This window comes from Acomys russatus, chromosome 13, assembly GCF_903995435.1.
Source record: "Acomys russatus chromosome 13, mAcoRus1.1, whole genome shotgun sequence".
In the NCBI taxonomy this organism is placed as follows: Eukaryota; Metazoa; Chordata; class Mammalia; order Rodentia; family Muridae; genus Acomys; species Acomys russatus.
In genome coordinates this window covers 53,636,260-53,780,023 of record NC_067149.1, presented here as the reverse complement: position 1 = coordinate 53,780,023, position 143,764 = coordinate 53,636,260, and the positions used below count along the sequence as shown (strand labels likewise).

Genomic DNA, 143,764 nt, shown 5'->3' with positions numbered 1-143,764 from the left:
ACAATGAAAACTACAAGTGTGGAAGTGCATCCAGCAGTTTGGCATCCAGGAAAAAATAAAGACAGAAAACCCAAACAAGTAAATAACTCACCCAGAACCACCACAAGGAAAACAACAATGGAAGTATCCAGAAGTGAAGCATTTTAGAAGTCAGAGGATCTGAAGGCGGGGCAAAGTCAAGAGCAGACATGGGTGGCAATTTTGTTTTTTGTTTAGTGGAAAGGGCTGAAAGGGAAAGTTGGAAAAAAAGAGAAAAGAATACGAATCCAAGGAAATGGAGGGATACAGCTTCTTGGAGCCCACCTAGCACAACTCAAAGGTGGGAAGGACGGCTGGGTGGTCTGAGCAGCTCTCCTCTGGGTTCTCCACGGGGCTTTCTCCCACTGTCTGAGCGACTGCACTATCTGCCTCTCACACCTTCGTGGACAACTCAGCTGGGGCTGCTGCTGCCAGGGCTTGCAGTGGGCCAGAGGTACAGGGCAGTAGGCCTGAGCTGCCCTTCAGACAGATTTTTACTGGGAAAATTGAAGCCATGTTTGGGCCTTACTTAGACATTTCTGAGGCCACATCTACTAGAAAGACTGTTTTAAAGAAGCAGCAAATTCTGGTAGGAAGCGCTCCATGAGCTGATCATTCTAAAGACCGAGGCAAGCGCAGACACTTCTTCCAGGATGCACATGTGTACGTTTGTGGAATGAATGAATGAATGAATGAATGAATGAATGGACAAAGTCACTGTCTTATGACCTTGAACATGACATTTGCCCTGTACAGTCTCCTGATGATTTCCCCCAGGGGGCCTGGAATCCCCAGGGAAATGCCACCATTCCTGTGAGGCAGAGTGGGTCCTATGATAGTGGGTAGCAAGCCACTCCTGCTCATAGTCACTATGGCCTTAGACAGGACCTCACCCCAGCCTTCCTTCACTTCTCTTCCCCACCTAGCTCAGGGGCCCCACCACCACTCAATGCCCTTGGGAGTCTTCACCCTCCACTCCCTTCTCCTGTCTAGCTCACATCCAATCCACAAGAGGGTCTCAGTAGGTCCCAAGTGGCCAATGGTCCTCTCCATGGGCACAGCTGCTATCCCAGGCGAAGCCAATCCAAATTCCCCCACCTGTGCTCTGCCATCAGCCTCACGGAGAGTCTTCACTTCTGCTCCTGCCTTATTGTAAATGGACCTGCCTGCCGGCTCTTTGATTAAAGCCTCCCAAAGACTGCTTATACAGGGTGTAGTAAACTCCTTGGCTTCACAAAGCTGGACCCAGTCAACCGATGCAGCGCCTGCCCTTGCCTCACCACCACAGCAGAAATCAGCCTCAATAGCCTTGGCGTCTTGCCTGTCCCCCAAGTTTGTTCCTGCCTAGGTGACTTGCATTAGCCCCCATGGTGGCAAATTCTTTGGGTTGTCAGACTTCGGCTTAAATTTCATCACCTCTTCAGCCTCCTGTGTCCCCCACTGTTAGTTCTCATACTTTGTTGTTCTGTTTTTGGCATGCCCTGTACTAAGCCATCTCCAACGCTCCATTCATTACCCATACCACTTTGTTTCCCCTCATTCCTCATCGCTGAGAGCCCAAGCAAGGATTTGGGTTCATTTTCTTTCTTATCAGATACTCTCTGGAACTTTTCTTCAGTCCTTCTTGATCCAGGAACACCCTGGCAGTCAGAAGATCAGTGAGTATTTCTCTTCTGGACCACAAAGCCCCTCACCCCCTCAGGCCTCTAAACAAACATGTATTTGTTCTAATGTTGTCTTGCTTTCTATTTTCTTTCACCCACTGAGCCTCTAAGGGGATGGGTGACCAGGATACTCAGGAATAGTTCTTAGGAAAGAGAGATCGAGTGCAGCCTAAAAAAGGTTTATCAGGAATTGCAGTTTACAGACATGGGCAACCCTCCCACATGTCCTTTCCATGGATCAAGAGCATGAACAATAAACCCAGAGGCTCCTTTCACTGCCGTCACTGCTTAGGCAAAAGCAGTAAAGGGAGACAAAGGAAGGCACTGTCCTGGACCCTGGCAAAGGAGGAGCGTGCCACACCATGTGAGGAAGAGGCGGCCCATGGCTTTGTTACTTCCTTTTTTGGGAGGACTGAGTTGACACTATGATTTGTTTTATTGAGTCACCCAACACCTGCTTATTATAACACCCCTAACAACTACTGCTAGTTTAATGGCTACTATTTGTAAGGCCTTAGAACAACAGTGCCGGGCACCTGGCTGCTCCTCTATCTAAATCTGCAATTATTTGAATAGCTGTGGTACCCAGGTTGTCAATTTATGGTAACCAGTGTGAGTAAACAGCTGACAGGAGGACTCCAAGTGACCAAAGCTGTGGGGATGGGTGGTCTCCATTTCTGACACTGCTGTCTTCTGTAAGAAAACTTCAAACTGGAGCATGCAAGGCCAAGGGCACTCACGTGTAGTTGCATTACACTCAATTGTGCACAGGTATCTCCAGATATGAGCTTAGATTTGTCTGGGTTTAAGGCATGGGTTAGGAAGGCAAAAAACATAAAGATAGGACCCTTGCAGAAAGAGGACATGGCTGTCCCTCCACCTGATGAAGTCACAAATGCAGTTCTAACTAACCTATGTGCAGTTGACCTCAGCAGCAGCAAACTCCATGGGGGAAGAATATTGCTGCCAGTATGATGCTTGCTTGCAGTCTTCCTGACCTATGAAATTGGTGAGTCAGTCTTCCTCACCCTTGTCAGACTTGATCGTGCAGGAGAACTGACATCTGAGGGGAAACGCGCCCCTTGGGTCAACCCCAAAGTGGTAGAAACACCCGCTCTAGCAAATACACTCCACAAGATTGTCATGGGTGTTGTGTGTCTGTCACATGATCGGGAAACCACAATAAGTCATATGGCGGTTTAATGCAATTTATGTGACTATTCCCAGGGGGCTACACAGCCAACCATGGAAATGTACAGAACACCACCAATATCAAGGGCGCTGCATCATGGCCTGCAGCCAGAGACTTGGAAGTTATCTTTCTGTCATGGATGCTTCATGAGACCTGGAATTTTGACTCCGAGTCATCAGCCTTCATTGCACAGTCCGGATGGTTGCTACCTACACTGAAATGACCACCTACATGACCAGTCAGTCCTTTATAGATGAACGATTCCCTGATGGGCCAATGCTTCCTGGAGTTGCTAAGGAGATCAAGCTCTTCAAAGAAATTGACGTGGACTTACAAAGGACACATGGTAAGGATAGGTTTCCTTTCATCAAGGTCCTAAAGCTCAGTGGGCATAAGAAGATCAGTTCCACCAATTTTCCAGACCTGAGCAAAGGTGCAAATTCACACAAGCGAATAAGCTAGCTCTTTTGAGAACTAAAAAGCTGCAAAGGAGAATATGTCCCATCTCTTGGCCATAGAGGTTGAGGAAGCAGGGAGCAAAACACCATGCAGATCCAGAGGTATAAGTGATGAGGACCATGAAGCACTCAAGGAGCTCTTCAGAGTGACAGAGGGCATTCTCCTGCCCAAGAGACACCCAGTTTCCGCCTCAACATTGCAACAGCCTGTGCAAGGGGATTAGGTGATCTGAGCGAAGGAACTACCCAATATCAGAATTGGCCTTAAATCCTGATCATGTGCCCATACAAGCCCTCTAGCCTATGTGTGCAACATACTTGTGTGTTAAATAGTGTTTATAGATATATAGGTGTGAATGTTGACATAAATATGCATGTGCGCGCGCGCACACACGCACACACACACTCTCACAGGGGGGAAAAGGCAAAAAAAAAAAAAAAAAGAAAGAAAGAAAGAAAGAAAGAAAGAAAGAAAGAAAAGAAAAGAAAAAGAAAACAGTAACTCTAAACCAAGTAGCTCCAAATTCAGGTACACTGGAACAAAAACCTATTTCTCCGCCAAAGTGTTTATTGGGGCCAGGTGTGAGCAATCTCTTCCTCCTCCCACCTGTGGCTCTAATGACAGATGTGCTGTTGTGCTTCCATCTGCATTAGATGCATGGACAGGTAGCCTGCCCCATTGGCATCCTGCTTACACATGGGTTAGTATGTAAAAGAAAGGGAAAGTCTGGGTGCTCCGGGGATGAGTGGCCTATTCCCCCAGCTGTGCTTGTCTTCTCTGGCACACTCTGCCCTCCTGGGCCTTGGCCCAACAGATGTTGATGAAGTCTGTACATATACCAGAACCTAGATTTGCTGGCCAGAGCAGGACAGGGCAGTGCTCCTGCATCATTTAACATGAAGACCTTACTGTCCTCAGGCTGGACCAGGCCAGATTCCCCACTTATCCTCAGGAATCTCCCTTTCTTCCTGTTGGTCCAGTCTGCTGGGGGACCTCTAACTCTATCTGCTTCTGAGGCCTCCTGCTTCTCTTCTGTTTGTAGAATTATCTTGACCAATGGACTGATGGGAGACTCTCTCCCTGCCACCTAGCTCACCTCACCAGCCCCTGCCCATCTTGTTGTCTTTCTCCCACTGACATGTTCTGAATTCAAGGGATTCCCAGCCATGGTTACATGGCTTCCACCACTTGTTCAATGCCTGCTCCAAGGGGGAAGGCCTCTTCTGGGACCCTGGGCAAAGGACAGGTGTCATGAGACTGGCTCAACCTTTCATGGAGGCTGCCAAGGGAGGTATGCAGGGCTGACCACATCAGAAAGTGTCCCTAGTCTCTTCCCCTCTTTGATTTTGCTTAATGCTCCCCTGCCTGCCTTCCTAGGCATTTCAAAAGGGTTCAATGATGCTTCTGATATGAACATTCACCCATCTTGGTCCACTCTCCTCAGTGGGAACCAGGATATCACCTGACGGGACCTAAAAGGCATTTCTCCAGGCAATGTCTGGCCCTGCTGGCTTCACAGGCAAGATCAGAAACAGGATGTTTCCCTCCTCCTTTGGCCTGCAGAAACTTTTAGACCTTTCTGCCACCACCAGCAGCACCACCTCGCTGCCTTTGAGTCAGAAAGTGCTAACATAAAGACAGGGAAGCCTAGCAGGGGGAGGGAAGGGTCCCTTCCAGGCTGCCTCAGGGCGGGAAAGCAGGAGCTGCCTTAGCTGCTTCTAAAGACACAAGAGATTAACTCAAAGATTCTCTTTCCTTACAAAACAAAAAATCTTGCTTTTACTGGAGACTGTCTATTTTGTCAGGTGGTATATACTTTGTCTTGTTATGGAGTCTGTGACCCCTGGGAAAAGACCATAGACTCAGTCCAATTGTTGATTCGCTACCAGCAGGATGAACAGTCTCTAAGCCCAATTTGAGATTGCCTTGAAGGAGGGAGAAGACCTTCAGTATCTATACAGGCAAGCAAAAAACTGTTCTGTTCAGCCAAATTAAGTAGTTAAGGCAACCGGAAACAATATTTGGGTATCTGTGTAAGCAAGTTACAGAAGCAAAATGAACAGTTAGTCCTAACAAGTAGATAGTCACAGCTGTACATTTTTGGGTGGATGGGAGTCACTGAGTTAGGGTTACTGGGAACTTATCGTCCAGGGACTAGAGTCAGAGATAAACAACTGACAGGTACCAAGATGCCTAGCATTAAATGAGGCTTCTTTTAGCCATCCAGTCTGCCCTTCATTTCCTCTGTACCCTTTGATAACTTTTTCACTACATCGTGTAATTTTATACTTCTGGGCCTTTGCCTACAGGACAGGGGATGGACCCCAGTTATCTCTTGAGATTCCTTGCTCTTCTCAAGTGACCAAATCCATACTCATCCTTCAAGACTCAGCTCTGGTGTCATGTCGGGCCCCGAGGTCTTTCTTCCTTGCCCCTTTTCCTAAGGTGGCACTTGCAGGTTTCCCGGTCCCCATGTATATATTTCCATTCTTGCCACTAACATTTTAATGGAACTGGTCATTGTTGTGTCCCTTTTCCAATCTAGGCAGCAGGTTTCTTGGGAATCACAGGTGAATTCTCTTAGTGGATGTGTTTCTCATGGTGAGCATCTGAGAGAGATTTTGATTGGCATCTTTTTTTTTAAATATTTTTTTATTTATTTAATTTTTAAATTTATGTGTGTTGGTGTGAGGGTGTCAGATCTTGGAGTTACAGACAGTTGTGAGCTTCCATGTGGGTGCTGGGAATTGAACCCGGATCCTTTGGAAGAGCAGGCAGTGCTCTTAACCACTGAGCCATCTCTCCAGCCCCTTTGATTGGCATCTTTTGCCTCTGGTTCCACCCTCTTTATAGTTCAGTGTACTCCAGATACCTCCTCTCTTTCAGAAGAAGCCACATGTCATTGTCATACCTGTTGTGAACATTTCTTGGGTTTTGTTTTTACCCTGGCTGGTGTGTAAAAGCTATCCAACAGAATTTCATGTAATCTATAATCTCCAAGAATTTCTCGAACTTTTTGGTCTCAGGATTCCTTTGTCTTAAAAAAAAAAAAACAAAAACCTAACTATTGAGAACCCCCAAGAGCTTTTGTTTATGTGGATTATACCCACTGACATTATTATTACAAGTTCAAATGGTGACTTTTTAAAAACACTATGAATTTACTTAAAGATAATCTTGTTCCATACTAATCTATATTTGAAACAAACACTGACTGAATGAGAAGGGTGTGTGTGTGTGTGTGTGTGTGTGTGTGTGTGTGTGTGTGTGTGTGTGTGTGTGTGTGTCTGTTTGGGGGGTGTCATTTTACATCAGTACTTCCTTTTCTGAAGGGCTGAAGTTTTGACAAGGTATTTCTTATTCTGGGAGGTCTCCCTGTGCAGGGCCGCCGCACTGGCCTCTGGCCTCCACAGGTGAGCAGCAGTTGCTCCCCCTAGATTCTCAGTGGACAGCCAAAAGACTGCCTAATGTCCACTGAGAAGGAGGAGGGAGAGAATATTACTTCGGATGGTGGCCACTGTGTGATTAGTTTGTAAATATTTTAAATGCCTCAGTTAGGAGGTGACACTCGTATTTTTATGTCTGCTTCTATGTTGGGCCTGTTGTGGCTGAAGCATACACTGTAACTTCAGCCTTCTGCAGATGCACACTTGTAAAGGGGGAAGTGCTTTGATAACTTTAAAACAAAATTATTGTAGTTATTTATATTTGCTACACCAAAACTCAGCAAGTGTTACTTTTTTCTTTTTAAAACATTAGACATATTTAGGGCTGGGGTGTAGACTGTCGTAGAGCATTGACCTAGCTTGCACAAAGCTTTTATTTCCAACCCTAGCACCCAAAGGAAAAAAGAATGTATTAAGAGACAGTGAACTTAATTATTTTTATTTTTACTTATTTCTCTCTCTCTTCCCCCCCTCGTTGTGTATGTATATGTGTGTGTGTGTGTGTGTGTGTGTGTGTGTCTATGAATTCATATGCCATGTTTATGAAAACTTGAAGAGATCATAAGAGCCCTTGAGGCTGGAGTCCCAGGTGGTTGTGAACCAGCTGACATGGGTGCTAGGAACCAAACTGGGGTCCTTCTACAAGAACAGCAAGCACTCTTAACCCTTGAACCATCTCTCCAGTGTGTATGAGTGGGTGTGTGTGTACACATGTGGGTGCGTGTGTACACATGTGGGTGCGTGTGTATCGGGGGATAACTTGCAGGAATAGCTTCTCCTCTTCCACTGCCTAGGCCTTGGGGACTAAACTCGGGTTATTAAGGTTTGGGATGAAGCACTTTCACCTCTCTCTCCTCAAGCTTTGTCCACCGCAGCCTGAGAACCCAGTTTTCCATCTTTATCGTATTCCCTCTCTTTCTCACGGATAACAATTTTAAAAGTAACTTAAAAGTAGAAATTTATTACAGCCTACTCTACATTCAAAATAGAAAGCAAGTCACAGGTGCAACTGAAAGCATCACCAGATGGGAGTGTCATCATCTACTTCTAAGGACGGAACAGCAGCCTCTCATGCTCTTTATCATACAGAATAGCCATCTGCAGCTATACAAAATGTATTCTGTCTTGGTTTTGGACTTAAGAATCCCATGGCTTGTGTTCTTTGGGGCTTGGACATCGTCATTCAACACCAGCTTGCGGTGTTCAGTAGTGGAGTTTCTTGGAATGCCTTTCTGTTCATTTCCATTACTGAGATGCCCCTAATTAACCCACATTTCTTTTGATGGGCATTTGGCCATATGTCTGTGAACATTCTTGTGAAAGCTTTTTGGTTGCTGGCGGGAACACACCTGGGAGTGAAATTGCCAAATGATAAGGTTATGCATAGGTTCAAATTTAGTACATATTGTCAATTTTCCAAATAAAAGACATTTATTTGCAGTTCCAGAAGGCTAGCTTTTTAAAAGGCAAGCTGTGGCCACATGTAAGGCACAGAAGTAAACTTTCTCCATTTTCCCGGCTCCCTGGTTTCCCCTGTATTATAGATCGGTCTATATTGAAGTTTGAATGGGTCTTTTACCCACCCAATGCACTGGAGTATCTTATATTAGCCACTGGGGAAATAGTTATGTGGGTCTTTTAAATGTTTATATTGACACCCCCCACACTCCCATTCCCCCCTAGGCAGGCTTTTGAAATTTGATAGCATGGCAGGTCTGCTTCAGTGTTGCTTTACTTTAATAACTTCAATGGCTCACAATCAGAGACAAGAGACCACTAAGGTTCTATTTATGCGACTGGCTTACAGGTTGCCAAGGAAATAAATCATAGCGGTTTTAAAATTTCAGGCTGGAAGGGAGCAATGAGATGCTCTGAGCCAAGGCCCTTTAGCCTATAAGCAGTGTCATTAGCCCAAAGACAGGAAGTGACTGTTGCATGTCTCACAGCTAGTAGCAGAACTAGCTTTAGAACCTAAGTCTTTTGATTCCCAGTCCAATGCTCTTTCTGCCACACACACTGTTAATTATCAAGGACTTGGGGTATGGGGCTTGGCATATATTCATGTACAAAATGAAGGAGTGTGAGCATTATTTATTGTGAGTGGCACATGTTCCTGTTGGATTTTGCCTAGATGACGTAAAGGCAGTAAGTAGCCTGCTTCTCCTCCCCGGATACATGGTCTGCAGTGATTTTTAACTGGCCACCAGGCATGTCTGTTATGCCTGGTGCCCTGACACTTTAGCTTCCCACAGTTTTGTGTTGTGACAGAACAAGACAGTGCAGAGGTTCCTCCATCTTGTATTCTTGCTGAAGTCATTTTAGGCTCGACTAGAATTTTATCTTCTCGATGGAAAAACCCTGTGGAAAATTACCCAACTCTGTCCTAAGAACCTGAGGTCAATATGCCCAGCTAATCTATCCTGGCTTCTGTTAAATTTTTTGCTTGCACAAAACCTCCCCATGCAGCTGCCCAGTGAGACAAGAAGGTGTGGTTTTTTTGCCTTTTAAATTCTCTTACTCTACACATTGAGCTGCACACTTGGGTCTTGAACACCTAAATGTAGTCCAAGCTGGCTGGAATAAAGACTTTCAATTGGCTATACACTGTGAGTGGCCTTTTGTGGTGGGCTCCCTGTTACATTTTGGGAGTCCCCAGTGAGATCTTCAGAGAGTGGACTCTGACACTTCAGGGCCTTGTGATCCCCAGGAGCAGGAGGGGACAAGCGCTCCAACTGGAGACACTCCTAGAGGTTACACACACTGAGAAAGTCCAGGTCCTCGGGAAAATCCTCTCTTGACCAATCTCTGATGAGTGCTCTGGAAGCAACCAGCAGTGCTGCCCAGAAAGGTAAATTGAAACTCATCTGGTCTCAACACATCTGGAGGCAAGGGTAGCCTGTGGAAGGCATCATCTGCTGAGGACACAACAGCCAAGATTGGATGCAACTGTAGATCCAATGTCAGGAGACTGTGTCAGAATTCACTGGAGGTCCCTGGTCTATTGAATGAATGAATGCTTGGTGGCCACCCTCATTTGTCTGATTTATCTGGTTGCTGTTATGTGTGTCTGAATCGCCTCTGTCTCTTTAAGTCAGTCTGTCACTTGCCCTTGTGACAGGAGGAAATAAATGGGAGATGCCCAATGGATCCTCTAAAGTATATGTTAAAAACTCTTGGAAGAGCTTCTTGGATAGGGACAGCTACAGAATTCATTTATCCCCAGGAATATGACAAAGACTCCATGCTTTTTGTCAACTTGAGTGGCCCTCTTTTGAAGTGGGATGGCTGCCTCAGGAATCTTTAGTTCCCCAGGTAGCCAGGTCAGTCTGGGATGTTGTGACCAGCCCTCTTGGGTATACGAATCAGCTCCTTTACACAGATCCTCGGCAACTCTTTCCTTTTATCCACTTGCATGGTATGAAAGTGTGAAGGTTTTGGGCAACATTGGGGTAAGTCAACGTCACAGTTCTTGTGTTGGCCAAAGTCAATCACATCGTGTGATCTTTAGCAGCAGCTCTCAATAACCTCATCAGGGAGCAGAGGTTATCTGATACATAAGGCCAAGACTTTATGCCTTCTGGCATCAATGGGGTGGGAGGGCCTACCACAGACACAGAGCCATGGCCGGTCAGAGAGAAGAAGCAAGCCAAGATCTCAGGGGCCCTCCCTATGAGGAGTCTCAAGAAGAAACAAGGGCCAAGGCTTTGACATTGGAAGAGGACTCCGGGTGACAAGGTGGGGAAGTGTCAGGTGAGAAACTGAGATGAGGAGAACTTGGCATTGCCAGCTTCAAGAGGAGAGGCAGTTGTGGGTAGCAGGTAGCGGCAGAGTGCTGCCAGACACTCATGGGTCACCAGGGCCATATCATTAAGCCAGGAGAGGTCCTGATTATCCAGGCCTCACTTGTTTCGTGCCTCCAACCCAGAGACCAATGTCTCCCTTTCCCCCAACCTCTCAGCCAACTGGCCCATAGACGTGGGCTCTGACTCTAAGCCTGCATGGATCCCACAGAGGTTTTCATGTCCATTGCTGGCATTGTCATGGACGCTGGTCTAATGTGTTCCTTCACCCTACCCCCTCTCACTGCTTTTCCCCAAGATCTGGCTCCCAGAACACACATTCCCTCTGCTGCCTGACACCTCAGTCATGCCCTGGTTATATTCTTAGTCCTTCTGTCTGGGCCTCTCCAAGTCCCTGAATGGTTAAAATCTGATGTGTATATCTAAGGGATGGGCCTACTCTTGAGTTCTCTGTCTTTCTCCTAACCATAGGCATTGAATAAATAAGTCTCCGTGTGCCAAGGAAACCGCTCCCAGTCTCTGTCCTATTAAGCTAGCCCATCATTACAGCACTGTGTAACAAACAGCCCCAAGTAGTGTCACTTGGACTTCCCAAAGATCTTTGGCATGGACAAAGTTGAGGAAAAAGGAGGCTGACCCTATGTCACACAGCTTGCAAGTGGCTGACCTGGGATTCAAATCCAGGCCTGTCTTCTACAAAGGCAAGCACTGTGAACCTCGCCTCCCCAACCTGCACCCCCAGCAAGAGCTTACGACAAACTCATGTCATCGTTGATTTGCCCATCCATGTGTCTTGTTGATTCATTTGTCAAAGCTAGGCATTTCCGAGGCTGGCTGCAAACACTATCTTAAGACTCAGAATGGTTGATGCTCTGATAAAGCAGAACCCATACTTTACGGCACCCTACACACCACCTTCCACGGCCAGAAAGGACTCCACAAACCCTTCCTATCACCTTTGTTCTTTCTTACAGAATATGGAGAGGGGGCGGGGAGAGGGACAGAGGGAGGGAGAGAGAGAGAGGAGGGGGGCTAGTCCTAGTTGCATGTTTATAGGAACTGTTCACTACAGTGCTGCTGTCTGGCATGCTCACTGTGGAGGCCTTGAGTTTTCCCAACAGCTTCCCCTCCAAAAATTTTTCTTTCATAACTTTTATTGCTGGGACAAAACTTCAGGCCTGGGGGGAGTCTGTCAGTCCCTCCCCCGCACCTAGCTCAGCATCCTCTGGTTCATACCCCACCAGCCCTTCCCACCACTAAGACTTCCCCATGAACAGTCCTATCCATGTATACTGGGTGGGTCCCTGACGCCCTGCTCTCTAAGCTCCAGGCTTGTTGGAGAAGCTCAGAGAAATGTGTAGCAGGAGGGGACCGGTCATTCAAGTAGCTCTTGAAGCAGAATGGCAAAAAGACTCTGTTCCAGGCTTAAGGGAGATCTGAGGAGCATCAGAAATCACAAAGTGGAGAAAGAGTGGCTCAGAAGCAGGACAATCTCTTCTGCCATTTGTTAACAAAATAACTGTGTGGGTTTTGGAGGATTTTCTCCCTAGAAATTCTCCCCAGATTGAACAGTTGTTACTGTGAAGTTTCTGCGGCCATACTGGCCACACTCGGGTCCTCAGGAATATAAAACTAAGCTACGCAGGGATGTTCTTCCAGACAGATTAGCTGGCCTGCTCTTGTTTTGCAGGGACCACTTAGCTCTACTTTGGGACTCTGTCTGTCCCCAGAGACAAAAGTCTGGATTCATTGCTGCTGGGCTAAATGACACTTGCTCTCCCCCACCCAGGCTGTGTGCCCACGGGGGTCATACAACACGGGCACCAGGTTCAAGTGCACCTGACAATGCATTAATGCATCCTGTCTGCCCAGGATAACTGTTAGAACAAATTGGATGGATCCAATCACTGTCCCTCCACTGGACTCCGCGCCATTGAAAATGAAAACATTTAAGAACCTCCCGTACTTGAAGCCACTTGAAACACGGGAGGACCATCTGTGCTCGTTCTAGTGACTTCAGTTCCCATAGCAGGTATTAACACAAGCTGAAAAGATAGTCTGCATTTGGTTCTGACCCTGACAGAAAGCACCATATAGGATTCAACCTCTGCTCTAGGAGGCAACAAATCGGTTTCAACTCCACAAGCCAGGGGTGGCTGATCACAGACAGTCACGGCCCTTGGTTGCCCCTTAGGTCTTGGAATAGAACCCTCTGCTCCAATACTTCCTGCTGTTCTCATATCAGTGTGACAAAGTCAATATGACACCACGTAAAACTAGAATAGAAGCCACCTGGCTCTCTAAAGCAGACCCAGATGGATTTTGGAAAAGCTTTTGTTGCCTGGCATTTCTTATTTAGGTTGCTGGTCCCCGAGGAAGGCTGCAGGGACGAATCACCCTTTTGCTTCTCATAGTGGCCTGTGTTGCAGTCAGAGGAAATGTGCTGCCCAGGGTCACTACCTATCAAAGAAAGCCAACTCCTTCTGTAACAGAAGCCACCAAAGGTTGGCCCTGTGTATTCCATACTCTGAAATCATATCTGGGTTTTAAGACAAAGTGTTAGCTGTGGTCAAGAGCTGGATGTCAAAGGTGGACAACTCGCAGCACTACTTTTGTCTCCTTTGGCTGGGCCAGAGGGCAGGCGTTGTGGTGGCAGCAGCAGTGGCCACATTCACTGGTCTGTTTTTTTTTTTTTTGTTGTTGTTACTGTTTTTTTTTTCTTGCTTTTTATAAAAGCAAGCATTAGAGGCTCAGAGAGGTGATGTGGCCTGCAGATGATGTGCGGATCTGTCAGGGCAGGGCCGAGCACACCATCTTGTTGTGCTGTCGCCCTCCTGCAGGGGCAAACATGCATCTTTCTTGTGTGGCTTCCCTGCTGCAGGAGCAAGCATGTGTCTTGTTGTGTGGTCTCCCTCACCATCATTGAAAAAAAAGAAAAAAAAAAAAACCGGAGGTCCATCAGACCTGCCATGCCAGCCCCGCCGGCAGTCCCGCTCAGGACAACAGACCCACAGACAGCATACGGTAACATGAGGTCATCTAGCCTTACCGCTCTGTTTACAGATAACGGGGCTCAGGCCCCAAGAAGAGACTTGTTCAAGGTCACACAGCAAATTAGTGGCAATGCCCAGGCTTCAAGCCAGATTGACATCGTGTGGTGCATGCCAGCACCCAGCTCTCCCCTCCAGCAGGTGCACCCAGACTCTGTGCCTGGTTCATATTGTGGTCTCCTGTTTCTGTGCCACTCTTTTAGGAAGGGGCATGTTTGCGCTGGAGTGGCTAGGGCTTGCTTCCCTTTCAACCAGGTGGAAGCTCTCTCTCTCTCTCTCTCTCTCTCTCTCTCTCTCTCTCTCTCTCTCTCTCTCTCTCTCCGTCCCTCCCTCCCTCTCTCTCAGCATTTTACATAGAAGCGTTTACATTTGAGTGTCCAAGTCTGTCCCAGCCCCAGAGAGAAACCACAGAAGAACCCAGACCTTCTTTTGCTCATGTTCACAGCTGTCCTTGCTGCACAGGAAGAGGGTAAGTAGGAAATAGCCAGGACGGTTATAAAGCAAGGCAACAAGCCAGACTGCAGCCCCCACTGAACAGCCTCAAGTCATCGTTAAGTGGTATTATCCTTTGAAGTCCCCTCACAAATTGAAATTCCAGATTTCAGCACCTCATGTACTACCTAACTGTCATGACACTCCCATGTCCATAACAAGGAATATACAAGTTGTATAAGGCCTGGGATCTGCTTTATTGCCTCTTGAAGTGGTATCATCCACTGCCTTCATGTTAGGCTCTCGTGTCTACCAGATATCCTAGAAATCGATGAAATTCTTTCTGACCCTTCCCCAAACCTTTTATCTCCCTCTTGACAAATCACGGTCCACCCAAATGCAGATACTTGGATTTTTTTTTTTCCTCCTTAAATGCAAAACCTCTTTGGATTAATTTTTCTACTATATTCACTTTTCAGAGAGCTCATGGCACATGATAGCCCCGAATAAATAGTAAATAAGTGAATGAGTGAGTATGTGCTGTGGAAAAAATACATTCTCCCTCTATCACTCAGGGCCTGGGAAGAATCAACTACTACAGAAGAGAAAATAGGTGTGGGAACCTACAAAAAAAAAAAAAAAAAAAAAAAAAGGTCAGATGAGAAAGCAGGTCAAAGAAAAGTCAGACACCTTTTGCTTGGTGCCTATTTTAATCTGTCTTAAATACATTTAAGGGTTAAAAAAAAAAAAAAAAACCCAACCCAACACAGGAGTTAAAGAGGAGGAATAGAGTAATATGGTTTTGTATACTTTGTAACCAGCATTTGTGGATGAGAAAACCAAAGATACCTCTTTGCTAGTGAGTTCTTCTCCCCTTACTTTTTTTTTTTTTTTTTTTGCTTAAAGGAGGCAAGATGTGGCTCAAGGTGCTCCTAAAGCAAAGCCACTCACTGTTCACAGTGCTCCCAAGCATTGAGGGACCCGCCCCCACTCCTTCAGTTGGCTCACAGCCGAGATTAACAGTGCTCGCTATTGAGAGAGCTTCTCTCTGTCCCTTCCCTTGTCTACTGGGAATGAAAACAGTAGGTGGTGGGTCTCATGAGGAGGTCCCAGTCATACTGCTAGAAAGAATTCTTTTCTCTGGGAAAGAATGTGCATCAACCACACCAGGACTCTGTGTAAAAGATCTTCACCATGACAGAGTCGGGTGGAGGGCACTTCACACCATTTCCTTCTTCCTGATTATCTCCTCTTAACCACTAGAGAATCTTTTCAGAGCACAGCTCTCCTAAAGTATATGCTTAGCTGAGCCAAGAGGAAAAGTTAAAACCAGGGCTTTCCCTCTAGGTTGCTTTGAACCTCCACTAGAATTTTGTGGAAGTCCCACTTCTTTGGGTTATGGAGAAAAAGCAACTATAACCTTTCTTGATATTTTAATCTACCTCATAATCCTCATCCTGGAAGAGAAAGCCTCTATCAGCCAAGACAGGTACATGACTATGCCAGTGTGCGTGCGTGCATGTGTGCGTGTATGTATTTGCCCATCAGCCTAGAGCATATGACTAAAAAGACCTAATGGGGATATCTTCTTTGTCATCATGAAGTCTACCTTTCAAAGCCAATTATAATGAGAGTTATGCCTCCATCCTCCCAGATGGCTCTGTCTTAACATAACTAAACTCTGGATCCCAGAGATTTTCTTCTGCTAATTTCACTCTTTCTATACACATTTCCCCAGAAGTGTACCACTCACTGCCTTCCAAAGAGAACTGATTCCTACAGCTTTACAGTAATGGATACTTTCATCTGCCCCCAGTGAGGTTACAAGATCTCTGAGGAGAATATTAGCCAAGTCTGTTGAACAAATATATCCATCTGACTTAAACTGGTTCCCATTTCCCTCAGCAAAAAAGTCAACAAAGCTGGTTGAAGCTGAAGGACAAATGCCCTGGTTCAGCATTTTAAAAATCTCTTTGTGTGGCCTCGGTTTTTTGTTTTTGTTTTTTTTTTTTTTTTTTTTTTTTTGGTCCACTCTCACCAGCCTCTCTTATAGGGATCCTCTGTATACTTGGCATAGGACAAAGAGGTCCCTCATAAGGAATCAATGAGTAGCTAACTCCATCTCTGTCTGATGCTTGCCTACTCCAAGATATGGGGACGCTACTTCAGAAGAAAGAGGAGTTGCTATCTGCTGACACGATGGGTTCTATTCAATGAGGTCAGAGGAGGGCTGTTGGCAGCTTCCGTTAAATTCTGTTGGGGCTGGCAAGTGGCACCTGGCAGTTCTGAGGTGGAGCTAAGGATGCTGGGATAGATTAAGTGAGCAGCTGACCCTTGCATCATGAGCCTTTACTTAAGTGCCCAACGAAATGGAATACAAGAGTGAAGGTGGTCACAAATAATGCCAAGGCCTCTTGTTAGTCTTTGGCTTCCATATCCTTCCTCAAAACTTCAACCCAAATGCTCAGAACCTAGCATCTCCATCTCCTGACGAGGCCCTTGTGGCAGGGTTTCCTGTGGGTAAAGCTGAAGAGCAAGGAAGACAGAGGATACAAATATTGCCCTGAGCTACAAAAACACATTGTCGTCAGGACGCAGGTGCCTGTCAATGAGCACCCTCTGAGAAAATGCAGTCTCTCGGCCTCAGAAGGTGGACAAGTTGAATTCCTGACTGATTCCAGGGGATATCCTGTACTCCTTCCCACCATTCCCTCTTAGTGCCAAAAAGTCTTATGAGGGTCAGTCGATCAAATAGCAGGATGTGAGGCTATTTAAACACGCCTTCTCCAGAAGCTAGTTAGATTCTCTGCCAGTGTGTCATGCTGGAGCTCGGGCTCCAGAAAAAGAAGCCCCTGAATTTTAATTCTGGATATTTCTAGAAACTAGATACAAGACTTTAGACAAGTTACTTAACCTCTTTAAACCTCAGTCTCCTCAATCTGTAAAATGGGGATAATATTGGGTAAAGCACTAAACTCTGTGAGGAATATGCATCACACTCAACCCACGGTTACCTTCCATACTTCTGTGTCCCACTCTCCTCTCTTCCTCTCCACAACTCCTAACTGCATCAATTCCTATGGATTTCAAGAAGGGCCCTCCTGCCCCAATTTAGGCAGTGTTGGGACAGTCTAGAAGTGTCTAAGCAGACGTGACAGTCCAACCAGCTGCCTGGTGTCTGAAAAGCCTAAGAAGCTGGTCATGTCCAGAACCTTCACATAATTTCCTACAAAAGCCAGTTAGCTCTTTTAGAAAATGACCCTCAACCCTCCCTCTAAAAGATCCACAAGTATGTTTTTCTCACTGGGTATCTGAGATGAGAGGTAGATTCGTAGAGGGTCAGCTGTGTAAATGAGTGATGTCACCCAGCACCCAGCCTTTGTTGCCTGTGAGCCACTTCAGAGTGCCTTGATGCCTTGACGGAAAGAGTCCTAACACTTTAGGACTTCAAGTTTAAGTGGTTCGGTGATAGCCAGGTGGAGATCTCACAGAAAGACAAAATCCCAGTGAGGCACTGGAACCATTTTCATAGAAAGTTAACTGTGAGGCTTCATGAAAATGTGGTAGCATTGAGGGCTTCTCCCTCTCATCTTCAATACAGTGGGCATTGGATTCAGGAAGGGTCTTCAATCCCTCTTCACCCCAGTGGAGCTGAAACAAGGGCAGGCAAAGACTCTGTCCAACTTCTCTGCTCTTTCACTGGTTTTGTTCAAAGTGAGGAGCCCGGGAGGAACATCCTTAACCATTTGTCCCTGCTGCAGATGCCAGTGAAGTCTTTTTTCCCTTCCTTGCCTCTGTCTTAATGTTCACCTGTACCTCTGCCCCAAACTATCCCCTGCACTTCACCTGCCAAAGGGCTTCCTTTTCCAAATTTACATAAATCTATGAGCAGCTAACATTTAAGAGACACTGATTCTAACTCCTTAAGAGAAGCCACAGTGGCTGCATTCCCTTTCAAAGAAGGCTTTCAGGAGACTATTCAACTTGAGTGGTGTTGATAGGCACACTCATTGGGTTAGGCTGGTCAATGGTAGGGACAGTTTGGTTTTCTGTGTTTCTTCCTTCACCATTCAGGAAATCCCAGCTTGCAATGACACTTAGGGAGGTAGGACAGAAGGCTTCAGGGAGAAACTGACAATGTGAGGGAGGATGGGGCGGGGAATCCCTGTATTTCACCCAAGAGTAAATATGGAAGGACAGTGGCAAACTCACCTCTTCCATCTGCCATCCTCATCCAGATGTTCTTAAATTTCTAGTTCACCTAAACAGGCTCTGATCTCTGAAGTAGGTAAGGCTAGGCCCAGAATCCTTTGGGAATTGAAAGGTATTTAATTAAAAGATGTTAAGAGACGAAAGTCAAACAGCTTCTTTGTCCCCAGCTCTCAAGTTCTCGGTCCATTTATCCTAAGGGTAAGCATCTGTAGGGAAGAAAACATCCCGAGTAGAAAAAACAAGCCAGTGTGTCCTAACCCAACAAGATTAACCAGCAAATGTGTAGAGCCTCTTGAGCAACTCGGAAATGAGAGCAGGGCTCAGTGCCCTGCCTCTAATAAAGCTTAGGGGTAAGAGGCACCTGAAAAGGGGGGGAAACTGCCTATGGGTCCCAGGCAGGGATGACTGAAAAGAGGCCCAAGCCATGGGAAAACTCACAAAGGCCTACTGGCAGCAAAGCTTCAGATTTATTCTTTTTTTCCCCCCAAAGGGAGACTCATCTCATTCAGAGAGGTCACAGGTGGGGTTGGGGGTGGCGGGGGGGGGGGGGGAGGGAGGGGGAAATTGTCAGAATTAAATGCAAATGAAACGTATAGAAAAGAATGGGCACGGCTTGTCCACAGTTTTATTGGCTCAAAGGACAACTTACAAAGGCCCTTGGGACTGCACTTGCATTGTAGCTTCACACACAAATCTCTCTCAAGTGTTTTGAGCCTTACAAGGATGGGGTAGGGAAGGAGATTTTGCTATTATATTCAGTCCAGTAAAAGGATCCCTGAAGGCTCCGGGGCTGGGCAGGCAGGCTGCATAGCTTAGGATCCATTCCTTCAGCTCTCATCCCCACCCCCTTCTCTGTGGTGGATGAAGTACCTCTCCTAGGCTAACGTTGGCTAGCTTTTGATAGCAGGAAGCTATGGGATTTTCTAAACAGCAGAACTGAGGGACAGAGGCTCTCTGTTGAAGGATGTTTGACTAAAAAGCTAGTGAGTGGGGGACAGGTGTGATTAGAGCTCTCTGTGCCAATAGTATCTAAATTGGGGTATTGCAGATAACATTTATTCTCTTCTGCAATTGTCTTAAAGCTATTTGGTATACCAGTCCAGTGTTGTAGTGTTTTCCAAGTTTTCTACAATGCGTGGTTTTGAACTCATAAATGTGTTGATACAGCAAGGATGAGCTCAAGGTCAAGGTGGAGATGGAATCAAAGGTGTGCTTAACAAAGTCTAGACATTGTCCTAGCCTAGGAGTCAAACGGTTCAGAGGTTGCAGCAGAATGGAAGCTCCTTGCTGGCCATAGCCCAGGGTGCCATCAACGCCACTGAAGATTGTCTCTCTCTTCCTGGGAGCACAGCTATACACAGCCTGAATGTGGGGACCCTCCACATGGATTCTTACAAAGCTCACTCACCTACTGATGGATGAAAAAAAAAATAAGACATCAAATTCACCCCTTCTTAAAAAAAAATGATAATTTTGCTTGGAAAAAGAGGCCTCTTCTGTTTCCCAAAATTGGCCATAGCGCCTATTTCTGTGGCCCTTATTTTGCCATGGCTGGCCCAACCAGGACAGGCAGCTCCTGCCTTCCCTGCCTGGACCTTAGGTATGCCAGCATGTGTGCCCACAGCTTCTGACCTGCTGTTCAACACTTACTTTCCTTGCTAGAGGATTTAACTTCCTTTGACCTGGTGACATATTTTTTTTCCTTCTTGTACAATCCTTGGAGAAGGGGTGGCCACTCTGGGTGTTTCAGCCCCTTCTCAGCTGATCCTCGCTGCGATGTCTCCTGGGGAATGGGTGTACACAACCCCATCCTGCAGCCTTCTCTCCAAGGCACCTTCCTGACCCTCGACTTGCATGCCTTACTTTTTGTGCTCACCCCGCAGGGTCATTCCCCTGGCTTTTGATGCTCACTATATCAGGGTTGTGCCCTTTGCTTGTTTTGGTGTTCACTGTATCCAGGGTCACACTCTTTGCTTTTGGTGCTCACTGTATCAGGATTGGTCCTATTTCTTTTGGTACTTACTCCATCAAAAGGATGGATCTCCTAGCCAGTTCATAAGGGTCTGACATAGCAATGTAACTAGGGCAATGGGTGACTATCCACATGGCCTGACATATCTGAGAATAGAGTTTCAGCATTCTGGGAGTCCCCGAAGTTCTGTTGAAAGCAACGTGGGTGGCAAACTTTTGGGATGTTCTTCTTCTTGGCAAGAGAGGGCATAAACATTAAATGGTTAGAGAGGTCTTCAATCTCCCCCTAAAATGCCCAGAACTTGTCACTGATGGACTCTGCTCTCTAAACTAATCATTGCAGCAGAAATTGTAGAGCGTATGGAGGCTGGAACGATGGCAAAATGCAAGGACACTCGTGTGGAGGCGTGGTGGGCGTGGCTCCCCTAGCATGCTTGGATGCAGTCACAGGGGAGAACGCCACCCCAGACTGCATGCCTAGCCCATGGTCTGCATTGCTCGTTGTGATCTTTAGTCTTCCACTTCATTTCTCCTTCACTTGCCCCCCCGACCCCCCCCCCCCCGTGGCAAGGGAGGCAGCCCTTATTATTCTCATTTTACAAATGAGGGACTAGGCTCAGGGGTGTTAAAGGATCTCATGTCTTAAAGCTAACCGGACAAGCCTGGACTTGGAAATTGGACTGACAGGCCCAAGAGTTCGTGCACTATTCGTCTTTACTGCTACAACAGGGCCTGCAAGGTGCAAGCAGCGTAAGCCAATCCTGCTCTCTTTCTTAGAGTTCACATTCTCATGTATTCGGGGGTGGGGGGGTTGGGGGGAGGTAGTGTGTGTATTTCTTCATTGTACATGTCTGGCAACTTGTCAAAGAGTAATTAAGAGGTGGGAGAAACTAGGCTTAACTACACCTTCCCTTTCATAGACAGAGTGACAAACAAAAATGCTGCAGGAGACGGGCTGGAGGTGAAGGCCAAGGTGAATCTATGTCCTCGGGAGAGGGCTCAGAGGCCAGAGGCTATACCACTGGCTCCTCTGTGAAAACTGAGGTGCTGGGCAGAGCATGAACTGGGGTGATGAGCAGAAGAAGAGCTAGGAGAGGTGGAGATATGCAGGACATGTGTAATGTAGACAATGGTAGAAGAATACAGGGTAAGGTACCCTGAGAGCCCTCCACACACACTCCGAGAAAGCCAGCGGAGCCGCTGCTAGGGATCTGATGAACCAAAATGAGCTTTGGACCATGCTTGCTACCCAAGATGATGAGTCCTCAAGGGGGCTTTGATCCCTGGGCCCTGCATCTTTCACCTGGGCCTATGGTGAGCCTTTTCTTAAAGCCACAATGTCTCCAATGCATCTGAAGACGGCAGCACCGGACATCGCTTAGACACTGGTCGCCATGTTTTATATCCTGTGATACTCCCACCCTAGTTACATAGATTTTTTTTTTCTAGTAGGCAGCTGGCAACTCAGCATACAGCAGCCACTTCAGGCCGCCCAGCAGAATGCCTTTGCCTGAGCATCGAGTCCACAGTCCCCAACATATCCTTCAAACTGAGATCCACCAAAGGAGCCAAGCGGAAGCCAAGAAGGCCAGTGGGAATGGCAGGCCATTGGGTTTAAAGGCCAATGAAATGTCTGTGCTGACAGCACAGATAAAGGGCTGAGTCATAGTTGGAAGTGGTGTTATGGTGTCTAGGGTACACGAAGGTTTCCGCTTTAATTTCCTTGTTTCCATCTATATCATTTCAATAAACCCTCATCACTCGCGGAGACCTAAGCATGTCACTGCTTTGTGACAGGAGAAAGTCCTTGTGAGTTGCTGTGAGAAACCCACCATAACAAATGCGAAGCGCCAGCGCCATCCCTCCACTTCAGAATCCAATCGCTTGAGTAGATAGAGCAGATGGCTGAAAGACAGACCAAGGGTGGGGATGAGGCTGTGAAACAGACTTAGTGGACAAGGGGACAAATCAGAACACAAGCTAGAGGGCCCCCCCCCCCCGCTGCCCCGTCAAGAGCTATGAGCAGAACAAACAAGCACAGCTTTGCTGACACGGTGTTGGAGATTGGGGGCTCCACTCGTGCATTTGTGGGGATAAGATTTCCCCATGAGCTGGACAAGGTCTGACTCCCCAGAGTGTGGGGAGGGTACACTGGGAAGTGAGTGTGGCCACTTGGTCACCCAGACAAGTTATCCCCAGCCCATTTCAAACTTATGCTGGCACATGAGACCTAGCCTCTGGATTCTTCCCAGCAAAAGCAAGGGAAGACCTCTCCTGAGGTCAGAAACCAGGATCTAAGCCTCCTCTAAGTCTCAGAGTAGTGGCCTCCAGATGACCCACTTGAATCCAGCAAGGGCTGATTCAAGAGTCTATCTTTGCAAGCATGCTCTGCTGCCTACACTAACACTCAGCAGGCATTTGCAAACTTCCACCCTTAGGATCCCCATCAGCGCCCATTGAGGCATTAGGTCTTCAAGAGTTTTGGGGGTAGTCTGTGAAAAGAGGCAGGAGATTAGAGGGGGTAAGAGGCAGGGAATGGAAAGAAGTAATGGCTTCCTCTTTTTCATTCGAGAATCTCCGACTTCTCTTGGTGACCCTTAAATCCAAGGGGCTGTCTCCCTCAAGGATGTTGCATCCCGCTCTCCTCCAGCCTTCTTGTCACAACTTGAATCCTGTTTTAAATTGCCCTGAGGTCTTTAGTTTTTCTGTTGTAGAAGTTTGGAAGCTCTGAACAGGCAGATGTCTTATCTTTTGTAGACCAACAGTTCAACTGGGATCCTGTCCGGCCTAACCCTGCCCCCCCAGCGCCCCCACCCCCAGTCTATGGAGCTAGCTAGTCCCAGGAATCCTCTTACCTCTGCTTTTGACCCAGCTCTTAAAGACACAGCTTAGGTTTCTCCACAGTAGCCTCTAGGGGAGCCAGGCCTATCTCCATAGTGGCTGAATCTGTGAGACTGTCTCCTTTAAATATGCTCAAAGGTCAAACAGCATTGCAGTCGGCCTCTTTACCTCTTGGATACCTGTTCTAGGGAGCCCAGTTCAATAAGGATGAAGTCTCAGGACAACAGTTCCTGTTTCTGCATGGGAGGACTCCAGGACCATCCCCAAGACAATGTTCTTCAAGGCACAAGGCATGGTCAGAAGAGACTGCCTAGCCTAGTCTTTACCCCCACAGATGACCCTTCACCCAAGAAAGTTTGTGAGATCATCTAGGACATTAACTCTTGGGTCTGTGTGGAGAGAAAAATGCCAGAGAAAAATGTGACTAGAAAGAATTCTCAAAGTTCTCTGTCAGTTCACTTCTTCTAACACTGCCTGCTACTTAATTCTCTAAAGCTGTGGTCATTGGCTATGAGGGCTGATGTTTCTATGGCTGTTGCCCCCCGCAATACCAGCTCCGACCAGGAGCAGGATGAGGATAGGCAGCCTGGGGGCCATATTGAAGTGTTCTCTCTCCTTCCCATTATGTAACTACACCTAAGGCAGGATATGCATTAGGTGGCACCCATAAGAGGGGCTCATTGTTTTGGAATGCCTTAGAGGAGGCACATTTACTTAAACCACTTGTGCATGCCCACCAAGAGGTCTAATGGGCACAAAGTATTGCTGCAGATGAGAATAATTGACCTGGAGCGTGGAATAGCAAGCATCAGAGTAGAGTGAGGACTTCAAGTTCAAAAGTCCTGGACACCAGGCCAGTTCCATCCCTCCCTGTGGGTCCTCCCTCCCGCTTAGCTTAGGCTGTTCCCATTTACAGTTGTTTTTACTTGTTGGTGGACTGATGATCTGGTTGGTCCCTAGCCCTGTCTAAGTAGTAAGATGGGCCGAGGGCTCAGCCACAGCCAGCGATCCTGACCAATTCCCAGCTAGGAGGGACTAAGCAAACAGCAAACCCTGTAAAGAGTGGAGGGATAGAAGGATTCCCAGCCACAGTGCTGGTGGGGACTAGGGTGTCAATACTTCTGGTGCTGATTGGAACCAATCTCGTGGGAGGAGACAGTGGCCAGTATTGGTTCTTTCCCCTCAGGGATGGGTTGGAGGTCTCTGTTGGGTCTGGGGCTCTGGGGAGGGAGCCTCTCCTGAATGGTAAACTCTTGTTCTGGACACCTTGGTAGTATACTAGAGTCCTATTTCCCAGGTTCTTCCAGTGTCCCATAGAACTAGACATCCCTATCAGTCTCCAATCAGTCTTACAGTTATGGGCTTAGAGTTCCCTATCCTGGGGTGTTTAGGAGGAGCCTTCTTTCTTTGTATATAGTGGCCAGCATGCTCCCAGGAGGCCTCAGTTTCACAACCCCATTTGGCACAGTTGAAATTCCTCCCCATTTCCTGGTGCTTGACGGTACAGGGGTTCATTCGCAGGGTGAGAGTTGAACTGGATTTCTCGTATGTCTCAAAAGATATGTGCCCACAACCATCTTTTCCAGAGTTTAACCAGACTCCAAAAGCAGGCACAAAAGAACAAACTTCTGCATGAGACTGGAGCTGCTCATTGGTCAGCTTGCCTATCGCTGTCTCTGCATTGATTATTCCTGCTTCCCAAGTACGGATGAGGGGAGGAGGCTTATAAGCTTCCTGTGCCCATACAAAGAGAAAGGAGAAGGATGGACAGCGAGCATGTTCTGGGTTGATGATCTCAGGTCAGTCCTGAAGAGGTCTAAAGTCCAAGTGACAGTTCTTCTGCCATCACAGTCTTGGTTAAAGGTTCTAGTGCTGTGAGGAAGCACCATGACCAAAAAGCAAGTGGAGGAGAAAAGGCTTTATTTGGCTTACACTTCATACTTCCTGTGTCTCCCAGTAGCATCTCCTCCCATAATTTGCTAGAAAGTTCTCTTTCTTTTAACTAAAGCTGGCCCTTCCTCAGGGAGCTTACACCACTTACCCTACTTTCCCTAACTGTTTTTCTCACTACCAGCTCTTCTCTAGGCTCTGACTAGCCATTTTAAAACTCTCAACTCTGACACTGGGCCTGTCACCACCTACTTTTATAGTCAAAGTTCTCACAAGTACTGTTTGCAGTTAGTATCTCTGGGGCATCCTCTACCCCTTCTTTCTCTTCTCAACCTTTGAGGCACCGTTTTTCAACTCTTTGGGCTGAATCATGACTGATTTTCATATCACAAGTCCAATGAGCTCCACTTCTCAGTTCTCAAAAGGCCAGAAAGGCTGCTCAAGGGGTGCTCACGGTCTGCTCTGCCCCTGCAATGCTCTTCTGCCTTGCCACCCATGGCAGTGCCACCTCCATCGTCGTCTGTGCTTCTCTAGTGGGAAGTTTCCAGTCTCCCCCCCCCCCCCGCCACATCCTCTTTTGTCTACCTCACTGGAGGACTGGCACTTGAGGAGCATCTTATAGAGGCTTCTGGCAACTTTTGTTGGCAGTGTGACCTGAATCTCAGTTGCTTTTCCTGCCTTGGAGCCTGGGTAACTCCACGCCTCTGTCTTTTTTCCTTTATTACCCGTGGTCTTGGTAAATACTGTCTACAACCACTTGAGGTCCACATTATATTGGACCTTGACCATTGCTCGACCCAGCTGGCTGCTTTCACAGCTCCTTCTCGTTTGGGTGACTCCTCTTATGTGCTCACTGGCCCCACTGATTTCCCCTTATGAGTGCATGTAAAGGCTGTCCTTGTCTGCCTATCTGCACTACCTCGCTTTGGCCTCACAGTCTCTTTACAACAGCTACCACCTGCTTCCTTGGGCCCTCAGCTTACCCCCGCCCTATACAACCTATACAGCTGGCAGGATGATTAAGAATGCAGATCTGATTGGGCTCTCCTTCTGTTCAAAATCCTCTAGGGCTCCCAGGTGTCGAGATAAAAGGGTAAAACTCCTCATTGGGGGTGTCAGAGGCCTTTACCATCACACAGTGCTCCTGAGAATGGGGTTCAAAGAGACCCCATCTCTTAACCTAGTAACATTTGCGCTCTTTGTCTTTGAGGGAGCTACTTAACCTTTATGAGCCTCTGTGTTCTCACACACACAATAAGGACAATATGCCTGCTCCCTTGAGTGCATAGAGAGGAAGATGAAATCACACACGCTTGTCTTTCTGTATACTCTGTTGGCATCTGGCTCACTTGTAGGCACACAGTGAGCCAGGCTCGCTGTTTCTACTCCACTCTCCTGCCCACTCTTCCTGGTAGCTTTGCACCCAATGTCTGCCCTGTATTACTTCCACCCTGAGGGGCTGGTCCTTCCTAGGAGTGGACATTTCCCCATCCCCATCCATGTGCAAGCCCCACACCCATCCCACACCCATGCTTAGTCCATCAGCTTCCTCTTCGTAGCCTAACTGCACTCACTGCTTAAGGTGGTTTTCAGGAGCTAAATGACAGAAGTCTCTTCTAGTGCTCTTCCTAGGTAGCCTTCCAAGACCCTCACTTCTGTATCTGGCAAGTACCTTTCAGCCAAGTGTTCTACCCTGGGCAAAGAATCTCTAGGACAGGGATCGCGTCTTATTTATCTCTATATCCCAAGGACCCAGCATTGTCCTTGAACATGCTAGGCTATTATAGACACTTGAAAATGAACCGGTTCAAACTTGGCAGTGTTTCTAGGTGGCATTCAAACTTCTGCTCAGTTGTTTCTTATTCACTTTTCTGCTCCTCTTGGTGGCAAAGAAATGTCAGTTCAACTTTAGATGAAGGAACTGTCCGCTCAACTTTATAGAATGCCAAGCTCTCCAAGGCAGGGCCTATTGCAGCATGGTGACATGGAGAAGTAGGAAGGGTAAACTCATGTTGCCTATCACTGACTGCACGACTAGTCCCAATAAGGAGGGAACTCCTAATTGGTGACACCAAGTTCTATCTAATCCCCAGAAGGATCCTGGGTTGGAGGAAGGTGGTGTTCATGAATGAAAGGGCACTAGGGTAGGAAGCACAGAAAATTTGAGACGGGGGAGGGGCTAAGTAGCATTGGAGTGGAAGTGAGGGCTCTTATTCTAGCTTCTTGTGGGCTCCCAGAAAGTGTGGGGACCCTTTAGGAGCCTCTGTGTTCTCCTGCAGTCTGTCCCAGAGGCTATTGAGTCTCTACTCTGGACTTTGGGTTTGTTTTAAAAAGATCCAAGAGAATCTGCCACGAATTCTGTCTGACCACTGCTAGGCCTAGCTCCTTGGGGATCTCTTCGGCTTTGCCATCTGGCTGAGCCTCCTTGACAGACGTCACCCCATATGGGGGCAATTATATCATCTTCCATGTTGCTAGACATGACTGGTTTTTGATGCTTGGGTCTCTAGCAGAAGTGGGGGGCGACGGCAAGCCTCAGTCTAGATTTTCGGCCTTTATGTCTACCTGTCTTGCAAGGCCCCAGCAGTGAGATAGCCTCTGGCCACAATGAGAAGACCAAGCTATCCTCCTGCCCTGGAATGAGCAGCTAGGGCAGCTGGTTCTTAGGGAAGGGGTATCAGGTTTCAGTCCAGTATCCTCTTGAATGTTCACTCTCTCCCAAGTCTTACTGGTAGAGGAGGGAATGTGGGGGACCAGGGGCTGAAGAGTCAGGAATTTTGTGCCACAAGTTTTCTTTTTAGACATCTTTCTCCATGTTAGAGCTTTATTATCTTCCAATATGCTAAGAAGCGAGACAGTTCTAGATGCTGAAAATACTACTGATCTCAAGGGAAGCCCCTCGGAAAGCTGCCCCGAGACCAGCTTTAATCCAAATTTACCTCACCCTCCTTCCCAACACTCAGAATGTCCAGGACAGAGACCCAAACATTCTCCAATCATTTCTGAGGCCAAGTGTTTGAGTATTTGAAGGGATCTGAGCTCTGAAGGACTGTCACATCTTAGGTACACACCAGCTCTTCTTTCTGGGGTAGTTGGGCACAGGGGAGGCCTTTTCTCTGGAGGTCGTTAATAAAGGACACAAGTTCTTTTCCATGCAGGGTGACAGGCTGATGTGTGGGCCTGCGGGACACCTGAGGCGGACCGTTTCTTTCAAGAAGTCTTAATTTCTTCCATTCAGCAGGTTCATAAACAGTGAACCAGGGAAGTGCCTGCTAGCAGGTCCATGTCTGGGTGGAAGGCCCTAAACTCTCTTGGCCTCTTGACGTGTTCCTATCTTGTTAGCACATGCATTCCCTCTCCCTCTCCCATAATCTTGTAAACTTAGGGTTTGACTTAGTGTTCTTTGGGGGAACTCACAAGACAAGGCAGAGCCAGCAAGTCCTTGCAAAGACGAAAAACAAAAACAAAGACAAACAAAACAAAACACGTTCTGTTAGGCAGTGTCCGTCCTTCCCCAGACTTGGTTAAGACAGAACATTACATTTGATAGCAACTCCTTGAATAGCTTTTCTTTTCTACCTGTTAAGCAACTGCAGCTATGGCTGTGGCTCTGGATGTATAGGCATCTGAGCATGTAGCCATACTGTGAGCTAATGGGAACTGGGCTGAGAGTCTGTCTATCTGATGGGCGATGGAGGCAAAAGGCCCTGTGAGGTCTGGTCCTCAAGAACCCCATCTGGGGAACCTGCAGCAGCAATTTAGAGAGAATCATTAGGCTCTGTGGCTTGAGAGAGGTGGTGGTTGATGTGGGGTCCACAAATCAATACTCTTAAAATTGATTTATTGACAAGGCTTCCTAGTCCAAATGATTTTAAGAGTAAGGAGACAGAGATATGTGTTCATTCATTCATTCATTCAACCAGTATATTAAAAGCGCCTACTATGTGCTTAGTGTTGGTTTGAGTACTGAGATGAATAAAGCAAAGGCATAGCCCTGCCCTCTGGAGCTTGCAGCTGAGACAGCAACAAGAGCTTGTGCCCCACGGGAAGGGGTTGAGTGGCTTGATTTTTATCTCCACTTTCATCTTGATTTTTTTTCGTAAACGGGTATTATTGTCTTCAAGTTCAGAAACATTTTATATGAAAACATGTGATGGGACCTTCAAAAATGTAGTCCCTTGGTCCTCTCAATGCATGGCCCTTGTTTGGAGCCTCAGTCTCCACTGCACCGCCCCACCCCCCATTTGCTTAGATGCAGCCTATAGGCAGCTCAGTCTCCATAGGGGTCCCCTAGTAAGGGAAGGAGGGACTGTCTCTGCCATGCACTCTGCTGTCTGCTCTTTGATCACTTCCCCCTGGTGGGGTGCCTTACCAGGCCACAGAGGAAGAGGATACAGGCAGTCCTGACAAGACTTGGTAGGCTGGGGTCAGTTGGTAGGGAGAAGGGCTCCCTCCTCTGGGGACTAGGGAGGGGAATAGGAGTGGGGAGGGTGGGGCTGGAAAGAGATGAGGGAGGGGGCTATGATTGGGATGTAAAGAAAATAAATTTTAAAAAATAAATTTAAGAAGAATTATCAGGACACAATCCTATCTGTTTTGGATGATTTGGTTCTAATTCGACCCTTCTTTGTTCCTGAACTTTTTATTTTATTTTTTAGTAGTTGGTTCTGTGAGTTCTAAAAGTACAGTCACTTCTCATTGTTTGTATAAGGTTCTCACTGTGGCTATATCTTAATGGACTGTCTCCAGTGAAAAACAGTGAGTGAACTGGAGCCAGGAGAAACCTACGTTTGGTTAAAGAGCCAAATAGAGCAAGGAAAGAATTTTCATGCACTGAAAAGACCTAGGAAAGGTGTTAAGAAGAGGGTAGACCATACTGTCCGTGGAGTCAGGTGGCGTCTTTGTGAAATGTTCATTTACATTTTTGTGGTGCTCCACAGTGGTACTGTACCAACATGCTGCCAGTCCCCGCGAGCATCCATCCTCCAGAATCGGGCGGTGGGGTGGGTAAAATACTTGCACAATTTCCCTACAGATTAAATAAATACCATGCTCCTTACGATTTACCTCAGCAAAAATAGTTATATGTCCACTTTTTTTTTTTTTTTTTAGCAATCTTCCTTCAAAATTGTGTGTGTGTGCACGCGCACGTGTGCAAGAGCACTTGTGTGTATGTCTTCTTTTGAGACATCTAAGTCCTTGGGTTGGCCCCTCCACTTTCTGTGAGATGCCATGGTACATTAGCTGGCATTGAATGCTGCTTGGTCAGGGAAAGTGAATTGCAGAAAAGAAACTTATGCCTGGTGTTTCCTCAGATGACATAAAATGAGACCTAACATGTGCACTTCAAAAGTAAAGGTTGGAGACAGCTTTCATCTACTTCATGTGCCACCAAAGATCCATCTCACTTTTGGAACCAAAGCTTCCCTAATACTTTAGGAAAGTTAGAAGTTGAATTTGCAACAAGGAGCCAACACTGCTGAGAATGCCTGTTAGTGATAGAACCCTTAGGGTCTTTGCCAGGTTATCCTTGGGGAATTCAGAAGATTTTGGAACAATTTCTAAAGATTCTTGAAAACAAAACAAATTCTCTCTAAGTTCTGCACTCAAGCTGAATAGCAGGAGAGGCAAGAACTCCATTTACTAAATTAACAATGCATGCTATCGGTAGTTTATTGTATATATGTGTAATAATATAGTATGTACATGTAAAAAATGTTTAAAAGTAAATTAACGATGCAACAGTTCTTTTTCAAAGTTGAAAAATTTAAAATAGCAAGGAAATATTAAATCCATTCATCCATCCAACAACTATTTATTGAGAACATATCGTGTCCTTTGGCCCAAGAGGAGGAACTGACTAAACAAAAAGGACAACCTCAGCTTTCCACTCAAATTCCCGAGTAAGGACAGTGTATGCTTTAAGACTATGAATGGGCCAGAAAACAGGAGCTAAAACTGGGAGAAGCTTCAGAACCGTGGGAAGTTAGTGGGGTCAGCTTTCTGAAGGAAGCAGTGCTGTGGGTGCTGTTGTGGGAGTGGCCCGTAAGCAACGTGTCCTGTGCTTCTACATGACAGATGTTGGGCGGAAGGGAGCCTCAAGTACACGATGGAGTGAGTGGATGTGGCTGCCAGGACAATCAGATAGTGACAGTCACAGAAAGTGACTGTTCCATAACAGGGTCCAAGTGGAGCTCTTCAGGCTACACAAGCCAAAAGACGGACATCGCCACCACCTCACTCTACCAAATGACAGTCACCTTCCCGACATTGGATAGAGGGAGCAAAAACCTGCTTACGGAACCCACAGCATCCTTTTCCTTATTGCTAGGATCACAGAGACTTTTCTATATACCAATGAACGTTATATATGAGGAATCAGAGACTATGTACTGATGAAACAGAGTTCACAGCAAAGGAAAGGTGATGGTGAAGCAGAAAGAAACCTTGACACAGACGTGATTAGCAGATGCACAGAGGCCCAGAGAGAGTAAACTGCTCAATATTTAAAACCAGCAGATAGTAGAGTGAACAAAACTGAAGAGAAAACCTGTGGAAACAAAATGGGAATTCTCTTTGACTGTGACACCTAAAAAGATAAGGCAGAGAAGGTAGAAAATTGGAAAGTTAAGGATTGGGATGAGAAGTATGCCTGGACAGTTCAGTGTTCCTCTGTAGGGAGTTCTAGAGGACAGGGTAGAGTGGATAAATAAAAACAGAAGCAGCAGAAATGAAACAAAGTAAAAATCCAACTATTAAACAGCCTGGTCATGTGCCAAGTAGTATGCTTAAGGGGCTGGAGAGATGGCTCAACAGTTAAGGGCACTGACTGCTCTTCCAGAGGTCCTGAGTTCAATTCCCAGCAACCACATAGTGACTCACAGCCATCTATAATGAGATCTGATGCCCTCTTCTGGCCTGCAGGTGTGCATGCAGGCAGAACACTGTATACATAATAATAAAAACTTTTTTTAAAAAAGGAAATATCCACGACAGAACACATCTTGGTCCTACGGCAGCGTGAGAGCAAAAGGGGTGGGGCAGGAGTATAGGGAGGACCATGCAAAAGGGGACAAATGCAAGAGTGACAACTGGTCTCTGACAGTATGCATGCAAAAGAGCAAGGAGACCACAAAATGCGTGGGGGTGGGGAGGAGTACGCCTGGTGCCATACATCCCTCAAAATGATCACCAAACGTGTGGCTGAAGAGTTACTTGGGGTATCACGGGTTCAGAGTTCATTATTTCCTGCCGTGAGCATTGAGGTGTGTGTGTGTGTGTGTGTGTGTGTGTGTGTGTGTGTGTGTGGTGTAACAATGAGAGGAGGAGCCAAGGAATTACTCTGCTAGCTCTACACACTTGTGCCTTGCAGGCAGCAGAGTAAGACAGCCCCTCTGTATTCACCAGTATGTGGTGGCTGAGGAGGTGAACTGAGATCTCTCTGAGATCAGTGGCTAGGCTGTAGCAGTGCTTGTAAAAGGCCTCGTAGTCCTGAGAGATCTTCTTGCAGGCGCACTGTACATATTAAGAGTGTAGAATAGACTTGTCTCTTGCTTGGGCCCGAGATTTATTGCTACCTGGTGGGGAAAGGAGGACCGGAGAGATTGCTCAGTGTTTAAGATTGCATACTGTTCTTGCAGAGGACCTGTGTTCAGTTCTTATCACCCACAACATGTGGCTCACATAACGGCCTGTAACTCCAGCTCCAGGTGATCTGATGCCCTCCTCTGGTTCCCAAGGGCACGTGAGCTCATGCGCCCCCACCCGGCACCCCCACAAGTACACATCATTAAAATAAAAAAAAAACAACTTTGAAAAAAAAGAGTGTTGGTTGCCTGTTTGGAATTGCACCCCCTTTTTAGATGTTAATTGTCCTCTAAATTCACTTTGGAGAACGTTGGAGCAAGACTGGAATAATTGTCTCTCCCCCAATGGACATTGTGGTTTGTCGTAAATACACCTGTTTTTACCGGAAGAACAGGGGCAAACTTGCTAGCCCAGGACCATAGGTGCATACCCCACTGAACAGAGAGAGGCAAGGATCGGGCCTCTTAATGTACCCAGTGACTTGGTATCCTGTGGCATGGCCAGCAATGCCAGCTGGGGGCAGGAGGCTAGTCAGGAGGAAGCTCTGGCAGTTTTGGGGACTATTTTGGGAGGCCGTAGTTTCTGGAAGTCCAGGGCTGCTCCACAGCAAGCCCCTTTGGTATCCTTCCTGGGTGGGGCTGTGAATGCAAAGGAGGCTGGTCTAGCTGCTGCCAGGGCCCCAGCACAAGGTACAGCTAGCTAGTCCTTCTGGATCCCTTAGGAAGCCTCTCCAGAAGCAATTTTTAATTTTTTTATTAAAATAATTCTTCACCTTCAAATGTCTATCCTTTGCCTATTTGTTCGCTGCCTTTGGGAAAGCCAAGTGAGGCGATGCTTCCAGCTTGTGTTTGTGTTTCCCTGGTGGTGTCTGCAGTTCTTAGTTAGTCCTGGTTCTCGCAGGAGAGTCTCACTTTATCCTCTTGTCATCTAGTCACTTGCTCCTCGCTGTCCCGCCTCTCCAGATCTGGGGGAGATCAGATGCCATGCCTAACTGATTGCGTTCCAAGCTGTACTATGACCCCGGCCAATAATTTATTGCAACCATGCACGGACACTGTAAAAGGAGGCGTTCAGAGCCATGATGTCTTGTCCTGGCTCCAAGCAGAATCAAATTGTCAAATTGAAAGCAGTTTCCTCAGCTAATCTTCTTCTTCTTCTTCTTCTTCTTCTTCTTCTTCTTCTTCTTCTTCTTCTTCTTCTTCTTCTTCTTCTTCTTCCTCTTCTTCCTCTTCTTCTCCTTTTTTTTCTTTTTAAATACTCCTAAGAAAGCAGTTGCTACAGTATCTGCCAGAAAAGCTTGCCTGCATTCCTTGCTGTTAACCAAGAAATTACATGTGTTCCATGAAGACCCATTATGACCCAGGATAGGACCAGCATCAGGGTTATCCCATCCATCCAAGAACAGTGATGGCATGCACAGGGTCTCTTGCCATCCTTGCCCTCCCTGGTTATTGCAGCTGTTGTAGGGCGTTTTATGTTCCGTGTTAGTGTGAGTTCAGCTGGCAGAACATTTTAGGCATGTTTCATGTGCCTTATCTCCACTGAAAAGACTCTGAGTACAACTAGAGGTAGATGGGTGGTAGTTGGTAAGACTTGTAAAATGGAGTTGAAAGACAAAAGAGGCTACCTTGTAGGATAGATACCCATAAGTACCAGTCTCCAGCAGTATGCCTCCAATATATTTCCTTCCAATGCACATGGGTAATGGTCCAATTCTGAGGGCACATCTCTTCAAGCCTGGCTTGACAGTGAGACAGATTATTTCTACTGGCATTTATTTTTTCAAAATAAAATTTGAAAAAAGGTATGGCTGGATATTCTTGAGACCCAAATATATGAGCCCCAGGTACTCCAGCTTCCTAAATACTGTATCCTCCTTCCATCTGCCTGCCTAGAGCTAGCAAGAGTGCCTGGACTTTGATAATCAGCCACAGTAATGATAATGATGATGATAATAATAATAATAATAATAATAATAATAATAATAATAATAATAATAATAATAAACAATAACAATAAATAATAACAGCAACAATAACAATAATACCAAAGACTTGAATAAGACCCACAGACTTGGCTTGCCCAAACACCTCTAAATGTTAACAAGGAGTGCAACTTGGTAGTATGTCGGACCTTCATGGCAGACTCAGACTGTAGCTGCCACCAGTCCTAACTGAGGTCTCTCAGAGATCTGTCCTAACGGACCCACTGTCTTGGGGCTTTCAGCAACATGGCATACAACTGGGACTAGAAAGTGACATTCTTCTGGTCCTATACAGTACTTTCTCCCCCCGTCTTTCTTCCTATACCATACCTTCACACTTTTTCTGAAGCTCATTTACCAGGGTACAACTTAGCAGTTGGCAAAGGAATTAGAATTATATAATTATAATTATATGCCAGTGTAAAATGGATTTTATAGGTTTGGCGTCACTTGGGAGCACCCCTGGAACTGCTCCGAGATTGGAGTTGCACCACCCCGTATTTGATGCTTGACTCTCCACCATTAGAGATTCATTCTTTGGCAGAGTTTGGATGGTCTTCCAAAGTGTCTTCCTTAGATGTAGACCCATCAACAACAGCAGAGAACAGCGGCTCACAGATGGGCAGAAGCATCTCCCAAGAGTCCTTTACCCTTGGCGATGATGAGACAGAAGAGAAGCCATGACAAGGGGATTTGATTGTAACTGTAACAAGGATAGTTTCGGGACTTAAGAGAATGTGGGTCACCACTCTGTTGCAGACATTCCATAAATGCTGTCATCTACCAAGCTGAAAATAGAGCCCACAATGTATCCCAGGGACATTGTGTGTGTGTGTTTACTGGGGGGGGGGGGGGAAGGAATACCCTACATAAGACCCGAGCAAGCCAGAAACCCAGAGGGAAAGCACTGGCCACAGGCACAAGCCACCAGAGGTTGCCCAGGCCTCTATCTCCTGCGTAACTGAGTCTGAGATCTGGCGAGAACCAGGCCTCCCCTCAACCCAGAGCTCCCTTCTCCATGAATTGCCCTATATGGTGAGCACCGTAGCAGTTACTTTTATTGCAGCTGTGGCAAACTACCTGACAAAGTTAGCTTAAGGAAGGGTTTTGAGGGTGCAGTCCATTTTGGTGATGGTGCGGCAGGAGGGAGTGTGAAGTCATGGGTCACATTGCCGCCACACCCAGGAATCAGAGAGAGGGGAATGCTAGCTAGATCCTAGTTGGTTCCCTCCTTTGTCCTTTTTTTTACTCAGTCCAGGATCCCAGCCCATCAGATGCTGATACTCACATTCATGGAGCCCCTTCTCAGTTTAAGACCCTCTAGAAACATCCTCATAGACACATTCAGAAGTGTTGTCTCTTGGCTGATTCTAAATTCAGTGAAGTTGACAAAATAGATGAACCACTAAAGGTGTGAGGCTGAAGGAGGGAGGAGCCTGTGTTGGTATTCTGTGAATAAAAGACAGACGGAGAGACATAGATGACAGAAGCCACAATGTTTTCTTTTTGTGTGTCTTTTGGGCAGTGGGGTTTGTGCTTGTTCTGAGGAAGGGGCTTACGGGCAGAAATGGAATGAAATGAGTCATGTCTACAAGAAACTTAATGAGACTAGGAACACAGATGGGTGCTGGTGGCTAACTGGACACACTCGCATTTCTGCACAGCATTCAGCAGCCTTGGGCACAGCCCTTCACATTCTCATGAGGGCCATTGTCAATGCAGGTGGCAGCAAGGCAACCTAAGCTTATCAGAAGATAACTCCCGGGGGGCCTCAAGATGAAGAATCATTGTGAATATGCATGATGTGGGTCTCCCAGGAAGACCTCTACAGGCATCCCATCAGAAGAGGGACTGAGAGAGGACCCTGGAGAATTGCTACTCAGTGTGAGGCAGGCTACAGTAGCCTAGTGACATCTTCAGATCTCTGCCTTAGATGCTGGACAAAAATGACCAAGAGGCCCCTTGGTCTACACGCACGACTTCTCACACACCCAAATGCAGGCTGTGATTCTGCAGGTCTGGCAAGGTTGGGAGAGGGGAGTTACAAGAATGGTTTCAAGGACCCCTTTACACAAGAAGGAAGGGAAAAGGCCCCTCTTTGTCCCAGCTAATGAAAAACTAAGTGAGGCATAAGGGAGAGGGAAAGATTTGAGGAGTCTTTGAGTTAGAAACTATGACTTGAATGTTCTAAGGTATTATTCATGGACCAGGAAGAAAACTTAGATACTGAGTTTAATTAATCTCAGTGTAGCATAAAGTGTCTTGCAAGGGTTGGCAATAGATTAGTGAAGAGGGGGAAGGGAAGAGGAGGAGGGGGAAGAGGAAAAGAACGGGAAAGGGTGATAGAGAAGAAATAACTAAGGAGAACATCTGGACCATCTTTGCTTGCTGGAAGTGGGCTTACATGCGATTTGTCCCGACAACACCACCCTCATTCTGTCACCATCCTCTTGCCAATATGCTGGATCATTCTCTTCCTTTCTGTGACGAAATCCTCACTCTTCAGGATGCATTAGCTAAATGCTTGTGTCTTTGGATGGGCATTGTATAAGCTGAATTTTTTCCAACAGTTTAAAAATAAAGGGAATGTCTCCCATACCTGCACAGAGATTATGCAACCCAAGTGGCGCCCCTGAGAGAACTTCCTAAGCAGATGTGACAGACAGTGCTGAGGGCAGGAATATAGGTTGATAGGTGTCAGTTAGGTGCAGCTGCTCTGCCTATAGCCATTCCCAAGTTGGCAGGTCCTCTGGCCTCAGGGATGGGGTGTACTTTTTGTACTTGTCCCTGAACCCAAGAGTCCAATAACAGATGCAGCTTTGCTTATCTGCCACATCCAGCTGCATGCGGAGTGTCACCACTCTCATTTGTTAAAAGCTACAATGAGCTTGGTTCTGCGGTGTGTGCTCCATAGCAGCCCTAACCGGTAGGCTTTTTCCAGCCCTCTACTCCCTTTCTCAGACAGGCAAGGCGGGCACTTAGAGAAGTTAAGTGATGTGCCCAAGGTCAGAGTTATAAGACAAGAGGCCAAATTTTAAGAGCAAGCCAGTGTGGCTCCTAAGTCTGTGTTTCTCAGCCATCTGCCCAGTGGGGCTAAGGATGGCATGAGCAGTTGAGGTTGTCAAGAAGATCTCGGTGGGGCTGAGGGGCTAGTGGTTGGGACACATGCAGCACAGAGTCCTTGCTGTGAACACCTCACACTGATGACACCAGGCACTCTCTACCTTTATGACGCCACCCTGAGAGGAAGAATCCCAGACACAGAAGACAGCATAGATCTACTGGAAACCTTTCCATCCCAAGAGAAGACAGTCCTTGACCATGGCAAGCCACAGCTGTGTTAGGATCCCATCAATACTGGTAAGTCCAAGAAACAGAGTGCTTCTCTACCGGGTGACTCAGCAGTGTCCTCACATAGTTGTGGAGTAGCTTGAACCACCCATAGATCCTCTGGGAATACTGGTTGAGAGCTTAGTCAGGACAGTAAGTGAAGGCTGCTCCTCACCCCCACCCCTGGCCCCCATCACCCCCCACAAGTAGGCTAGCTGCAGAGGGATTTGCTGCCGGAAGGGAAGCTCATTGGCTGCCTCACCCACAGCCAGATGGCTGCCCTTGGGACCATCTTTGGAGACCCTGGTTGTGTATGCCAGGGCAGTCCATACATTCACATGAGTTTCGATGTCAAGAATCATCGCCAGTTAACAACCATAACAACCAATGACTATGTGTTGAGATATTTGAAGCAGGCTAATCTAATCTTCTGATTCCTTTAATTGCGCACCACCAGGAGCTGTTTTTAAGTCCAGCCCTTGCTGTAGAGAAATTGGTCAATTTCCCTACTGAGCTCTGCTCCAGCCACAGGGAAATGTAATAGCTGTGGTATTGGTTGCATAGTTACTGTCATTGATACCGTTCTTAACAAAAAAAAAAAAAGGAAATTTCTTCTAACCCCTGGAAAGGCCAAGGCATGGCTCGCCAAGGCTGCACACTTTGGCCAACAGAACAAGGAATTGGATTCCCTTTCTATAATGGTTACTTTTTCTCACAGCTATAACCAAATAGCTGACAAAAGCAACTGAAGAGGAGGATTGTATTCATGGAGGGAAGGCATGGTGGTAGGCAGCTCCATGGCAACAGGATACTGCAGCTGGACCTCCTTACATTTGGCAGAACATGGGGCAGAATTCAGATGGGGAGTGGGGCTGGTGGCCAGACCTCAAGGCCTGCTGTCCATGACCCACTTTATCAGTGTTCTACTGCCTAAGGTCCCACGACTTCTGGAAACAGGCTACCAGCTGGCAACCAAATGTTAAGACACAGGAGCCTATGAGCACTCTTACAGCAGGGAGGGTGTGGGTACCTGGTCTTCATCGCTCATTTGTACTACTGGGGTTGACTCAGAGTGTGAGGTGTGTCTGGATAATTTTCATGGTGACTGGGGCAGATAGAGCTGTGGTTGTCACAGACCGCATCATATGACACAGCAGAAATGGAGGTGTGGGCTTTTCTCAGGGAGACCTCTGTTCTAAAGAACAGGAAACGGGTCCTAAGGTGTAACGTGGCTTTCCCAGACTCAGTCTGCATATGGGCCAGCCATCAGGATGAGCTGCTCTTTCTCCAACCTCAAGAGTAGGCATTTATCTTCTGAGAAGCAAAACTAAAGGAAATGCCCCGTCATAAAACACTGCAACCAGGAACTGTGCTGCCTGCCATTCCCAGTGAGCTCGCTGTGCCTTGCAGAATTCTCCTGCCTGCTGTCTGCCATTTTTCCACAGGCACACAGTTGGCACAGTTGCCTCACTGGCCTAAGCAACACAACTCTTTCTCCAAGACTCTGTTGAGTCTCCTTCCTCCTTCCAGACTTGGCCTCATGTTTTGAAGGGCAGGCTAAAGTGGAGGATTTTTAAGTTGAGAGCTTTCCTTGTGTGGAAAAGTAACAGATAAGTCACATCGGAGAGGACAACCCTGAATACAGAGAGCATTGGTCCACAGAGGAGTGGAACAAAGTGGCTTCCTGGTGGTGAAGGCAAACAGTGGTGGCTGCTATTAATCTGTCACAGCATAGCCTGGAAGAAAGGAATAGGAGTGAGGGGTGGAGGGGCGGAGGCAGGGGTGGGGATGAGGATGGGGTGGGGGCAGGGGAGCCTGGTTAGTTGTGGCTTTCTTTTGACATAGAAGATTAGTGCCAATTAAAAACTTTCTGTTGCTTTTCAGATGACAGAAGGACTTGGAAACATCAAACCCCGCTGTCCGTCATTTGGGAGTGCTCAGGGCTCTGGAAAGATGGCCACTGAGAAGCAACACAGGTCTTAACGTCTCTCCTGAATTTTCTTAGTACTGAAAGGCTTGCGCTATGGACACACCTTTCAGATGGGTTGTGACTATGGTGCCATTGATCTCCTGCCTTCAGATCCTAAGCCCAGTTTTGAATGCAGTGGATGTTTTTGTCCATGACATTAGGGAAGATAAGAGAAGAAAGGTAGAATTTTTGTCTTTTGAGGATTAAGACTACTTCTAGATACTAGTTTGGTTAAGATTTGATAATATATGCTAAAAACAACATTGCTTTGGGGAAACCATCACATGGAAATAAAGGCTCCTATTCATAAGGAATGCATAAAAGAACATTTGCTTATAAATTTCTCAGAATGACAAGACACTGTGAACAACTTTAAGGTCAATAGGGTCTATTTCTTTAAAAGTGGAGTTCATCAATGCAAGAGCTTTACAGTTTTAAAAATTAACTTGCCTATATATGTGACAACCTGAAAAGAGGCAAGGGAAATAAGTTTCAAATGATTCCATTGCCATAGCAACAGTGTGCACTGCACACATGCAAAACACCCGTGTGCATACATGCATGCACACATGTATGCACAGAAAACAAACACAATATGTATACATGCACAAAATATGCATACAATATGTACACGCGCGTGCACACACACACACACACACACACACACGTGCCCACATACATTGCATATTATCTAGATTTGAAGAAGCAAAACTCCAAGGCCACACAGAAAAACATCAAATGGTGACATTGAGAGATTAAGGTGTGTTTGTGTGTGTGTGTGTGTGTGTGTGTGTGTGTGAGAGAGAGAGAGAGAGAGAGAGAGAGAGAGAGAGAGAGAGAGAGAGAGAGAGAGAGAGAGAGAGAGAGAGAAAGAGAGAGAGAGAGAGGGAGGGAGAGAGAGAGAACATGCACACGCATGTGAAGGCTAGAAGACAACTTGTTCTTGGGGGAAGGGGTCTCTACAGCTTGCAAAGCAGGCGTGGTTGGCTGCCAGTGAGTCCAAATGATCTTCCAGTCTTCACATATGCAGTGTGTGGGGTTGTACGCTCATAACGCCATGCCTGGCCTCTTCCTTTTTTATTTTTTAGTTTTTAAACATAGGTTCTGAGGATCAGGCTAAGCTTCTCATGCTTGCAAGGCAGAACTTCAGTGAGTTATCTCCCCAGCCTGGTGAGGTCTTAATGAAAGTATGATGACGTTTAGAAGAAAATGATCATAGTGGCTAAATGATCCATGAAGAAAACGGGTGAACTCATTCCTGGCTTTATTGGCTGCATGGGCTTACTGAGTTTTTCAGGCTACCTGAGATCAGTCTTGCATACAGTACACGTTATGGTCAAGTGATACCAGAGTGCATTTGGAGACCAGGCTGCCGCACTTCCCAGGATTATATCTTCATAATGGGATGCATTCCTAGCTTTCCTGGCATGGAGGCTGATGTTTTTGGTACAGATCTTACAGCTTTCAGGGTCTCCCTGTTCATCTCAACGTCTGATGGTAAGCCATTGATCATAGTTGTACTTAACCTGTAAGCATCTCTAAGTCACAAGACTCAACAAGTATCTGAGCCTGTCAGAACACCTACTGTACTAGAGTTGGTCATTTGACCAAGTCTTCCCAGATAAGTACCGCCAGGCCAGGTGCTCAGCTTTACATCTTTTTGTTCAGAAAGTCTCACACGAGCATGCCCAAGAGACATTTCTGCTTAAAGGGTCTTAGGAAACACGTGCATTGAGCTACTACACAGGGGAGGTGGAATAGCTGCAGCTGGCACTGGTGGTGATAGGGGGTGATAGGGGTTGCTTGAAGAGATTTGCCGTAAAAAGGTAAATATGGATGACTTGAGAAGGAAGATGTGTATGGTCTTAGCAAACAGAAAAAAGCTAATTCTGTTGTGACAGCATTTTGGAATATTTTGGTGCCTTGAGGCTCTTCTGTGTCATCAAAGAAGTTTAGACTCCATCATAGACCATTGAGAAAAAGAAATATTTATCTTTGGGCCCTTCTCAACCAGAAAGAAAGGTAGGTAGCCAGGGTATTAGGCTTCAAGGGGAGGTATATGTGGTTTGAATGTGTTCTATGTACATGCTCATTAGGAGGGTGTGTGTGTGTGCACGTATGCATGATTGTGTATATATGTGTTTGGGGGCCTGAGGTTAATATCAGATGTCATCTTTAATCACTCGCCAGCCACTTTAGTTTTTGAGACAGGGGTTTTCATTGAGCTTAGAGCTCAGAGCTCATCAGCTGGTTAGCCTGGCTTGTCACTAAACTCCAAAGATCCTCCTGGACCCCACTCTCTCCAAGACTGGGATCATAGATGCCTGCCACTGCTCCCAGCTTTTATGTGGTTCTTGGGATCCAAACTGAGGTCTTTGTGCTTTATACAACAGGCATTATCTGACAAACCATCTCACGAGCCGCTACAGGTTTTCCTTTATTTTTAATTTCGTGGTGTTGGTGATCGGAGCTGGGGCCTAGGCATGCGCCCTATCCTTAGCTGTACTTCAACCCACGAGCAGTCAGACTCTAAGAGCACGAAGCACTGAAGATTACCCTATCAATCCAGAACTATAACAAAGGCTCCTTCCAAATATCAAGTTACCAAGCCAAATAGTGTCATGTAGAACACAAAGCCACAAGGGCTTAATCAGACACTAACAGAGAAAGGGAGGAATATTCTACTTTTATTGGGGGTTGGTGTGGTTGTTGCCTACATGAGCAGACTCACAAACCCCAAAATGTTTGTAGCTTTGCCTAAGAACTTATTCCTGTTTGACTAATAAAAAGCCAACACACCTGGGCAAGCAAATGGGATAGGTGTGTCTAAGGTCCCTGGGTTCCGGAAGAGACTCTTGGGGAGGAGGAGAATCACCATGGGATAGGGGTAGAGCTACAAGGCCCAGAGAAGGGACTCCGAAGTTCCTCATGGAAAGAGATAGCCAACAAGAACAACAATAGCAAGTATTTTGGAATTATGGATGGGAAGCAGCACAAGAAGAAAACGGAAGCAGATGGAATGAGATAGAGACTGAAAGGTACTGGAGGACAGCTTAGCAGGTAATATCGTAATACCTGCCTTGCCCCTTGGAAAGGCTCATTTTAAAAACATACCAAGTGTCTGTGTTCTCATTGATTGCTAGCAGGTTAGAAAATCCCACTGTAATAATCGGCCTAATATGGTTTTAATGTCAAAAAAAAAAAAAAAAAAAAAAAGGAGAAAAGGAAACATAATTGCTGTGCAGACCCTGGTGGCACTTCTGCAAGTTCTTTGGAATGTGGTTTAAAAAACAGTGGGCCGTAGGTCAGGGAGAAAGAATGGCAGAGGCTTTTGTGCTGGAGAGCCACCCAGGTGTGGGGTTGCTTGCAAGCTTAGCCAGGTAGCTGGCTGCTGCAGCGTGGGCTGGACTCCATCTGGCCCAGACAGTATTCGGAACGCTCGCTGCTGGGTTAGCTGCCATGTGTGATGATGGATGATAATGGCTGTGGCCTGGTTCTTGAGGAGGCATGTACCCACTGCAGTGCAATGTGGTCCTGTATGAATGAGCCCAAGTTACATGTGAGGGGACAAGAAGGATAGCGCAGAAGGAATTGTGAGTCTGTATCTTCCCAAGTGCCATTGTCTACAGGCTAGGGCAGCTGGATTGGTGGTAGTGGTTTTGGGATCCCAGCATGGCCTCCCAGGCAAGAGTATAGAGTTCCAGAATAGGGCAAATGGGAACATAGAGGCCTCCTCTGTTTACAGGTCACAGCATTCAATGCCTTTGCCATATGAGTCTAGCTAAACCCAGGAACAGGAACACCGCATCTTCAGTGGTATCTCACATTAGAGAGCCTTTTCCCATGATACTCTTATCCAGGGGTCTCATTCCAATCCTACATGCCACCCTAGGCACCTTCACTTTACTCCACAGATCTCAAGAACCAATACTGGCATCAGAGTCAGAGCACAATCCTGCAGTTCCAGCACCATGGAAGCAAAGGAAGGGCCTTTACTAGTTCCAGGCCCAGCTTGGACCACATAGAAAGACCCTATATCAAATACCAAGGTCTGGGAATATGGCTCAGTGGAAAGAGTGCTGACCTGCTGGGATTGGAAGCCAGCATCAGAGGAAAACAAAAGGCTTTGTGTGTTACAGGCAGACCTTTGTATGGTGGGGCAGACTCTGTGGTTTTGAAGGGTCTTTTCTATACCCCAGGGATGGTCTAAAGTTCTTGTCTCCAAATATCTGTATCCATTTGTCCTAAGCATGGATGTCCCCTAGAATTAAATTCTAAAGAACTCTTGAGACTGTGATCTACTTAATAGCAATCACTGCAAGAGTAACCAAGGCATTGGTATGTTTAAATCTCCCTCGATGGTGCCATCATGCAACCAAGGCTAGAGCTGCCGTTCTGTTCTTTGAGTTTGGCTAACTTCTCCAGAGTTGTGTATGGAATCAGGCATCTTGGACTTCCATCTTGACTGTATTCTGAGGGAAATTCTTTGGGTTTTGTCTTTTTCAGAGCATCTTCCCCGTGTTATGTTCACTGGGGCCAATACCTCAAGGAGTAACCGAAAGGATTGCAAAAAAAAAAAAAAAAAATCTGTTCAGATATAGAGACTACAGAATGTGAAAAACACATTCTATGAAGCTTAACTCATGCTTGAAGACATAGCAAATATCTATGCTCTGACTGTCAGGCCAGCATTGTTCTGAGTACATTATCTGTGCCATTCAACACGTTCTGTTCTGTTGAGGGTCTGGTGTGAGCTAATGGGTGTCCAGGACCACTTGACCACAGAACACATCAAACGCACACCAAGACAAATGCTGAACCTCTTTATCATCCATGTCCTCTTGCCTGTCACTTAACTCTCTCCAAAAGCCTTGCATTCTGTTCCAAGCACTCAAAAGGACTAAAAAATTGAGAACCCATCAGAAGTCTGGTGTGCTCTGTTGCCTTGTTGAGCCCCAGGTTCCTATTATGAGCGAGGTACTCAAGAGATGCCCAGTTAGTATGTGGATTAAGATAACTTGATAAGAGAATATGCTGATGCTCATGCAGAAGAGACAGAAAAGGCCTGGCTTCTAACAGTCCTTGAAAGGGCCTGTTATGTGCTTTTCATACATCATGGATTTTCATAACTCTAGGAGGTGGGTGTTCAGGTTAATTCTTGGGTGTGCATACATCTTCACATATGTGTGTGTGTGCACAAGTGTGTGGGTGAATGTGGCTTTGTGAGCCATCTCTCTGCCTACAATGTTTGGGAGTAACAAATTACCCCCAAACTCCACCTTTCAATGGTTTGTGAATTTGTAATTAGGTGGGTACAAATCAGGGGCAGTATCTCAGTTCCAGGAGTGTTTGAGGAGGGGGCGGGAGCATCAACTGTGACAGGTCTCTCATGCTTTCTTCTGGTCCCAGCAGAGCAACCCTAGTGTAGCCTAGGCACCTCACTCTGTGCTCCAGGTTGCCTTCGAGTTGGGCTAGGAAGCTCTTGCTGTAAAAACACACAGCTCTCCATGTCCCTTTCCCATTCCAACAGGAGCTGTGTCTATACTTGGGGAGAAGCCAAGCACAGCAAAAGATTTCAACAGAGAACTGAGGAGACACCCCCACCGAGGTTCTCATAGCGACATAATCACGCACAAAGGCAGCCTATTTCGGTGGGAGCCTGCTTCAGCTTCCCCTCCTCCCCTGTTAGTCACAGAATGGATGAACAAGCAGAAGGAGTGTGGGGTGGGTGGGGACAATGTTGGGTTGAAAGTCAGCCGGCAGGCAGGCTGGGAAGCTGCTTTCAGAAACTCCCACAGCTTGTAGAAGGACAAACATCTCCTCTCTGATCTGGGGTCGTTACCTGCAAAAGGGCTGGCCCGATGTATCGGTGGAGATCTTGCTGTTCTAGTCTTATCTGATTGCACAAAAGTACTAAGCCTCTTTTGATCCAGCATCTCAGAGTCTTTATCTGAGAAAAGATGCTTAGGGGGAAAAACACGGGGTACCGGAGGTTAAAAGCCACTCTTTAGATGCACGTAAGCACCTCCTTCACACAACTTTCAGCAGAACGGCAGAACTGCAGTGAAGGACCAAGTATTGCCAAAGATGCTGCTCCTTCATGCCCAGGTCCGTGGGCTGAGAAGGTTGAGGTCATTCGTTTGAATTTGCTGTTGTCCTGAGTGTATTAATGTTAATCCAAGCTTCTTGCATTTTCTCTACTCCTTCTCATTCTTCATCCTCTCCTCTTCCTGTCTTTTACTCCTCACCTCCGCTTATGGCACTGTCTCTTCTGTTTGCCTGAGGATCTGGTCTGTGAGATGTATCCATGCACTGAGCCTGGTTTTGGCCCTTTCCCTCAATGGACCCGGGTTAGTTGAGGACACTTCCCGGCTAGGCTATCAAAGGTTATGATCAGAGTAAGCAGGACATTTGGATTAAATCATTCAAATAAGGACCGAGATGAAGAGGGCAGAATGCTCTGGGTGCATCTATGAAGTCCCTGACCTTGACCTGTGGGCTGGAAAGCCTGAAGGTTTAGCTTTTCCTGAAATAGCCTGCTAAAAGTGTCCTGAGTGTGGCCTCACTCCCCCATTGTTTTATCCCCCAAGCCTGACAGATGGCCAGGAAGAGAGAAAAGAAAGCTCTCAAAGTGAAGACAGGAATGTATTGTATAAAAATTCACACCCCCCACTGCCGCCCAAACTCCCTTAAAAAAAGGATTGAGAGAATCCTAATGGGTACGTGACATCCTCCCAGATCTCTCCCATAAAAGGGACTTCAAGATCTGGTGATGGTGGGGGAGGGGCTGGAAAGGGGCGGGGGGAGAGAAACGTGTGGGCCCTGGGTAGGGGGTGCTGACAGGCAAGACGTGGGTAGGGGAGCTATACCGCAGGCCCTTTCATTGACTTGTTCCTGATCTTTTCTCCTAACCACCTTGGGCAGCTACCTTAACCCCAACCGGGTCCTCCTGAGAGGCATTCTGGTCTTGGGCCCTAAGGGTGAAGGAAAGGCTAGATAGAGACCACCTAGAGTTGAAGGAGTTAAGGACCCCCACCCCCACCCCATCCAGACACCCACCCTTTCACCTCCCAAACCGTAGTCCGAGCAGGAAGGGTCCAGGAATCGACGGGTGTGTGTGTGTGTGTGTGTGTGTGTGTGTGTGTGTGTGTGTGTGTGTGTGTGTGTGTGTGTGTGTGTGTGTGTGTGTGTGTGAATAGGTAACGGTAGCTGAGTCTTGCCAGGAGCTTGCGCTCTTTAGAAGGACTTGCACCCAGGCTGAGAACCTCCAGTCAATAGCCTCCTGGACGCCTGCTTCCCGGAGCCTGGCGCGCGGCCCTGCAGCGTGCGCGCAGCCCTAGCCCCCGCGCCAGGTGTGCGCAGCGCCAGGAGCGGAGCGGAGCAGAGCGCAGGCGGCCCCCAGACCCGGCGGTCCCCGGCACGGGGGCGGGCTGGGGGTCCCCGCCGTCAGCTCCCCACCACCGCCCGCTCCCGCGCACCTCCCACCCCGCCCCCACTCACCCGCTCAGCCCCCGGGAGCGCCGAGCAGGACGCGTGTTGCTTCGCCCAAGGATCGGCAGAAGTTGAGAGAGTTGGCGTCCGCCTCCCGTCTGCCGGACTTCGGAACCGCTGCAAACGCTGGCAAGCCGGTGGGGTCGCCTCCCTCCCGCCCAGCCCGCAGCGCAGGGGAGAGGGGCGAGGAGGGGGTCGCGAGCGCGACCAGAACTTGCAAGTGTGCGAAGGGATGCTAGGCAGATGAAGAGCGAGGAAACGTGAACAAAGTGGCGACCACAGGAGGGACTCCACAGAGCTCGATTGTAGCGGAGGACGCTCGGGCAGAGGGGCTGGCTGGGACTATTCTCCCCCCCCCCCCCGTTCCTCTCGCATTCTTTGGCTCTCTTTTAAAGCCACATCAGCCGTCTTTACTATCTCGAATCCCCAAACCCTTGTTGGCTCTTATGGGCATGAAACACTCCTCCCGTTGCCTGCTCCTCCGGAGGAAAATGGCGGAGAACACAGTCGAAAGCACCGAGGTAAGGAGGCAACCGGGCTGGGGCTTTCAGCGACCCTGCCGCCCACCCGTAGCCCCGTGTGCCGCCGCTGGTGGCAGACAGCACTGCCGCCACGGTGCCAAACTTTCCCCATCCCGCTTGTCTCTGCCGAGATGGGGGTGGGGGGAGGGTAGGGGTGTACGGAGGGGGGGGGCGACCGTGCATGTCTTAGCTCCATTCCCTCTTGAAAATGTTAAAAAAAAAAAAAAAGTCGCTTTCAGCTCTATCATCCTCTCCTGCCACCCACTGCTCCCTTCCTGTTCCCCCTCAAGTCCCAAACCTTGGGCAGCCCCGTCCCCTACCCCTGTGCACTGGATTCCGACAGTGATCCCGGATCTCGTCTTTATGCAGAGGTGGGGTGGGTTATATTAGGGCCAGGTCTGCTTCCTGCAGCCCCTCTACTATCTCCCACCGCTTGCTGGGCTTTATCCTTCAAGCTTGAAGCGATCCCCAAGCTCCGGGTCCCTGCAGCACCGCGGAGAGCTCCTGACCTCAGGGGGCCGACCTGGTGGCCAAACTAAGCACCGGCAACCAGACGCCCCCCACCCGCAGCAGCCCACAGTTGGGCCAGACCGGAGGTCCGCAGTCCTTGTGTGCTAAAGGCTCTGGGAGTGAGCGGTATCGCCGGAGGGCGTAAGGAACGCGGCCCCATTCAGCACCAGGGACAGCACCCGCGCCTGCCGCAGCCAAGTCTGCACAGGAAGGTGGGGGCTGCGGCGCTCAACGGGTCTGCGGCCACTTGTCCCACAGCAGCTTTTAAGGAGGCCGCTCTAGCTCCGCAAACGATACTCTTGCCCTCCGTCTTCGGCCACCCAAACGGCCGCCCTTTCTCTACTCCAGAGTTAGCCCTGAGCTTCAGATAGCCCAGCGGAGCTTAGCGATCCGAGCAAGTCCGTTCTTTTGCCTCGCTCTGACCCCGCAGTCACCACAATGGGATTGTTCTTCGGCTCTGGGCACCTGTAGTCGTGGAGGGGATTGGCGTGGGCAGCCCCCTTACCTTCGCCGAGGAACCATGCGCTGAAGTGGGGGCGGAGTGGGGTGTGTGTGATCATTCCTTATTCGGTGGCAGGAAAAAGACACAGAGCAAACTCCGGGGCTCTATTAATAGCCCGGTGTCTGGTGGGGCTGCCGTACATTTCACATACGGTAACCCATATGCAGTGTGGGGCGGGGATGGGGGTGTGGCGCGGAGACTGTCCGGACCTTGCGGGAACGCAAAAACAACCTGAAGACCCTTCCTGGCCTTCTTTCCTAGAGGTCACAACTCATCCCCCACCCCGTAGTGTAGGCACCAAAGCTTAATAAAAAGAATCACTATTCCTTGGGCACTAGAGGCAGCATGCTTCTGGCAACTGTCGATTTTGAAACAAACACGCTCTGGGGTTTCAAGACGCGGGGCGTTCAGCAGCTAATGTCTTCTCCTTGAGTTAGGGCAAAGCCAGCCTGCATTTCCTTCTCTGACCCATCCTCTTCCCCTCCCCCAACCCGAGAGCAGACCTTTGAAACCGAGTGTAGCACCAGACGCTCAGCATTCCCTTCCCCCTCCGCCCTCTGATCCCCCACCCGCAGAACAGGTTTCTAAAAATAGCTTGGAGTCTCAAGGCCGCGCGCGCTGGCAAAGTGTTGGTCCCGCCAGCACGTAGCAGTCCCTGAAGCCCGGTGGCTATAGCTCTTCCCCGCTGTTTCCCTATCCCACCTCATCTTTGCTTGTCTTAAAAAATAAAATAAAATAAAAATAAAAAGTTTCTGTGGGTCCTCGGATCCACCATCACCAGCGTGGGGTCTGGTGCAGACTCGGGCCACATTCTGCAGTGTGCAGTGGAGGCTGCGGCTTTCTCCACCTCGGCGAGGGTTAAAGGCGTCCGGAGCAGGCAGAGCAACGCGCGACAGGCTATTTTTACTTGCTTCCCCCGCTGCTCCTCGCTCCCCCCATTCTCAGCAGTCGCACATGCCAGCTCTGCTCAAGGCATCAATGAAAACAGCAGTAGAGGCGGCAGCTTCAGGGGGACGAGAGAGAGAGAGAGAGAGAGAGAGAGAGAGAGAGAGAGAGAGAGAGAGAGAGAGAGAGAGAGAGAGAGGGAGAGAGAGGGAGAGAGAGAGAGAGAGAATATATCAAGACAGACGCTAGGTAAAGACCCAGCTGAGGCACCTTACAGGGACACTAAATCAAAGGGGTACAGAGGAGGTTTATAGCTCTCAGCAACTTCATTGGAGAAAGGATTGGAGCAGACTTGGTCAAATGCGCCCAGTGGGGCATCCAGGCCTCGTGACTGCTGCTTGGTTTTCCTCCAGGAATGGGCTGTTTTTGGAATAAGGAGCAAAGCAGTGCTTCCAAAGTGGGGTATTGTGGGGGTGCCTTGACTGTACATCGTGGGGTTGGCAGGCGCACCCTTGCGGATGTGTAGAGGTCCGGGGTGACTATGGCTTTTGTCCAGTGTCTAGCAGGCACTCATTTTGTACCGGAAAATGTAGGTCCCTAAGACTGCACTGCTCTAGCTCTTGCCCTCAAAGAACTCACAAACTAGTGGGCACATGGTGGGAGAGTCTTGTCGCATCCTTCTCTGCCTTTTGCCGGTGTTAGCACACGCCTCCTGTTCTGGGCTCATATTAAGGCTGTGGGAGAAGCAAAGGTTCCTATTTGCTTCTCTCTCTCTCTCTCTCTCTCTCTCTCTCTCTCTCTCTCTCTCTCTCTCTCTCTCTCTCTCTCTCTCTCTCTCTCTCTCTCTGAGGTCACAGAGTAGCCCAAGGGCAGGCAGCGACCACAGCCAACTGGTGTGTTAAGTCAGGCTGGGAACATAGATTGCCCTCACTTTGGACTCATTGCTCTTTGCCCTACTCTTGCTATTTCTAGAAAGATGCCATGTGTGAATGGAAGTGGATGGGAGTGGGAGGAGACAGTTGCTATGGAAGGGAAAGAGGCACAGGAAGGGAGGCTGAGAAGATGGGTAGATGAGAGGTGCCCCCCCCCAAACACACACACAAGGTAAGGCTTTAGAAAGAGGTGGCAGTCATCAGGCAGCGGTGCTGGTGGTGGTGAGGGATATAGTGGAGGGAATGAGGGGTGTCCCTATGTGTACTGTGACCACAGTCTCCAGGCCTGAAAAGTGAGAAGCTAGGGCATGGCAGCTCCAGTGCAAGACTTTTGGCTACAGCTGGGCTCGAATGCACTTTCAACCACTTTGGTTTTGGTTTCTCATTAGTCTGAGCTGGTTCTGCTCATAGGGGAGCCCCTGTCTTCACTTCCTGGTTTTCCTTCAGCCTCTCCATCTCCTAGGCCCACTTTTTTTTTTCTTTTGGGACATGGTCTTCTATAGCCTGGACAAGCCTTGAGCTCTCAAGGATGACCTCAAACTCTTTATCCTAACTTCTGGGGATTATAGAACTGTGACACCGCTGCTTTGGAATTTATGCAGTGCTGCGATAAAACCTAGGGCTTTGTGAACATTAGGTAAACATTCTACCAGTCTGAGCTACATCATCAGCATCATCAGCATGGTGCTGGGGCCTCCTGTGACATCTACAGAGCCTCCACTCCCATTCTTTGCAGCCTACCCTCAGTGCTCAAGGGGGATCCTTTAACTCTATGCTAGGACCCTAGCTGACCTCTCCCCCCCCACGGCACCCCACCCCCGAAGCTGGCCATGTCTAGTCCAGTCTCACCATCTTTGCATGGCTTTTGAAAGGATAAATCTGCTTGTGGTAAGTCAGCACTCTGAAAACTTAGGAGCTACCACATTTCCTAAGGGTACTGCAGTTCTCAGCATAGTGGGCAAGGCCCTTTAATACCTGCCTCGTGGGAGCACCCAAAGGCAGCTGGATTTATGCCTGAATGCTTGTGTGTTCCTCCCTGCATCTTTGATGCTTCTTCCCATTCACCTCTCTGGAGGGGAAATGTCTTCCTCAACCTGCAAGACTCAAATCAAATGTTGCTTCCTCTGGGCAGCCTTCCCAGATCTCTCATTTAACCTCTGTCTCTAGGGAGAGCAATCTATTGCTTCTTCTTAGGTATTTGCGCTTCCTGTCTCTTGCTTTTCCTATCAAAGGATAATTGCCTTTTTAAAATGTGTTTATTTCTCCAATTAGATAGGCAACATTTTTTAAAAACTTGTCTTATTTTTAGCATGGTGTTGGCCACACTGTAAATAATATGTAGAATGAATTGATTGGTGTGATTATAAGACTCTTTTGAGCCTTCTGACTTTCTAAAAATGGAGGTTCCCATCTGTAAGCACCTTCTCTTACTTACTAGTCCAAGGTCACCTGGTATGACATTGGGGGATTAAACCAGGCAGGTGGGAGGGGCCACAACAAGACTGGGGCTATAGGACAATTTTACTGAGAGCAATCAGACTTTTTATACCCTTATCAGAGACAGAATAGAATGGCAATGGCCAGGATCAATACAGTGGGAGTTGCCAGGATACAATCATGCTTGCACACCTCACATGGTATGTACACAAGATTAATGTCTAAGACCAATTGTCTTGTCAAGCTCCCATGTTTCCTTGACTTCTGAGGGGACAACAAAGAGGCTGAGATGCTTCACTGCCTAAAGGAGTGCATCAGTCTCTCAGGAAATGGAAGGTACATTGTGTGCTCCAGGAGCCATGGCCTGTAACCCAAAAAGCCTATGTCTCTCAAGGCTGTTAGGCCAGGCCAAATCCATGGTTCCCTGGACCCATCTCTATTCTCCTGCTGAGCTTGAGCTAATGCAGTCCTTTTAAACTCACAATGGACAAAGACTGTGGGAATCCAGATGTTTCAACCACCCAAAGCATCCCGGTATGTTCTGGCTGTTCATGGACCTATTCAATACTTGGTAATCATTGCCTCTTTCTATGGGGTATGCACCTAAAAGAAGATAAATGTATTCATTACAAGGTCTTCTTGCAAGCCAGGAGGTTAATGGGCCCGCCTCTGTTTTTCTTTGCTTTACTGATTCTTGGTGAAAACCTGATGCATTATTAATGGCTGGTGACTCCTTGATTGGGGGATCCATCACTCCAAAGGAGAACACCGGGACTAGAAATAAAATAGTCTTACCGATACTCTTTTCAAAGAATGCTTCTTGGATGCTCTGTTGACTTGCTGGCACAGAAAGAGAATCATCATGGACCGAGAAAGATCCTACAGTGATGAAAGGGCCTGGGCACCCAAGAGCACTGCTGGAGTTACAGGGGTAACTGAGCTGACTTCTTGAGTGGTGTATATACTTGGAAGCTTAGGCTAATACCCATTTGCTTTGGCTTCACTTTCCGATGAAGTGCATAGCCCCACTATACCAATGTCAGAGAACTGAGAGGCAGGGACAAGAGGAGGCTGGAAGCACCTGCTTCTCTGAGGATGGTCTGTCTCTCTGTCTCTTTTTTGAAGAATTTAGGTACCCTCTAGCTGCTCAGGCCCTGGAGTCCAGCTACTGGCTTTAATTCCAGTTCTGGACTCCCTAGATGTGTTGCTACATTGAGCCAGTCATGTCAGAAGATAATCACAATGATTAAATACATTCAGGCTTGCACAGGGGTTTGGACCCTGGCTTGTTCCTGGCCAACACTGGGTGTTTGACCATTGTTCTACTGGCTTATAAAAATCTTGCCAGGGGAAGTTCAGTTTGGGCTCCCATGCTTTCCTTGTTGAAATGGCCCCTTATCTGTAATCCACATCCATTTTCCTTCTTCAGCAAACACTGGCTTCAACTCCAAAGTAAGCTCAGGAGAATTAAGAAGATACATCTCACACTGCTCCCCCCATCCCCTACAAGTTTGGCTTTGTTGAGAGTCCTAAATTGGCGTTTGGCTGTCAAGGAGAGTGAGACACAACACTCCTGTCTCCAATTCTGGAGTGAGCTTCATTTCCTGCTCTTTGCTAATGGCATCACACACCAGCGTGAAACTGGTGCAAACATCTGTAAAAACACTACTTACACCTTGGATTGTACTGTGCCAGCGAGAAAGACATGGGCAACCTGAGTTGCCAAGGTCACTGCAAGAGGCTATTGTGTGTATGAGATGCGGGGGGGGGGGGGGGCGGGAGGTTTCATCCTTGTAAACGGAAGCAGTCAGCAGATGGAGAGGGACCCCCCCAAAATTGCTTTGCCATTGCTCTTGCCTCTTAAACTCTTACCCAAGATGCCTAGTTGCCCGCTCAGTGGTTTCTTGTCAAAAGGTCACAGAGGAAATGTTTTCCCTAATTTTCCAGCTAGCCCAGCAGTTGAGAAGTTCTTTCCTGGAATCTGAACCCATTCTCATATTCTAACTGCAGTTACCTTTGTAAAACTAGGGTAGCACCCACATGGCAGCTCATAACTGTCTGTAACTCCAGTTCTAGGTGATTGGACATCCTCACACCAAATGCACATAAAAATACAATGAATTAAATTAAACAAAAGAAAAACTAGGTGGTTAGGCTTTTAGCTAAGGCATTAGCTACCATCTCCTATTTTTTTTTCCTTCCTTTTTGTGATAGGGTCTTACTATGTACCTCTGGCTAGCCTGGAACTCATTATGTAGACCAGGCTGGCTTTGCACTCACGGAGAGTAAAAGCATGTCCCACCATGCTAAGCCTGTTAACTTCTTTTCTAGTTTGTGTTCAGATCCCCCCCCCCCACCCTACCCCTGCTCTCTGCTACTTGGTAATCATAGACCAGAATGTTAGAGAAGGCTACTCTCGCCTGTATTATCCAGCTGGTTGGCTCTTTCACACATCAGATGTCTTTCCATATTTTACTTGTTGTTAGAATCCTCTCAAGCCTCATGGCTTTTCCCAACTTTGTAATGGGATACTCATCAGTAAAGATCCGTCTCCTTTAAAGTATTATTTGATAAATGCAAACAGTTTGATCTGCACATTTTTATAGCATCATAATCTTAAAGTGGAAAAAAAATCTCAATACTAGACAAAGAGAGAACACTGTTCCCTGTCACCGCTGGTGGTGAACACTTCTTTAGTCTTAGATCAATGATGCTCTTGCCCCTTTTAAAGAGAGCATCAAACGTATGGTTCTGACTTTTTGTGTATCTTTTCTGGTATGTTTTGACCTGTAGCATCATCCAAAGCTTAATTTTTTTCCACAAAGACCTTGGAAACTTTGCCCAATGAGAGCTCTATCATCTTTCTGATCCATAGATGCCCTGTTACACATTCCTTCCTATGGGAAACTGTGAGACACATGCTATTCCCGTTGTGTAGATTAATGTGACCTGCAAAGGACCTGAGATAAGTATGTGATAGAACCAAGACCCCAAACTTTGGCTGTCTAGTCACCAAGACCCACATTTTGTCTGCCTTATGAGTCTGACGAGACATGGGGAAAAACCAAAGCAAGAAATGAAAAATGAAGACAAAGGAATGAAAAAAAAAATTAACAGAAAAAATAAGGACACGCAGGCTTGGGAAACAGCCAAAAAGAGACCTCAACATTACTTTCTCTTTTCTAGGTATTTTCCTGTTGTCTCTACTACTGTCTTACCACCCTCACTTCCACAGTCCTCAATAACATCTGTGGCTAAGAAGGACACGTCATAACTTGTGTAGAGATAACAATCCTTTTCTCCCACTGTGCATACATACAACTCATCCTGGAGAGTGTGTTGATGGACCAGGAAAAAGCATTCCCATGTAATAAAGTGTACCATTTTGGAAGCTAAACCCAAGGCCGCCATCATTACACCTAGACTCTACGCTAGCCGCTACTCTATGGGGGTGAACTGAACACTAAAGACTGCTTTATTGTTTGTTTGCTTGCTTGGTTGGTTTTTAAACAGTCTTCTTGGTTTCATCACTCACTTGCACTTCTTAGTGGTGTTGTAGTGGAGTACCACAAACTGGGTGGCTTAAAACAGAATACATTTTGTTTCACAGTTCTGGAAGCCAGGAGTCTGCAATCCAGCTGCCAGGAGAGTTGGTTCAGTCTAGAGGCTCTGGCGAGCATCCTTTCCTGTTCCTTCCCTTTCTCTTTGGTTCCTGTGGTCTCCAAGTGTGCTGGGAACTCCTTGGCTTGTAGACACAGCATTCTAATCTCTGCTTCCATCTTTATTGGCTTTTCTGTCACATTGGACTACCCATCCTTCTCCACTTCATCTTAACTTGGTAATTTCTGCTATGATTCCAATTCCAAATGAGGCCACTGCCTTAGTTAGGATTTCTATCACTGCAATGCAATACCATGATGAAAAGCAACTTTGGGAAGAATGGGCTTATTTCAACTTAACAATCCCAAGTCACACTCCATCACTGAAGAAAGTCAGGGCAGGAACTCAAGGTAGGAACTTGAAGGCAGGAACTAAAGCAGAGGCTATAGAGGAATGCTGCTTATTGGCTTGTTTCCCATATCTTGCTAAAAATGCTTTATTATATAACCCAAGGTTACCTGGCACACCCACAGTGGGATAAACCCTCTTACATCAATCATTAATTAAGAAAATGCCCCATAGACCTGCCTAGGGCAATATAATGGGGGTCTTTTCTCAATTAAAGTCCCTCTTCCCAGATAATTTTAGCTTGCATCAAGCTGGATAACAAAACAAAACAAACAAAAACCAAAACCAAAATCATCCAGGACAGTCACTTTCATGAATACTGTAGGTCAGGATATAAAACATCTTTTGATCCCCCAGCATAATGCCCACAACTTAGTAAGCCTGAGTACAGAGCCTGGCTGATGAATGGCTGGATGACTGGCTATGTGATGCAGCCTTCCCCACTCCTCTCCTCCCATTGATCTCTTTCCTTCATTTTGCTGCCCACCTCACCCAGGGTCTCTTAATGCAGCTTTTTCCTTGAGCCATAGCAATTATCACAGGAGCTATCATGTTCATTTAGTGTTTATCTTTTTATTTCCAGTGGGCACAGTAAATGCTGTGCAAACATGGCTTTCCGCAGCAGCAGCAGCAGCAGCAGCAGCACAAAGCAGTTCTTACCAATTGCATTTTGTAATTGAGGAAATTTCAACTTGCCATGGTTAATTATCTTGACCAAGAGTATACCATTGGTAGGAAGCTGGGATGACATGCTTTGAGTTGAAATGTGCTATTATTGACACCGGTCTCTCTCTTTTCCCATTCTTTCTCTCCTTTTCTGTCTCTCCCTCTATGTTTTGGGTATGTGTGTGGTGTATGCATGTGTATGTGTCAGTATTTTGTCAAGCACCTTGCATGTGTGTACACATAGAGGCCAGAGGTCCATATCAGGTGTCTTCTTCACTTTATCATTCTCCACCTTATGTTTGAAGAAAACCCTCCTCCTAAACCTGGAGCTTGCCAATCATCAAGGTCAACTTCCGGAAAGCCCAGGGATCCTCCTGTTTCCGGCTCCTCTTTTTAATTTGAGTGCTGGGAATCCAGACTTAGGTCCTCAAGCTTGCATGACAAGAACTTTACCAATGACATCACCTCTTTTTTTGTCCCACACCCGCTCTTACTCACCAGATAAACTTGTAGGCATGGGAAAGAACTGCTGCTTTCCAGCTCTCGCAGGTTACTCTCTGTATTCACGCCCAGCATTCATGGACGATCTGTAACAACATTTCATCCCATAGGGGCATTCTGAGCGCTGTGGGTTGGATCATACAAGTCCAGTGTTTAGCATGAGGTCTGTGCGCAAGAACGCGAGCTGTCATTAATCACCTGGCTTCTCTGGTAGAGTCTTAAAGTGGGAGCAGATGAATAAACAGCCTTGGCTGGTGACATCATGCAGTCGGTGCGGCCGCCGCAGGAGCTGAGCAGTCGAGGAAAGGCTCAACTCCAAAGACAGCTGGAGAGAGGACTCCAAAGTCTTGGTGCTCTTGGGTCCCACTGGGCCTGTGACAAACAGCCTTGCCACAGGAAGATGGGGATTCTCTGTGACCCACAGTCCAGCCCACTGCACTGGGAGCTCATATTCAGCTCTGGAGGGTCAGCACTTCGGTACCTGGTAACATCTACCAGTGAAAGTGAAATCCCAGTTCATTCCCAAAAATATGAGGGATATGGAGATTGGGTCATCAGTCTGCCAGACTATGACATGCCAGAGGAAGCAGACAATGACTCAGGTGCCTCAGTGCCCATCCCCCAACCTGTCTCCTAAAGATAGATGATAGATAGATAGATAGATAGATAGATAGATAGATAGATAGATAGATAGAAAGCCACCCTTAGCTGTTAATTACTGTACAAATGTAGCACTTTTGTGTTCTTAACAGAGAACTGAGGCACAAGGGGGAAGACTAACATGAGAGAGACCTCGCTCTCACAGGACAGATTGGATGGTTAATTAACGACTTGACCGTAAGTCCCTTAGGAGAAGACACTGTGTACTTGGCCTGACCCAGGCTGGTCTAGTTAAGTAGGACCAAATTGGGCTAATGTAACTACAAAGGGAGTGGCAATTAGCAAATTCATCAATTACGGCCCCATTGGCCACTGTATTGTGGGAGATAATTTCCTGTTAGATGAAGTAAAGTGGTAGCCTTTCAAGACTGGGGCTCCCAGAAGATGAAAGAGTGGCATTCCCGCAGATGCATTCAATTCAAGGACTCCATCTCTCTGACAAGCAGCTATGACAGCAATTCTCTGAAGAGGCTCAGAGAATCCACAAATGATTACAGCCCATCAGAAGTGCAGTTAGGATCTTAATTGGGGACCATCCTGTGTTAGTATCAACACACATTTATTCACAGTTTTCCTAGAGGTGTGTGTCTAGGAAAACTGAGGGCTAGTTAACGGTTGACTGATGTCACATCCATGTCCCAAGCACAGGAAACAATCTCCTTTTGTTAGAATCTCTTTCTGTGTCCCTTTGCTCAAGCTATAGCTGAGGAGCCCAGTGCAGAATAGGGTGGTTTGGGGCATCATTTTTGAGTTTTTGTCTTGCTTTCATCCCTGTAGGATTACAAAGCTCATTTTAAAGGGTAGCAGGGAGAGTTACACTGACTAATGATTTTGGACATAAAGAAGCCTGATAAATGTTTTCTCTTCTTTCTTCCTGTTGGAACTTTACTTGCCCAGCTTTTGTTTTGCTGTTAGTGGAAAATTTATAGTTCAGAGTGGGAACAGTTGCTTCTAAATTTCTGGAAGAACTGATATGAAGGAGAGAGTCCTGGGAGCCTGTGGGGGGCTGTGCACCCATGTCTGACAGGGTAGGTAGGTACAGTGCACAGACAAGCATGCTCACATCCTTACACACTCATCCTGTAGGACTTGAGATTCGTTTCACACACTGCACAAGGGCAGTTTTAATTGCCGGCTGGAGCTTTTGAGATAGAGGCAGTGTCTGACCCCTCAGTGTGGGGGAGTATGTTTCATGTGGGACACGGTCAGAATGAGGCTGGGGTATTAGTTACCTTTCTGGTCACTGTGATAAAATACCTGACAGAAGTGGTTTAAGGTGGAGAAAAGGTTTGTTTTGACTCACAATTTGAGGGCTCCATTTGTCATGGTGAGAGTGAGGCAGGAGAAATGGAAGAGGGGCTGGAAATGGGGGCAAGGAGGTAGCTGGTCACACTGTGTCCTCAGTTAGGGCTGAATGTTGGTGTCCCCTTGCTTTCCCCTTTTTATTCAGTCCAGGTCCCCAGCCCATGGGTGGGGCCACCCATATTTAAAACAATCTAGAAACACCCCGAAGACCCTTGCAGTGATGCCTGAGGTGGTTCTAGATTCTGTCAAGTTGATAGGAAGACAAACTGTCACAGGCAGCTGTGGGAACAGCTGAGGCAAAGCCTTGTGGGGAGAGCTGAGCATGAGGTTAAAGGGCTTTGCAGCCTCAAATGTGTCAGGTATGGCCTGGGATCTGGGCTACCTTCTTTCACTCTCAGGCTTTCCCCAGGTGATGTCATCCTTGCTCCTGGCTTCTCCTGCGTTTTTATGTGCTTAGTGTCCCATGCATCTGGGAGCTTTGTCCCCAGAATGGTGGGAAAGGAAGATGGACGTTGGAGAGATGAGACTGCCGAGTAAAGGTGATCAATTCACATGACAGATGTGAAGGAAATCATCCTCATGCAGCCCATCACCACGTAACAGTAACAGGAATAAAGAGGTGGGGCCGAGCAGGAGGTACTTGAGTCTCATGGGAGGTGCTCTCAGCACAGACTACGGGACTGTAGTCTCATTCTGTTTCCAGGTTTGAGATGAAACTGTTCACTTCCATGTGTACGACTGCCATAAATATGTTTCCACCTGTCTTCCCTCACCGGAGGCCAAGCCAGCATGGCAGCCAACCTCAAACTCTGAAACCGTGAGCGCTGTAAGTCCTTTTTTTTTTGTGAATAGCCTGCCCCGGGTGTTTTGTGATAGTATTGTGATGCTGACTACAGCAGCTTTCCTTCCTGGTTCATGTGCAACTCTTTCTCAACCTCATAGCTGCAGCTGAGCCTTCTCTTCCAAGTTCATGCCACGTCTGACTGCCTACAGGACCTTTCCACTTAGATGTCTCATTGGAGCCCCAAATTCCTATTCTTCTCTTCCCGCTAACTCACACTTTCTTCTGCTCTGTGTGTCCTCATCTTGCTGAGTATTAAGTCACCAAAATGACAAAGCTAGACTCTTCTCTGTCCTTTCTCCTCAACAAGGGATGAAGACTCTGCTCAAGTCTTTTGTATGTATGCGCACATGTATGTGAACTTGCACATGTGTGTACATGCATGTTTATACATGAGTTTGTACATGTGTGTACACGAGTATGTTTGTATATGTGTACATGCATGTGTGTGTTTGTGTGTGTGTGTGCATGTGTGTGTGTGTGTATGCATGTGTGTGTTTGTGTGTGTGTGTGTGTATGCATGTGTGTGCATGTGTGTGTGTGTATGCATGTGTGTGTGTGTGTGTGTGTGTGTGCATGTGTGTGTTTAATAGGTATGTGTGGTGTACGCCTATGAATATGCAGGTACCCGAATATGCAGAGCCTAGAACAAGACAAGTCAGGGGGTGTCTTCCACTCTTCCTTTCTGCCTTATTGCCTTGAAACGAGGTCTCTCACTGCACTGGAGGCGCACTGGCTAAGGCAGCTTACCATCAAACTCTCAGGATCCCTTTCTACCCACCTCCCCGTGTTGGAGTTACAGACATGCACAGTCATGTTGGAATTTTTACATGGACAGGTGCTAGGGATTTGAATTCATGTCCTTATGCTTGCACAGGAAGCACTTTTACCCAATCCATTTAGTCACCTCCCCAGCCTCATTTAGGCACCTTAGGTACTTGTTATCTCACTGTCCCAGGTCTGTCCTCTATGATCCAGGTCTAGTGTGATAAGGAAAACTGTCAAGACAAAAGACTCTGCAAGAGCTAAGAGCCAGGGCTTTATCTGTGGTGACTGGGACTCCCTTGCCCTTTGGCCACAACATGAGACAGTAGAAAAAAAAAATTAGAGAGGCCATGGAAAAACCTGGCTGGCGGCAAGGGGCTGAGCGTTTGGATCCACCAGTATGTTTCCTCTGCTTGATGTACCATCCCTGGCTGTTCTGAGATTGGATGTCCTCAGTCAAGGGATCTGAGCTGGCCGGAGGCTCTGACTCCTAACTAAAGTCTTGCAGTGCCTCTGCACAGGAAAGAGGATGTGACACCCTACAATCAGTCACTTTCTTTGTCATTTTGATGTAGACAGCAGAGGGGAGAAAAAGCTCGTTTTGGCTCATAGCTTCAGAGGGTACTGTCCACACTGGTGAGAAAGTCATGGGGGGATAGTCTGTGCTTATGGGCCCCTGTGGGCAAGATATTCACATCATGGCTGTATTAGGGAGCAGAGGGTATTAACACATAAGTAAGAGTCAGATATAGCCTTCAGCCTTCAACCTCAAGAGTCAAATATGACCAGCAACTCATTTCTACCAAAGAGCACCTATACGCCCAAGGTTCCATGACCCCTCAAAACAGCATGACCACCTGGGGATCAAGTGTTCAAATGCATGAACCTGTAGGGAACATTTCATACAGAAGCCACCAGACTTCTGTTTCTACTTTGGTCCAGGCTCCTCTGATGCACACCTGCTCTTGGTTCAGCATTGCTTTCTCTTCTTTTATCTGCACAGTTAAAAATAGATACTCTCCAATGTAAAGAAACCCAAAGTGCGTGGGCAGCTGGCACTGCAGAGCACTGTGACTTTTGCCGCAGGCCACTCTGGTGGCTTGACTCGTAGGCTCTGTTGAGCCTGCACCCTGCCACAGTGTGGCACATGATCTGGTGAGGCCAGTGGGGACCTGTCCTGAGCCCCAAGGATGAACTGCCTCCACTTCCCTTGTTCATCCATTCCATTTTCTCAGGCCCCCATACGTACCACATGGATATTGTGGTGAAAGAAGAGAGTCAACTAAGCTGCAGAAGCTGTGGTCTGGTGAATTCTGTCTTTGGAGGTTAGTGGTCAGGGAGCGGGGTGGCTTCTCTGTAAAAAGCAGGCAAGGCGACTTCCATCAGTCCTGCTTTGCGGAGCCTCCTTTTGGTAATCAGGGACATGTCAGAATGTTTTGTGCCATGTCCTCTATCTCCTTTAGCCTTAGTGGGAATTAAATAATTTAAGGATGAGGTTCCTGGGATTCCAAAATTGGAGTTAGTGACTGCTTTACTGTCTGGCAGGCCTTTGCTGAGACTGTCTGTCCTCTGGAGTGATGTGAGCCAGGGGTCATGGCATCTGAGGGTTTCAGCTGTCCCACCACTAGAGTCATGATGCTGAGTGCCCAGTAAACTGTGTGTTGTCTGTAGTGGTCACGCCAGCTGATGTTCCCTTATGTTTTGGCGGGTAAAGAAATTTTGGAGTCTTTAGACCTGCTTAACATCTTAACCAAGAGCAAGGGACAGATCACATGGTTTTTGGAGGTGCTTTTTTAGAGCTCCCATTTATTAATCTGTTCTTCCAAGTACGGTTTTCAGTGACTCCAACTAAGCCCCAATAGAGCAGCTACCTCTTCATGGTGCAGTCTATTAGAATGCCTGTACTTCATTTTTTCCCAGACATCTTTGGAACTCTAGCTCTGGGATTCTTGCATGTCATATTCCCCACTACCAGTCCCTTTCAAACATTCTGACAAAGGGAGCCAGCATCTGAAGAAAGAGAACATCAAATGTCAGCAGCTTTGGGAATGTGTTTAATAATGGCGGTGAGTTTGGTCCCGTCTTCCTGGCTCAGGCAGACCCAGGTCCTATCATGCATCTTTCAAAAGGCTTTTATTCCATCCAGCTTCAGATACTGAATACTATATGGTAGCATATTGCTCTTGTGCTTTTCTCTAAGGAGTCTAAAGTGACTTAGTGGATCTCGGGATCTTTCTCCAGCCTCAGTCCAGAGGGACAAGGAGGATCTGTGCAGAGAAGGGGGCAGGGTAGATGTGACTGCCCCTTAGTGACAAATTGCCCTGTCTGAGTTGGGTAGTTCATCCTTTAGGCTCTCATGAACTCACCCTGCCTTACTGCTCCCTGAAAGGAGGTGGCTTGTCCCGTCCTGAAGATAAAAGAGGTTGGCAGTTGATTGGCTTAGTGTTGGAGTTTGCTGTGGTTCTGGGACCTTCTTGGCTCATCTTGCCAGTGGTGTCAGGAATGCCAGGGAACAGCCTGGTGCTGGCTGTTGCTGCTGCAGATTGGGGGCAGTTGCTGGTCCAGTCGGTGGAGACTTTCTGACTGCGTATTTTTCACTAAAGGAAATGAAGCCGGCTGGGAATCTTAAGTCTGCTCCTTCTGTTCATCATCCATCTGTTCCCGGGACATTTGTGAAATTTCCTGTGGAGATCTGGCCCCTGATTGCCTAGGTCTGGCCTGAGGTAGGGACAGCATCAGGGAAGGAAGAAAGTACAGTCAACCATGTGCCCATCTGTTCCTTTTCTGTGTGGTCCCCACTGACCAAGCCTCTTTTTATGAACTAAAGGTGTCACCCTGCTGTCTCCCCAAGGTACCCGGGCTCTGAGTTCCAGCAACTTCTCCCCCAAGATCTAAGGGCCATTATGGCCCTCCTCCAGTTGTGGCTTCCACTATGCCATGATTACAAACAGAACTGATGAGCCTCGTTCACTGAGCACACTCTGTGTTGGGATGCAGACACCTCTCAAACACCTGGTGAGGATTATGCAGGATAATTCTGAAATAATCCCATGGGTGGCTATGCATCCCAACCCCACTTCACAGATGAGGAGGAAGCTGTGACCCAGACAGGATCAGGCAGTTTCCCAAGATCTGGCAGTCACATGGCTGGTTTCAAGAGAACCAGTCACCCTCTACAACCTACATAACCCCCGGTTTCCCTGATATCCCCTGTTCAGTCACAGGAAGACTTTTGGAGCTTTTAGAATTGTAAGCATCCCCAGAGTAGACTTACTGGATTCGAAGAGCTGGGGTTAGCAATCTACTCTGAAAGCAGTTCTTTTTTTTTTTCAAAATAATTTTTTTTATTAATTTAATCTTGTTACATCTCAATGATTATCCCATCCTTGTATCCTCCCATTCTTCCCTCCCTCCCATTTTCCCCTTACTCCCCTCCCCTATGACTGTGCCTGATGGGGACTTCCTCCCCCTTTATATGCTCATAGGGTATCAAGTCTCTTCTTGGTAGCCTGCTATCCTTCTTCTGAGTGCCACCAGGTCTCCTCCTCCAGGGGACATGGTCAGGGTCAGGGTTAGGGTTAGGGTAACCCTAACCCTCAGTAGAAGAATGGATAAAGAAACTATGGTACATTTACACTATGGAATACTACTCAGCTATTAAAAACAAGGAATTCTTGAAATTTGTGGACAAATGGATTGAGCTAGAAATGATCATAATGAGTGAGTTAACCCAGAAGCAGAAAGACTCAAATGGTATATACTCACTTATATCTGCATACTAGCCCAAGGGGCATGTCCCATGAAAGTCTTCACTTACCAGGAAACTGGGATAGAGGGGAGGACATCCTATTGGGACTCTAGATGAGAGAAGCATGGGAGAATAGCAAAGTAGAAGGATCCAGAGGGTCCTAGAAACCTACAAGAAGAACATTATGATAGGCAGATTTGGGCCCAGGGGTCCCACTCAAACTATGGCACCAGCCAAGGACAATACAGGGCGTAAACTTCAAACCCTTACCCAGATCTAGCCAATGGACAGGACATTCTCCACAGTTGAGTGGAGAGTGGGGTATGACTTCCACACGTACTCTGAAAGCGGTTCTTATGGCCACTTGATGACCAGCCTATGGTACTCAACTACCACCTGTCAGCACCTAATCAATAGCCTTCACAGGAATCTGCTGGCTCCCATCCCACTGATCAGGGCCTATAGCATTCTGTAGCCTACTTAAGGGAACAGGCTGTCCTAAAGGTCCACTCATTGCTCTTGGCCTTAGCCGTTTGTTGAAGGTTTTGTTTAATTAGGAGCCTGGGCTGTTCCTGTGGTTGGCCTCTTAGAACCGTGTACACATTTCCCCTAGACGTGTCTTTCACTGGCTTTCTCCTTAATTATGAATGCAGTTGCATTAGCGAATGGGGAGGCATGGGCTGAGCCTGCCCACGCATGTTTCCTCTGGCCTCATGGAGGGTACCACTTAAAAAATCAACAGCTGTGTGATCAGAAGGCAAAAGCATGGGTCACTGCCCACCTCATAGAGGAAGGGCCCATCTTGCCAGTCACTCCGCTTGCCAAAGGTGGGTGGCATCACCTCTACCTCTCACCGCACTCATGTCACCCTAGGAAATGCATGCTCAGTCCTTAGGCTTAATAGTCGCTAAACCTATTCCCTCCCAGTTCAACAGACAGGAAGCCAAGCCCAGAGAGGAAGAAGGTAGATTCAAAGACACACATGGAGTCTAGGCAGAGGAGAGTGCAAAGGCCACAAGGCCTGTAAAGGTCCTAAAGGGATGTAGTGAAGGCCAGTAGGACTGGAGCAGCATTTGAAAAAGGAATAAGCCCAAGAAAGAATTTAAGGAGCAGGCAGGAGTCAGCTTAAGATTTTAGCCATTGAACGTAAACTTTGTCCCCGGGTTTCTTATGGCTCCAGACTCATCTCTGGCCTCATGGACCTGGCTCTGCTGGGGTGGGGATCAGTCTAGCTTGGGCATGGAAGAAGCTCCTTTGTCCAGATAGAGGCTGAGAATGAGTCTCTAGGATTTTCTTCCAGCTCCTCTCTGCACCACCCTCCCCCCCTTGGCAGTTGGTTACGGGATCCCTCATCCATCCATGCATCTAATGTGGATTTATCAAACACCCACTCAGTACAAGGCACAGCACTCAGCACCGGTGTGAAGGTGCAGGAGCCTGGTGCTGCCAGCACAGAACTTTCATTTTACGGGGGAGACCGACAACAAACAAGTGCACGAAATAGACTCAGGAACCAAAAGGAGCTTTGAGGAAAACAGCAGATTATGGGAACCGGGGGAGATGGAGGTGGCAGTGTTTGCAGACAGGGTGCTGTGGAGACAGTGCTTAGAGAGGTGACATCTGAACAGGCACCCAAGTAGGATGAACTGCAGGGTGTGAACAGTAGCTGGTGCTCAGCCCCCTGGGCAAGGAGGAGTCTGTAGTGTGTGAGGAGCAGCAGGCAGGGCAAAGTAACGAAGGCCTAACAGCCCCAGGGGCCTGCAGAGGATGCAGCAGCACCTAGGGTTTTGTAGGGAATGTAGGAGTTTGGATATGCACTCAGGGCTTTAGCACCCCAAGGCTTGGCTCAGGCTTCCGACCTTCCACGTCAGCACCGGCTTTGCTTCACTCCTGGCCCCGGTCTTCAGGATCTGAGCCTTTGGGAAAACAGTCTTTGAAACGGGCCCTTCTCCCTGCTCCTTTCAGAAAAGAGGCCTGATGAGTGAGTTCACACCAAGGTGTTTAAGTGGACACCTTAATTACGGAGTTTGGAAGTGATAGAAAGGGTAACACTGTCTCATAGCCTTAGTCCAAGGCTGATGTATTTGAGTGTCTTTAAGCCACCATAGTAATGGGATAGCTCCCCTTTTCCCTGCTATTCTATCAGCCTTTGTCTCTATAATTTTCTATTTTGGTGATGTTTGCGGAGCCACAACACTTAAAATCTTAACCACTTGTGGGGGCACTATAGCACCAAACTTACTCATTAAGCTCTGCAGTCATCACTGACGTCTTTCTCTAGAACCTTCTTCATCTTGCAAAACAGAAACATTTATACCCCACACCACACATCTCTCACTTCTGCCCAGCCTCTGGCAGCCACTGTCCTCTGGTCTGTCTTTACAATATCGATTGCTCCAGTTACTCAGGCTGGTGGACTGGTATAGTGTTTGCTGTCTGTGACCATCTTAGTTGTCAGACCACAATGTGCTCAGAAATCCCCTGTGTTGTGACATGCATTGAGGCTTCCTTTCTGATCTTCCTTTTAATGGTGCTGGAGATTGAACTCTGGGCATTCTCCACAACAGGTAAGCCCTCTGCTACTGAGTCGCACCCCTGGACAGGATTCCCTTCCTTCTAAAAGCTGAATAATATTCCATGGTACATGTGCATCAGCAGGCCCTTGGTCGGTTTTTATAGTTTAGCCATTGTGAATGGTGCTAAAATGAACATGGGTGCACAGATATCTCATTCAGAACCAGCTTTCAGTTATTTTGAGTGCACGCCTAGAAGTGAATCACTGCATTATACATACTTCTATTTTTGATCTTTTTGAGGACCCACTATACTGTTCTCCATGGTAGCAATGCCGTCTTCCTTCCTCACCAGCAGCACACAAGGTTTTCTTTCCAGGCTCGTTAGTGCCTGCTGTCTTCAGTAGGAGAAGGTAACTCAGGGCAGCTTATTTTGCTGGTGCTGGGGGTGAACTCCAGGACATTGCTCACACTGTTTGAGGTCTCGACCCCTGAGTTGCACTCCCAGCCCGTGCTGCATTCAGATTCATATTCACCTAAAAGATCATGTCAGGGTTTCATGATATCTTTTGCAAGATTTATCTTAGATAGATAAATGTATAGAATTGCTATGTCCTCTTGATAAAGTGGTCGTTATGAAAGGGTTTTATTTCCTCCTGATGTTGTTTGCTCTGAAGTAAATGTTGCTGCTAGCATGGCTGCTGAGCTTTCCTTTCATTGGCATCAGAATGACATAACTTCTTTGTCCCTTGACTATAAACCTACATTTACATTAAACTGTACCTCAAACAGAGAAGCATTTGGTTGTTTTTTTTTTTTTAATCCATTATGACAACCTCTGCTTTTAATAAAACTGTTTTCAGCCATTTATGTTTAGTGTAGTTGTTGATGCAATTATGTTTCAGTTATTACCTTGCTAGTTGTTTCTTTGTCACCCTAATTCTCCCTTTTCTGCCTATTGGGGAGTCTATTTATCTATCTATATAATCTATCTGCTTCCATAAAGTGGTCATTTAAGGGTTCACAGTTGGCTTGCCTACAGGCCGATTTTAGGAAGGCGTTTTCTTAATTGTGGCTCCTTCTTCTCAGGTCATCACCGCTGTGTCAAATTGACAAACAAACAAGCCAATCGAGGACAGTTGGCCCCTTGCCAACACACAAGCACATCACTACTCAGCTATGACCTTTCCTTTCTTGTTTGTTCCCAAGATCTCATATTAATACTACTCTCACAACATAAAATATTCTGACTTTTAAAGGTCCCAACATCTTTAAAATTGTCAACACTTAAAAGTCCTAAAAGTTTAAAATTGTTTTAAAAGTCCCTTTTAAAGTTCAAAGCCTCTCACAAAACCCAAAGTCTCTAAAATACCCAACATTTCTCCCAAACTCCAAAGACTCTTTAAAAATTCAAAGTCTCTCTAAAAATTTCAGGACTCCTGTAAAAAGCAAATAATTTAATACGTTCTTACTCCGAGAGGGAATAATCCGGCTACAGACACAATTAAATCAGAGCAAAACTAAAGTTTAACAGTGCAAAACTCAGTACCTAACTTCTGGGACCGACTCACAGTCCTTCAGGCTCCAAAAGATAAATACGGTCCCTCTTCTCCAGCTCTGCCATCCATAGCATGCCCAGTTCACCTTGCAGGCTCAGAACAGCTCCTCTTCACACCTGCTGCTGTCCCTGGTGCTCTCAGGGTGCTGACAGCTTCCAAATGCCAGGGTCTCCATTGCAACTGCGCTGCTCCTTGGGACTAGCTTCTACCAGGTTCTCTTCAGGGATTCCAATCTTGCTACAGTTTCTCTCCATGGCCCTTTCAATCTTGGGGGTCTTCAGTTGATTTTGAGGCTGCCTTTTCACCAAGGACGCCCCACAGTGCCAAGTCTCAACTGTTCTCCAAGACCCTTTCATGCCTTCAAAATCATTACTTCTTGAGAGACTTTTGCACATGACCAAGTTCAACTACCTCTATGAAGTGCAGCCTTGGTCTGCCCCGCCCCCTCCCATTCCAGGACATAACTTTCTGTGCGCTAAGCCTGAGGAAAGAATCCCAGATTTCACCTCAGTGCTGCTGGTCTCTTCTTAATCACTGTCAGCTTCTCAGCACAGGCTAACCAGCGCCAATTGTTTCCAGGAGAGCAAAAGCTTCAATTCACTGGTGCTGTTAATCACTGCTGATCCTCCAGACACAACGAACTGGAATTACAGATTCTTAATTTTTTAAAAAAAATCACATGAATGAGAACTGGAGAGTTGGCTTAGATGTTAAGAGCACTTGTTGCTCTTGGTGAGGACATGGATTCCATTCCTAACACCTGAATGGTAGCCTATGGGTCTCTGTAACATCAGTTACTGGGAATCAGACAGTGTAGTCTGACCACTAAGGGTACCAGGCATGCATGTGGCCCACAGACAAACATGCAGGCAATCACACAAACATAAAATGAGTAAGTCTAAAATATTAAAATAAAAAAAAATCGTGTTAACAGTCCCAGTAGAGTCTTTGAGGCTGCCTCTCTCAGTTGAAGAACTCTCAAACTTCTCTCTGAGACTCCGCAAGGTATGTCTGTATTGCCTTCATAGCTCTCAACTCTCTTTCCACCTCCTACAGAACAGTCTCATGAGCTCTGAGTACTCAATGGCTTTCAAAGCCCCAAAGTTCGATCTTTCCAAAGGTCAAGTCTGAAACGACCTGGTACCATTTTGTCTTAGTTATGTTTCTATTTCTATGATAAAACACTATGATGACTAAAGCCACTTGGAGAGGAAAGAACTTATTTCATCTTACACATTCATATCATAGTCATTAAAGGATGTAAAGGCAGGAATCCAAGGCAGGAACCTGAAGCGGGAGCCAAGAGGGCAGTGCTGCTTGCTCCTTATGACTTGCTCAGTCTGCTTCCTTATGCAACACAGGGATCCCAGAAGTGGCCTTGCCCACAATGGGCTGGAGCCTTTCACATCATCACTAATTTAGAAAATGTACCCTAGGCTTTCCTACAGCCAGATTTTATAGAGGAATTTTCTCAGGTGTGCTACCCTCTTCCCAGATGACTCTAGTTTCTTTCAACTTGATGGGAGAGAGAGAGAGAGAGAGAGAGAGACAGACAGAGAGAGAGAGAGAGAGAGAGGTGTATACCATAAACTTACTATAGTGTTCCTTCAGATAATATTGTAAGATGTGTGTGGCAGATTTTGCTCCTAACTATAGATGTTTTGTGTGGTTTTTTTTTTTTTTTTCTGCTTCTTTGAAAGTTTGATATTTTGGCTGGATGCTAAACACTATGGTTTTTTGTTGGTGTTGTTTTTGTTTTCGCTGTTGGGCACTGGATATTTTTAGGTATTTTGTATTGGGGGCTTAGCAATGACACATTCTATGTATTCATGAATTATGACCTTTCCATGTTGGTTTGGAGGGACAAGATGCTTACCAGACCCCGTGAACACTGCAGATCACTTGCCCTGTCCTTTCAAGGCTTTTCCCAGTTTTATGTGGTTTATTCACAGTGCTGACATGGTCAGCCTTGGCAGAAGACCTGGGATGCTCAGCAGATGTGCACATGATCCGAAGTGTGCCCTCCCCCAGGACTTGGCTCTGGGAACTCCTGCCCTGCTGGCATCAGGCCCTCACCTCCGTCACTCTCAGCAGCAGAGATCCACCAGCTCTGCCTGATGTGGACTCTCTCTGCTGTGCCTGGATACTTCCTCCAGGCCACACTGGGATAATCTATCTTGCAGTGTCACATTTTCTATTGCCTGGTGCTCAGTATCACGAGAACTGTTATTTCTCTTCTTTGAGACTGGGTCTCATTCTGTATCCCTGGCCAGCTTAGAACTTTATATAGATCAGACAGATTACCTCTGCCTCCTGAGTGCTGGGGTTAAAGGTACGCACCTCCACACTCAGCCTAAACCTTTTGTTTCTTATGTTTCATTTGCCTAATAAGACAGTTGTTGGGCTTGCCTGGGAATGTTTTTTTAAAAATCTAAAGTTTGTGTTACCCTATATGCCAGTATAAAAAATATTCATATCAGATTCTTTGATGAACAAAGTCAATCACTTCTGCAAAGATTCCAGGTGGAAATATATTGATCTGGAGAAAATAGGCTTGTTAAGATGAGGTGGAAAATGTCTGAAGAAATCCATGAAAACCAGCAACCGTCTAAGCTTGTATGGCTGTGCCCTGGGCCAGCCACTTGAGATGTCTTTTTATATCATCACATGACCTGTAGTTCTTTTTTAAAAAAAAATCACTGAGGGCCAGCAAGGTGATTCTGCAATTGCTGCCAACTGTTATGACCTGAGCTTGGTCCCCAAGACCCACATAGTGGAGGGAGAAAGCCAGTTTCCACAAGTTGTCTCTGCAGGGGTCCCATGGCAAGCAAGCACCACTCCCCCCACCCCAGAGAGAGAAAGAGAGAGAGAGAGAGAGAGAGAGAGAGAGAGAGAGAGAGAGAGAGAGAGAGGAGAGAGAGAGAGACTTAGCCATACACACAGAGAAACACACACACACGCAGAAGCTCACATACTAAAATGTGGTGAAAAAAATAATTGGCCAGGTGCCATGGCATACCTTTAATCCCAGCACTCAGGAGGCAGACCTCTGTGAGCTTAAGGGCAGCTTGATCTACATAAGGAGTTCCAGGCCAGCCAGGGATGCATAGTCAGATCTTGTCTTAAAATATAAACCAAAAATCAAAGCAAAAGCCCAAAGAAAAGGGAATCCAAGCTACCAGTGAAATATCCAATGATAGGACCCGAGAGAGGGGTGTGAGGAGCTGGTTCCTGGGCTGAACCAGCAGTGAGTATCTGCCTGAGCTCCTGGAGTGTGAAATGATGACTGGGGAAATCCTAACAGATGCACTTGAGTCTGTACTTGAAGCCACTTGTAGTCTACACGAATGGAGCTAGGAGCCTTTGTCAAAGTGAGCTGTGTTTTTGAGATATTCTTTTCCTCTAGACACTTCTGGTAAGAACACCCGAGTGCTGTGGACTCGCCCAAGGGATCTGAGTGCATCACTGGCTTACTTCTCCTGATGTTCAATTTTGTCTTTCCTCCAGGCACCTTGCTACCTTCCCAAGGAGTGTTTGTTGTCTGGTTAGAGGAGGGAGGGGAGCCTCCTCCACTCTCCTTGGACCAGGCAGAGCTCATGGATCTCAGTTAGCAGAAGTTATGGGGGTGGAGGTCTCAAAGATGGATGACCATGCTGATTGACTAGTGTAAGGGCAGTGCCATCAACACATCATTGTGTCCAGTGTTGGCCTGGGAACCAGAGACGTAGGAAATCTGTCTGAAAGTCTGAATGGATCCCTTGGAGAAGTGACAGCTACAGTCGTGGCACAATTGTAACCACTGGCTTTAGGCCAGTAGGTGCTGCAGGGTTTCAGAATGGGAGCAGGTGAGATTCAGGTGCCCCAGGGCTGAGAGAGAGAAAGATCTGATTTCCTCTGGTGACCCTGTCCTGAAGAGATCAGTCCCACAGAACTTAGGAAGTTCAGAGAGTGGTGGGAAGTGGGATGGGGAGTGGAATGAATGCCTGGAGAGCCGAGTGTGTGTGTGTGTGTGTGTGTGTGTGTGTGTGTGTGTGTGTGTAATAGTGGTCACAACAGCACACAAAGAACATCCAGGGGTCTTGTGCCCAGTGCCTCTAAGGGGCCCAGGGAATATCCAAAAATAATATCATGACATGGAATCAGGAGACCAGTATTGGCTACCTCATGTTCCCATGTTACACTCTAACTGTTGGCACATCTGGAGTCTGTTAGTCACCCTGGTGGCCCCAGGGAAGAGGCAGAATGCATTATTATTACAAAGAAGGGGAAGGCAAGAGTAGGAGTAGAGAACAGCTTTGGCATGGTGACATGAAAGAATCCACAGGTGTCATGTCTGTGTAAATAAAAAGCAGACACGGGACAGACCCCTTTGCTGACACCCCAGCTTGGAAGAACTGGAGCCCAGTAGAGACCCCACAGAAATTATGTGATTGAAGTCTAGAGGTGAATGGCCCCCTAACTCTGTGGGGAGAAGGGTGAGAAGATATCATCCTTGTAAGTGTGCATCTGCCCATAGTGGCAGAGGAAAAGCCACCTGAGCAGCAGGCTCCTTCCAGCCACAGCACAGAGAGAGGATGCTGTCGCCTTAGGGACGGGAGAGGGGAGAGGAGGGGATGCTAGCCTGGGAAATCTGCTTCACAAGCCCATTGAAGAGGAAAAGCCAGGAGCCAAGCATCCAATTAACCTGACATCGTGTGCAGCCCAAATATCTGAGGATATAAGAAGAGAATTTAATATGTGGAGGCTTGGGAGAAAAGTGACTAAGAATGGAAAACAGCCCCGGTTTATTTAAAAAATAGGTCAGGCTCAACAAAATCTAGGCGATGCTTTCCTGGTGGTTACTGATCCAGGAGACAGAGGGAGTGCTGTGTGGGAGCAGTGTGGTTTTGATTTGAGGCAGGCATTGCTGTTGTACCACAAAGAGACAGCCAGAGGCTGACAGGCAGCACTGGGACACCACAGTGCGCGCAGCACCACTACTGCCTTCAGTTGCACTGGAAGGGGTTCTAATAGCAATTGTGAGTCATCAGGGGATCAATCCAGGCCACGGGGCCCTAATGTGATGGAACCCTCCCAACCTCCCATCACCTGCTGCAGAGCTAATGCGCTTTCTAGAACCTTCAGCTGTGTCTCTCCCAGGGGTCTATGGCCTGCTCTGGCCTTGTGTCAATTTCAGTAGCACCCTGTAGTGCTCAGCTTCCATGCTGAGGGCCATGTAGGATCTCAGGGGCTCAGAGAGGCCCTGGAAGGCAGGTAGCTATACTCCACATGGTCAGCACCCGCATATATGAGCATCACCACCTGGGAGCTTGATGTGCTTAAAGATTGTGAGGCTCACCCCAGGAATTGTGTTTCCATGCATGGGGGCCCCAGACCTGCCTTTGAGGGTCCACAGGGCTGGTATCTAGAAACTAAGCTTAACCACAGCCAGGTTCGCTCCCTCAGAACCATGCTGCCTCACCTCTTGGGAAAAGAGCATTCCCAGCTGGGAATTTGGTGCTGATGGACAATCCTACCCGCTTTCTCAGGCATTGAAAGTTCATTTTAGTGAATTAAAGGTTTAGAAACATCAGAAAGAACTCTTCTCAGCTCATCTGTTATGGTTGACTATGGATTTCTTTCTTTTCTTTTCTTTTCTTTTTTTTTTTTTTCTGAGACTCACTGTTCCATAACATGCTGGCTTGTAGGGACCAGCAGTTCTCAAAACAGATAGTACATCCGAATTCCCTGGGAGCTTTCTGATCACAGACTGTGGGGTTCCACTGTAGATTCTGAGGCAGTGGTATCTTGTGTTGCCTAAGAGTTTATACTTCCTATGGGTCCCCAGTGGAGGCTGATACTGGAGGTAGGGGACCCATACTCTGAGGACCACTGCCCCTTGCTTGGGTGTCCCCTAACACTGCTTTGTTTAGTGCAATGAACAAAGAATGGTGAGTGGTTGTGACAATTTTCAGAGAAGTGGCTTCTAGGAAGGCAGCTTGGAAGAGTGCTTGACTACATAGCCACAAAACAGCACATGAAGAGTGGTGACAGGCAGTAGGGGAGGACTGTGTTCCTACCTCCAGGCCTGGGGAGAACATCTTCCTGTGGCTGTGCCAAGGCGGCCCATTTAGTGGGATCACGAAGAAGGCTGCAGGTGAGTGATCCTGAGCAAGTCAGGGATCTAGTGACCGAGTGTGAGGAGGGGACAGCAACATTCAGGGCTTGTAGTGTCCGAACATCTCCACCCCAGCCACTGCCCCTGACTCTAAGGATGCTGGCAGTGAGTGAAACCAACCTACTGAATTGCTGCTTCCCTCCAGGCTCACAGACCACAAGGTTTCTCTGCCAGAATCCAGGCACCCACCCTGTAGCCCAGCTGTCAAGAGACATGGGTGCAGGATAGGACATGGTGGGTGCACTCTGGCCACCTGCAGTCTTGAAAGCTCCCTATTTCTGGTAATTTAGGAAGCAAGAATGATCCAAAAGCCCACCATGAGAATGCTCTCTCTCTCTCTGTGGAACTCTGGTATCCCTATGATGATGACAGATGGGGCTAACATGGCTAACTGTTGATGCCATTATCAACAAATCAGCCACGGCTTAGACCCCAGGCTTAGAAGTGTGTATGGAATGACAGAAGGGTACAGAGGCATCTGGGGTGATTCTGGCGGCAGGGCCAGGTAAGAGGATGGGCAAGGAGACTAAAGCAAAGACAACTGAGAGAAGACTGGATGAGGCCAGGCTACCGCACTCACCTGTAGGGTCTTGTCTTCCACAGTCTACCTCTCTCCTTTGGTGGCAACCACACGCTATGTAGGCTGTTTGGAATGTGATGCTAGAAGCTCTCTTGGCATTTGGACAATAGAGCAGGCGCCGGCTCCTGGAGAAGGCCTCTGTTTTCAGGGACTGTTTGAAAGCTTGGGCTAGTGCCAGGAGGAATCATTTATAGCCCAAAGGGCTCAGGTCGCCTTTGACTGCCGGATGCAGAAGAGACGAGCCGTCCTCGGTCCTGCAGCGACCTTCCTCTTCCTGTATTTTCCCTTGTCCTCTCTCCATGCCTTTCAGGCTTCTCACAGCTTCAGTTTCAGGTCACCCTAGACAGATTTCTATCCTTATAGGGGCCTTAGTTTCTCCATCTGTAACATAAAACCTGCCGTGGGTTCTCTTTAAACCCAGAAATCTTGGAGAAGTGTCTCCCTGGCTTCTCTGAAGCATGTTCCTGCAGCTGGCCACTGCCTTTGACTCTGTTTCTATGCTGAGTGCTGGGCCTCCTTCCTGGGCTAACCTGCCTTGGCTTAGGCAGCAGCTGGCTCAGGCATGGCTGAACCAAGCTTACTGTGACATAGGCTGACAGCATGGACGCTGGCGTTGTTGCCGACACTCGTTTACTGCCTGGCTCCGTGGCTTGCTAACTCTGGACTTCCACCAATAACTCTAGAACTTGAAAGATTTAAGTGGTCCCCCCCCCCCCGGTCTGTGTATTTCAGTACCATGTGGAGTTGTTACATCATCACCGAGCAATGTCTGCAAAGCTCTTAGCAGAATGGGCCCTCAATCAGAACTAACCATCATCCCCACATCGCCTGCCACCTTCCTCCCTTTCTAGGTGGAGATAGGGTTACGTTGAATGCTCCCATCCCACCCGACCTAGCAAAGACCTACCGTCTCTTGAAGAACCAGTTTAAAACCTCTTCTCCAAGAGCCATCTTCTTCTTGGCCTTGACAGACGGTGGGTGTGGTTTCCAGCACATTGGGAACATAAGCTGTGTGGAGAGACTCTCAGGAAACGGTGGCACTCTGAGCATCTCAGAAGAGGCTGAGATGTACATGCCCTGGGGCTCCAGCCGTTGGCAGGACCAGATGAGGGTCACTGTGCAGACGTATAGTCCCTGAGCAGGACAGCCATTCCAAGCAGGCAGGGACTGGAGGGTAGATTGGGTTCCATCCTGTAAGAGTACTGTATGGAGAAGGGACTTGGGCAGGGGGTATGCTGGAGCTTACTGGCCATAGCTATGGGAGAAAAGGGTACTGAAGCTGGGGGTTAGATGGGCTTCACATCCCAATGTACCCCCAAACCCTCCTCCTGACTTCTCAGTCATGCATTCTGGGAATTCTCCAGAGCCTCCTTGAGCCTCCTTCCTAGGGTGGAGTGAGGACTTCTGGTCCCACAGAAGTGTCTACTAGGACATAGTCCCCCATGTTTCTAGAGCCACGTGAGCCAGCAGCTGAGCCTGCTCCCTGACCAAGTTCCCAGAGCGAACCTTCATCTGTAGCTGAACCATCTTTCTAGACTGGGTGTCTGCATTCCTCCGTGGACCCCCCCTCAGTCTCACATTTCTTTCCAAGCACAGGCACAGTGCCCTGAAGCTCAGCAGGCAACTGTAGAAAATAAAGCAACACCTCCTATTGCCCACTTGCCCTCAGCCTCCTTGGAGAGCACATACCTCTTGACCCACAGGGAGGATGCAGGTCTCCTTGGCCAGAGGCTGGCGATCTTCAGAATGAGGGCTCACCTGTCATCACTGTCTCTTTGTCTCTCTGACTCACCAATTCCCTTGTCTCATGAGTGCACTGGTGGCACATGACAGATACTTGGCTGTTGTGGGAAACTATTCAAGGAGCCTCATAAGACCGAGAACCTTGACTAGGTGCAATGCTCCGACAAGATAGTCTCTCTTTCAGTTGTTTTCAAATATGGTTGATATTGGGTCCAGCTGGACGGGCAGGGGCCCATTGCCTATCCCCAGAACAAGGGCAGTCTGAAGACAGGTCTTCTCTCTCCACTTTCTCCCTGTCACCATGCCTATGCCCTGGGTCCCCTGAGCCCTCTCAGAAGCCTCAAAGGGTGGCGACTGTGGCTTTTATCCTAGGCGTATCCCCCCATCCTTTCCCTGGGGTCTTTCTCATGCAAGCTTTTACTTCACCCTGCCCTTCTGACGGCTCCCAAGACAGAGTCCCAGCCTCAGTTTCCCTCCATGGGTCTGGGATTGCTCTTCATATTCATTTGTAACATTAGCTTTTGCTGTTTGCAAAAGCGGCGCCAGAAAGAATTAATTATTCATGACCCAATACCCAGTGACAATCGCTGCCAATTCTGGTGCCTTCCCCAAGTGTCCTCTCTTAATGCACCAGCAGGCACAGGTTTTAATTAAGACACAACCACACAGCCCATTCTCCTGTGTCCCCTCCTCAACCAACAGTTTATTGTGCTCACATGGTTGTGGTCTTAAACACGTTTCCTACATTTTTTTAAGGGCTACAGAGCATTCTATGGCAAGATGCTCACCGCAGATTGTAATTAGTTTTACTTTGTGAAGCATCTATTGACTCTAGTTTTGGTCATCATGAAATTCAGAGAGTTACCTGCTTAGGATGATACATGGCTCCCTCCTGATGTTAAGTCTAAGGAAAGCAATCGTGGGTTAAAGGATTTGTGCTTTTTAATGCGCTTAATGATTTTTTTTTAACCAAAAGTCTTGGACTTAATTACATTTCCACAAGATGTGTACACAAGTGCCTTCTCTCCTCCCCCTAGTCCCTTCCCATGTCCCTTTGAAGGATAAGATAAGGTTTTATTCTATTTTAAGTTTATCTGATCACTAGTGGGGCCCAACATTTATGCTGTGTGTTAATTTGCCATTGGTCTTTATTTGAGTATGAGCAGATGAGAAGCTGCTTCACTCCCCATTAAGTTGGGGTGTTCATCTCTTTCTTACTGGCTTGCCAGGGCGCTCTCCATAAGCACACGTTACCCTTCCCTCGCCACATATGTTAGGGCGTGCCTTTCAGTCCTGTAGAAGGTGTTTATTGACTGGAACTGCCTTCATATCCGCTTGCTTGACATCTTTTCTTACGTGGCTCGATGGCATTTCAAACTCCACGTATCCAAATTGAGACTCATTATTTCCCCCACCCCAGCCTGCTCTTCCTGCTGACTTGCTTATTTCTGTTAATGTCACCACTATTTTCCTACTCATCCAGGCTTGAAATGTGGACGGCATCTCAGTTTCCAGGGCTGTCTCTTCCCCCGTGTTCCCGCCAGTTGCCAACCCATATAGGTTCTATTTCTGTGCCGCGCTGGCAGGCAGCCCCTCCAACACCACAGTGGCTCAGATGCTCATTATGTCCTGACTGGACTTTGAAAATAGCCTCCGAAATTCCTCCGTAGACACCATTTTCTTCCTTGTCCACTCCTGCACTCTACGCTCATATTCCATTTCCAAAAGCAGTGTGCACACATGGGGTCCTGCACACAGGCGGCACAGCTCTCTACTGTCTGCTGTGTTTGATTCCACCCTCTTAGCCTGACCATGACCTTTTCTCAAAGGACCCTTCTGCTCTCTCAGCATGTACTCCCCCATCAAGTTTGCCACCTGCCCACCCCCTACCCTTTCTGCTCAAACCACTCCTTCCTCTTAGAATTCGCTCCTGTCACTTGTACCTTTCAAAACCCCATTGACAAAGCACCATGCTTCTGGCATAGCCAACTCGGCTAGGATTTCTTGACTCCCAGTTGAAGGGAATTCACCTCTTTTGTGTTGGAGCCGCCTTTGTGGAGTGTGCTTTAGTGAAGCCTCCGCTGAGGTTGCTAAAGGTCTCAGAGTCGTCTAGAAAGTAGAATCTCTGGGGCACTCCTCCCTCCAGGACTGTTCTACACAGTCCCTCACAGCTGCAGGCGTTCAGTAGTTGGCCCTAGAATTCAAAGCGACTCTCGCGCAGCCTAATGCTTGTGAACTCAAGGCCACCGTGAGAAGGGCATACATGTCAGTCCCGGGGTAGAATACAAGTCTACTTTGTAGAAGACTGAGCTGGGCTGATGAGCGCCCTTTGGGACAAATCACCAGCCACGATCACCCCCTTTGTCCTCATGACTTGCAGCTATTTAAAGCGACACCTTTCCCTTGTCCTTGGCCAGCTCATTCATCCCATTGCTTCATGCAATGTGTGGCATGTGGAAGACACCTCACAAGTTGACTGTTGAGGATAGGAAGCCGGGGAGTTCCAAGGAAAGCAAGTCCTTGCACTCAGAGTTGAGTGGCACTGAGAGCCCCATGACCTTGACACACAAGTGCCTGGACCAGCTAAGAGTTTTTCTCTCCTTAATGTATTGAAATGGAGTCAATACTGGGGGTCAACTGTGTGCACAGCCGTCTTTAGCTCCGGAGGTGACTGCAGCCTGCACGGGAGTGTGCAATTGACACAATCTATTTTTAGCCGCCCGGAGCCCGTGACCAGCATCCCAAGCAGAGGGGTGGGCACACCTGCCGCATTTTGATGAGGCAGGCCCACTTGCCAGCCAGTCTGGCCTCTCCTTGACCCAAAGGCCTGTGCTGTTAACCGGGGAAGTCTGCTGTTTCCTAGAGGTGGCAGCCGGGATGCATCATGGGAAGGGGACATCACTCCTTTCCCCAGGCTGCTCATCCCTGTCTAGTCTCAGGCACAGGGCAGTCCTGAGGCTATGCCTGACACAGGAGGGAGGGATGGTGTGCTCTGCTCCAGGGGCTAGACTTTTCCCTTGACTGTTAGTCTAACCTGATCCAGCTTATGGAGGGGCAAATTAACATAGGACAAGGACATATATTCTCTGTGATCTAGATGGCAGTAATGACACTAGCAGTAATGAGATCCTTAGATCCTTGTTGTATATATACCATGCTGACATGTGATTTGGTACCTTGTTACTGGGTGCTGGGGTTTATCCATTAGGCTACACTGTCTGGCCAGTGAGCCCAGGCATTCCCCTGTCTCCACCTCCCCAGTGCTAGGAGTATGCCTGAATTTTTACATTCATAAAATGTAATGCAAAGTGGGAGCTCAGCTCAGGCTTGCCCTGAAAGCCCTTTATGTGCCGAGCTATCTCGCCAGCTCCTTGGAGTGTTTCATTAGGTTCTGTGTTTATTGAGAAGGGAACAGAGATGTAATGGTCATATACGACTTACCAAGGGTCACACAGCTAGGGACTCAGGACTGAAGCCTGGACCCCTGATCCCTAGATGAGGAAAACCAGCCTTTGCAGAAACCCACTTGGCTGTTTGTCTCGGTACCTTTTAACATGTGTCTTGCTTTGAGGCCTTTTCTGTGCCCAGCACCTAGGTGAACATATTCTAAAAACAGGCAGCCCTCTGGCATTACTACGCTTCATTTGGGTGACCTCTGACCTCCACCACCACCCTTAGCTTGAGGGATGAGGGCCAAGTAGCAGGCCTGGGGGCATGCAGACTCAGAGAGGCAGTTGTTGCCAGTGCTCAGGCAGGAGGTAAGCCAGTGTGGGAACTCACTCAAGGTAAAATCAGAATCAGAATCCAGGGGCTGAGAGAACAGCCCTGGGATAGTAGAGCACAGGAGGCCCACATTTGAGGGTGGCAAGTCTGATTGTAACTTGGTGTGAGGTTGTGGGGTCAGAGAAGCTCAGGGGCTTCCTTTCCTATGCTCATTCCTGATTCCATGAGATTTGATTTGGTTTAGTGAACATTTACAACACGCCCAGCATTTTTCTAGGTACTTCAAAAAAAAAAAAAAAATCCCACTAATTTGTCTAATTTTCAGTGTAATCTTAAAAAGTATGGATATTTTGTTTTCATTTTAGAGGCGAGGAACTAAGCCACACAGTGGAGTGGTTAATGACACTGCCTGACATTGTGTGACTAATGTATTTAGTCATTTCTCCACTATTGTAATAAAATACCAGAGTCCTGGGTAATTTATAAAGAAAGGGGTTTCTTTAGCTTATGGTTAAAGGGCGCGGCATTGTCTTCTGCTCTGATGAAAGCCTCTTGGCAGCAGGAACACACATGTTTGAAAAAGAGGACAATGGGCGGTGGTGGCTCATGACTTTAATCCCAGCATTTAGGAGGCAGAGGCAGGCAAATCTGTAGGCATTCCTTTTGGGGGCTACTTTACTGGGGTCTTTTACCTCTACCTCCCTTCTATCCTACTCCACCTATGTCCCTTCCAACCCCCAACAAGAGAGAGAAAAGAGTAGAGCAGAAAGGGGCATTAATATTGTTAGACTGCTACTTCCTGTTGATAAGGGACATTGAGTTTTGTGGGGCAAGTCCAATCTTCCTTGTCAGGATATCCAGTTTCTTCTTCTCATCTCTTTGCTCACAGCCACTTAACAAACCACAACAGCAACTAGGTGCATCAGGTGGAGCAGCAGCCTCCACAGATGCTCTCTGTGTTCTCCAATTTACACCCTCTCAAGAGTCCTTAGACTTCCAAATGTAAACTATCTGCAGCTGGCAGAAATTACACCCCTCCTAGAGCATGAGATAATCACAGTCAGCAGCTGTGGACAGCCTGAAGCAGCCGCCTATCCCACACCCGGGAGTAAAACAAAACCATATTCCCATAGCATAACCTAACTGGCTTCTTAAAGAAACCAAAATTCTCACTACACAGATCTCTGAGTTGGAGACCAGCCTGGTCTACAGAGTGAGCTCCAGGACAGCCAGGGCTACTCAGAGATATCCTCTCTGGAAAAACCAAAAATCAAACACACACACACACACACACACAGAGAGAGAGAGAGAGAGAGAGAGAGAGAGAGAGAGACAGAGAGAGAGACAGAGAGAGGCAGAGAGAGAGACAGAGAGAGAGACAGAGAGAGAGACAGAGAGACACAGAGACACAGAGAGACACAGAGAGAGAGACACAGAGAGATACAGAGACACACAGAGAGACAGAGAGTCTTGCCCTTCATAAAGATACCCTTAAGAACTAATTAGCTCCCCATGAAACAGTGAGGTTAATTACTTTCATGGGCATGTCTGCAGTGACCTGGCCACTCTACCTTTTAAAGTTTCCTCCACCTCCAACCTCACTACAGTGAAGAGCAATCCTTAAATACGAGAGCCTTCATGGATAAGCCATACCAAAACCACTGCTGTTTGAGAGCAGCACCACCTCCCACCTTCCCCACAAGTCTGTCCTCCCCTTTCTTGAGTGTTTCCTTCTGATCTCAGTAAAGAAAGATAGTGTTTCCCCATTTGACAGATATGGAAACAGAGACCACTCAGTTTGTAAAAGCTGGAACTGAGGTCAATCGGGGTCGGCTTGGAGCATCAGAGGCCTGCTGCCAGTCATACAGTCAAGATGCCGTTGCCAATTAGAGCTGGGCTGCTGGAGGAGGGAGGGGGGAGAATGGAACTCTCTGAAGCAGGACTAACTTGGACCACTTCTCTCCCTTTAGGTGAGCAGTGCCCCCCCACAGCCCCCTCAGCCTGTCATCCCAGCCAAGCCTGTACAATGTGTCCACCACGTGTCCACACAGCCCAGCTGCCCAGGACGGGGCAAGATGTCCAAGCTGCTGAATCCCGAGGAGATGACATCGAGAGATTACTATTTCGACTCATACGCTCACTTTGGGATCCACGAGGTAATACACCCAGGCTGGGGCCGGTGGGAAGGGTATAACCCTCTCATCTCCTTCTAGTTTTCAGAGGTGGCAAAGCATGGGTGTCCAATTCTGTACCACCTCAAAGCAAACCCCTCTGATGCCCCTGAACCCTGACCCTCTCTCCACCCTGTAGGTCCCTTTGGGACAGTGACGGTTAAGGCAGGGCCTGGAGCAAGTGGGTAGGTAGAAGTGGGTGTTTGTGCATTACATCTATAATCCCAGCACCTGAGAGCCTAAGGTGAGGTCAGAGAACTGCTGAGACTTTGAGACCAGCCTGGGTTACATAGTGGGTTCCTGGTCAGACCAAATTACAAAGTGAACAATTTGGAACAAATGAATCCCCCAAAATGGTAGGGAGGGGCAACCAAGACGTGCTTTGGGCTTATTTGTTTTTACCTCCCAGCCGTGTGTCTATCACTAACCACCAGCCCCAGACACCCTGGATATCCTGCACATCACTGATGCTGGCGAAGAGCTGAAGTGCTCGGAGCCAATGTGACTGAGGCTGATCTGGTCTCCTGGAGGTCCAGATGCCGATTCATTTCTGGGAGGGGCATCTCCAGAGAAAGAGCTGAGAGTGAGACCTTGTAGACAGCCTCCCTCCCACCCCCACCCCTGAACGCTGATTCCCTCTTTGGAAGTTCTCAAGTGAATGCCCAGTCCCCTGCTCAAAGAGGGAAGCCTTGTATCAGGCCTAGAAGAGAAGCAACCCTCGTGGCTATTGTGCGTGCAAAACCGAGCCCCGAGCCACACTTCATTATGTAATTCTCTAGCATTGTTCCACTGCCCCCTAAGCAGTTAGCATCGTCTGCCGCTTGCCAAGGGCTGGGCACAGTTCTAGGCATGTCATATGCATCATTTCCACTTGATCCTACTAAGAAGACATGCCCACCCCCTAACTGGAGGGAGGAAGGTACCTTGGAAGAAGGAGAGAATGCTTACTGCCTCTGGCTTCCTGGCTGTGATGATGTCTCTGCAGGCCAGCTCCTGTGGCTCCCGGAAGGCCTGCTTCCATCCAAACTCCCAGGCCGCTGCCGGGGAGGTTTCTAATATCAGTAGTCAGCGGTTTATAGTTGCGAAATGCTCATTGTGTTCTGGGTGTTGTTCCAAGCATTTTGGATTATTGACTCACTTATTCAGCTTAACCCTATGCTGCTGCCGCTGCTGGGTTCACAGGTGATCCGGGGCCTTAAACCAGCCTGGCCCTCATCCTAAATGTGGTTTCGAATAAGGCTAGTAATTAGGGAGACAGCTAGAAATCCAACCTTTCTACTGTGGCTCAGAGACTTAATTTCTAACTGTCTAGTCACACACCTTTTAAAGAGCTTCCTTCCTCCCTGTCCCCCATCTCCTCCATGCCCCAGAAATCTTGTGGGTTGAGTGGACTCAGTTGCTTCTTCTGGATCCTTGGCAGCCTCCATGGAAACAGAGGGTAGTGGCGAGGAGGGTAGAGATGAGGAAGGTGGGGGCCCCACCCGCCCCCACCCACCCCTCCCCCACCCACCCCTCCCCCACCCCGTCCACCTTTTTGATCAGGGGCCCAGTCTTGCCTAGCCTAAGGAGGTTGGAGGGGCTCTGTGCTGCCTTGTGCATGAATGGTGAGCCTGGGACTGTGCGGAGGACTTAGGATCAGTGTCCTTTTCCAAGGGTCCCGGTCCTGAAAGGGGCAGATGTCTGCTCAGGAGTGCAGCTGCACCTTTAGACTATCTTTGGCCCCACTTCCCCTCCTGCATTAATCCATGCTAAGGCTGTGTAGATTCTGTGCAGCAGAAAGGACTCCTGAACGTGTCCATCCCAGAGAAAGCGCACACCTATGCAGCAGACTCTAAGAGCCTGTAGCTCTGGGTTCCCACCTCGGCTGGCACGTGGTCTCTTCATTACTATATAGTATTGCTGTCAAGAGCCACCATGACCAAAGCAGCTTCTAGAAGAAAGCATTTAACTCGGGATTTACTTACTGTTTCATAGGCTTAGTCTGTGATCGTCATTGAAGGAAGTAGACAGGCAGTAGCTGAGAGCTCCCAGGTAACTCAAGAGTGAGAGAGCAAGAGAGAGAGAGAAAGAGAGAGAGAGAGAGAGACAGAGAGAGAGACAGAGAGACGGAGAGAGAGACAGAGAGACACAGAGACAGAGACAGACAGAGACAGAGAGACAGAGACAGAGAGGGAGAGAGAGACAGAGAGACACAGAGAGACAGAGAGAGAGACAGAAAGACAGAGAGACAGAGAGAGGGGGGTCGGAGGGAGGGAGGGAGAGAGGAGAGAAGAAGAACAGGTCTGATGAGCCAACTCCCAGTGACACATGTACTCTAACAAGGCCACATTTCCTAAACCTTCCAAACACTCCACCAACTGGGAACCAAACATTCTCTTTTGGAAGCATTCTCTTTCAAACCTCCACAATTAGGAACTAGATCCTGGACCCCAAATGGCTTGGCCTGCCTCAAGGTCCCCCACATTGGAAAGGAGCCCCAAGCACACTGAGGACAGCCTCCTCTGTCTCTCCTCATTGACATTAGGAGCCTCCCTCTGAGTTGCTGGGCCAACTCCAGGCCCACAGAGCAACATCCCTGGCTGTTACTCGGGGCTCCTTGCACATTGTCAAGGCTTAGAGAGAGTGTGTGTGTGTGTGTGTGTGTGTGTGTGTGTGTGTGTGTGTGTGGGCATCCACATGTCCACGCATTTTGAGACAGGATTTCACTACATAACCTTGCTGTCCTTGAACTCACGACAGCCCTCTTGCCTCAGCCTCCCAAATGCTAAGATTACAGACTGAGCTGTCAAGCCCTACTCTGTCCAGCTGTATTCATTGGCTGCTGATCTGTCCACTTGTCAGTGGAGGGCAATGTCATAGTGGACACGTGGGGTAGGAGATTGGCCTGACTCTGTTTGGGTAAGAGCCAACAACTGAATAACAGACGAGGTACCCTCAGTCAGGCATTTTAACGAAAACCCAAACTTATATGTAGTCTAGCGCAGACTAACAAATGTGCAAGTCATAGATACCGTTTCTACCCTCACTCAGCCTTAGCCTCTTCTCATGGGGAAGTGCTTCTGCACCCCTATCTTCAATCCCTCTTGTTACTCTTGTGGGCTATCTCCAGACCTAGCTAGGGTAACATACAGGTTCTTTAAAAACACTGTACCTAGGTGGGTGACCTTCACCCCGTGATTGGCCTTTATTTTTTTTTTTTTTTAGGGTGTGGCTCCTGGAACAGGGATGGGCTGAGCAGTGAGTGCTCTGTGCAGGCAGACTTATCTCCTGTGACTTAGCAGCAGAGATCTGCTCATCACCAGAAAGCTCACAGAGATGCTTTGCTTGGACATTCTAGGCAGGGCCTCCAGGTGCCCAGAGTGAGCAGGTTGTCTTTGTGGTAATCCCCTGCCATCAATAGGGTAGTAAACCAATGGTGGTCAGAGAGTGTGGCTGAATGTGTGGCTGAGCGGACAGAGCACACTTGCTCTGTAAATGTAGGCATGATGGGAGGTAGGAAAAGGCTGAGAGAGAGAGATGATCCTGGACCTTTATATTCTTTCCAGCCATGGTTTCATTCAAGAGGGCAGAACCAGGAGAAGATGACCATGACCTTCTGACAGAATCCAGAATGAGTGCTGTGGGCTACCTGAGGCCTTCAGAGGGGAGGGGGCACCCTCCAGGTCCTCAAGAGCCAGCCCAAATCTCGGCATCTGTCTGTTGGTCAGGGCTGGGCCTCGGACAGCAGCCTGGAAGAGGCTCCCTGTCTGTGTGGCCTGGCAGCCGTGTCCCTTCCACAAGTGTCTTCTGTTAGAGATGTTCCTGAGCAATCTGGTGTTACCCTATCAGCCTAGTGCTGACACTGCTGTGAAACTTTCTGCACTTATTTAATCATCCCACCAGCTCTAGACATAGGTGCTATTGTGGCATTGCTTTGCAGACCAAAGCTTAGGGACAGGGCACTCAGTGACAGGCTGGATCATAGAGCTTAACAACAGTTCAGGTGCAGGGGTTGAGGCTTCAGTGTCTGTGTGCATGGCCATAAGCTCTACACTACTGTCTTCTGGTTTATTGAACATGTCTAGAGTGCCCTTGCCTGTTCTGGGGATGGGGCCTTGCATGGCCTTGCACACTTGTGACACTGGGGTCTAGGGAGGTCTCCTGAAGAGAGAGGTTTCAGTTCATCCTCAATGTAAAAGCCACAGAAGGAACCCAGTTGAAGTAAATCCTGACCTGATAACACTGAGGCCACCAGGCCTGGGGCAGCAGAGGACGTGGCAGCTGGGCTTCAGAGTGGTTCTTGACTCCTTTCTCCTTCCATGTCTCAAGAGAACTTTCTCTTTGATCTACCGTAACTGGAAACACAAGAGAAAGAATTCTTGGTGATACCGTATAGCTTAGCCAAGGGGGTACATCACTATAGTACCTGTGCACAGGGCTCTGAAAGCATGGGTGGAGACTAGCAGGACTAAGTAGGCACAGGGAACACAAGGCCAGTCACAAATACTTCAACATTTTTCTCTTGGTAATTGAAACACACAAGTATACGTAAAAGCTAATGAGGACATAGGTGGTTTGCAACTCACAAACAATCTGGCCTAATTTGTCACTTGTGGGGTATTACATCCCCAAGCTCAGGAGACGCGCACTTTGCAAATACATGGAAAAAGCCATTGAGATGGATTCTCTTCAGGGTCTGTTAGCTTTCCATTACTGTGACAAAATGCCTGGGGTCGTCAACTCAGGAGAAGAAAGCTTAATTTGAGCTCAGATTTTAGAGGTTCCTCAAGGAGGCAGCATATTCATGGTGGGAGTACATGATGAGCCAGATGCTGTCCTCGGAGTGTCCTGGAAGTGAAGAACTAGGAAGCGACAGAAGTCCCAAATTATCCCTTTTGGGGACCCACTCAATGACCCAACCTCCACCAACTAAAGGGTCTACAGTTCCGCTAGTGGCACAGTCTGGGGACCAACCTTCAACACAGGCAGCTTTGGAGACCCTGAAAATCTGAATAGCACTGTCACTCAACAAAACTCAATCCCCAGCAAAAGACTGAAATCAGAACGTGTGCTCATTAAAGTGAATTAGAGCCAGGGCTGGAGGCTCACATCTGTCCTCATGGCAACTCATGAGGCTCAGGCAGGAGGATCACAAGTTCAAGGCCAGCCTGGGCGACACTGAGTTCCAGGTCCACCTGTACAGGCTGGTGAGATGCTGCATCACAATCAAGGGTAGAGGAGAAAGGGAGCAGAAAAAGCCAGCGTCAATGGTTATCTAACTTGTGTGAGACCCAGCGTCAACTCCAGTGCTGGAACAAACAAAATTAAAAACCTAATGAAGTTTATCCAGAAACATCCTCAATGGTCAGAAATTAAACTGTTCTTCTTTATAACCCATGTAGCAGGGAAGAAAACACAAGTGAAATTAGAAAGCATCCCAGACTACGTGATTGCAAAAGGCCAACACATCAAAATGTGTGGGATGCAGTGCAAGTAGTATTTATAATGATTCTTTACCTGTGGGTCACGACCCCCTTGGGGGGGGGGTCACACATTACATATCCTGCATATCAGATATTTACATTATGATTTGTATAAGTAGCAAAATTACAGCCGTGGAGTGACAACAAAATAATTTTGTGGTTGGGGGTCACCACTACGTGAGAAACCATATTAAAAGGCCACAGCATTGGGAAGGTTGAGAACCCTGATTTAGAAGGAAATTAAATGCTTCCCTTATGTACAAACGTAAAAACAGAAAACCAAAGTCCAAGATCAAAGCTTCTACCTTACAAAAGCCGAGAAACAAGAATAGACATAAAACTCAAGTCAAAGAAAGGAACCGATACAGATGGGAGTACGTCGACGAAATAAAAACCAAATGGTAGAGAAGCTCACTAAAGCCCAAAGTTTTGAATTTAGTAGTGCACATTAACTGTACAAAGTGACCGATTTCATCGTGACATTTCCACAGTGACTATTGTTTATTTTGATCTTATTTACCCTAATCACCCTATCTTGTGCCTCCCCTGATCTTCACAAAACACCCCTTTTCTTCTTCTACATCTTTATGAACAACTGGGTTCTGCATATGTAAGAAAATATGCCTGTCTTTCTGAGTCTGGCTTACTGTGCTTAACATGGTGACCTCTGGTTCCTGCCAGTCTCCCTCAGGAGACATGCTTTCTTCCTGTTTTTGTATGAGTAGTGCTCCCCTGTGTAGGTGTATGTGAGGAGTGGGATGGCAGGATCCTATGGTAGTTTCACTTGCAGGTTTTGGAGGAATCTCCCTGCGGATGACCCTAAGGACAGCACTGCTTTAAATCTCCACCAACGGTTTCTCCACACCCTCACCAGCATTGTTTGCTTTGTGTTTTGTTTTCCTCACAACAGTTGGTTCAGACTGGGTGAGAGAATCTGAACACAATTTTAATATGCATTTCCCTGATGACTAAGAATGGAGGTTCTTTTTTTCCCTTGAATTGATTGGACATTTTGTCTTTCTTCTTTGAGAAGTATCTGTTCAGTTCGTTTTCCCATTTATTGATTGGATTGTTTGTTCTCTTGAGTTTTGTTTTTGGAGCTATTTATATATTTCTGAATATTAATCTCTCCCCAAATGTGTAGCTGGCAAAAACTTCCTCTCTCTCTACTACTTCCTTTGCTGTGGGAAGCCTTTTAATTTCATGCAATCCCATTTGTTTCGTTATCATTCGTGAGTTACTGAAGCCCTGTTAGAAAGTCCTCGCCTGGGCCTAGTTCATTAAGTATTCCTTTTCAAAGTTTCAGGTCTTACACATTAAGATCTTTGATCTGTTTTAAGTTGGATTTTATACAGGATGAGAGATAGGGATCTATTTACGCTCATCTACCTGTGAATAGCCAGTTTTCCTAGTATTATTTGTTGAAAAAGCTATCTTTTCTCCAACATCCCTTTTCTCACTTTACTGAGCCTCATGGATTTCTGTGTTCCCTAGTCTATTCCTTTACTCAGCGTGTTGCCCTTTGTACCAGCACCATGTTGTTTTTGTCACTGCGGCTCTGTAGTGTAGCCTGAGATCAGGTATGTGATACCTTCCGCGTTGCCCCTTTTGTTCAAGATTACTTTGCATCCTGGATGTTTTGTGTTGTTACAGGGACTTTAGGTTTGGTTTTTCTGGTTCTTTGAATGTCATTGGAATTTTAATGGGGGATTGTATTAAATTCACTTGCTACTCTAATGAGGCCAGGCTCACAGTAGTTATCCCATGAGAATATTTCTTATTTTCTGGGTATTTCCCTGGGCTTCTTTCCAGTGTTGTATAGTTTTCATTGCAGATGTCTTTTACATCTGTAGTCAGATTCATTCCTACATATTTTTAAGGCTACTGTGAATGAGATTGCTTTTTGCATTTCATATTTATTATTTGTGCACATTGATCTTATACTCTGAAAGTGTTTGTCAGGGATAAGATTTTTCAGAGTCTTCAGTGTCTTTTAGTAGCAGGATCATGGATTCTGCAGATAGGAATGCTTTGACTTCCTCCTTTCTGTCCCCTTTAATTTTCCTCTCTTCTTGCTGCTCTAGCTAAGAATTTAAGCGTCATTCTGAGAAAATATCACTCTGCTCTTATTCTCAAGTTTTAAAGGAAAAGTTTTTAGTTTCTCCATTCAGCACAGTGTGGCTATGTGTTTGCTCTATATCACTCAAAAGTAAGTTTTCAAAGACAAATTAATAACACTAACCTAGACTGTTTAAGAGGGAGGGAGGGAGGGACAAAGAGAGAGACAGACAGATAGAGAGAGAGACAGAGAGAGAGAGACAGAGAGAGACAGAGACAGAGAGAGAGAGAGAGAGAGAGAGAGAGAGAGAGAGAGAGAGAGAGACAGAGACAGAGACAGAGAGAGAGACAGAGACAGAGACAGAAAGAGACAGAGAGAGACAGAGAGGGAGAGACAGAGAGACAGACACAGAGACAGAGAAACAGAGACAGAGCCCAAACCCTGATCTATACTAGGAGTGGCTCAGGAAATACTATTAAAACTACAATGTTAAGGATTCCTATGCACTAAAGTTGCTACAAATTAAAAGACCCACTATACTAAGTTTCCAAGATGTGAAAGGCCAACAGAGTTGACTGGAGCTTAAGGAGGACAACCGTTTAATGGTTCCTTCTTGGATCTCTTGTGCTGTGCTGTGCTGTGCTGTGCTGTGCTGCTGTGCTGTGCTGTGCTGTGCTGCTGTGCTGTGCTGCTGTCCTGTGCTGTGCTGCTGTGCTGTGCTGTGCTGTGCTGCTGTCCTGTGCTGTGCTGTGCTGTGCTGTGTTGCTGTGCTGTGCTGTGCTGTCCTGTGCTGTGCTGTGCTGTGCTGTGCTGCGCTGCGCTGTGCTGTGCTGTGCTGTCCTGTGCTGCGCTGCGCTGTGCTGTGCTGTGCTGTCCTGTGCTGCGCTGCGCTGTGCTGTGCTGTGCTGCTGTGCTGTGCTGTCCTGTGCTGTGCTGTGCTGTGCTGTGCTGTGCTGTGCTGTGCTGTCCTGTGCTGTGCTGTGCTGTGCTGTGCTGTGCTGTGCTGTGCTGTGCTGTGCTGTGCTGTGCTGTGCTGTGCTGTGCTGTGCTGTGCTGTGCTGTGCTGTGCTGCTGTGCTGTGCTGTGCTGTGCTGCTGTGCTGTGCTGTGCTGTGCTGCGCTGCGCTGTGCTGTGCTGTGCTGTCCTGTGCTGTGCTGATCTGTTCTTTGCTTTAGGCAAGCTTGAGCAGGTTTGGACATAAACTTCTTTTCTTATAACTCTCAGCTATCTTTCAAGTAGACTTTTTTATTTTATTTTTTAATGATTATTTTTTTTTTACTTTTACATATATATTTATATTCTTACACACATATACAACAAACTACATACATCCTCAAGAAGGACCATGAAAAAATTAGGAATTATATAAATGTTACATTCATAGTGTTTGCCTATTTGTATTTGACAACCTTAGAGAAAACACTTTTCCTACCTTAGTGAGGCTATAATTCTGAATTTAAATAATCATCTATCATATCTCATCTCTATCAACCTACAAACATCTATGTAGACCTAAAAATGTCTTAACCCCTAAACAACTAAGCTTAATTGTAAAACAAGCCACTGGGCAAAATGTCCTCATTTCTGCCACAGACAGAATTCTGCCTAAACATGGGCAAGCTTAGACGCAGGCAGAGTCGATGGCCAAACAGGGTAAGCAAGTCCTCAACAGTTCCTGCCTCACAAATATATCTGCCAGATATATTGGGCCAGAAGGCTGAAGATGATGCTCCAATGTTATAGAGAATTTTGGGTGACTGTCTAGGCAGTGAACTGTCTCTGTTGTTTTCTCATTTTGGAAGCTGCTAACTTGCACTTTCTGTTTACTCAGATAATTAATTTTATTCCTTCTCAAGCCTCTGATGGGGGTTGAAGACCAGATAGTTTAGTTTTATAATCAAGTGGACTTTTAAAGCAGGCTTAGTTTGGGATGAGGCATGTGACCTGTATGTATCATGGCATCCTCACTAACTACCCAGAAATGTCAGTGGTTCCAGAAGACGTTACCAGGATGATTCAGTCGCCTATGATCCGTATGTGCTCCAGGGACCCAGATGTGCTGCCAGATGCCCTGAGTCCCCTGACCGCATCTTTCTCCTTCTTTCACTGCAGGAAATGCTGAAGGATGAGGTGAGGACACTCACATATCGGAACTCCATGTACCACAATAAGCACGTGTTCAAGGACAAAGTGGTGCTAGATGTTGGGAGTGGCACAGGGATCCTCTCCATGTTTGCTGCCAAAGCAGGGGCCAAGAAGGTGTTTGGGGTAAGCATGTCGCCCTCTGTCGTGTTGGCTTCTGCTGAGTGGTCCATGCCTCTGCTTCTCTCCGAACCTTCCTAAAAAGGCTTCTCCTTCGACCACAGTCCACTCCTGTGAGGAGGGAGGGGGGGCTTGTGGGGAACACCAGAAGCTGTGGTCAGGGATAGCAAGTGGAAACAGAGACACAGGAGAGGGTGGATTTGAGGTGAGAAACAGAAGCTGGAGAGACTCGGAGGAAAGCTAGAAGAAAAAAAGTGGAAGATAAAGAAGGATGACGCAAGCAGTGAGAACAGAAACGGAGGAAGAGGATGAAAGGGGAGATGACCAAAAAAGGAAAAAGAGGAGCTAAGGTCCACAGCCTGGCTAGTGGGTTCCCCAGGATAAGTGGTCTTCATCCTTGATGTCCCTGGACTCAGCTCGCCCTCATCCAACTGCCTGAAAGGGCCTGCAGACTGTTGCAAGAAGCCTGGGAAGGAGTTAGAATATGGAGATGCTGTGTTCTTCAATGCTAACCTCAGAAACGACATGTGTGTGGGGTGACAGGGTGGCATGAAAGGGAAGAAGACAGGAAGACCACCCACAGGGAATGGAACCTGGAAGTCAAGGGCCTGACAACCAAGGGAGGGCACATCCAGTGGTTTCTGTCCCCTTAGTTATATCACTTAGGGATATCACTTGGTTATTTCCAGCCCCAAAGGTAGACATTGGCCAAGGACATCAGTAACCCCCTCAGTGATCTTCTGCAGTAACTTTTCAAGAGAGCTGAGCCTTCCTGAGTGAGCCCCAGGGCCTTAACCTCAGCTCTCTGTCAGAGAGCAATGTAAAGTGTGGGGAATGCCCTTCTGCTCCCAAAACCTTCTTACAAGACATCATACGATTCTAGTCCCTGAGATGAGTCTTGGCCTCCAACCACTCCCATGAAGCCTGGCTCTCAGCTGATGGTCAATTTATTTCTTGAATACTTTTGTTCTTCCTCAGAGATTTTGGGACCCTGAAAAGACTTCCATGCAAAAGGGAATAGATTCTGTCAAAGGAAGAGTCCAAGCAAGGTTATGTATATCAGCTGTAGTTGCTATAAGAAAATACCTGAGACAGTCCATTTAAAAAGATGGAAGTTTCTTTTTGGCTCAGTTTCAGAGGTTCCACTTCATGGTCAGTTGGTTCCTTTGTTTGGGCCTATGTTGAGATGGTGAGAGCATGTGGTAAAGGAAGGTCTCACTTCCTGGTAGGGGAGGGAGTAGGGGGAGGAAGAAAGAAGAGGAAGGCGTATGACCCTGATATCACATTCAAGGACATGTATCCAATGACCTAACTTCCTCCCACCAAGTTCCACCTCTTAAAAGTTCCTCCAGTGCCAGTGATACCAACAGGCTAAGGACTGAGCTATCAACACAGGGTCTTTGGGGAACACTTACCCAAATCTGCTCACGGGTACAGAGTTAGCTTTTGTGGATGTGCCTTGGTAGAAGAGAACCTTAAGACCAGCCCAGAGAACTGTCCTGAACTTTCTGTCCAAGAATGTGCCCACTTTACCCAGGCAGGACTTAGTGATGGGATGTAGTGGGAGGCTCATGGCCACCCTTCTGCCCCTCCTCAGGAGCTTAGTCTGTCCTGCTTTTGCCCATCCCCCTCTTTGCTGGATGGTAAGAACAGCCAGCTAATCCTTTCTGCCTTTAGGCAAAGTGGTTAATTTAGTAAAATGACACCAGTCACCCAATTAGAGGGCCAGATTTTTGTTTTCTGTTGTGTGCCTGTGGCCAACACCATGCATCTCTCTGGACATCACCAACTTTTCCACATATTCAGTTGGTTCCGAGTGTTGTGTGAGATTACCATCACTGTAGCAAAATACCAGAGGTAATCCACTTAGAAGGGAGGGTTATTTTGACTCAGCTCCAGAGGTCTTGGTACAAGGTCGTTGGCCCTGTTGCTCCAGGCCTGTGGTGAGGCAGAATATCATTGTAGGATAATTTGATAAGGCAAAGCTGATTCCCTCATGGAGGCCAGAAATGAAAGAGAGGAAGAAGAGGAGGAACTCAGATCTCCATGTCCCCATCAAAGGCACATCTCCAATTACCTAACTTTTTACTAGGCCCCATTGCTTCCCAGTAGCGCTGCATGCTGGGATTTTTCCCAACATTCAACACGTGAACCTTTGAGGACTTTAAAGGCTCAGAGTTTAGCAGGCAGCTATGCTTTTTAAATCCTCGTCTCTTTTGTTCTGTGTGCTTTCTAGATCGAATGTTCCAGTATTTCTGACTACTCGGAGAAGATCATTAAGGCCAACCACCTGGACAATGGTAAGACCCACCTCTGAGCCTTTCCACACTGTGAGTTTGGGGCCTGCACTTTCCAGTTCAGGCAGCATAGGTGAGCACAGGAAGACGAGAGTGCAGAACATGTGGTTTGGGGGTAGGGGAGGTACAGCTCCCACGAAAACTCCAGCTCCCAGAACCTGTTCCCTGGAGTGTGATGGTTCCCTGTCATGCTAGTTAGGTTACAGGTGTCCCGCCCTTACTGTCAGGCAGCTCAGTCTGTGACTGAGTCATGGTGATCATGCCCTCTGCTGAGTCCAGACGGAGGCTGTCAAGTCTGTAAGGTGGCAGCTGATGTTCTTCTTCTTTTTCTGCGGTCTCCATAGTCCCCTCCATCCTGCTCTGTCACCTGTCCAGGGGTATTCCAGAATGTCTGCCACAAGCCGTGGTATTGATGGATGTGGTGTCCATCAGGCTGTGATACGGAGTGAGACCTTGCTCAGGCTGGACTTAGATCATATGGAGAGATGTGTTCCCTTCTCTTCCCGGGATCTGTGACATTCCCAACCCCCTCTCTCAGTATGTTCAGACATGCAAGGATCCCTGGCTAGGCCACCTCCTTGAAAACAATTTTCCCATGAGCAGGACTGACTGTAGTTGCCAGGCCCCATGCTCGGTGGTGGGCTACACGGCACTGCATTCTGCGTTATGGCATCATACATGGTGCTAGGTGGAGGAGGAGTTGGGAGAGTGGCAGGTAGATCAGAAGCCACATTGTGAGAGTGGGTTGGAACACAGGCAGGTCTGGCAGGGGCAGTGGAGCTAAGGTGGCTGGGTGCAATGGCTGGAGTGAGGTCAAGAAGTAAGGAGCCTGGAGGGCTGGGCATTCCTGAGAGAAGTAAGTTGGGTTCGTTGGCAGGCCTGGGAGCAGAGTGGGATAGAACAGGAGCCTGGGACCCTGGGCAACAAAGAGTTGGCTAGGCTAGCCTTCCTATCCTGTAGGACCATGGATAAGCCCTGGATGCACTTCCTGTTGGACCCTAGAACTGTCCTGCTCCCCCATAGGGTGCCTGAGATACCAGGCACCACAGGGCTTTCCCACTACACACTACTTTGAAGCAGGGCACGGACCTACTTCTGTGTGGCCTGTGCCTGCCACCTGTGATGTTTGCTGTTTGACCCAGTTGCTGCAGACTCCAGATAGGAGCATAATTCATTCCACGGACTCCTCAGGCTCCTCAGGCTCATGGGGACAGAGCAAGGAATATAACAAGTGAGGTCACTGACTTCACTGCATCTACTTCCGGTGGGGAGCAGAATTACAGACACTAAAGGTAGCAGTGACCAGTCTGAGAAAAGCTCATGGTGACAACGTTCTGCTGATCACTTGGGTTGTAGGGTTGTTGGGAAATCTTCCACTCATGTTAGGCTATGTGCCCTCTGAGGCAGCACGTTTAAATTCAAGCTTGAAGATCCTGAAGGAAACAGGCTGACCAATGTCTGTTTTCAGTGGCTATAACAGAATATCTGAGGCTGGGAAATTTATAAAGGAAAGATGTTTAATTTGGCTCAGCATTCTGAGGGTTTGGAAGTCCCAGACTGGCTGGCTGTATCTAGTAAGGGACTTGTACTGCTTCAACTCACAGTGGAAATATGGGAGGGCAAAGAGGCCAAAAACCTGTGTCCAGAATGATTGGTCCTTCCCCTGGGAGTAATACTAATCCATTTGCTGGTAGTCTGTTCCCATCACCCGACATTCTATTGGGCCCCATCTCCTAACACTGTCACACTCAGGAATTAAAGATCCTGCACATGAACTTTTGAGGCCATGCTCCACCCAAGTTCAGAGGAGGAGAACTTTGGGCCAGATTGAACTGGGCGTGTTCAGGTCACAAAAAAGCCCATGATCACAGTGCAGAGAGGGAAAGGATGAGAGAGGGAGGCCAGAGTGATCACCGGCCACTCTCAGACACAGCTGGGCTTCTTCCTTCAGGCCAGCAGATCACTTGGAGGGCCTTTAAACAGGAGAGGAGTCTTGCCAATGGTGGACACGTTAGGATGAGTTACAGACACTAGCGACACAAATACACATCGCAGAAGCTCCAGAGAGAGATATGTGGCATGAAAAGTAGCTGCAGAGGTGGAGAGAAATGAACCGTGTTGTAGCCTCAGAAGCAGAGGCCTGAAGACCTGCTGCTGCTGAGCTGGAAAGAACATGTGGGGAGCAACAGACTGGAGGTGACTGTCTGCAGGCAATGGGCTCGCAGAGTTGTCAGGAGTGAAGAAGAAACTGGGAGCTCACCTTGTTTGTGAAGGGCTTGAGGTGCCCCACTTTGGGTACCCAAGTGGATATGTAGAGGAAGACTTGGATCTATATGTCTAGGGCTCCAGGGGGGATTCACTGGAGACTTCCAGTTGAGGTCATCAACATGGTGACATCACTCAGATGATTTAGGAGTAAAGAAAGAAGACAAAGACAGGGCTGAAGGGCCACTCATCATTTGGACACTCTGCAAGGGAGGAAGGGCCAACAAAGAAGCAGAGAAGATGCTACCTGGGAGGCTGGTGAATATTCAAGAGCAGCCCAGGGAACGGTGAGGCAGGGTAATGGCAGAGAAGCAGCAGTGGGATTTGGCCACACAGTACCTTGGCATTGCTGATGAGTGCTTCATGTATGGTAGCAAGGGCCAGAGTCCAGTTGTAGTAGGATTATGGGAGGCTGTGATGTGGAGATCACAAAAAAATCTTTTTGTTCCAGTAATAGGGACTGGAAAAAATGGAATAGCTATGGAGAGTACAGGGGTCAAGGAAGAGAAAGGAACAGGGAAAATGTGTGTGATTCAACAGAAATGCAAGAAGAGGTACGTGAGGCGCCAACCTTGAAGGACAAGCTACAGATCACAGGGAGGGAGGGAGGGGTCTTTATCATGGAGTAGAGACAGTTAGACATAGTCATGGGGGCACCTAGACAGAGGTGGTTGGTGGCCTAAGTCTTCTTGTTTGTTGTTTCCATTTGCTCCGTGATGTGAATGCAGTCTTAGGCAGAGAAGATGGAGGGGGGGCGGGGAGAGAGGGGGGGAGAAGAAAGTCTGGGGTGCTCTTTGTGGGGCTCGCTTGGGTAGTGAGAACTGCTGGGAAATGTGCTTTTCTCTTAGAGAGCTGTGGACCCCGCTGTGCAGAGGGTCCAGCTCTCATTGTTTCCTGGCTTTTCTCTCTCCACGCTCACTGGCTTGTATGTGTGGTGCTGAAGGCTGCCTGGCTTTGATGAGAAGACAAGGCAGAGTGGGAGAGGATCCAGAAAACAGTGACAACAAATTGACGGTGCAATGTGTTTTTGTCAGCTTTTGTTTTGGTAATGAAATACGGAGACCAATTATCTATGAGGGAGTTTGTAGTTCGGTTTTAGAGGTTAAAAATAAGAACGAAGAAGCAGAGGTGAAGAGTGCATGGAGCCAGGCTTCCTCCTTTTATGACATCCATTTTACAAGAACTTAAGGCTTCAAGAGAAGTATCTGATGCTTCCAATGACCTAAGGATGTCTCACTTGGCTCCACCCCTTAAAGGACCCACCACCTTACATTAATGCCACCCTGAGGACCAAGCCTTTAACACATGGTGCTTGGGGGAAACATCAGCCATTTTCAAGTTGCGGCAGAATCTCACTGGGTAAAGAAAGGAGGGGAGTGAAGGGAGGGGAGGATGTTGGCAACAGGGCCAAGGCTGGGGCACTATATGGGCTTTAGCTGCCATGGCCGTGAGCAATGACCTCAAACTTAGTAGGGTAAATGTTGCTTAGCCATTGGGACCTCTGACCTCTGACTTCCGACCTCTGGCTTGGTGTCTAGCATCTCTTAGCTGAAAAGCGCTCGACCTGCACAGAGGGAGAACAAGTGTCTTCTTAACTGCTGAGTAAGGGAAAAGGGAGCCAGTCCACTCTTCCTGTATACGGGTGACATAGCCTGCCAGTTCCCTGCTCCCCACAATCCCTTGTTCACCCTTCTGAAATAGGCAAATGATTCTTCCCAGTCGACAGATGTGAAAAGTAGGACAAGGAGAGGTGGGGGCCCATGGGGGCAGAACACTGGCCTGAGCTCTTGTTTCTGCACCCCAGTGTGTATCTGTATGTGGATGTGGAGCTCTGTGAGCACCCACAGTCCTGAAGTGGGGAAGAGGGTGAGTGTAGACAGAAGGAGGCTCAGATACTGGGCTACTCCTTGGCCCCAGGAGCCTTCCATGGTACTTAAACCATCCCTTGTATGGTAACTCCTAACCTCTGGGGTCTGCCTTTCTCCCTGTACTTTTCCCATTTCTGTTGCTGATGGCTGAATTAACTTCTGGTTTTGATATTGTATTGTCACAACATGTTTGGAGTTAGTTCTGGGAGAGGTACTTTGAAATCCTGTCAATGTTCCATTTCCTATTTGTTGTATCTATCTATATCTATGTATGTATGTATGTATCCATTTATTTATCCATCATCTATCTACCATCTACCTATCTATATCTATCATCTATCTATCATGTCTGTCTATAAATCATCAATCATCCATGTATGTATGTACGTATGTATGTATGTATGTATGCATGTGTCTGTAGGTCTGTCTGTCTGTCTATGTGTCATCTCTATCATGTGTCTATCATCTTGGTATCATCTATCTCTTCCATGTATCTTTTAGCTGCCATCTATATCTATCTTCTATTATTTCTCTCTATATTATCTATGCTGTCTATAACTATCATCAACCACTCATCTACCATCATTTCTATCATCTCTCTCTCTGTCCATCTATCATCTTGTTATCATTTTTCTTCATAATTATTCACCTTTTTACTGGTTAGTTGCTAACACTTTTCCTGTGCTCCCATACTGTACTTGGGGGGGTTCGACCTGGCTATCACTCCTATCTTTGATGCTCCAACCATCTCTGATTGGGCCTCTGAGAGCATCTTAAATCTGGCTCCTGTGTACTCCCTACCCATATGCCCCCTCGGTTTCTGATTTCCCAGTTTCATCGGCCATTTCAGGCTCAGCTTGCAATTCATCTGCCTCTGTTTTCAATCAGCTATTTCCCCAGTGTCCTTGAATAGGCCATAGTAATGAGAGACTAAGAAGGACCTGTGTGCTCCTTAGCTTTAGGGTGTCAGGGTGTGTTGTTGCAGAGACTTGAGTGTGTATGTGCATATGTGCATATATGTGTATGTATGCATTGTCTGATATAAGAATGTGTTGTGTGTGTATGTGTGTATGTGTGTATGTGTGTATTGATAAATGTGCATGCATGTGTTATGAATGTGTGTGTGTACACACACACACAATACTCAATCCTGTGTCTACCTTCATAGGCTGTTGAGACTGAATCATGTGACTCTTCCACGTCTAACCCAGCCCCATGAGTCTATTGTCCTTTTCTTCCTTTCTATATCCAGACCTCCTTCCTCCGACATTGAAATGCCATTCTCCTGTTATTGAAACATTGGCTTACTGGATCAGCCCTCCTGCATGTAACCAATCCCTCAAAGCTCCCCACTTCCTGAATCATGCATGTGTTTTGTCACTCTGTCACCTTGTACTGGACAGCATTCCAAGTGGTATCCCTCCTCCTTGACCTTGAAGGGCCCTCTTCCACTCTGGGATCCCATCATCCCATCCAGAACAGTCCTCCAAGGAATGGTGTCCTCTCCAGCTTGGTATCGGATGGCCAGGATGGTCAGGCTGGGCCACTGTCTCCCAACTCAGGCTTCTCCATCCCATTCTAAGCCCTGCAGCATCTAAGCCTCCCCTCTCCCCAGCATGGACATCTAGCTCGCTCAGCCCCATGTCATCAATTTCACACTCTAGATTTCTATGGCTTATCCTTGGTTCTGTTTGATCTCATGCCTATGAAAGCTAGACCACTGTCACCAAAAATACCCCAGCCACTCCTATGTCTCAGGACTGCCCCCCCCCCATACACTGAAACAACAAGGGGTCCCCAGGCCCGGCGGCTTTCATTTCTTCTTCTCTAGAAATAAGAACACGTAGGCTGGGCTGGCGACACCGTAGCAGGCCACATCCCCTGCATCGGCTTACTCAGCCTTGGCATGCGTCCTCAACAGAGGACAGCTTGACTGCACGGATGCTTCCATGGAGATGCGTTAGACATCTGCCGCCACGTGTCAGTGTGAGTGTGAGTGCCGTGTGAGTGTCAGCAGTGTGGGCAGTGGGCCATAAATAATAACATGCACACAAAATACCTGCTCCCTCTCCACTTCTGTGGGGCTCCTGGAGTGGGTTTAGTCACTCAGAGACACACACCCACAGGAAGCCACCTGCAAAGATGGACCACCCTCACGTGGCTCGATCCACATGCGGCTCGTGCATGGCTCAGTCACCTTTCTCTGACTTAAATACTAGCAATTATAATTCCCTTCGCAACAGAAGCTGGCGGGGGATGGGGTGGGCTGAGTCCCCTCATTTGTGAAGACTGACATCAGAGCAGGGATAATTCTGTAAACCAAAACCAAAACCAACAAAACAAAAAACGACAACAACAAAAGAGGTATAATCTGAATATTTTTCAGAAAACCAAAGGTACCTCGGTACCTCTCTGTTCTCTTCACCTTGTGCATGTACGTTAAGGATAACATGTAACAGATGGAAGAGATCTTAGGGTAGCTGGCACAACACAGTGGCAGCGGACACAGTGCCTCTGCAATCTAACTCTCGAGGACCCTGTTGCATCATATCACACAGAAGAGATAAATGCTCTGCAGAAGAGGTACATTGAGGCATAGCTTGAAGGATTGTAAGAGATGAGCAACGAGGCAGGTCAATGTCAAGTACATGAGCTTGTGCACATTAGGTACTCAGCTGTGTGTTTTCCACACTGATATGGTGCAGGGCCGATGCCACTGGAATTGTAAGTCAGTTCTGTGTCCAGCATGTGTGCACTCTTGGGATGCTTCTATTGATAAGACCTTGCTGCCAGGCACCTGGTCTGCTGTGATCATTGGAAAGTATCTCTCCACTGAGGTGGATCCTGTTGTTCTCCTGAAGTTCTGTTTCTTTTCTCTTGGACCACACAAGCCAAATAGTTATCCCTGCTCCCAACACCCAGGCTATTTATCCTAGTCTCTCCCTGATTGTGCTTCACTGGGCCTTGGCTGAGCCTGTTTCTTCTGGGCTAACACATTGTGCACTGTAGTTCCCACTGGTGCCTTGGCAGATTCTATGTCAAATGGCTACTAGCAGGCAGTCTATGGCTGTGTGTGTGCGTACATGCATGTGTGAGTGAGTGTGTGCACGTGTGTGTGTGTGTGTGTGTGTATGTGGCTTCCTCACAGGCTGCTGGCAGATGTTGTTTTCTAATCTATACCCACCTAGTGGATGCTCAGTTAGGTGAAAGCCTAACTGAGAGACATACTTTTTATTCATTTAAACATCTGCATTGTTCAATTTAGTCTTCACTGTAAACTACCAAGATTCTTATTCATCCTTTGCCTGGGGTCCTGGCTTCCAGCAGTGTGCTAGCTGCACGCTAGGTAGTATCCCATGGTGAACGTGGGGGCCTTTGCAGGATACCTGCAGTCATCTCTATAACGATCGGCTCTGGAACAGCAGGTATGAGACTGGTTGTGAGCCTGCATGATAACTTGTCACTGACTCCATTTGGATGCCACTGAGCTGATACTTGCCTTTTTCCATCTTGGGACACTGCATGAGCTAGCCCTGCCTCACATTCATCTAAGATGAAGTACTGTGTGTGCCTCAGTTTCTTCTTCTGTGAAATGGGAACCACGGTGACTCAGACCTCATGGTGTCACTGTGGGGACCAGGTGGTTACTGATATAATGCTGATGCAGGCCATAGCAGCTCTACACTAGACCCTGCAAAGCCATGTGACATAGTCAGCAGATCTAAGGAAAGGATGCAGTCACTTCAGTGGCTTGAAATCGGTCCCTCTATGTTTCCACCACCCAAAGTCTAAGTCTAAGGACCATGTTTTTGTTTCTTGGAGATGACATCAAGTGTCTCTAGCACACCACTGTATGGAACAGAACAGCGCGAGGTAGGCAGGCAGCAGCCAATACCTGTTAGCCACTGTTATTATTATCATTTCATTTATTAACTTGACAAATAATGCTGTCAAGAGAAGAAATGAGATTAATCACGTAAAACTGTTTTGAATGAACCTGTACCGGTAGCTCCAGGCAGTTGCTTCCCCTTTTCCTAACTGCAGAGAAACGATCCATTAGTAATCTTATTGATTCAGCCTTTCAGGCATTATTGCACCATATGTCAGGCCCCGTGCTAGGTAATAAAGGAGTTAACCACGTGACTAGGAAAACAAAGATCATCCGCTGTCACGAAGCTTGCCTCACAAAGATGCATGGTGACAAAGGCGCTGAACAAAGACTACTGTATAATCAGAAGTCGTGAATATGCTTAGAAAGATCAGGTGGGGAAACTGAGGGCTGTACATTAGCATGGGTGGCCATCATCCCCCATCAACACTCTCTCACCCTCACCTCCACTCCCACCCCCACACGACAGGATGGGCTCTCCTCTGTTCCTGTTTCATTTCCTGGATCTGGCTGTGAAGCACTGATGAGCACTGGTTGTAAAGGAACACTGTTTTGAAGAGAAGGACTTGAGAAAGAGACTGGAGAGAGAGAGAGAGAGAGAGAGAGAGAGAGAGAGAGAGAGAGAGAGAGAGAGAGAGAGAGAGAGAGAGAGAGAGAAGAGGCCAGTGATGCTGAGGGAACAGGACAAGCATTTTACATAGGGGGAGTAATGTATAGTTGCCCCTCAATGTCCATGAAGGATTGGTTCTGGGGATCATCCCTCCAGGATCACATGAACTAAGCATGCTCAAGTCCCTTTAATAAAGCAATACAGTCTTTGTATGTAGATTCTGAGTGTTACGGTCCCTATCCTCTCCATCTTTTAAATCCTCTCCACGCCCCTTAGAGCATCTAACACCATGGAAACACTATGTAAATACTTGTTATATGATGCTGCCTAGGGAACAAAGACAACAAACATCTGTGCTCAGCACAGACACCACTTGCCTTTCAGATCTTCTTGATTGCCGGGTGGTCCAATCTGTGGATGCAAAACCTACGGTGGTGGAGGGTCATCTGTGTAAATTCCCTGAGGTGAGGGACATTTTTTCTCTGTCCCTTGTTGGCTTCTGGTCTGGTTATAGGTTAGGAATGAGACCTGGCATGGGGGAGGTGGGGTGGGTTGATATTCTGGGCATCTGAGCCCAGTAGAAGCTATTCTGTCTGGTACTATTTCCTTCTTAGTAACCATGAGGGCCAGGCCTGCACAGTCACCTGCCCTTGGCCAGTGTGTTCAGTGTTAAGCAGACCAGAGCATGCCAGGGCTTCTCGGTGTTCAGAGATGGCTTGGGGTGGGTAGGAATTCTCAGGTGGTTTGGACGGAGAGAGCATTAATACAGCCCACACTTCAGGTAAAATATATGGTGGGTGCTGACTCCAGTTATAAAACACCTCTGGCTAAAGTCAACAGGTTTTCAGATCCCCAGTTTAATATACTGGTCCCCAAAGTCCTACAGAGATCCAGAGCTGACCAAGATTGGAAGCATGCCCTGGGGGAGAAGTGGAATATCAAGCTCCCTGCTCTCAGATAAATAGGCATTTGGACCAGGATAGGGTACCATTTTGCCATATGCAGTACACAGAGGCTGCATAACATTCAGTGCCCCACTTCTAATGGAATCTGTTGGGTACAGTGCCACTAGATATGCAGATAAAGACTGGTGGTTTCTTTCTCCATCACCAGTGCCCTGCAGTGTGCAGGCTCTGATTCTGTGAGAGATTTATTATTGTGTGCCTGGGCCCTAGAGAACACAGAACACAGAGATGAGGTATGGAAGGATTGATGTCAAGGAAGATTGGTAGTTGTGGCCAAGCCTAGCTGCCTGCCATGGTTCTGTCTTCCTTCCTTTGCTTACATGAGCAGCTTTGAGAAGGACAGGACAGTCCCTCCCTTCTTCAGCTTCTCTCCTTTCCGCCTCTCAAGTACTTGTTCCGAGTGCACAGTGATCCCAGGTGGTGGAAGGTCAGAACCCATTGTACGCATTTGCGGGACAGGGACAGGAGCCTCACTGAGGCTGTGTGGGTCTCTCAGGTGACTCAGTGGGTCAGGTTTTGGCTCTATAATGTGACTCTTCAGGACTCCAGTTCTCTTAGTAGGCAGACGACAGCAGCCACATTGTCTCTGGGAGGGTGGCTAAGTGAACACACGTGAAATAACTCTTCAAGCCGGTTTTCAAATCCTATAAGTAGATCTTTGGGTTTTGTTTGGTTTTACTTGTTTATTCATCTATCCATCCATTTAAGAAGAAGTTTAGAATGCTTACGGAGAGTCAAGTGCCCTGCTAGTTATTAGAAACAGGAGCTAAAATAGGCAACTAGAAAAAGGGGGTCATGAACTCATGCCTAAAGAGCATAGTGGTGGCTGTAGGTAGGTGTCACCAAAAAAGGAGACAAAACAAAGTGCATGGGAAGAACAAACAGGAACTTTGTTGTGGTTACAGAGACAGATACGGAGGCTTCGTGACTCATGGTGGGTTTCCTGTCCTGTGGAATGTGACCTTATTGTCCACTTTTCTGTGGAACAGAATTAGCTCTTGGATGGGCAGGGTCGCACATGTCTATACTCCAGCACTTGCAAGAGTGAGGCAGGAGGTTTCCTGTAAGTTTGAGGCTAGTCCAGGATACATAGTGAGTTTCAGGCCAGCCTAGGCTACAGTAGGAGTTCCTATCTCAAAAACAAGACTATAAGTAAATAAGAATAAGCACAAATAGATAATTAAAATAAAATTAAATGGCAGACCATGAACTCCAGACCTTGTGGAACCATCTGATTTTGATGGATACATTGAAATCTCAAACAAGGTTAGATTGACCTAATTTACTTTGTAATAACCACTCAAATGAAGAAAGAAAGAAAGAAAGAAAGAAAGAAAGAAAGAAGGAAAGAAAGATTTCATTAAAAGCAACAACAGCTAAATTCTGGTTTTCTGATTTTCCAACTGAAGCCATGAGGTAAAAGCTCCCACGTTCAAGCTAATGGTTCCCCACGGTACACTTAGCTATGGTTAATCACTGTAAAATTTATGAGCCAGGGTCTTGTCGCAGCTAGTCGAACAAACTTTCCATCATACTTATGGCCTGGAAGCATAGCTCCAGATAGTGTCCTCAAAGCCACCTTGAAGTAATGGTGCCCTGGTCACATGGGGTCCAGATTGGGCAAGGGGTTCTGCAGCCTAGCTGTTCTGAGCCTTGGGGGGGGGTGTGCCAACTTCTACCCCTCAAAAAGCCTCTCTGGCGAAGGGAACAGAGATTTGTATGCCTGCACAGTCTTTGAGGCAACCTCTATTAGAACCAATAGGCTTCAATCAGGCAACATGTGCCCTGTCCCGGGAGGCCACATCTTGCAGCTTGTGAAACTGAGCATGGATGTTGAGGTATACAGGTGTTGGCTATGGACATCAAGAGAGTGTCTCTGATGAACTGAATATGGGTTTAGTTACTATTTTGTTACTGGCTCCAACAAAATCCCTGATGCAAGCAACTTAAGGAGGAAAGAGTCTGTGGCTCACAGTTTGAGGGCAACCTCCGTCCTGTCTGGGAAGATGTGGTGGTGGAATAAAGCTGCAGATCATGTTGCACCTGCAATCAGGAGGCAGAGGGAGATGGATGCTAGTGTGTGCATTCAGGTGCGTCTTCCCTCTTCAGTTAAATATCTCTAGAAATATCCTCCTAGACACATCTGGAGGTATAGTTTCACACTGATTCTCAGCCCAGGCAAGTTGATGATGGAGCTATGGGAAACAGATGATGTGTACTGTCAGTCTAGTCTTGATAGACACATGTAATGTATATGTAATATTCCTTGAGTGCCTTCCCTATTCCCTGTGTTAGCTTCTTAGTCGTTAGTTACTATTTTCTGATCAGTACGGGTTATAATTGCTAAGTATACAGATAGGTAGACAGCTCAGGCAGACAGACAGATAGATAGATAATATATTTATTATATGCAGACATATATAGTGAAAGCTCTAGTATCAACTTGACTTGGGGACAATCTCCGGCCATGTCTTTGGGGAAATTTCTATATTAGGTTAATTGATGTGTGGGAAACCCAGCCTAACTGTGGGCAGCCTCATCCCTTGGTCTAGAATCCAGAACTAAGAAGTGAAAGTGAACCAAGAACTGGTATTCATCTCTTATTCCTGACTGCAGATGCAGCTGCCCCATGTGTCTGCTGCCACGACTATCCTGTCAATGCATGATGTCTTCAAGCACTGAGCCAAAACCAACCCCTTTCTTCCTTAAGTAGTTCATTAGTTAAGTATCTCCAAGGCCATCAGAGATAGAGCTTTGCAGTAAGCACCCAGAGTCGGGCATTAGGATCCCAGAGGCAGAAAGGAGTCTTATCCTTGGCCATATGGAGGCCATGCCATCTTACAAGGCAACAAAGTGATGCAAAGCTTTCCAGCTGCATATAAACAAGAGGGCAGGGCAGTTAGGAGGCATGCAAAGGAAACAGAACAAAACAAAAGGGAAGGCTATTAAACTGTGTGAAAATGGTGACAAAAACAAAACAGGCCCAGCTTTGCAAGCTGACAGTTAAGCAGGAGGGCATGAGTGTGCTTGCCAGCTCTTATTCGGAATGAGAAGCAAATTAGGGACTGTGTAGGCACTTTCCAAAGCCCTTGACCTTGTCCCTTTGTGAAGTCCCAAGGTGTGCTGCGGGCCCTTCTCTTAGCTGAATTCTTCCTTCATGGTCTCAACAGCCCCAAAGAACCACTTCTTTGATGGACATCATCATCAGCGAGTGGATGGGCTTAACACTTGCCTCTCCCACTTGTTCCAAAACTTTGGTGCAGTCTGGCCTTGCTTTGTCTGCTCTTCCTTATTGGGGACAGGGGTCACGAGTGGTGACCAGGTAGGGCACACAGGCATCCCTGGTGGGTGGTGAGGGTGGATGGTTGTGAGCAGTGTTGGACACAATAAAGTCTGATCAAGTCTTGACTAACTGTTAAAGTGGGTGGTGCCCTCAACTCTGACACTACATGAAGGCCCTGGACTGTGTGCCCTTTGCCATGGAGGGGGCCTCAGTCCAAACTGACTGCTTTGGATTTGAAACAGACGTGGTTTATTTGGTGTGTGGCTCTGAGGTCTGGGCTTCTGTTCGGTTGTGTTAGCAAAGCTCAGGTGTTGTGTGATTTTCCTGGAGGCCGTCACAGAAGGAGGGTTTCAGAGCAGCAAAGCATGTGGTCCTTCAGCACAGATATTCAGAAAGGACCAGGAAACTGATACAACACCCTTCCTGTGTCACAGCACAGGCTATGACTACCTTTTCTCCCCATCTGTGCATCAAAGGATGCATAACCATGTATCCTTCTATGTCCACCGATGCAAAGCCCAACTAAGCTCACTCTCCTGCTACAGTGGGCTCAAAAGTCACTTCTCACATGGGCCTTAGCTCTTTCTCTCCTCCATCTATTGTTAAAGAAGGCATATGTCTTCTATGTCTGCCTTCCGTCGAGCCTCAGCCTCAGGCCTGGCACTTCCGAGGGGGTGTTTCATTTCCTCAGCACAGCCAGCCCCGGCAGAGACCTCATATTCTCTAGGGTTCTTTAAGGAATTGGATGGGAATCGCATGGCCAAGTGATGTATGTAAGACCAGACAGCTAATTAGAATACCTAGCATTTAACCCTGGGGCTCTCTGTCTGCTAAGTCCGTGGCCTTGTCAAAACACCAATTGGCTTCCTTCACAGACACTAGCTGGGCACCCACCGGGTGCAGGCTCTTGGCTGTATGCAGACACAAGAGCAACCCATGCAGTATTCTTTGATCAGTTTGGGCCTGAGTTGTCATGGTAATCGCACATGTAGCATGGGGGTTGCACCGTAGGAGTGCTACAGTCCCATTCTATCAGACCTGGGCTCTGTTTCAACTGCCACCCCCTCACCTTGAGACCTCAATTCCCTTAGCTGTAAGAGAGGATGATGATAATAATGTGTTTAATTCTTAAGGCAGATTACACGACATGGTGTATTCTGGAAGCTTAGGATGGAGTCAAGTGCACAGTAATTGTCCAGTACCTCTGATGAGGGGCACACTCGAGTAGCCTTCAGAGATCTTAGCATTTTTCAATGACTAAGTAAATTCCTCTGATGAAGAATAAGGTAAGTCACACCCTAAAAGCGGGATGGGTCCTCGCACAGCATGGCTCTTGGTTCTTGTTTTCTAGTCATTACCATATTTAAAGGTAAAGTGGAGGAGGTGGAGCTGCCTGTGGAGAAAGTGGACATCATCATCAGCGAGTGGATGGGCTACTGCCTGTTCTACGAATCCATGCTCAACACCGTGATCTTTGCTAGGGACAAGTGGTTGGTAAGTGGCACACACGCTGTCCCTGCATTGCTCTGGTGGCTGTCTTGCCACATTTCCCATGTGGCTTCCCACCTGGGAGGAATATGAGAATTGCAGAGAGGAATGGGCTAGATGACCACCTGTCTCGTGGCCCTCTCTCCAAAGCCCAACTGCCTCAGGGGACCGATCGATCCCACATGGCCAGCTGTCAGAATGCATAATCGTAGTAGGTCTAACTTTGTCCTCCCTGGCTAGAGCAGAAACTCATTTGCTCTTGTTAAGACTGCCCCGGAGAACCAGGGGCGGCACTGTTTGCCATGGCTTCTCTGAGCCACATGGGGCTGCTTCTCTGTCCCGCTTTGTTTGCCTTCTGCACTTCACATGTCCTCACAGCTCCACCAGGGCCCCCTCCCCCCAGACTTCTCCCCGTTCCAGATAAACAGGGAGTGTCACTGCCACGTCTGGCAAAGCTGTCCGTCCACTGAGTGAGAAGTGCTGGCAAGGGGGTACATGTCTGGTGACTCTATGTGCAGTTCAAAATGTGATGTCTTTGTCAGGTGAATAGATTACGAGACCCATTTCCCCACAATTCATCAACAGAAACCTGGAGGGCTTATGTTTCCAGACCGGGCAGCTTTGTACGTGGTAGCAATTGAAGACAGACAATACAAGGACTTCAAAATCCACTGTGAGTCCCATTCCGGCTCCTTTGAGCCTTTCATTGTGTACCTGGGTGAGAGGAACTTGAGGGTGGATGGTCGGTATCCTGGGAGAGTTTTTCTGTGAGCCTTTCTGGAGTTTTTCCCTCTGGAGTTTTTCCCTCCCTTTTTCAACGTAGCTGGCAAGAGATAACTTATTGGGGATGAGAATGAGTGTGGAGCCAGGAGCAGTGCGGGTTGTGTTTATGCAGAGAACAGGGGGCGGGTGGCTGGGAGCGTCAGGCCAGACTCAGCAGGTCTCCCATCAAGCCGATGATTGTGAACCCTGGCTCCGTGCCAGCCAAGTTGGTCAAAATCACCTCGAGTCCTCATCACATTAGGTTAAATATGGATTCTTTTGTTAGGTTCCTTTAAGGATACATAGGATGAGGCAGGAAGGACTAGAGACTCTCAATCAGTCAGGTAGTTATGTGTGTATATATTGGGGAGGGGGCAAAGGAGCTTATTGTAAATATGTATCCATAATGTCTTACAAGTTAGAATAGTGATTTCTCTCAGGCAAAATAGCTCTGCATGGTGGTACAAAATAAAGACAAAATTTTAAAAACCTTTGCCAATATTTTATCTGGTTCAAAAAGGTTACTTTATTCTATTTCATTTAGAGTTAAATTTCTTAGTGACATGGGCCTGGTATTTGGTGGAATGGTACTCAGCTTATATCCATCAGGTGAGACCTGGCCATGTCACCTGGAACTGCATCTGACAAAAGAAACAAAGATCCCTTTAAACAGCCCAGCACACCAGAAGCAAGAGGAAGGAACAGTCAGTGTGTCCAGGTTCCTGCCCACAGGTTGTTTACATCTGCTTGGCCAGATGGCTGTGGAGGGTTCGTAGCCTGTTCACACATCCTTCTGGAAGCTGAAGGTCAAAGTGTGAAGTTTAGAATCAAAGTTCAGAAGGTAGAAATGAAGGGATAGTTTGAAAATTCATGCCTTGGAAACATTGTAGGCTATCCTCCTTTCTAATATTTGACCTCAAGAAAGGAGGATGCAGGTCAAGAGATGTGGGGTGACTTAGGGTAGATGCTTTGACGCCTGCCAACCCCAGGATTTAAAACGTGGGCTTTACCATTTACTGAGTAACCTTGAGTGAGTTGCCTGACTTTGAGCCCCAGTGAGAGGTGATGCCATCAATCTTAGTGATTCACAGGGACTAAATCACTGATGATAAGTGCCAAAGATCCCCATGGTTGGCGGTGTGTGTAGGAGGCCGGGTCTAGCCTCTGAAGGAACAGACCAGCATCTCGCTCTGCTCCGGGTTCTGCCAAGCCTCGGGACCTCTGGTGGCTTGGAATCTGGGCCGCCCATCTCCCATCAAAAGACTGAGGAAGCCACTGAGAGGTGAAGAGTGTTCAAATGTATGTGTAAAAAGAGTGCCGATCACCCTGGAAGGACATTTTTGGGGCTTTGTGAGGCGTAACTGTACCGGGCGACATGTGGAGAGAACAGGCAGGCATGTTCTTCACTCCCATCAACTTAAATATTTATTGAGTTCCTAGAACAGCTCTTTATGGAGCTGCCTTCTAGTTTCCAGAACAAGCCCGCCTCCTCTCTGCATTCCTCCCTGGAACCTGTTGGGAGCCCTTAAGAACACACACATTGCTAACGAGCCATTCCGAACCTATCAGAGAAAGGGACAGTGGCTTCTACTTAGGGCCAGCCCAGGACTGGAGAACATGTCATTTCTTCTTTCAGTTCCTAGAGCTGTGTTTGCAGCTCTGGAAAGGAGAAGAATAAACAAATGGACAAACAAACAAACAAACAAAAAACCAAAAACCAACCACTAATAAACAAAATGAAAAGTCAGGCCCCGGTTTGTTTGTCTGTTTCCTTCTAAGCTGTTTACTTTGGAGTATCTATTTAAAAGGCTGACTATAGTTCTGTGGTAGAGCGCTCACCCAGCTTCAACCACCAGCATCACAACAAAGAAGAAAGGCAACAACCAATAACAACAAAACTCTTAATCCCTAATGAACAAGGCTCATACGTTTATATTTTATTTGTGATACAGCTAAGTTTTCTACTTAAATGTTTTTATTTTTAAGACACATTTTTTTTTTTTTTTTAGGTAAAGAAAACAGGCCCATTTAGAGAAATGTGTTTCTAAACAGCAGCATTTCGTTGCTGGTTACCAAGGGAACAGTTAACAGGCAAATTTCAGATGGCCCAAGAAGCACAAGAAATGTGAGCTGCAGGCAGAAGAGTGAGGCTTGCCTTCCCTACAGAAAGCCACTGTGGAGCATGAAGGCTTTCCCCCAACCCCACTCCTTTTCCTTCATTCCTGCTTCCTCTTCCCCTCCTTCCCTTTCTCAGCCAAGTTCATACAACAAAATACAGGTCCTACCCTTACTTTATTGGCCAGCTCCCTAAAGGGGAACCTGGCAGAAGGAGCCAGGTGCCTGGCCTGCACTGTTGGATAAAACAAATAATAACCCATCAGAGGAACGTACATGGCATATTTGAGCGATCAGTAAAAAACAGTCCCCTATTGAAGAGGGTTATGGAATCTCACACTTGGGTCATCCATTCCATCTCCTTCTTGCCAAAAGCCACCCAGTTGGCTGAGCGTCAGAAGGTGGGGTGCCAGAATTGGTGTAGAGGCGGCTGCACTGTGGCTGGACGGCTACAGGGCAGACCCTCTTGGAAGGGCTGCTGCAGCTGTTTGGTTTTTTCCACTCTCTGCTCCCCATATCCAGAGCTCTGCTCTTGGACCTGTACATTCGTATGTGAGGAATCTCCCCTCCCCCATTGTTTACTTTGCTCCTGGCAGCCCAAAATGCATGCGGGTATCATAAACACCTTTGCTTCTGCGTAGAGAGGCTGCAAATGGAGCCTTGAGGGACCCTGCTTTCCTCTGGAGGCATTCAGAGCCAGCAGCCCTGTCCTCCAGCCCTCACAGGAAAACTCAGATCCTTCCCATCAAAGGAAGAGGGGGAGGCTAACTTGCCATACTTTCCACTATGTATTCTGTTTGTTTGCCAGGAGTCTGTATTTCTGTTTTTGTTTTTGGCTTTTTATTTTTTGTTTTTGTTTTGTTGTTGGCTTTTTTTTTTTTTTTTTTTTTGCTGTTTTTGAGATATTATCTTTTGTGTGTATTGTTTTCTGGATATGTCTCTCTCTCTGTGTCTCTCTGTCTCTGTCTCTTTCTCTGCCCAACCTTCTCTCCCCCTGCCCCCCCCACCTCAAGTTCTACTTTGATTTATCTGAGCATGTCTTTCCTTGTACACATCCTGATCGAGGTTATATTCAATGCTTGGATGTGTAGGTTGATTTTCTCATTAACCTGGAAAAACTTGAGCCCTCATCTGTACAAATGTGTACTTTTCTCTGTCTGATCTTTCTCATCTTCACAGAGGTCCATCATGAATGTGTTTGACATTATATTGTGAATGTTGGATATCTTTTCTTTTTGTCTTACTGTGTTTAGGTCTGGGTTATTTTTATTGAACCAGTCTGGGTTTATTGATGATTTCCTCGATGTGTCCGTCCACTCAGCTAACAAGCTGATTACAGGACTCTTTCTCTGACAGTGTGATTCTGGCTTGGAGAATTTCATTGGCCTTTAAAGAGACTCTCACTGATGACGTGTTCTCCCCATCCATTGCGCATCCTTTACCTTTCCCACTGGATTCCTGAGCGTGTTTGTTATAGTTAGTTCACAGTCTCTGTGGGGCCATTACAACATCTGAGCTATAGCTGAGTCTAGCCTATTCTTTCCCTTAGGATATTAGGTCATACTTTACCCTTTTCAGTGTCTTGTAATTCTTCACTGATGCTGGGTACTGTATGTTAAGCAGCAACACAGAGATGAGAGATCTTAATATCCAGAAAAGAGGCTTTTTTCGTCTGATGGCCTTTTGGGATAAGGGCTCCAGTCAATAGGCCTGTGGTCACAGGCTTTGATGTTGCCTTAATAGCATCTATTATGAGGTATCATGGTGTGTTTCTGAATTAATGTTAGTCCATCAACAAAAGATTCTCAGGCCCCTCTGATGTTACTTAGGTAAGTGATGATAACACTCCAACAGACAACAGATCCTTGCGATGGAAAATTTGACATGCCGGATTCATATTCTCCCATCTCTTCCTCTACGAGAAGTCTAGTGGGAAATGAATGGTCAACAGAATCAATAAAATGCATTTCTGAAGATACTGGGTGCTCTGTCCCCGAACGGCTGGAGTGGGACAGTCCAGCTGGGGGCATAGGACATTATGTAGCCCCAGTAAAGGTAACTAGATGAGGCATTTGCAAAGAAAGACGTATCCTCTTTGTCAATACCCTCAGCTTGAAAAGCACCAGCTGTGGGCCTGTGCTGTGCCAGATGTTGTGGGAGCCAAGGATGGAAGGGTCCACAGTAGCTGGAAGTGGGCTCACAAAGTTCATGAGACCTTAAGTTCATGGCTTCGGGGCTTGAAAAGACCCCCAGAGATCAAGCAGCTGGAAGGTTTCTCTCTATGTGAGTGACCATGTTTGAGAAGCCCACCTTCTCAAGTCTCCCATCTGGAGTAGGTCTGGTCAGAGTCCAGAATCTGCACCTTAAAAAGCCTTGCAGATGGTTCTAGAACAATAAACTATGGAGCCAAACCCTTCCTGTTACACGTGAGACTTGGGAAGACGGTTGACCTGCACAGGGCTGCTCAGCTTGGTGCTCGAACCACACAGTGATGACTGTCACATGTCAAGGTCTTTCTTTGTGCCTGGCTCTGTCTCAGGCACATGGCATGTAGTAACCCATCAAGCTCATAAGATGCCTGGGGGATTGTCACCAACCACTCTATTTTAAAGAAATAAGAGATTGGGGCTCAGAGACATGTCATGCTTGTGTAAAGTTGCACAGCAGACACAGAAGAGCTCAGGTTTGAATTCCAAACACTCAGGCCATCAACCCTGACACATGTCACCTCTAACATTTTGTTGACCACTTGTGTAGAAATTTTTCTGGGGGGGGGGTGCATGGACTGGAAGAACAGGTGCACAGCTACAGGGTTTTGCGTGGAGGGGTTTATACCTAAGGCCCTGTTTCTGTATGTATGTGTCATTTGGGAAGAGGGTAGAGAGTTGCCTCCAGATTCTCCAAGGTGGTTTTCCCTGAGGCCTACCGTGTTGCCCACTGGATAGCTTCTTTCTCAGAATATGGATTTTATTTATTTATCTATTCATCTAACTATATCTATCTATCTATCTATCTCTTATCTGTCTCATCTATGATTACCTATCTATCTACCTGTCATCTGGCTATCAATCATTTATCATCTATCTGTCTATTTTGAAGACAGAGTCTCATGTAGTCAGGCTGGCTTAGAACTCACTATAGAACCAAGGCTGACCTTGAACTTTTGAGTCTCCCACCTCTACCTCTGAGTGCTAGGATCAGAGGTGTGTACCACCACACTTAGTGTTATGCTGTGCTGGCAAGGGAACCCAGGGCTTCATCATTGCCAGGCAAGCACTCTACCGAATGAGCTATCTCCCCAGCCCCCACAATGTGGGTTTCAAGCGGAGTTTGGCACCAGCCTCCTGTGATTGAATGGACCATGACTGGCATCTTCCCTGGAAGCAGGGACTCACCAGTGCTCACCCTCTGGGAAATAATTGTTCTCCCTGACTGCTTCCCCGCCACCCCAGAGATCTTTGTGTACCTTAGAAAAGAACAGCAATTCTTTCACTGGCCATTCACACCTCCCTCTTCTACACCCACTCTCTTCAAGACACACCGGGGACCTGAGTTCCCTAAGGCACCGTTTGTGTGATGAACACTAAAAGAAAATTTATATTTAATGAGATTTAAGACAAAAGCATCCTTGTCAAAGCATTTCTAAAACCTTCAGAACAAACAGATTAATGAGATCCAGATTGCTAGTGACCAGGGCCCCTGCCCAGGCTCTCCTCTGGGCAAGGAGAACTTTGCTTGCCTGGTTGTTGTTACACTGGGGCCCAGCTGGTAGGTTAGGGGTCAGCTTGGTTCTAGTCTCCATGTTGGTGTCCCTGGACTGGCATGTGACTTTGGGTCAGGGTTTGTGTATCAGCCAGATGCCCACTTATCTGGGATAGTTTTCTCATCTGTAGCCTGGAGGTGCACCCTCAAGGAGTTGTTGGGTAGATTAGGCCAAAATGACTAATTAGCAAAAGCAATTATCACCACTGTGAAAGGCTGTCTTGGGTCACCAGACCACATTCACTTAACTACTCCAACACCCTAAGCCTTCCTCCTTCCTAGAGCCCCTAAGATTTCTTATGAGATAAGCCCTTCAGCCTGATGGTGGGGGGATGGTGGAGGTGGGGGGGGCTGAAAGGCGGAGGTAAGCACTCTCCTGGATCCTCCTGCTGAGCAGGCTGGGATTCTGAGGCACCTTCTCAGGGAGGGAGGGAGTCTGTCCAGAGCCCCGAGAGTAAGCCACAATGCCAGGACTCAAACATGAGTCTGGTTCGTTTGTGAGCCTGTGCCTCTCTCAACTGCATTAAACATTCAGATGGGCCTTTAGGGAAGAGGAAGCTTGACCAAAGGCCCAGGCACAAGAAAGTAAACAAATGATCTGGAGGAGGAGATAGTAAGCACATGCCAGAAAATGTCACACATTTTGTGGGCAATGGCCTTAGCCTCGTTACCTTCTAGATGTGTGAACTTGGAGAAGTTTCACAGCCTCCCTGACCTCTGACTGATCCAACAGAATGGGATTTGTCTTTTCTAGAGGTGTGAGTGACACAGTAGTGTGAATAAGCAGCTGCTTCACTGCAAGGCTCCCCTTGCGGGTGAGCGATGCTTACAGTATTTTGATCGAAGGGAACAGAGGCTTCACCTCGCTCACTTGCCTTAGGCAGGCTGTGCTGTAGTGCCCAGGAGCTTGCCTGAGCTTGGAGGCCCTGCTGCCTGCCTTTCATGTCTCACTCTGTTCTCTCAGGGTGGGAAAACGTCTATGGCTTTGACATGACCTGCATCCGGGACGTTGCCATGAGGGAGCCCCTGGTGGACATCGTGGACCCCAAGCAAGTGGTGACCAATGCCTGTTTAATAAAGGTCTGGAGACTCATCTGGGTTGGGCCTGGGTATGCTAAGGACCCAGGTGTGTCACTCTGGAAAGTCTAGTGATGCCAGCTCCTTGTATGGCTCCCCTCTGAGGATGCCAAGGCCACTTTGGTCAGAGCCTGGTGACAAGTCAAAAGTTAGCAACCTTACTAAGCAGAACTGCTGAGTTGACTCCTGGGTGGCACTTCTAGGAGTGGGCAGGGGTGGTGGTGATGGTGGTGAAGGGGGCAGGGAGGGAGGACAAAGTGATACCCCTGGTGGTGTGAGTGAGGCAGGGGAGGAGTGTCAGAGACCGAACTCCTGGGAGGCAGGAGAAACATGGAGACTACAGGACAATTCAGGGCTGAGAGTCTGATCATCTGGTGTAAGATCGCCGAGACATCATGATTCTACCATTCCAAGTACGCACGTCAGGTTTGCACAGACAGAGCCTGCAGGCCCATCCTGTCTGTGCTCTGAGCCTTGTTTTTTACAAGGTTCTCCTCAGTGCAGATGGCTAGCTGGTCAGCATCTTTGCTACGCTGGTCCCTAATCCATTCTTCTTACTAAACTCCCCAACATACCTAATTAGAAAGAGTAGCAATAAGCATTGAACCCACTCCATCACTTTTCCCACCTCAGTTCCTCCCTGGAGCTGCTACTGCTCAAGGCCAGATGGGTCTTTTCAGTCTCTCCATTGTTTTAGCACTCCCGTGCGCTACCATAGTATACTGAAACAGGTACAACCGACAGACCTCTACCTCTGGTCCTTTAGGCTCAAAGACATCCATTTCATATGGTGAAAGTTCATTTTCTGGTGTAAACCCATGGCTCCTTATAGATCTTATCAGCCCACCTGCCTGTTGTCTGCTCTGGGGCCCTGGGCCTCCCTTGTTTCCTGGAAGTCTGGGACAGGTGGCTTAGAGCCCTTCTAGCATAAGTAAGGGGACCAATTCCCAGGCTCCAAAGTTGAGGGGAAGTTTCAAAAGGCTGCTGTTTGCCCACATGAGGAATCCCTTTTATTTTGGACACAGGATCCACTTCAGCCTTTGGTTCTAACCATCCCTGAGGCAGCAGGAAGGGTCCCCTGATGACCCTCACTCTGCAGCATCCTGCCCAAGAGGGTTGGCTTCAGATCTAAGTCTTGGCCTCTTATCCCCAGGCTCACAGTACTCCTAGCTCATCCCTTCTCTGATTGGTTCTGGCTCGGACCATGGTGGGGACATACGGCCACCTCTTCCTACAAACCCTATACGCCCCCCCCCCCATGCTTTTCTTCTTGGAACTTGGAACAAGAACAAGGGAAATGGGAGAAGCTCACTCTCTGGTCAAGACACTCCCCTCAGAGTTCAGAAGATGAGCTGAGCCTTGTGGCTCAGGTCTTTAGTCTCTGTATTCCAGGAGGATAAGGGAGAACGATAGAGAGTTCAAGGCCCTCTTCCGCAACCTAACTTGATTTGACTTCAAAAACAAAAACAAGAAGGGGAGAATTCAGTTCAGTAGTTTAGTGGTAGAGCACCTGCCTAGCATGTGCCAGGCTCAGAGTTCAATCCCCAGTACCACAAACAAACAACAAACAGACAGGCAGGCAGGCAGGCAGACAGACAGATTAATTTCAGAATATGTAGAAGTCACTAGCGCTATAGATTTGCCCAAATAACACATACCCATCAAAGCTGCGGTTAGGAACCTGCGAGAAGCAGCTTTAGCTTGGAGATAAACTCTACCAGTGTTTTGGGGCATTAGGTGGTTTCTGTCCTTTACAGACTCCCTTTGCAATGTGTCCCCTGTGTTTCAATGTGTCACCTGCTGGTGGCCTCACAGATTGGTTAGTTTCTGCCCCACCTTCAGCCCCCATGTGACTCCTTTTCCCTCCTCCTAGCTGGGTACCAGCAAGCTCCTTGGCCATGGCTGCACCTCGGTGTACCCACATGCCAAGCAGCCAGACTAGACAACGAAGGAGGCTGGGTGTCACATCTGTTCCCCACCACTGAAACTCAGAAGTACTTTGAATATGTCTTGGTACTACGGACGCCACTTGCCACGATGCCCACTTTCACTGCTGCCCTGTGACTCTTCTTCCTATTAGCATTTTCTGAGCTTGAGCTAGGAGGGAGAATGTTTGCCCCTGCAGCACTCTCTCCCCCCCACTGCCTTCTCTCTCTGCAGCATCTCACGGAGCCTTCTGGGAAAACACTTGCCCTTCTTCACACAGTTAATTGCTGTTTTCATAGCTATTAACACTGCCCGAGTGTGACACTTTATTATAATTAAGACTCTGTTTTGACCAGACTTCTGCCTGGAGACATCTATTTGTGACATTATTGAGAGGTGGGGTAGCAGAGGCCAGGAGCTCTTCTGTTTATTCCCTGAGGATCCCTGGTGCTATCTGGGATCGCCTAAGGCCAAGGCAGTGAATTTCCTTGAGGTCTCAAGGATACAAATGAGAGATAGAGAACCCTTCCAAATAATAGCACTTGCACTCAGGGGCATCAGTGGGGGTGACTGTAGCTGAGCTGTGGGCTTGCACCTGAGCCCCAGGCCTTTGTGTCTCCAAAGCCAAGCCCCATCTGATCCAATTCCCACAAATGGGACCCATCTGCCTCAGCTGTTGTCATGTCAATGCACAGCTTCACTGACCTTTGCCTGGAAGCCTTATGTTCCCTCAGAGGCCCCCATTAAGATGCAAATATCTCTAGGACCCTTGGAACATTGTCAGCTAACCCAAGATAGGGCAGCTGACATTTGGTTGGTGGATAGTCTAAGAGGCTGTCTGGAGATGGGATTCCTGCTAGATGGTGTGTGTGTGTGTGTGTGTGTGTGTGTGTGTGTGTGTGTGTGTGTGTAAAACCATGAATGTAAGTGTGTTGCTCATCACTAAAAAACAGCTAGTAACTCCAGAACAGGTCACTGGGGCAAGGAAAAACATCCCAGACACCAGCAGGTTCATCTTGCTTTGGGTTTGCAGGCTGAGACAGGGAAACATGGGGGCACTTGGGGTACTTGGACTTCAGGATATTAGTGGTCTACGAGGTGTGGGCAGCTGTTCACTGCTGTCACTGGCTGCTTTGGGTTCTGTAAACCTAAAGTAAAGTTACTGATTAGAAAATCTCTGCTGGGCATGGTGGGAGACACCTGTAATTCCAGCACTTGGGAGGTAGAAGCAAGAGATCAGAGTTCAAGGCCAGCTTCATCTACTTAATGAGCTGGAGACTAGCCTGGTCTGTGTGAGACTGTCTCATGAACAAAATCCAAACAAACATAATAAGTCTATGACTCTTGTTTTTTCAAATTCCCTTTTCCCAGAGTAGTTAATTCTACAGCTAACTATTGTAATACAGAAAGCATTGTTTCCCCCAAAGAATGGGAAAGGGTTACTTTGCTGGAAGACCCCGGGGACAGAGAAAAGCTGCTTTACCCAGAGGGCCAGAGACAGGCAGCTATAGCCAGAATAGATAGTGAAATGCAATTTTCACACAGCAGGGTGCCTTCATTCAGCGTGTCCCTTACAGCAAAGCCAATGTGAAACCAGTAACATGTTGATTGATGCAGTTTCCCAAATTAATGACTTTGGAATCAACTAGAGGGTGTGGAGGTAGAAGCTTATATAAGTCCTCCTAAGTAATGTGTGTGTGTATGTGTGTGTGTGTGTCTGCGTCTGCATGTGTCTCTATGTGTGTGTGTGCATGTTTATGTATGTATGTATGTGTGTGTGCATATGTGTGTGCACATGTGTTCTTGTGAAAAGTGACAAAAAGGAAATAGAAGTGGTAGATGGGGACATTTACAAGATCTGGGCGTGAGCTATAGGGAGTCATTGAAGGCTATAGAGCAAGAGTGGCACCGTTGGAGTGGGTGGCTGATTGTGAAAGCAAGGCCAGGAAGGAAGGAAAGGCTCCAGGCAGGAAGATTTGCTCTGGAGGATGGTGAGTGAGCACCATGCCTGTTGGTACTGAATTATATACCAAGGACACACAAGACAATGAGATATAGTTGCTATCTCCAAAGGGGCCCATACACATGGCAGGGGCTGAGGATGGAAGGGACAAGGCTCCTGCCTGAGAGCAAGAGGTCAAGCTAGGCTGGTGGCTGAGGACCAAGAGAGAAAGATGGAGGAGCTTTGAAAGGACCTGGATGAGAAAAAGGCAAGAAAGTCACCAAGTGCCACTAATCACTGCTCAGTTTGCCTGAGGCACTCTCTTGCATTCTGGAGCTACAGAGAACTTACAATGAGGTGCAGCTTGGAGGGACCCTGAACACCAAGAAAGTTTGTCAGGCACCACCTCTGAAGCGGTTCCCTACCATGGAGCAACCCCCTCCCCGGGGCTGGGTCTCTGCTGAGCAGATGGGGTGGGCATCAGTCTTGAATGCAGACAGAACCCTGTAGCTTAGTGATTCCCAGTAGGAGGGCAAAGGGCCTGATGCAGTCACCATGATGCGGTCACCATTACACCCGGTTTAGAAAAGTTAGGCTGATAAGGAACCAGAAATCATGATGAGAGAAACAAACATGAAGCTAGGAGCAGTTCACACTAAGGAGAAGGTTAAAGGGTTTGCGTCAGCTGGGCTGGACATTCAGCTTGCCCTGTGGGTAGAAGTCAGGACAGCAGACGTGGGATCTCTCCATCGCTTCTGAAGATGCCTGGACATGGAAGGCACTATGTGGTAGGCACAGGACTAGTATCCCTGGGCTGTCACAAAGGTCAAGATGTCACTTATCAGGATGGACAGGAAGTTTTATACCATCTAAGGTGGCCCCTCTGAACCAAGGTCTACCCTTGGTTAGTTCTCACTCTCTGTCTTTAGGTTAGAAACTCTGCAGTGATCACCTCACAAGGCTCCACTTGACCCTGCCACCCATCCTCTTGCTGCCAACTACTAGAGGGTTTCACGTTCTAGGTCCACACTTGCCCTCTTCCTGGGCAATCTGAGAGTGCTTCCCCTTTCGCAAGGGTCATGGTGGCTCACTCCGCCCCCATCAGGACTGAGATCTGATTGGCTGCTGTGACTCATATTTCCTCTTCACAAGTCTTATGACACTTTGTCTTTCCCTTTTAATGATTTTTAAAATACAGAGAGAAAGGGAGTCCTTTACCCAATGCCATTTTGCCTCTTCATGGGTCTTGTTTCTAGGTCTCTAGAGCATTGTCTGGCCCACAGGCATCTGACTGTCTCTTCCAGAGTCCCCAAAATAGTAGTTCTTGCTACACACCCCAACACAAGGGGAAATTCTTCTTTGAGACTCACTGGCATCTGTCTGGATGCCTCTGAAGCTCCCGGTAGGATTTCTTGTCTCAGGACAGCCAACAAGTAACACATTGGTCAGCATCCTTCACACACAGAAGACCAGCACACGGAGAACCGGAGAATCGTCTCTCCACTATACTTGCTTCCTACGCAACATCGATTTTCAGTCACCCTCTAGCTGAACTTGTGAGAATTATTAGTTCTTTGTGTTCCGCTTTCCCCAGTCCAAACTGAGACTTCTCGCCTGGTATTTTCCCCCTCTTATTTATTTTTAAAACCTGCCCAGGTTTGTTATAAATGATGGCCAATGGAACTTCTACCAGCCCATTTATGATTCACTCTTGAGGCAACACTTAGTGCTTCTGATTTGAGGAACTTGAACACACACAAAAGAAATGGTGGGAGCCGGGGTGAGGGCAAGTCCTTTGATTCAGGGGAGACCTGGAGGATCCTGCTGTTTTGATGAGAAGGTCTGTGGTGACTTTCCTCACCAGACTCAGAATTTTCTCCCATGTAATAAAGATGCTGACTGTGGGGGGGCCCACACTTTGTGAATGACTAGAAGGGAGCAATGCTTGGATGGTCACTGGAATCCATTCCAACTTGCTTTGGTGGTGTGTGGTCTCCTAGATCACTCTTGTCTCAACCTTCAGCCCCCAGCGGATGTGCCTTTCTGGTTCAGTTCTGCTCAGATTTAGATTCAATTCTACTTGTCCCATTCTCCAAGCATCTGCCACCTTAGAAAAGATGGAGGAGGTAGTTGGAAGGGTGGTGGGTGCAGCTGGAAGTCACCCCAAAGTAGTGTCTAGTCCATTTTCTCTAGGGGTGAGGCTACTGGGCTTCAGCATAGCAGGGGTTGTAAGCCTCTGGCCTTCTTTCTCCTCTGGGCTGCAGGAAGTGGACATTTACACTGTGAAGACGGAAGAGCTGTCCTTCACATCTGCCTTCTGCCTGCAGATACAGCGGAACGACTACGTCCATGCCCTCGTCACCTATTTTAATATTGAATTTACCAAGTGCCACAAGAAAATGGGTTTTTCTACAGGTGAGCTCTCTGTTGGTTTTCTAGAACTTTCCCTCTGTGCTTCCATAAGGCTTAAAGGGTAGAAACCAGGGCCGGCCTTAACTTGTCCAGATGTCAGTTGGGACTCTGACTTGACATCTCACAAGCTTTCTACACTTGAGGAGAGGATGCATCTCCCCCACGCTCTTGGCTTCCCAAGGGGAAGAAAAAGATGATAAGAGTAGAGTTTCCAAAGCTGAGAGCTGGCATGGGTGCCATCAGGGACTCACTCTAAAGAAAGAATTGCTATGATCCATAGTATATTACAGAACACAGACCAAGCTTACCATAAAACAACATGATACACTTTCAAGGGCGAGAGTAGACAGTGGCCAAAGGGACCATTGAGGAGGAAAACAAGCACAGGCAGTGGTCAGACAGATCATTGTGCTGATTTATACACTTATGTTCACTTTTAACCGTGTCTGGTTTTTAAGTGTTAGTGTATGCGCACTTGTGTGAACACATGAGAATGGAGGCTGGCCTAGTTTGCTTTCTGTTGCTGTGGTAAACACCATGGCCAAAAGCAGCTTGAGGAGAAAATTATTATTTATTTAATCCTGCAGCTTATAGTTTATCATGGAAGGAAGTCAAAGCAAGAACACAGACAGGAACTGAAGGAACGTTGCTTCCTGGTTTGCTCCCAGGTTCATAGTTCCCTCCTTTTTTATACATCCCAGAACATACCTGCCTAGGGATGATGGTACCATCCACAGTGGCCGAGTCTTCCCACATCAATTAACAATCAAGACTATGCCTCACAGACACGCGCACACTCCAATCTGATGGAGGCAATTCCTGGCAGTTGAGAGTGTCATGTCTTCCCCTGGGACCAGAGATAGACCTGGATTACATCATATTGACCAATTATCCAAGTCCTGCTATTTCAGTTTCTGCCTTTACAATCAGCTGATTATGAGGAAGGGCTCATCCCATTCACCTCCAGCCTGCTAATATCTGACTTCTTCCTTAACACTGGGTGGGGGCAAGGCAGGAGACGTGGACTGCGGAAGGAGAGTCTCTTTTGAAACTTTTAATTTATCATTATAACGTGTGTGTTGTGGTGTGTGAGGGCAGGTGTGCTGTAGCATGCATGTGCATGTGGAGGTAGGAGGACAACATTGCAGAGTTGATGCTCTCCTACCTTTATGTGGGTTCCAGGGATCAAACTCAGGCCATCAGGCTTATGTGGCATGTATCTTTGACTGCTGGTCCTTCTCACTGCGCCTGTCCTCTGGAAATTCGTCAAGTATATGTCTGTCTGATTAGCTTGAATTGAGAAGATTCTGTGTGAGGGATACAGAGTAGAGCTTCTGATATGAGCCCCTTCTGGCCCCAGGACAGCCCATATGCACAAGTGGGAGGTATGTGTAGAGGGGATGGCCTCTATGCAAGATGACACATCTCTCACTGGGCTATAAACTGGCCTCTTTCTTCTTTCTTGTCTTTCCCACCTGCATCTATTCTTTGTTAAGGTCACAGTTATATTCCCAGAAGATCACTTCCATTATCTTTGTCTGCTTTCTGTTACTATCACAAAACATTTGAGTCTGGATAACTTATGAAGAGTAGAAATTTATTTGGCTCACAGTTCTGGAAATTGGCAAGTTCAAAAACATGGTGCTGGCATTGGCTTAGCATCAGATGAGGCTTCTGTGCCACATCTTTTTTTTTTTTTTTTTTTTTTAATTTATTTATTTATTTATTTTTTCTGTGCCACATCTTAACTTGGCAAAGGGTGTCAAAGGTGAGGGAGAGAGAGATAGACACAGAGAAAGAGAGAGAGAGAGAGAGAAACACACAGACAGACAGACAGAGACAGAGACAGAGAGACAGAGACAGAGAGACAGACAGATACACAGAGAGAGAGAGACAGAGTCGGAGACAGAGACAGAGAAAGAGACAGAGACAGAGACAGAGAATGAGAAAGAGCTTTCCTATGCAACAGTCTCCTCCTATGATGTGGTTTGAATAAGAATGGTCCCTATAGGCTTAGTCACCAGGGAGTGGAACTTTTCAGGGAAGGATTAGGATGTCTGGTCTTGTTAGAGGAAGTTTGTCACTGAGAGTGGACTTTGAGCTTTTTTTTTTTTTTTTTATAATTTTATTAATTTATTCATATTACATCTAGATTGTTAGCCCTTCCCCTGTTTCCTCCCATTCTTCCCTCCCTTCCATTTCTCTCCTCCCCTCCCCTATGTCTGTGACTGAGGGAGACCTCCTCCCCCTATATATGCTCTTAGAATATCAAGTCTCTTCTTGGTAACTTGCTATCCTTCTTCTGAGTGCCACCAGGTCTCCCCATCCAGGGGACATGGTCAGAAAAGGGGCACCAGAGTTTGTGTGAGAGTCAGATCTCACTCTCCACTCAATGGTGGAGAATATCCTGTTTGTCAGCTAGGTCTTGGTAGGGGTTCGAAGCTTACTGCCTATATTCTCCTTGGCTGGTGCCTTAGTTTGAGGAGGACCCCAGGATCCAGATCTGCCTGTCATAAAGTTCTTCTTGTAGGTTTCCAGGACCCTGTGGGTCCTACTATTTCCCCTTTCTTCCATGCTACTCTTGCCCAAAGTCTCAATCAGATGTCCTCTCCTCTGACCCACTTTCTTGGTAAGTAAAGATTTTCATGGTACGTATCCCTTGGACTTAAAAAGCCCGTATCAGGACCAGTCTTTTGTTCCCTCTGTCTGCTATCTGTGGGCCAGGTTGCAAAGCTCTGCCACTGCTCCCAGAACCATGCCCGTCTGCTTCCCACCATGACAATCATGTACTAACCCTCTGAAACTGTAAGCAAGCGCCCCCCCCCCCAATTAAATGTTTCCTTTTGTAAGAGTTCCCTTGGCCACGATGTCTCTTCACAGCAATAGAGAAGTAACTAAGATACATGATAACCCATAGATCCATCCACCCAGGACTGGATTCATTTATTCATGAAGATAGAGCCCCAAGACAAATCACCTCTTCCCAAAGATTTCAGCTCTCAACATCAATGCACTCACCGAAGACCACATTTCCAACATACAAGTTCTGGCAGATGCATACAAACTGTGTCCTCTGCCTAGTCAGCTTTCAGAGGTACCTCATTGCCTTTGGGCCTGGCAGGAGAGAGCCCCATGGTTTGGTCTTAGCCCTTCCATAGGTCCTCAGACTTCTCCTTGCTACATATACCCAAGCTCTTTCCTATCACTTCCACATACAGCACAGCCACTCTGAGCTCCCCTCCCCCCACCCGCCACCATGCCTTAGACTCAGGGAACTTCTTCATCACTGGGCCATTGCTTCTGCCTGTTCATTTGGCATGGTGACCCAGAAATGTCCTTTCTCAGAGGGCTCTTGTAACCCCTTTCTCTCTGTGATAGTTTTCTTAAGCTGCCAGGACAAAGGTTCACAGGCTAAGTGCCCTCCATATGAATTCCTGGAAACCAGGAGTGTGCTCTTAGGAGCAGAATAGGTGTGCTAGTGGCAGAGGGAATGTTCTACCAGATGTAACTACGTATTTCTTAGACGTATGGCACAGGGGGCGGGGGAGATTTATTTTTACCTGTGGATAGGAGGCAGAAGACTCCCGGTATCCAATACCAGGCCAGGTGTGGGGTGCACACCTTCAATGCCAGTACTTGGGAGGCAGAAGCAGATGGATTTCTGTGAGTTTGAGTTAGCCTGTTCTACGTAGTGAGTTTCAGGCCAGCCAAGGATACATAGTGAGGCCTTGTCTCAAAACAAAGAAACAAATCCATTCAATCCCGGAAAGTCTTGTCCTGCATTCAGTGTTTCCTTTTACTACCAAGACCAGCGATTCCCCCTGGTCTGGGCCATCATCCAGAGCTGCCCTCCTTCACCAATCAGTAGGTGAGCTGAGCTCAGTTTCCCCACTGGAGCAGCCTAGAGAGGGGAAGTGAGATTCTGCTTGAACTTGAAAAGTAAAGAAGACTTGGTCTGGCAGCGAAGAGGGACAGTTGGTGGTGCAGGAGCCATAGCACCTAGCTTCATCTCTCCATCTTCAGATGGTGATAGTGCAGCGCCTACCCTGTGGGTGATGAGAGAGTCAGTGGCAGAGGCACTGTGGGAAAATCTTTGGGTTTTTAAACCCTAGGTCTGGACCCATGACTCTTATTAAGGCTTCTTGTCTGTCTACTGGACTTCTGTCAAGAGATGACTCCCTAGTTCTGTGGTGGCAGACTTGACATTCGGAGGGCTCCATGAGCAGGAAGCTTGGTTGAAGCTCAGTCCAAACTCCAAGCTGCCACCCATGGGGTTCATGAAAGAAGATGAAGGCTTAAAGGATCTAACCCCAGGCTCAGTGCCCTCCATCTGCTGAGTAACCCCTACCATTACCCCACTCAAGCTGAAACCATGGTAAATCTAGGGAGAGACATTAGCAAGCCATATCACCTCTTGTCTGTGTAGAGCTATATTAAGCTGGCTTCCAGAAGGATGTTTGTAGTCCTTTAAGTCTTTGATTCCCGTGTCTTGTGCAGTGACCCTCAAAGTGTAGTCTGTGAACAATAGCCTCAACACCCCTCAACTCTAGGAAGGTGTCAGCCTAGACTCACCAGCTCAGAAACTCTGAGGGGGGCCCAACCATATATGCCTTAGCAAAATGTTGAGGTGGCCATAGCTCCTGAGTTTGAGAAGTCCCGCCCTCCTGCAAGACCACCTTGAACTAGAGTTCAGCTGAGCTTGACTCGCTTCGGGCAGGACAAACCTATCTCCCCAGCAAGGCATGCCTCTTGTAAACTCGGATCCTGCTTGCTGAGGGCCGGAGGAAACAATGTGGTTGGTTAGTCTCTTAGCCCTCTTGGGAGGTTAGCACCAGTTTTGTGTCTAGTGTGTCAAAGACTTCTTTTCTAGACTCATCTGGACTTGCCATCTACTCAAAGTGTTCACTCTTGCCACTGACAGAGTAATATCTTTTGGTTTTCAGGATCATAGGTGCATACAATTTGATAAATTCCAATGTTTGGTTGAAGACATACTATCACAATTGGGCCATGCATGCATGATTCACTTCTGGCTTATTTGTTTATTAATATAATGAGTACTCATGAACCTACCACCTAACACAATAACTAAGATGGGGATAAATTATTAACTGGGATGGAACTAAATTATTAACTACAATGCAAAGAGTAGCTGGAATTAAATTTATTATTATTTCCGTTGGAATATAAGTGCATGAGTTGTTGAGAAATACTTAATTAAAATATAAATATCAGCTAAATGGATTAATATGTGATATATGGTTATATTTATAATTAATAAATGTAAATAAACAAAGTCGTATTCACAGGACTTCCTGTAAGCCACCTCAGAACTTAGAGGTTTAGATACTATCAAGATCTTTGCATGCTTTGTTTTATTTTTTATTTTTATTTTTAATCTAAATGTCCCACTTCCAGCCATCCTATGTCCTGGCTATGGTAAAAGAAAGTTTTAATGCAATCATGCATGTGCAAAAACAAGATATTGGCTGTGGGAGTTCGTGAGAGCATTCCTCCCGTCTCTGGCAAGTGCCCCTCCCCGCTGATTCCCTCGCTGACTCTCCCGTCTCAGATTCAGTGCAGCCAGCTCTGGGGGACCCAGTCAAAAAAAGAAAAAAAGCAAATCACATACTGTGTAGCTTGGAAATGATGCCTGCTAATGGTTCTGGCTGCTTTGCAGCACCAGGCAGAAGCACCCGAGGCTCCAGGCTCTGCCAGCCAGGGGCACAGCTGTCCCTGTCCCCTTGAACTCATCCTCTGAGGGTGTGGGAGGAGGGTTGGAGCTGCCTAGCAATCCAGGAAAGCTGGGAGGTGGGTGGAATGCAGTGTCCCTAAGAGGAGCTGCATTCAAGGATTACTTCCTTTTCAAGGTAGGATGATAATCACCAGAAATGACCTTGAGCTGGAGACATGGTGGTTCTCGCCATCCTGTGGCACTGAGTGATTTCCCAGGTCTAAAAAGCCTCTCACTGCACAGTCTTTAATTCCTAAAAAAGCTCACCAGATAATGCAGCTCTAAATATATAGCTAGAGAAATCATTATGTCTTACAAAGAAATACTAATTCTTTAACCAGTAGGAAGTGAAACAGGAAGCTGAATTCTCTTCCTCAAAACACAGGAGGATGATCTTATGAGAGGCTACTCCTACTAGCTCTGATGGCTCCCCGAGTTTCCACTCCTCACCCAAGACCACGGTTCCTCCAGCTCTGCTTGAACTGTCCACTAGCTGCCTGAGGGTCTTCTAAGAGTATAGGATAAGCAGAAAGGATGGGGGGTGGGTGGGAATGTAAAGCTGTGTTCATCTTTGGCATTGTTGGATAAGCTCAGAGCCTCACCTGACACATGGCAGGCATCCTAAGCCAAAGACCTTTGAATAGATATGTTCTTATACTTACAGCATTGCAGACAATATTGATCATGCTCCCCCCCCCCCAAAAAAAAAAGGTAGAGTGAACATCATCAGTAATCTACAAGCAGGGTGGCTGGGCTAACATGTGGGTCCAGAATACTCCCAAGAGGAACTCAACCTCATAATAACCAAAAGCTGTGCCATCATGGCTTGTGGGTTGGGACTGGTGGGGGAGTGGCGGGGAGTGGGGCTTAATCCCTGATGAGGAGAGCTATGGGCAACACTCAGCCCTGTCTCCATGGTATAGCATGAGCTCAGCATTCTAGATGCAACCCAAGCGTTCTAGAGCACCAGAGTCAGGCAGTGTGTCTTTGCAGGTATCCCTCAGTCTATGGACAGATACTTACACACCAGTTCATGTACTGACTCACTACCAGCTGTCATGGCTTAGCAGTGCCCTGGTACAGTTTTGTTATAACTAATAGGTTGTAAGTGGGGTGCCCATATGATTCAGCTTTTAATTCAGGATGCTTTGGCAAGCAAAGGAGAGATCTAGTGATGACTGTGCTGGGTGAACAGGCAGGGACCACGTTCCCAGGCACAGAGAGATGTGTGGCCACTCTTCACTATCCGTCTCACCCATACAAGACCTCAGGGAATAAACGTTATGACCTATGTTCCATGTGGTGACACAGGATTTTCAGGGTCACAGTACAAACTTGTGGCAAAGAAGAATCTAGAACCAGGGCCTGTTGTCCTTCCCACAACGTCTACCCAGGAGAACCCAAGGGAGTACATCCACCTTAGCCATGGGGCAGGCATTATGTCTCGGCATATCTGTGTCTCGCATTCCTAGAATTAACAAATTGAAAATGCAAAACAAAGCAGGGCCAAGCCTCGAACTTCTGCTGTTTCTTCTGGTCGTGGTGGAAAACCCAGGTGAGAACCCATGAGACTGGTTAGGCCGTGGCTCCTGGCTCCACTATGGAAAGATATGTCTGGGGAGGTTCTTAATCTTTTGAAACAATGTTCCTTCCACCTAGGGGTGGCATGCATGCTTTGGGACTATTTGTCAGAGGCAGACCGGGGTGGCATGCATGCTTTGGGACCATTTGTCAGAGGCAGACCGGCCCCACTGGCCTGCCTGGCTAAGCTAGTGAAGCTCTCTGATTGGATGGTAGAGGAGGCAGCTTAAATCCCTTTAACTGAAGGTCTTAAGGAATGGCAGAGACACTTGCCTGAGTGGGTGGAGGTGGAGACGGGGGCGAGAGTGCTGTCAGTCACACTCCCAGCATTCTGCATACACAGCCAGAACTTGTCTTTTGACAGTTTATTTAGAGGTAATTGGCAGGAAGCATGCTGAGAGCAGGTGGTCTGCAGACAGCAGTGCGCCTGGCAGGCTGGGTTGCTAGGTGGGCTTGGGGCCCCAGGATCTGTAAGGCACTGGCTGTGAAATCTCAGTCCTCCACAGCACACTCCGCAAGCACAGGCTGTGCTTTCTCTCATGACCTTGAGTTTCCATTGATTTCCAAATGCACACATTGAAGGCTGTGCTAGTCTCTATCTGACCACTGACATTTGATCAAGCCAGCTCGTTGCAAACAACAAAGGGGGAAAAGGCCTCTGTGCCATGATTAAAATAGATCATGGGGTTTTGAAAGATCTTTGAGGTCATGCTGTTTGACTTGGCACATAACAATTGAACTCACTTTAAGTGCTGTCCTTGACACCTGGGGAGGAACCTGTCACTCCGTTCCTAGGACTGTGAGACAGATCCAGTTCTTCCTGCAACTGCACGTCTCAGTCCTAGTAATTCCCAAAGCCACGTGTAAGGCAAATGTAAATTTCCCATGCAACAGTCTTGCACATGTTGGAAGGGCCCTTACCCAAGTCTTGTTGCTGGTCGCATTGGTTTTAAGCAGGAAGAAAAGGCCACTGGGGGAAAACAAGGGTCTAAGCCAAGAGGAGCTCACCATACAGTGCAGCTTCTGCAGTCCATGAGTTTCAGCTGAGCATCTTTGGGCGCATCATACATCACAGGATGCTGAGCTTTGGCCTCTTGGCACTGTCCACTTATCAGTGTCCACTTGATACTCGATTCAGTGCTTCTAGATTGAAAGTAGTGAGAGCTAAGCAGTACTAAGCAAGGCTGGCCTGGCTCCACTCTCCAGGATCCTGCAGAAAATGTAAACAAGTGAGGAGGAAGCGTTTACCCTGAAGCACGCTAGACATTGGAGTGACATCAATTCTGGGTGCGCTTGGAACACTGGACCCGGTTGGAGTGGTCCAGAAGGCTGTCCTTGAAGGATGAGGGTGTACTGAATAGGAAAGGCAAGAGTACTCCAGTGGCAGGCACTGCCCAAGAAAAGGACTGCATCCCAGGACACAGGACCCCTCCCAGTTAGCTGGAGACTATATGGAATTCATTGGTAAATACTGAAGAGGTTCAAGCATCACAATGGCTTCCAACTATTCAGGAGGTGTGGTCTGTGGAGTAAGAATCTCCTCCTCTTTCCTTCTGGCACTGTTTGGAAGGCGTGGCTGAAATCCTGCATCAGGACTGGGCCAGGGTACAAGGTGCAGCAGCAGGGCAGACTCACAGGCAAGAGAAGCTGTTTGAAGGATGGAGGGGTGTTGGTAAAGCTGGGACACTGGTTGGGCTGTTGAGTTTGTATAAATGATGACATAAGTCTACAAATGATGCAGATTAAGATGGTCTGTTCTATAGATCTCACATTCTGAGTCTTTACTGCACTAACACAGGAGCATAGGGAGGAAGTTTGTTTATGCTAATGAGCTTAGTTGCTGAGGTATACAAGATGCCTCTCTTCTGACCCCTCACTAAGATCACCATCTCTGTGGGTCTTGGTCCGGGATAGGAGGGAGGGCATTGGGTTAAGTCAGAAGTTCTGGAGTTGGGGCCTGACCCCTTGAGTATTGGGGTATGGGCAGAAACCACTGAGTCCAAAAAAAAAAAAAAAAGAAAAGAAAAAGAAACATTTCAAGGCCTCTGTGTGGGTCCTGGACCTCAGCAGACTCTTGTTCATCTCTGGTTCTTTCTTCTTCCCTCTCTTGCATCTGTCCCCAGCCCCTGATGCTCCCTACACCCACTGGAAGCAGACTGTCTTCTACTTGGAAGATTACCTCACTGTCCGGAGGGGGGAGGAAATCTTCGGGACCATATCCATGAAGCCAAATGCCAAAAATGTGGTGAGTCTGAGGAACTCCGGCATGGCCAGGGCCAAGGGAGACATGGAGCTGACTCCTAGGGAGCTCTCCGAAGTCACCCACCCAGTCTAATGTCTAGTGCACAAAAGCTTCTGGGGGAGGCAGATAGCAGTTGCATTTGCAGATGACCGGGCCTAATTGGGTGACCTCTACTGATTCTTCTAAACCCTGGAGGCTAGAGGCTTTCTGGACTCTGAACTCAACCTTGAGGACAGCTCCCAGAAACTCCCAGGAGAGCCCTTGAGAATGGATGTTGTACATAAGTGAGCTCTGCCTCATTTAGGATGAGCTGAGCCTGGAAAAGCAAGTGTCTGGTATAGAGGGAAGTGTCCAGTGGGCATTTCTCCAGCTGGCCTGGTGGGACCTCTCTGAGAAGCCCCCATATGTGCATGGATGCTGAAGGTCTACAGGGTAGTTGAGGGTAACGCCAAGGAAGACCTGCTGACCTTTGGTTATCACCTAGTTGAAATCCCAGGACAGCTTTCATGTGAGGGCAGGAAGACTTAGGTTAGTCATCAGAGCCCTTTCTGTGAGGTTAGTGGGGCACCAGAGTGGATTCTTGAGGACTGGCCCTGAAGACCCTTAGCTAGAAACCCCATAGCTATCTGTCCTCATGGCACCAGGAGAAGTCCAAGGCCTGGGGGAACCCTACAATCTTTTACCCAGACTCTTACTATGGCCTTTGCTCTTTCTTCACAGCGAGACCTCGATTTCACAGTAGACTTGGATTTTAAGGGACAGCTGTGTGAAACATCTGTATCTAATGACTACAAAATGCGTTAGCACACGTGGGAAGTTTCAGAGAGCAAGCGAGAAGAGGCACTCACTTCAGTCTGCCACGCTGCCCCAAGGAATACTGTTAGGAGGACCACACTGGACAACCAGAGCTTTCCACTCTGCCTTGAAGATCGGTGAACTTGCCCAGGGCTCTCCTGGGCCCCACCATGACAGGGATCCTCCAGCTCCTCCGCTCTGCCTCTGGAGCCCTTCACAAAGGCTTTGTTGTTGCCTGTCGTGCTGGGGCTGGGGCTCTGAGGATGGAAACATACCCATGGCCCCCACTGTCCTCCTAAACTGACTCTCTGGATCTTCCAAGTTTTGCATGCTGCAGACATCTAGGACAGGTTATTTCCACTAGAACCTGGAGACATAGTGTCTTTGATAGCATAAGCCAGATTTCCTGTCTGTGCGGTGGTGTGTGTGTGTGAGTACGTGTGTGCGTGTGTGCCTACAGCATATATATTAATTTACTTGCCCACAAACATCTGTATATTCAAACATATACAGCTAAATGGTCATACTTGGGTGTTCATTCCGATGAGATGTGTGGGTGCGCGTGTGTATGCGTGAGCGTGGGTGTGTGCACCTAGAATCTATATTACTCTCAGAGGAGGTTCTGTTGCTTTCGAATAGGAATTTGTTTTGTGATTCCTTCTCCCCATCCTGACCCCTTAACAGATGTTCCGCAGCTATGAAACATTCTCTGTACTAGCTCTGGTCTCGTTGTGACTAGACTGTGGCTCTGAATCCTGAACACAGTACCGCAGGCTCTATGGGCGCTCAATAAACACACATGAGAAAGAAGCAATGAGACAGCTGTGTTTCTGATGCTGCGGAGTGTAAGGGTGGGTGCAGGGGGCACAGTGGGTAGTAAAAGGCCACAATGGGGCACAAAATCATGGAGTGCGGCTTGTGTTTATGTTTGCTCACTGGACGCACGCTCCACGGGAGACACAGCTGGGAAGTTGGAGCAGTCTGAACACACCTTTCTGGAGATGCTATAGGTCCTGCCCTGAGAGCGTCCTGGAGCTGTAGAGTTGAGGGTGCTGGAGAAGGAGACAGGAACTGAACAACAGTGCTATACGTGTAGTCCGGAAGCTACCTGAAGACCTATAGAGAAGCTTCCGGCCCTGGTCTGAGTATGGAAACAGAGTTTTCACAGGACGGAAAGACAAAAGACAGTGTGCTTTGTCAGGCTTTGTGCGATACCTTCGTCTTTGTTTCTGGGGTATTATTTGGCTTCGAGACTGTCCCATGGGAGAGACATTCCAAGTGTCGGGGAAACAAGGGGTCCATTGAAAGATGGCGTTCACTGTGGAGTGATGGCTCCCAGGAGGAGTCAGTCGTATGCAGAGGGGACCGTGGCTATTCATGGGAGATGTGTGTCAGTGATGGGTTAATAGAGTGAGTTACAGGAGGTGGGGACAAGGTCAACATGGCCTAGCTCTATGAGAGGCTCCCACAATGCTCTTCAGTCCCTTGAGTGCTCTTCTAGAGGGATTTTTTAAAATCACATTTCTCTACTTTCATAAAGCCAACCCAAAAGCTATCTCACCTAAACAGGAATGAGCCTGCATAAAGTCTATGGAGAGTCCTCCCATGACAAGTAAATCCAACGGCAGTGTCCTTTTTGCTTCTAGAACTCTCTGTTAAGATTTTGTCAACTTCCCCCCAAAGCCTTGGAATACAGATACAAAAGCCTCATCTCTCACTTTGGGGTCCAGTGAGAAGTCATAGAGTTAGTACAGAGCTGGCCCAGGCTCAAGCCCACGGCCACACCCTTCCCTGCCCTAGACTGGTTGTTTAGAGCCTCTAGCTAAAGAGTGAGCCTCTCGTTTTCTTTAGAAAAAGCACTGGTGAGAATTATATAGCCATTTAGTCTACATATGTCAGACAAGAGAGACAGAAACTTAAAAGGGGTACAAAACCTCGAGCTGGAAAAAGAAATTCAATTAAAAAGGGGCATTCTGAGGACACTGGCAGGAAACCAATTAGTGAGCTTCCATTGCCGAGGTGCTTGGAGAGGTCCTTGTGTTCTGCCTACTGCAGGGGGCCTAGCCTTGAGTGCAGATGAATCCCACTTAAGGGAAAATACCAGCCAACAGGGGAAGTCCCATGTTGCCAGAACCCATAGGAGCCAACAGGACAACCATCTTGTGAGAGGTACAGGTATCCATGATACCATTCTATCCGTTCCTGCTGTCAGGGAAGCAGGGCCATCCCATGGGCCTCTGGAGTCCTCATTTTCAGCCTCCTGGGATTGCCCCAGACCCTGTCTCATAGCCATCGTCACTCTCTCCCCATGGACTCCACAAAGGGTTAAAATGACAGCTGTTCCCCTCCTGCGACTGAGAGGCCCCAGTGGGAGCTGTCTGGGTCTTTGTTGTATTTTAGTTTGTCTTGTTTTGGTGGTTGTTGTTTGTTTTTTCTGACTCAGTGTAAACCTTATCTGCTATGAAGGTATTCTGAATAGAAGTCAGGGTATAAGATTTGGTCCTGGTGTGACAGCAGAAGTGCTGTAAAGATGACATCGCTTCCAAAGCCCACCCCTCCTCAAAATCCTGCTCCTTACCTCAGCGTGTTGTTCTTCTTGCTGCTGAGGCTGCACAGATCCTGGTAGTGGCTTTCTCTCATATCACTATTATTGAGAACTTCTCAGAGACCCATAAGCATGGGTCCCCGGTGTCTCTTTTGTCATTGTGTGTGGTGAATGTGGTTGAGCACAGGCCACTGGACACACTGTGAAGTCTGGGTTCAGAAGGTCTCTCTCCCCCAGCTAGACTACAGGCTCTGAGGAGGGGACTTTGTGAAGAGTGTAGAGCAGGGTGGGGGAGGCGTGGGAGGGCATCGGGACGACAGTGGAGCTCAGCAAACCCTCACTCCATGCAATGTCCCCATAAGCTTGTCCAGCATGCTGGCCTTCCAGTTCCTCAAGATGCTGACAGAGGCCATCTTCCCTGGAGACAATGAACAGATATGAGGCTTCTGTTGGCTTAGTCCCCACTGCTGTATCTCTCCTCTCGTTCTATTCCCGGTACTCCATCTATAGGTGCCACCTAGCTCCAGACCTCAGCGGTAGCATGGGATGCCCCCAGGTATCTCAGCCCAGCCACTGTGGCCAGAATGTAGTTTATACCCAGCACAACTTGCATGGATGCCTGGTCCCTTGTGAGGCAGTGCTACATGACAGGTGTCAGCGGGAAGGTTCTACTGTGGGCTCACAGCCACCCTGAGCAGTCCGATGCTCTTCCCATGCCATGGGTTCTTGCTCTCACCAAACTGGGTGGTTACAATGGAGCTGCTTGATGTACAGCTGGATGGAGGGGGGCTGCTCAAACTTCATCCCGCCTCACCTCTGCTTTTTTTCCTGTTATCCTGCCTGGACTAAAGCAACCCAAAGTCCTCACCAACATCATGGACTCCTGAGCTTTCACAACCCTGAGCCAAAATGAACTAAATCTCTCTCTCTCTCTCTCTCTCTCTCTCTCTCTCTCTCTCTCTCTCTCTCTCTCTCTCTCTCTCTCTCTCCCCCCCCCCTTGCCCCGTTTCTTTTCTTTTTCATTACTCAGTCACAGGTATTTTGCCATGGCAACAGAAAGGGACTAAGATACCATCCCTAGGCCATGTTTGACTTGCTTGGAGTCCATTCTTGGCCTAGAGACCAATTTGAATCGCTGGCATTTGTCCTGTCTCCAGCTGTGCCCCATGCCCCGATGCCCAGGTGTCAGGGTCTAAGAGTTCTCTGGCTTGGTTCTAAAACACCCCTTTTCTTCCTTTTTAAAAAATTTTTTATTTATGTGTGTTGGTGTGGGGGTGTCAGATCTCAGAGTTACAGACAGTTGTGAACTGCCATGTGGGTGCTGGGAATTGAACCCTGGTCCTTTGGAAGAGCAGGCTGTGCTCTTAACCACTGAACCATCTCTCCAGCCCCAAAACACCCTTTTTCTAAGACATTCAGATAGCTCCAGCCTGGTCTCTGAATCCTTCTTTCTAAAGGAACATTATTCTCGATCCCGGCTACCTGTCTATATGGGCCTTTCACATCTATTCCCCAGATGTCTGGTTTTCAAGGACAGCCCTTGCTGGTTGTAGAGTGGAGGGGGGTGCCCTGTCTTGCCTTAGACCTTGGGCTATCAACTATTCTACTAAACTCTGGATCTCTTCTCCTGTGACTGGCAGGATAAGCCTGACTTCTGGTCTGTTCCTAGCCTGGAGCTTCAAAGGTCTCTGGCCCAGTGGAAACCATCAGCTTACCCTCTCAACACAATGTTTCCCCTAAGCAAAAGGTCCCCCAAGAACCGTTTGTTGGATACTTAGTGGGTCTCTGAGTTGATGAAACTCTCTCACCATGTGAGGTCACCCAGCTTTCCTTCATGCTGGTTTAACTGAGTCCCCTGGTTGTATGCACCCTGTGAGTGTACTTGCCTCTTAGTCCCTGAGCAAGGCAGAGGTGAGGCACATTTCTTTACTGTACTCACTATGGTTTTCACTGCTGTGACAAAGCACTCAGCAAAACAACTTGAGGAAGGCTTCTTCTGGCTCACTTTTTTGTTTGTTTTTTGAGACAGGGTTTCTCTGTGTAGCCTTAGCTGTCCTGAGCTTACTTTGTTGACCAGGCTGGCCTTGAACTCAAAGCAATCCGCTTGTCTCTGCCTCCCAAGTGCTGGGATTAAAGGCGTGTGCCACCACGCCCAGCCCCTGGCTCACATTTCTAACGTTCAGGTCCTCACTGCAGGGGAGACACCCTGTCAAGGAACATGGTGGCAGAAGAGGGAACAGTTCATCATGGTGCCTGAGACACCACAGTAGGGAACGTGGTAACTGGCCACATCGCATCCACTGCCACACACAGGGGATGGATGCTGCTGCGGCTCAGCTTGCCTCTTCAGTTTTTTTTTTTTTTCAGCCAAGGACTTCAGCCCATGAGGGTGAGCCTTCCCGCCTCAGTTAAATATTTCTGAAATATCCTTAAAGACACAGCTAGAGATGTGTTCCCAGGGCTGATTCTAAAGCCAGTCAGGTTAACCATAAAGATTGGCCATGAGACAGACTTACGGCATCTCACTCAGAGGGGCTTCAGAAACAGAGGGAACCTACTCAGAACATGTGCATGGTTCATAAAGCCCATGCCCAGCCCATCACTTAGAGATCCACAATGATTCCATATGCCAGCAGCAGGCCATTTCTCTCAAACCATGTACGAGAGCAACTCTGTTAAACATCTACCAACCCCTCAGCCCCAGGACAGCCAGAGCAAACAGAGCAGAGACTCCTCCCTGTGTCCCCAGACTCACGCCTCTGCAGTCCCTTTTTCTGATGGTAGCCATTAGGTAATGGACAGCCCTGCCCAGGACATGAGTCAAAGGGTCCAGCAAAATCCCTGCACTAGAAAGTCACCATTTACTTGTGTGACCCTAGAGGAGTGGGTCTCAATCTTCCTAACGCCGTGACCTTTAATGCAGTTCCTCATGTTGTAGTGACCCCCATGAATAAAATTATTTTTGTTGCTACTTCATAACTGTAATTTTGCTACCCTTATGAGTTGTAATGTAAATATCTGTGTTTTCCAACGGTCTTAGGTGACCCCTGTGAAAGGGTTATTTGAGACCCACAGGGTGAGAACCACTGCTCTATAGCTTTACTGCTGGCAAAGGAAGTGGCCAAGAAGAAATCACATAAAGCATTTCTAGAGGGTCAAAGGCAAAGTGTCCCCAGTGTCCTCATACAAATGTTACATGGGTAACATTCTCCTACCAAGAGAAGCCCTGGACACCAGTCCTGACCTAGGTCTAGGCTTGTCAGGTCCAGAAGGGCTGCAGGCACTGCAGGCAGAGCTTCAGTCAGTGGCTGCTGAGGTCCCAGGCCTGCTGCCTTGGCCTAGAGTTGGAGTAGCATTATGGAGTGAACTAGGGCCCTGAGCAGACATGGCCTGCTTTGTGGCTTTGCTCCATCAGTATTTGATATGCTTGTAGAGGCTTTAAAATCCACCTCCTGCACATGGTGGCAGATTGGTGTCCACAGATCTATGTCTTTCCCTTAAAAAGGAAAGAACCCCAGTCATATCTCTGCCTCAGTCCTCCTCCCCAGACCCTGTGGACTGGGATAACCTTCCAGCAGGCTTCTTGCCCACTTTCAGTTTCATAGAACCTACTATGATCTTGGGGTGGGGCCCAGTCATTTAGAGTGCCTGGGTGGTGCCATCCAGTAACAAGCAGGAGTATTGAAACAGTATTTGGCATTGGAATTCAGAGCAGGCAGCTCTTCCCAGGGGAGTTCCTCCCCTAGGCATATTTAGTTTCAGTTAATAATGCATTGAGTTTGTATACACAGGTTACTTATCCTTTTTGACGCCCAGTGTTAGTGGCTCGGCAGTCCATCCTGGAAGCCAACGGTTGGAGGAAGGCAGGGAACAGGGTGAGAATTTAATGCTGATTGGCCATACCAACCACGTAAGCCCTTGAGACATGTTTGTCCAGTTTTAATAGGAAGCATCCAGTCCACTTCCAACTGCTATAAATTGCAGTAATGTGTCAAAGGCACATCTACCTGGCATTCAGAAGAGCTGAACAACCGGAATCACAGTGGTCTTCTTTCATGAGAACATATATACAGGGGAAAAAAAGATCAAGGCCTGGAGGTATTGACATAGTACTCTGACAAATAAATGATACTTAGTTCATGGTCTCTTGGTCCTTTTGTCCTTGGACACATAGTGGAACAGTAGGTTAAGGTGAGGAGTACAAGGCAGAGCAGCGTGCTCACCTATGATGGCTAGGAAATAAAAACAGTGACAGGAAGATGCTTGGGCCACAATATCCTCCTTCTACCATGCTCTAAGTAATCTGCCTTCTTCCCCATTATACCCCACCCCAAAAGGGTCTGCTACTCCCCACAACAGCCACACAGGCTGGAGACTAAGTCTTTAACACATAGGCCATTGGAATGGACTCTCCACATCTAAACCACAGCAGTGCTGTTCATAAAGCCTGGTGACCTGGGAACAGTCTCACCATGAAGCACAAATCTAGCTGGAAGCAGGAGGGAAGCACCCTTTCTGTCTATCCCAGGGATGTAGGGCAGTGCTCGCTCACAGGTAAAGCATGTGGCACTAGTCTACCTAGAACACCACAGTTTGTGTTCAGTCCTTGCTGGAATCAAGAGGTCTATGGGATCTCTCCCAGTATCTTCTTTCTTGGACCAGGTTTCCATTAAAGAATATATACTCTACAATGGATATGCCATATTTTTTGGACCATAAGACACACTTTCCCCTTGCAAAAGTGTGGGGGGGAGGGGAGAATTAGGGTGCACCTTATGGTCCTATTGCTGTTTTTTACTGTTTCTCTTGTTTTACTGCTCTAAAAACTGGGTGTGTATTATGGTCAGATGCATCTTTATAGTCCAAAAAACATATGGTAGCTTTGAACAAACCAGGAACTGTAGGGTTCCCCGTCTTGGAAACTGACACGAAACATGAGTGGTCAGATCAAAATCATGAAAGAGAAGGTACAGAGGCTATGAGTCCTAATGTAAGACCAAGGGAGCATCCCTGGAGGCACAGCTTTAATCTGAGACTCAAAAGAATGGGTAAAACAGAGGAGGGTAGAAAGTAGGGGGAGGGGTGAGGAAACATCCACTGAAGGAGTGCTGAGGACCAGCCAAGGCTTAGCATGTTGAGAACAACTCATATTGGCCCAAGCAGAAGGCCAGAAGCAGAGCAAAGAGAGGCAAATGAAGGAGTGTGAATTTCAGGGTCAAGGGCCTTGCAGCTGTGCGAAGGACACTTTTTCCTTGGGCCATGGGAAGACACTGAAGGATTTTAATCAGGAATGTGACAGTGAAAGATTTGCATGCCACACATGCACTCCCTCTAATGAGCTCAATTTGCAGCCGGTTCCCCCCTGGAAATTGGTGCTAGACTTAACCCGTTGCCGGCTTGAGAAAATGAACAGAGCACTGAACAGCTGCTAAAGCGCCAGCGCTCTGCCACGGGTGACAACCCAGGCTGCCTTTGGTTGCTGAGGTCGAAAATGGCTTCCAGATGGATTTGTCTTAGGATTGCCTGGCTTACAGAAAGGAAATCTGGAATGGGCCAATTTGTGTGACTTTGCTTGCATTGTTCTTTCTATTGTCACATACTCTGTTAGTCCTACGAGGACAGCTTCCCTTTGGCTTGGAGGACATTAATGTCTGTGAGGCAATTGGGTCTGTACAAGGCCAGATCTGCATTTGGGGACTGCTGGGCTGTCTTAAAGCCCAAAGAGGCCTTATGCTTGGCATCACTTTCAACCAACAGAATGTATTCTCAAAGCATCTTTCAGAGGCTCCGCAGGTCATAATGGGTTTCTGATATGGTGACAATTGCTTTCTGGCCACAGTTGGTTAGCTCAACGGGGTAGCACATCGTGCTTGAAGCCAAAGCACAGAGACTCCACAGACTCACAGCTCAGCTTCGTGATCATGGATAGCGCCTTGAACTCTTGCCAGCTTTGGAGATAAACAGTCCTGAGGTAGAAACCTGGCTGTTCCAGTGCATGGCTATGAGACCTGCAGCGAGTTACTTGGCCTTTTGTGTCTGCTCCTGTATGGATTCTTGCCCGGTTGAATGAGAATGATAATAGCTCTCTTTTTCCTGGGCTGTTACAAGTACCACATGATACAGCAAGAGGGGAGGGCACCGTGATGCTCCCTGTGTGGTGAGTGGCTCACAACAGCTGCATATAAACTGGAACTCTTTCTGTTATTGGGACTGAAAGCTTCAGGTGAAAAGGTACAGACAGATGCTTAAGGCTCTCTCAGCCAAAGAGGGAGGAGCAGCTAGCTCCAGGAGAGAGCCTCTTCCTGCAGTGGGTTATAAGGCTGGCTTGCTGTGAGAGAGGCTAGAAGGCATGTGACCTTCTGCCACCTGGAAACAATTCTGAAGGTGGCCTTGAAGATGCCTAGACTGGGACCCTGTAGGAGTTCAGAGCAGGCCCAGACTTGTAGAAATGTGAGGTCATGGAACATAGTTCAGGGCTGGGAGGTGAGTCACCTAGTACCTAGCACTACCAGGTATGAGGCAGGTTTCCTGGCAAACCTTGGATAGCTCAGGGTAAGGGACACGGGGGTAGTTAGGAACACAGAGTGAGAAGACTGGGTTCAAATCCTCACTCTCCAACTCAAGGCTGTGTAACCACTAGCAAGCCATGCAGCCTTTCTCTGCTTCAGTTTTCTTTCTTGTAAATTGGTGGTGACCCTGTTGTCCATCCCATAATGGTATGGGAAAGGAGGGAATAAGAAGCTAAGCAATCCATGTGATGTCTACTGTCTTGTTACAGGTTGCTACTCTGAGGCATACAATGGTTAGAGTCCAGGACTTGCATGTCTTGGTCCCCTCTGATCTCTTGTACCCCAATGCCCATGTTCTAGTCTCACTAGAATGTTTGTATGCTTGTCTTCCCTCCACAGGTCAGGCTGTCTCATTTATGTTTACCTTTCAGTATTGAAGACAGATCTTGGTTCATTCAAATATTGTTGACTAACCAGAAGATGGACCATCACATGATGCCTATGCCACTGTGCCTATAGTCTTATTCTCCTTGGGAACCCACAATGTGACCTTGAATCATTCACTCACCATCTCAGACTGTTTTCTCATTCATGAAGGTGAAGGAAGGGGTTAACCTGGAGTGAACGCCAGGTCCCTATGTAAATGGAGGAGTTTTTCTGATGTTGCTGTTTTTACTTTGTGACAATGTGCCCAGTCCTTTCCAAGAAGGCCTGTCTCCTACTTTGAGGGAATGGATGCTTGTTGTCTTTTCTTCTTCTTCTTCTTCTTCTTCTTCTTCTTCTTCTTCTTCTTCTTCTTCTTCTTCTTCTTCTTCTTCTTCTTCTTCTTCTTCTTCTCCTTCTCTTCTTCT

General features: G+C 47.5%; 1 protein-coding gene across 1 annotated transcript; it reads left to right on the top strand.

The window, feature by feature from the left end:
- Positions 1–47,688: 47,688 nt before the first annotated feature.
- Positions 47,689–134,669, top strand: Prmt8 (protein arginine methyltransferase 8). The gene is made up of 10 exons (XM_051155430.1): positions 47,689–47,857; positions 82,863–83,048; positions 92,697–92,852; positions 95,083–95,146; positions 109,375–109,517; positions 110,097–110,184; positions 117,115–117,230; positions 123,360–123,510; positions 132,946–133,067; positions 133,785–134,669. Exons 1-10 carry the CDS (start codon positions 47,783–47,785, stop codon positions 133,866–133,868), a joined length of 1,185 nt encoding a protein of 394 aa, XP_051011387.1. The 5' UTR covers positions 47,689–47,782; the 3' UTR covers positions 133,869–134,669.
- Positions 134,670–143,764: the final 9,095 nt, after the last annotated feature.

Coding starts and splice junctions, on each gene's coding strand:
- Prmt8 (XM_051155430.1), top strand. CDS start 47,783: ATGGGCATGAAACACTCCTCCCGTTGCCTGCTCCTCCGGAGGAAAATG. Junction 83,049..92,696: donor CTCACTTTGGGATCCACGAG/GTAATACACCCA, acceptor CTTTCACTGCAG/GAAATGCTGAAGGATGAGGT. Junction 92,853..95,082: donor GGGCCAAGAAGGTGTTTGGG/GTAAGCATGTCG, acceptor TGTGCTTTCTAG/ATCGAATGTTCCAGTATTTC.